This window comes from Microcaecilia unicolor, chromosome 10 (assembly GCF_901765095.1).
Source record: "Microcaecilia unicolor chromosome 10, aMicUni1.1, whole genome shotgun sequence".
NCBI classification, from domain to species: Eukaryota; Metazoa; Chordata; class Amphibia; order Gymnophiona; family Siphonopidae; genus Microcaecilia; species Microcaecilia unicolor.
This window is the reverse complement of record NC_044040.1, coordinates 33,595,951-33,728,756: the sequence shown is the minus strand read 5'-3', so window position 1 is coordinate 33,728,756 and position 132,806 is coordinate 33,595,951. Positions and strand designations below refer to the sequence as shown.

Sequence of the window (132,806 nt, the reverse complement as noted above, 5' to 3'; positions counted from 1 at the left end):
CTGAGAGGAGGCTTCAGTTCCTCCGCAATAGCCCAGTAGAGGGGGAAAACATAGCATACCTATCATTACAGTAAATTCTCCTTCAACCAATGCCCAAAACACTGAATCATCCTGTATAATCACCACATGTCAAAATGAAGCCCAATCTGACCACTCCTCCTCCTATGGCAAGGGCAAGAATTATTACATTTGGAAAACAAGAAAAGGAATCTGCAGGTGTGATGACGCATTCTAGGCATGAGTTCCCTTCTTCTGCGGCAGACTGAAATCTTACATTCTGTCCTTCAGATGTACTATCAGTCATTTTCTGACAAGTTAAATTTCAAGCTCACATTTCCTTTTTGCATTAGAGTAGTGTAGGACACACTATCTCAATTGTAGATTGTGACAAAGCTAGCACTCGGGGCCCCACAGAGATGCAGCTAATCCCTGAACTATGGTTCCCAGAAGCCCTTGCAAGCAGGAGAGAGGAGGGTAGCCCCAAAACGGTGGAACGGATTTCCAACCCCAGCAGGGAGAGCAGTGGCTCAGTGCCAGGGGAGCCAGTTACTCCCTTCCCCACTAGAGGGAGAAGGGGAGGTGAAGCTCAGTCCCTTAGCTGCATCGCCAGTATATAATTCCCTTCAGCTGTGAGAGGGGGAGAGATTTTCTGGGTGGCTCCCAGCCACCGGGAGGGAGAGGAAACTGATTGGGAGAGAAGCTGCCATGGAGTAGGTGGAAGACGGAAAGGGCCTGCCACTGGAGCTTCCGGGGGGGGGGGGGGGGGGGGGGGAGTAAGCTGCCATGGAGTGTGGGAATGTAAAAGTAGCCCTGTCCAGCACATGAAGACAGTGAGAGGCCACAGGGGTGTGGTGCTGTGAGGTTAGGGTTGCCATACGTCCGGATTTACCCGGACATGTCCTCTTTTTGAGGACATGTCCGGGTGTCTGGACGGGTTTTGGCCAGCCTGCCCATTTGTCCGGATTTCTGGACAAATGGGCGGGCTGACGCTGACGTGCGTGCGGGTGGAGGACCTCCCCTCATGATCTTCCCTGGTGGTCTAGTGACTTCGGGGCAGGAAAGAGCCCCCTCTTTCCTGCCCGGCGCGCTGCTCTGCATCCTGTATGCTGCCTGTGACGGTCTCGGCGAGATTCAAAATGGCCGCCGAGAATTGAAGTCTTGCGAGGCCGCCCCGAAGGCGCTAGACCACCAGGGACGATCGTAAGGGGAGAGGTGGTGGTGGGGCCGGGGGAAGGGGAAAATGCGACAGGGGGCGGGGTGAGGTGTGGAAAGGGGAGGGGAGATGACGTGAAATGGGGCGGGACGAGGGTGTGAAATGGGGCAGGGCATGGGCGGGGCGTGTCCTCTTTTTTTAAGGACAAAAAATGGTAACCTTATGTGAGGTAGAAGGAAAGCTGCCAGCCCTGTTTGGTACAGGGTCCTCCTGGGTGCTGTGAAGAGGACAGGAGCATGAAGTATTGGTTTCCTTTGAAGAGACTGTGAAAGGGTTGAATTATTGGGATGTAAGGAACAGCAGGCTGAACTTTGACTGAGCCCTTCTGAGGGAGAGGGGAAGGTAGTGCAAAGGAAGTGGGCCTGAACTGTTAAGGAACTGAATGTTGGCTGGAGTTTGGAACCCGGCCTGAACCCTGTTTGTGAACTGCATTTCAATTTTGAGAGTGGAACTGAATTGAGAATAAAGCACTCTGGTCTTAAGTCCATATGGCAGTCTGGTTCTTTGCAGTAACAGGGCTGCCGGCCCCAACCCAGAGTGGAGGAAGCGGACCCCTTTACAAGATACAGCCTCATACAACAAGGGAGTAATCTAATTTCACGTGTGGCTGGGGAGCAAGTTATAACAATTTTCAATTGGCCAGCATGACCACCTAGGCCAGAGCTATTAGGCGCATGATGATGCTAACCCAGGGGGTTCTCAATCCAGCTCTCGCAACACACCTAGCCAGTCAGGTTTTCAGGATACCCACAATGAATATGCATGAGATAAATTTGCATGACCTGCCTCCTTGGTATGCAAATCTACCACGTGCATACCAGGGTATACCTGACTGGCTAGGTGTGTCCTGAGGACTGGGTTGAGAACACCTGCGCTAACCATTTTGAGAGCTTTTTCCAGTATAGGAATATCGTCTACTATGTGCAAGCTGTTCTGATGGCCTCAAACCGACTTAGAAAATTGATGAAAGCAGATAAATAGCTACATAAAGAAGTGGCCTGACATCTAGATACGAGAATACAACAAACTCTTGTTCTATAACAGCCCTTGTGGGAGAGGGAGGGAGGGAGGAGTGGGTGTGTCAGTTGAGATAAGCGAGGCCCACTTGCAGAGTTGGTGATATGCATTTCACAGTAGCACAAAGACTTTCCAATGCAAGAGCAAAGTGGGGCCGAGGTTAATGCCTCACAGCTGCAACATCTGTCACAAATAATATCAACTTTATAATTATCTATCAAAAGACAGAAACAATTCATGTAAAACAGGAAAGAAAACAGAAAGCAAAAGCTTGATGGACTAATTTTCTAAAATACTACTACTACTACTTAACATTTCTAGAGCGCTACTAGGGTTACGCAGCGCTGTTCAAAATAAACAAAGAAGGACGGTCCCTGCTCAAATGAGCTTACAATCTAAAGAACGAAATGTCAAGTTGGGCAGTCTAGATTTCCTGGGTAGAGGTGTAGAGGTCAGGTGCCGAAGGCGACATTGAAGAGGTGGGCTTTAAGCAGAGATGGGGAGGGAGGGGGCCTGACGTATGGGCTCGGGGAGTTTGTTCCACGCCTGGGGTGAGGCGAGGCAGAAAGGGCGGAGCCTGGAGTTGGCGATGGTGGAGAAGGATACTGAAAGGAGGGATTTGTCTTGAGAGCAGAGGTTACGGGTAGGAATGTAAGGGGAGATGAGGGTTGAGAGGTAAGGAGGGGCTGCAGATCGAGTACATTTGTAGGTTAGTAGCAGAAGCTTGAATTGAATGCGGTACCTGATCGGAAGCCAATGAAGTGACTTGAGGAGAGAGGTGATGTGAGTGTATCGGTTCAGGCGGAAGATAAGACGTGCAGCAGAGTTCTGAACGGACTGAAGGGGGGATAGGTGGCTAAGTGGGAGACCAGTGAGGAGTAGGTTGCAGTAGTCAAGGCGAGAGGTAACGAGCGAGTGGATGAGAGTTCGGGTGGTGTGCTCAGAGAGGAAAGGGCGGATTTTGCTAATGTTATAGAGGAAGAAGCGACAGGTCTTGGCTATCTGCTGGATGTGCGCAGAGGAGAGGGAGGAGTCGAAGATGACACCGAGGTTGCGGGCAGCTGAGACGGAGACGATGAGGGTGTTATCAACTGAGATAGAGAGTGGAGGTAGAGCAGAAGTGGGTTTGGGTGGGAAGACAAGAAGTTCGGTCTTGGCCATGTTCAGTTTCAGGTGGCGGTTGGACATCCAGGCAGCAATGTCGGATAAGCAGGCCGATACTTTGGCCTGGGTTTCCGCAATGATGTCAGGTGTGGAGAGATAAAGCTGGGTGTTGTCAGCATAAAGATGATACTGGAAGCCATGAGACGAGATCAGGGAGCCCAGGGAAGAGGTGTAGATAGAGAAATGAAGGGGTCCAAGGACAGAACCCTGAGGGACTCCAACAGAGAGCGGGATGGGGTGGAGGAAGAGCCATGAGAGCAAGGAATCCCAGGCAGCTCATGATATTCAAGAATTGGAAATCACAAACAGGTCATGATATTAGGAACTGGACTCACAAGCAGATTTCCATAGCCTATGGTTCGTATGTTATGTCCAAATTCATTATCCCCAGTTACATTAGCATTTGTTAGGGTCACTTACAGTGACTAAGAGTTCCCCTTATAGTTTCTCTTATTTGTACTTATTTTCATTCTGTTACTTTTTCTGTGCACTTTTCTATCAAGATTGTAGTTCTTTTCATTTTCTTCTCTTATTAATAACTATTGTACACCGCGGCAGTATGGAAAAATTATGTTCTTACCTGATAATTTTCTTCCCTTTAATCATACCAGGCCAGTCCAAACTAATGGGTTGTGTCCATCTACCAGCAGAAGGAGACAGAGAAAATAGTTCCAAGTAAACTGCCCCTTAAGGGTATCATGCAGCCTGGAATGTTCAGTATTTCGAATAGCCAAGCAATGGTGCTCTAAAGTCTAGAAGAAAACACAGTTAATACCAAGCAGGCAAACTCTTGGAGCCAATATGCAGAATCTCACTGTTCCTGCTTGGCCAAAGGCAACTGCAACCTCCCCTCACAGTAAAGTAAGCGGGAGGGAATGGTCCATACTGAGCTTGCCCAAGCACATAGAGATCTACCCCTGAATCCGGGGAAAGAACTCCGTGATCCCAAGTAACAGGAGTCATACAGAGCTGGCACAACAAGTGGCAGGAGACTGAATAGAGAAGATGAAGTAGGCAGTGCTGTAGGACATCCCAGCGTATTGAAGCGTCGTGGAACAGCCAGGGATACCTAAAGGAAACAATACTCTGACAGACTTTAGCCAGGGAGGGCATCTGGACTGGTCTGGTATGATTAAAGGAAAGAAAATTATCAGGTAAGAACATAGTTTTTCCTTCCTTGTCATCTATACCAGACCAGTCCAGACTAATGGGATGTAGCAAAGCAGTTTCCCAAAAGGGGGTGGGGGGGGGAGAGAGAGAGAAAAGAAGAATGCAGAAGGTTGAAAAATCAACAAAGCTATACACACAGTAAAAACTGATCAGCAGAAAAGGATTCAAATATCCGAACCACCAGGCTACCAAAATGGAACAGAGTTAGACACTAGAAAAGGAACTGAAGCCATAGGACATAAAACAAATGTCTTCAGCAAAAGAAAAATTACGTACCCCTGTCCCGAGAGTAGCAAAAGAAGCAGCAAAAGATACTCATGCCAAAGGACCCCCCCTTGGAAGGAAGGCAGCAGTCGTATCTGAGCAACAAGGAGAAGAACTGTCTCTCCTGGACCAGGATCCACTTCTCCAAACCCTGGCAGGACAAAGACTAACTCCCAAACCTGCCAGTCTGCCTTGAGTCCAAGATGGTCAGATGAAGCGACCCTAACAAGTACTAGGAGTACGCAACCCCAAACAATGTGCCACACTTCATAGAAGGAAGCAAGGCCCAGGAACCACCCAGACCTGTGCCTAGTGAGAGAATCAAACTCCAAAGAACAAGAAGAGACTCAAGAGTCAAGAGAACCAACTAACTAGTCTCTCCAGGAGAACCATGAAGAAAAGGGCAGCAGCATATCAGGGTACAACCGTAGAAAGACAGTACTCCTCAACCAGCTCGCTCTGGACTTAGGGATGAAAGAACAGAGCCAAGAGAACAAAAGGAGACAAAAAGAGAGTTGAGAACCACACTGTGGAGAAAAGACCCCCAAGGTGCCAAGTAGCCACCAAAGGAGCAGAGAAGAATTCAAACTCCAGCAATGGAGAAGCTTCTCGCCAGCCACCAAGAGGCTACGGCAAGAAAAGATGCCACAGGAATGGTAGCTAACAGGAGACAAGACAGCCTTGTCTAGCAATCTAAACTGCTGTATGCCACAACTGCCGAGAAGTTACTGTATCCAACCCGCAGAAAAGAGCTGAGGTTGACTGACAAGGTGAAACAGTGCCCAACAGGCAAAGGTGGAAATACACTCCACAGTCAGAGAATGAACTGTGCTCAAGGGACAGAAATGAAGCTGTTCTCATCAGGCAGAGTAGGATCCATGCTCAATGAGAACAAATGAATTTACACTCAAAGCACACAAACTGAGCCACGTACCATGGGCAGAGAAAGAGTTGCACACCTCTGGCAAAGATAGAAATGCACTGAACAAGCAGAGAAGAAGCTGAGAGTAACAGACAGAGGAAGAGCAGTGCCCCACTGAAAGAGCTGGATGTTAGACGTACCTGCAGAACTGAAGCTGCAGTAGCGATGGAACTGTGCATAAAACGTAGACAAGGCAGTGGCATAGTAAGGAGGGCTGCCACCCGGGGCGGTTCGCCGTTGCACCCCCCCCCACGGGTGCAGCACGATGACACCCCCCAACCCAGTGCCTACCCTCCTCAGCTCCCTTCAACCAGCTCCCGCACCCTACCTTTAAAGAAATTTCGGAAGCCGTGGAGAGGCGAGGCGCAGCGCCTCGCGCCTACCCTGCATGTAAAAAAAAAGCGTGGATCATCATCGGTCCTTCCCTCACGCTGTCTGTCCCACCCTCCACTGATGCAACTTCCTATTTCCGCAAGGGCGGGACAGACAGCGTGAGGGAAGGCCCGATGACGATCCACGCTTTTTTTTTACATGCAGGGTAGGCGCGAGGCGCTGCACCTCGCCTCTCCACAGCTTCCGAAATTTCTTTAAAGGTAGGGTGCGGGAGCTGGTTGGAGGGAGCTGAGGAGGGTAGGCATCCCAATGGTTTGTTTTTGTGATTTTTCCTTTGGACGTCTGTGTGTTTGAAAATGGCCTTAAAAGAAAGATGCACGGAGCACAAAAACATCTAAAATAAGGCAATTTGTGAACCAAAAAGACAGACATTTTTCTGGTTCAAAAACGACCATGTTTGGATTTTGGACTTATTTTTTTGCAAAATGTCCAAAATTGGATTTGGACATCATATCCAAAATGCCCCTCTGTATCTCATTAAGGATATAAAATGACTTGAAACAGCTCAGAGGAAAGCAAAATCGTATGGGGTCTGCGCCAGAAGATGCGATACAGACATTTAAATACTTGAAAGTTATTAATGATCGAACAAACCTTTTTTCAAGGACAGGGCAGCTAAATGAAACTGAATGGAGGTAAGCTTAAAAGCCATCAGAAAACACTTTTTCCACTGAAAGGGTGGTGGCAGTGGAACTGGTTGGGACAAAAACAATGATAGAATTCAAAGAGACGTAGGATAAACATAGAGAATCCTGATCTACCAACAGGGTGGAATCAAGCAAAACAAATGACAAGATAATCCGCATGAAGAAACAGGTAGAATCCTAAACAAAGGCACAGAGGATAATACAAGGACGCTATACTAGGTGGAAGTAGATGGTGACTAAACGGGTATAGTCAATATGAGGAAGGTGAAGGCTTAGCGTTGAGTGGGGGATAAGCTTTCTCGAATAAAAATGTTTTTAAGGATGTCTTGAATATCTGGTGGTCGTCAATCACTTTTAGATGCCTAGGTAGAACGTTCCAAGATTTTGGGCTGACGTAGGAGAAAGAAGATGAAAAGAGCAATTTATATTTTACAGATTTGTAGCTTGGATAATGTAGGTTAAGGTAGGAACGAGCAGTCACCGATGCATTTCTTGATGGTAGATCTATCAAGTCTGACATGTAGGCAGGGGCCTCCCCATATATTATCTTGTGAGTCAATGAGCAGATTTTGAAGGTAATACGGTGCTGGTGCTGTTATTAAATAAAATTTTCTATTTTAAGTTTATGTATGATTTTGTGTTTCTAAATGAACATAAGAATAGTTATATTGGGTCAGACAAATGGTCCATCTAGCCCAGTATCCTGCTTCCAACAGTGGCCAATCCAGGTCACAAGCACCTGGCAGAAACTCAAACAGTAGCAACATTCCATGCTATCAAAACCAGGGCAAGCAGTGGCTTCTCCCATGTCCATCTCAATAACAGACTATGGCCTTATTCTATACAGTGGCAGGTAGGACTCTAGCCAGCTTGCTTGGAAACTAGATGGGCCATGCTTGTCTTAGCTGCCACCTGTTACTGTGTAACTAATGACCTGCTCAGACATGCGCACGGCATTAGATGTCCTTAGCGCATGGGGTCTGTGTGCTCTCCCTGATTAGTGTACAATTGTGAGCAGTTTCTATTTGATTATAATTTGTTTACAATACATCACACACCAAAGTGAATACTGAATAAAGAATTATATAGACCAAACAGAGAGGGTAAACAGCCTACATAGAAAGTATACAGACAAAAAAAAAAAAAAAAAAGCAACACTGGGCCTTCAAGACTGAGACAACAGGAGCAATTTATTGATAAGTGACCCGACACGGGCCGTGTTTCGGCGTTTAACGCCTGCCTCAGGGGTCAGGGTTTAAGATGTAAGTGGTTTATAATGTGTATCTGTCCAATGCCGGGTAAGACCTTTAAAACCAAGCTTGCCTGTTTAAAAGGGCAGCCACGATGTAGAGTATACAAACTCCTGTATTAACCTTGTCTTTTTGCAAGCTTGGTTTTAAAGGTCTTACCCGTCTATCTTTGGAGGCATTGGACAGATACACATTGTAAACCATTTAAATCTAAACCCTGAGGCAGGCGTTGTTTCACGCTGAAACACGGCCCGTGTCGGGTCACTTATTAATAAATTACTCATGTTGTCTCAGTCTTGAAGGCCCAGTGTTGCTTTTTTTTGTCTGTAAAGAATTATATAGACATTTGTTGGTACACTACAAACTGCCCGACATGGCAATGTTTCACCCTAAACTGGCTGCATCAGGGGCACAAAAAATCCAACTGGTGTGTTGGACATTGGTTTGTAGTATGCTAACAAGTGTTGTAATCTATATAATAAAATGTTTATTTCAGGAGGTGTCTAATCACAGCCCTCTACCAGTTGGTATTTCCACAACGAATATGCAGAAAAGGGAGGCAGTGCATGCAAATACATCTCATGCATATTCATTGGCAAAATCCTGAAAACCCAACTGGGTTGTGGCCCTCGAGGACCAAGGTTGGACATCCCTGGTTTATTCAGTATTCGTTTTGGTTTGTGATCTGTGTTCCTTTGGCTTTCGTGGATCCTGGTTGCTTTCTTGTTGTGTGTATAATTTGGTTTATTTCATCGGCAAGTAAAAATGGTGCATTCAGCTAGCGCTAGCAGCTGTGAACTTAATCATCGCAACACCAACGCAATGCAAGCTTTCTGCATTGACCCCAGAGCGTGGCGAAAAGATACTGTAGAGCAGCAACACTTTAATAACAAAGCAACTAAAATAGCAGAGGAAGTGGGGAAAAGCTGGCCGAGTGAGTTTTCTTGGGAAGCAAAACTAGCACTTCTATTTGGACCAGCACAAGTACTAGACAGTCAGTAAGAGATTTCTAAAGAGAGCTCAGAAAATAATGAGCTGACCACAGGAGAGCTCTAGTTTCAGATAATAAAAAGCTGAACACTGTAGTAATGCAAGTTGGGTTCTCATTGCCAGCTCTATTCGCTAATTTCAATAGACAGTTCCGATACCAAGGTTGCAACATAGTAACATAGTAGATGACGGCAGAAAAAGACCTGCACGGTCCATCCAGTCTGCCCAACAAGACAACTCATGTGTGCTACTTTTGTGTATACCCTACTTTGATTTGTACCTGTGCTCTTCAGGGCACAGACCGTTTAAGTCTGCCCAGCACTATCCCCGCCTCCCAACCACCAGCTCCGCCTCCCACCACCGGCTCTGGCACAGACCATATAAGTCTGCCCAGCTCTATCCTCGCCTCCCACCAGCCCCGCCTCCCAACCACCGGCTCTGGCACAGACCGTATAAGTCTGCCCAGCACTATCCCCGCCTCCCAACCACAGGCCAATTATTTAATAGCACTGGAAACATTTGTACTAACTGGTATACTTACAAATTGTAAAAGTATAACTGCCTTGGTTTTACATTTGAAAAGAAACATCTTTTGTGCTAACTCAGCTGTATATAGTTTACTGTCTGTCTTGAAAAAAAAAAACATTATAAAAAGAATTCAATATATATTTCAATTTTTCCCAAATTTGTTTTCCACTTATTTTAAATTTTACAGAGGCTGCCAAGCTCCCCTAGACAAAGAATGCAAAGCTGGATAGCAGAATATTTGCGTTTCCAAATGAAGCTGGAATTGGACCACCCAGATTAGACAATACATGCATTAGAATGCTGAATCAAGACAGGAGCAGTAAATGGATGGGCCGGTGCGACAGTTTCAGAAACAGAGTGAACTTAGCAAGGCAACGAAAGGAAGTGACTCGGTGTAAAGGGCTTTACGGGTCAAGGTTAGGACTTTGTGACATGTTCTATAAAAGAGAGGAAGCCAATGCTGACGGCAAAGAACAGGAGTGATGGGACTGAAATGTTGGAGTTAATCTGATAAAAGTGTTTTGCACAGACTGCAATCTTTTATGGAAAGGAGAAGAAAGCCTGTTACAATAATCAACATGAGATGTAACTAAAGAATAGAGAAGGGTAGCAGAAGTGGTGGTATGACTATTCTAATGTGACAGAGTAAGGAAGCTGGGTCTGATAAACAGGCTTATTTTCAAAAGAGAAGAACGCCTCTATGCCAGCCTCAAATATCATAGGGAGGAGTGGCCTAGTGGTAAGGGTGGTGGACTTTGGTCCTGGGGAACTGAGGAACGGAGTTCGATTCCCGGCACAGGCAGCTCCTTGTGACTCTGGGCAAGTCACTAAACTCTCCATTGCCTGCCGCTTTGAGACTGCCATGAGTGGGAAAGCGCAGGGTACAAATGTAACAAAAATAAAATAGATACTATTGGAGATTCTACATGGAATGTTGCTAGCAACATTCCATGTAGAAGGCTGCGCAGGCTTCTGTTTCTGTGAGTCTGACGTCCTGCACGTATGTGCAGAACGTCAGACTCACAGAAGCAGACGCCTGCGCGGCCACATTGGTGATCTGCAAGGGCTGACTTCTACATGGAATGTTGCTAGTGGAACGATTCCTACTTCAGGCACAGGCAGCTCCTTGTGACTCTGGGCAAGTCACTTAACCCTCCATTGCCCCATGTAAGCCGCATTGAGCCTGCCATGAGTTGGAAAGCGCAGGGTACAAATGTAACAAAAATAAAATAGATACTATTGGAGATTCTACATGGAATGTTGCTACTATTGGAGATTCTACATGGAATGTTGCTATTCCACTAGCAACATTCCATGTAGAAGGCTACGCAGGCTTCTGTTTCTGTGAGTCTGACGTCCTGCACGTATGTGCAGGACGTCAGACTCACAGAAGCAGAAGCCTGCGTGGCCACATTGGTGATCTGCAAGGGCCGACTTCTACATGGAATGTTGCTAGTGGAATAGCAACATTCCATGTAGAATCTCCAATAGTAGCAACAGTGGAGGAGTGGCCTAGTGGTTATGGTGGTGGACTTTGGTCCTGGGGAACTGAGTTCGATTCCCGGCACAGGCAGCTCCTTGTGACTCTGGGCAAGTCACTTAACCCCCCATTGCCTGCCATGAGTGGGAAAAAGTGCGGGGTACAAATCTAACAAAAATAAAAAAATAAAATAAAATACCCAGCTCCCTGACAGCAGTATGTAGGTCCCTGAAACAGTTTTAGTGGGTACTGCAGTGCACTTCAGGCAGGCAGGCAGGCGGACCCAGGCCCATCCCCCCCCCTTCCTGTTACACTTGTGGTGGTAAATGTGAGCCCTTCAAAACCCACCACTGTACCCACATGTAGGTGCCCCCCTTCACCCCTTAGGGCTATGGTAGTGTTGTACAGTTGTGGGGAGTGGGTTTTGTGGGGCTCAGCACACAAGGTAAGGGAGCTATGCACCTGGGAGCAATTTGTGAAGTCCACTGCAGTTACCCCTAGGGTGTCCGGTTGGTGTCCTGGCATGTGAGGGGGACCAGCGCACTACGAATGCTGGCTCCTCCCAAGACCAAATGGCTTGGATTCGGTAGTTTCTGAGATGGGCGTCCTCGGTTTCCATTATTGCCGAAACCCGGGGACGACCATCTCTAAGGATGATCTAAATGTTGAGATTTGGGCGCCCCTGACTGTATTATGGAAACGAAAGATGGACGCCCATCTTGTTTCAATAATACAGGTTTCCCCGCCCCTTTGCGGGGACGACCTGTGAGGACGCCCACAGCAAAACTTGGGCGCCCCGTTCGATTACGCCCCTCAAAGTAACCTGGGCATCAAAAGAAAGTAGGTAATTTAGGTAAATACCCAGTTACAACTGTCACTAGATACAAACAATTGTGTTCATTGCACAGAGAGAAAGCTCAGAAAAGACTTTCGTTACATGTAACAAACTAAACAAAAAGCCAGGCACATCTCTTGTTTTATTGATTCTTGTAATACAGTTGACTTATTTCTAATTCTCATACTGCACTACCATAAATGATCATTCGACACCACTTCTAAATATTTAGTGCAAACCGCAATGCTTAATAAAAGCTGGTCTTGTACTGATAAGTATACAGCATATTTTAGTTGCCCTCTTGTACTATTGCTATATGTCAGTCCCTTTGAAAATCCTGTTTTTATGGCTCTTGTCTTAGGAAAAAAGAAGCACCAGCAGTGTTAATGCAGTAGGCGGGGAGTCCAGAGGCTGCATGCATGTGCCCTTCAAGGTGACTGGAAACGTCACAGTGTCATCGCTTATATCCAAAAAGCAAAGTCCTACAGCAGCCCCACCAAAATGTGCACGAGTAGTTCCAAAAACAGTTTTTGAGAGCCAGAATTTTCTTTCTGCTCTTCAGACTCCAATAGGAGCCAAAGCATCACAGGCTGCTTTACCTTGGAAGGAGTGGAAATAACGTTTTCCCCGTTGCTTTGATGATGATATCTGACAGGTACCATCAAAAACGACTAAGTCTGGATGTTACAGTCCAAGATGCAAAGCATCTACTGTACTCACTTGCACAGTTCGCTCCTTGCACTGGATGGGCCATGAACTCAAGACCGCTACTAACGTGTCAGCAGTACATGGTGGGAAATCCAGGCTTCTGGCGTGCAAGTACAACTGAATGGCCCTGCCCAACACCATTCTAGAGTCCATCGTTTGCCAGCGTTCAGTAAAATATGTGCGGAAAAACTGGCAAGTTACAGGTCAACTAATCAGTTGCTGTAAAGGTGGAATAGAACCTTGTCAGCTGTTTATAAACTATTTCTATGTTTTACACACAAGATGCAGCATTATTCCTCTATATCAATCACCTATCATAATGATTTTTTTTTTTTTTTTGGAAGGCTGGTTTATTTTGTTGTGCTGGTCTCTAGGTTTGGGTTTAAATCTTTTAATTCTATTTGTTGGGGGTCAGAGAGTACAGAGAGACACTAAAGCAGTAGACTAATGGGCATATTTTCAAAGCACTTAGACTTACAAAGTTACATATTAACCTATGGAACTTTGTAAGGCTAAGTGCTTTGAAAATATGCCTGTAAGGGTTTTTTTTTTGTTACAAAGATGCTGAAAAATGGCTTGTGGTAGTGTAGGCGCTGGTTTTGGGTGCGCAATGATCCATTTTTTAACGCTCCTTTAAAAAAGGGCCTCTTTTTTTTTTTTTTTTTTGCTGAAAATGGATGTGCGGCAAAATCAAAATTGCTGTGCGTCCATTTTAGGTCTGACCTACGCATGTCAAATGCCACTTGGCAAGCATCCGTTACGCGTGCCCGAAAATAAAAAAAATATTTTTCAGACACATGTATCGGACGCGCGCCAAAAATGAAATTACAGCAAGAGCCAAGCGGTAGTCGGGTGGTAACTCCATTCTGGCGTGCGTAGACGCTTACGCGGCTTAGTAAAAGGGCCCCTAAGTTACGGAATGAATATTTCTTTAGAACACAGCTACAAAGAAGATGCTTAAAAACTGTTAAAGCTCTATTATTCACCTCCAAATTCAAAGTTTCATCACCACGTTGCGTTCCCAAAAACTATTACGTTTCAAGAACAGAGTGTATTAGTGTCTCTCTGCTCTCTCACTAATTGGCATATTTCACTAGAAGGTGAGCTTAGTTTTCCATTTATAAGAATTGCCTAATATTAAAATAACTGTCAAAAGCATTGAAATAATCCCTATTATAAAATCAATTTACTTAGGTGAACAGTAATTATTTTTCAGTTTGGTCCCAAGAGGAATACATGATTATTAATAAGTATGTAAAACAAAACTTTACAAATTTGGGAGAAAGCACAGGAACTGCTCTGAAATGGCTCTTGATCGTGTCCTTTTTTTTTTTGCCGATTTATTGATTTTTATCCAAATCCATGGTAGCAATAAATAATCCACATATCAAATATATGAATGCTCAGGTTCACAATCTGAGCATATTTACAAGGGGCTGCCTCAAATCGCGCTTTCAACGCCACTTCTACTGCTCCCCCCATTCCAATGCCAGAAGTCCACGTTAGATTCATGGTTTTAGTCCTGCTTTTGGGGGACGCAGCCTTCCATCTCCACAACCTCTGGCCAGCCTTCATATTTGTTTGTGTCCTTGTTGTTCTTTATGTGCTGCAAACAGAAAAAGAACACCGATCAGTGATCGTCAGACAAATGCATGTGTACTGAAGCATAATGACCAAACTGATCTTTTCCATCCATTAATCATTCAAATAGGAGTGGAGGAGTGGCCTAGTGGTTAGGGTGGTGGACTTTGGTCCTGGGGAACTGAGGAACTGAGTTCGTTTCCCACTTCAGGCACAGGCAGCTCCTTGTGATTCTGGGCAAGTCACTTAACCCTCCATTGCCCCATGTAAGCCGCATTGAGCCTGCCATGAGTGGGAAAGCGCAGGGTACAAATGTAACAAAAAAAAAATAGATACTATTGGAGATTCTACATGGAATGTTGCTACTACTGGAGATTCTACATGGAATGCTGCTACTATTGGAGATTCTACATGGAATGTTGCTAGCAACATTCCATGTAGAAGGCTGCGCAGGCTTCTGTTTCTGTGAGTCTGACGTCCTGCACGTACGTGCAGGACGTCAGACTCACAGAAGCAGAAGCCTGCGCGGTTCAATTCACACTTCAAGGCACAGGCAGCTCCTTGTGACTCTGGGCAAGTCACTTAACCCTCCATTGCCCCATGTAAGCCGCATTGAGCCTGCCATGAGTGGGAAAGCGCAGGGTACAAATGTAACAAAAAAAAAATAGATACTATTGGAGATTCTACATGGAATGTTGCTACTACTGGAGATTCTACATGGAATGCTGCTACTATTGGAGATTCTACATGGAATGTTGCTAGCAACATTCCATGTAGAAGGCTGCGCAGGCTTCTGTTTCTGTGAGTCTGACGTCCTGCACGTACGTGCAGGACGTCAGACTCACAGAAGCAGAAGCCTGCGCGGTTCAATTCACACTTCAAGGCACAGGCAGCTCCTTGTGACTCTGGGCAAGTCACTTAACCCTCCATTGCCCCATGTAAGCTGCATTGAGCCTGCCATGAGTGGGAAAGCGCGGGATACAAATGTAATAAAAATAAAATAAAAAATGATGGGATACTGTTGCTCTGTAATAACTTTGGAGGTGGAGGGCAAAGCCTTTCAGCATTTTCATTTTTAGAAAGGGGCAACTCAGCATAGTGCCCTTCCAATAACTTTCACATGAATACAGTAAAGATATTGTAACACCACAATCCTGGCCAGGTTTCCACTTTAGCCCTACACAAATTCTGTAAAGCGATGGAGACATAAACATGTACAACTGATGGGTAACCAGCACCTCAGTACAGCCAATGCTCCAAGTTAAACTCTAGAAGGAAACAGTTTTTAACTTAGACCATGTATGTGCCAGGAGTTGGAGATTGTTTCCAGCCTCTGAGTGCAGTTAGGACCAATCAGAAGAGCTGCTCGGGGGAATGCACCTGCCTAGGGAGATTGATGCACAAGCATAAGTAATGCCATACTGGGAAAAGACCAAGGGTCCATCGAGCCCAGCATCCTGTCCACGACAGCGGCCAATCCAGGCCAAGGGCACCTGGCAAGCCCCCCAAACGTACAAACACTCCATACACGTTATTCCTGGAATTTTGGATTTTTCCAAGTCCGTTTAGCAGCGGTTTATGGACTTGTCCTTTAGGAATCCGTCCAACCCCTTTTTAAACTCCGCTAAGCTAACCGCCTTCACCACTTTCTCCGGCAACGAATTCCAGAGTTTAATTACACGTTGGGTGAAGAAATATTTTCTCCGATTTGTTTTAAATTTACTACACTGTAGTTTCATCGCATGCCCCCTAGTCCTAGTATTTTTGGAAAGCGTGAACAGACGCTTCACATCCACCTGTTCCACTCCACTCATTATTTTATATACCTCTATCATGTCTCCCCTCAGCCGTCTCTTCTCCAAGCTGTATAGCCCTAGCTTCCTTAGTCTTTCTTCATAGGGAAGCAGGAAGATGCTATGTCTAGAATCCCTCCAACTTAACGTGTAGGCTCTTCTATGACAAGGCATGCAATACATACCGAAATGCCACATCATTTTCAATCAGCTAGTTTAATACGCTTCGTTAAAAACAAACACAAAGAACTTCTCGACCCTGAACACCAAATATCCAAATTGGGGGTAATTTGGTAAAGCAGTTTCAACATGCAGAAAATACCTATTAGAAAATTGCGTAGGGTATGTACACTCCTACTGTTACACTATCCCCAGATTCTATAAACTTGTGAACCCAAGTTACAGAATAAGGGTAGTTGAATGAACAATCTAATCACTAGCTGTTAACTGGAGTTAACAGCAAATTATTTGGCTTAAATTGGTTTTAACTGGCACTAATTAGCATTTGCCTGTGCAAATGCCCTTAATCGCTATTCTAGAATTTGCGTACACCATCGTGCACAACTTCTAGGGGTGTGTTGACATGGGAGAGGCATGAGCAGGTCAGGAGCGTGCCTAGGAGTCTGGCACGCAGGTTAAAGAATACAAGGCGCTACATACCTAGCTGCCAACAGTCAGACACAATTACTTACACCAGCTTTTGACATGGCATAAATGTTTGCACCTAGAGTTAGGCGTGAAACTGTGGACATGCCAGTGTTCTATATACGACCTCAGCATGGGGATCAAGCGGTTAATAAACTTTCATATCGCATTTGACCATTCCAAAATCATCTCTGGTCCCTATTTGTTAACGCTTGATCTTCTCACATTGCTAGACTTGACAGTCTTAATTTTTTTTTTTACATTTGTACCCGCGCTTTCCCACTCATGGCAGGCTCAATGCAGCTTACATGGGGCAATGGAGGGTTAAGTGACTTGCCCAGAGTGCCTGAAGTGGGAATCAAACTCAGTTCCTCAGTTCCCCAGGACCAAGGTCCACCACCCTAACCACTAGGCCATTCCTCCACTCACATGCTGTCGGCATGTATGGAAGGTGTTGAAATTTGGAGGGGGGGGGGGGTCATCCTTGAAAAAACTGCTAGCCGGCGAAACATGTGACATGTCGGATTGAAGAACCCTCCATAGCCGACTTTACTCATTGAAAGTTAAGTGACTTACTAGATCATTAAAAAGTTAAAGATTTGAGATGATAGTTGAATCTCATTAAGAGTGTAAAGTCTAGCAATATTAGAAGATTAAGGATCGGTGAAGATTTTGGGGTGGTCAAATGCGGTATGGAAGTTTACTGACCACTTGATCACCATGCTGAGGTCCTTTAAATCCGTAAAATATGTCTTGATACAATTACATACAAGCGAGGATTATTTACTTTTGATGATACTTTATAACTTTGCTTGTGATGTATATTTTTATTCCGCCTTATATCGAGACTAGTCTCCTATATAATAAAACTCACCTCCAACGTTGTGAAGCTGACTCCGTGGCAGTGAACTCTGAAGCATTCGTGCTCTCTGTAAGGATGCACCCATCACCAGTATTGACGTCACGTACTTCCGGATACGTCACACGCAGCTGTGACCAAACACTGGAAGCAGCATGAGACACACCATCGCCCAACCCGCGTGCACGAACGTCGACAGACAGCCGGCGTCAACACTGCCGGTAACGCTGGGAAAGCCTCCTAATGCGACAACACCCCCCCACCTGCTCTCTCCCTCGCCCCTCCCGAGCCACCACTGGACCCCGTCCCCCGCACACAGCCCCCTCACCACCCTCCTCCCCAATGCACACTCCCGGCGACCTCCCTCTCCTCTACAACTTCGGACCCTGCCCTCCCCCTCCTCCCCAACCGACTCCCTCCCGAGTCGCCGTTCAACCCCCCCATACTCCCCCCCCCCCCCCCCGTGACGACTTGTCTCTGGAAGTAGAGGACCCCACCCTCACCCCCCGAGTTTCAGGGTCGTCATCCCTCCATTACTCCCTCCCTCCCTTCCAGTATCAGGCACCCTCCCTCTGAATTTGAAAAAACATCTTCACTTACATCGGAGGTGTTATGGCAGCCGGCAACAGCTGAACAAAGCTTGCAGGTTCGGCCCTTCTCACTCTTGTCAGCTCTGGTCCCGCCCTTGCAGAAACAGAGCATGAGAGAGAAAAGGGCAGAGTCTGCACGCTTTGGTTCGCTGCAGCCAGCCGCAGTAACACAGACAATGTAAGTGAGGATGAATTCCCCCCCACACACACACACACACACGCTGACCCTCCTCCAAGCCCCGAGCCACAACATCACAGCGTAATTAAACTCTGGAATTCTTGCCGGAGAACGTGGTGAAGGGGGTTAGCTTGGCAGAGTTTTAAAAGGGTTTGGACAGTTTCCTAAAGGACAAGTCCATAGACCGCTACTAAATGGACTTGGAAAAAAGCCACAATTTTGGGAATAACATGTATAGAATGTATGTACGTTTGGGAAGCTGCCAGGTGCCCTTGACCTGGATTGGCCGCTGTCGGGGACAGGATGCTGGGCTTGATGGGCCTTTGGTCTTTTCCCAGTATGGCATTACTTATATACTTATGTAGTTCTCCACCACCCTCAAAACCACCCACAACTTCTTCCAACTTTGACAGCCCCCTCCCCTCAAAAACCAAAACAATTAAAAAAAAAACCCACAAACACACTAATACGAGCCAGCAACAACACAGGCAAAACCCACTCCACACCTCAACAAATGCTGACCCCCCCCCCCTTCCAAGCCCCCTGCAACAACCTTTCAATTCACCCCCCAGCCCCCCACCCCGTCATTGTGAGACACACACACAATATCACAAACACACAGACATTCACACTCAAACAACCAGTCCCCCCAACCTCTCTCACTTACACACACACACACACACACACACACTCAAACAACCAGTCCCCCCAACCTCTCTCACTTACACACACACACACACTCACTCTCTCTCTCTATATCACCCCTACAACAATAACCACACAGAAAGCCCTGCCACTTCCTCCCACTTTGCCAGCACAGGACATCCCCCAACCCCCCCCCCCCCCCTTTAAACCAAAACCCTCTCAGTTCACCACCCCCCCGCCCCACCTCCCCCTTTCACTGTGAGACACACACAAAATAACACAAAAACTCACTCGCCCCCAACCTCCCAGTGCGCCCCACCCTCTCTCACTTACACACACACAAACTCTCTGTGACACACACACAGACACACTCTCTCACACACACAAACTACCTGTGTGACACACATGATCTTTCACTCTCACACACAAACACAACCACCGCCCCCTCCTCCCACCAAAACCCCGCTAAAAAACACTCACACACACATACACTGACGCGGCACATGGAGAGATGCACACTCACTCTCTCTCTATATATATCACCCATGCATCAAAAACCACCCTCAAAACCACCACCACAACCTCCCACTTTGCCAGCATGGCACATCCCCCCAACTCCCCCCCAAAAACCCTCTCATATCACCACCACCCGCCCCCCCCCACCCCTCTTTCATTGTGAGACAGACACACAATATTGCAAAAACATAGACACTTGCCCCCAAACTCCCAGTCCACCCCACCCTCTCTCACTTTCACAACTATCTCTGTAACACAAACACATACACACACTCTCTGTGTCACACACACACAGTGAAGCCGCCCCCTACCCACACAACATCTCTCTCACACACATACTCCTTCCCATGCCCTCTCAGACACACATATACTCACTTCATATAACTGTCAGACTTAATGTCTCCTAACAGAGTCCTAAAATAAATAATTGTCAATACATGAGCATTGTGACACTGCCCATTTCATTTCCAACAGAACACTGGACACAAAGAAAACAACAACTGTGCCACCAATTGCACAAGGTACGAGGAAACGCAAAACTCAAAGGACAGACACTTTGAACCACAATTACTTACTTAAGCTCAGATTCAATTCATGATTCCAGCGAAGATGATCAACAATTATATCCTGTTGAGTTCCTTCATGAACAAACACCAACTGGCATGCCTTCACATAAACTTCATTTAAAAATAGGTGCAATTATTATTCTACTCAAAAATGTAAACACCAAGTTTGTGTAGCGGAACACGCTTATTTGTAAAAGACTTGAAACCAAACCTCATTGCTCAAATGCCTTCAAACATGCTGTGGTCACACCGCTCCTGAAGAAGCCTTCACTTAACCCTACCTGTCCTTCCAACTATCGACCCATCTCCCTCCTCCCCTTCCTTTCCAAGTTACTTGAACACGCCGTTCACCGCCGCTGTCTTGACTTTCTCTCATCTCATGCTGTTCTTGACCCACTCCAATCGGGCTTTCGCCCTCTTATTCAACTGAAACTGCACTTAATAAAGTTTCTAACGACCTGTTCCTGGCCAAATCCAAAGGTCTCTATTCTATCCTCATCCTTCTTGATCTATCTGCCGCTTTTGACACTGTTGATCACAGCCTACTCCTTGACACGCTATCTTCATTTGGATTCCAGGCTCTGTTCTTTCCTGGTTCTCCTCCTACCTCTCCCTTCGCACCTTTAGTGTACACTCTGGTGGATCCTCTTCCACTTCTATCCCACTACCAATCGGTGTACCTCAGGATTCTGTTCTCGGTCCTCTCCTGTTCTCCATCTATACTTCTTCCCTTGGCTCTCTGATATCTTCCCATGGCTTTCAATACCATCTCTATGCTGATGACTCCCAAATCTACCTCTCTACCCCCGAAATCTCAACCAGCATCCAGACCAATGTCTCAGCCTGCCTATCTTGACATCGCTGCCTGGTTGTCTCAACGACATCTGAAACTTAACATGGCCAAAACCGAGTTCCTCATCTTTCCCCCTAAACCTACTTCTCCTCTCCCCCCTTTCTCTATTTCGGTGGATGGCACTGTCATTCTCCCAGTCTCATCAGCCCGTAACCTTGGAGTCATCTTCAACTCCTCTCTCTCCTTCTCTGCTCACATTCAGCAGACTGCCAAAACCTGTCGTTTCTTTCTCTATAACATCAGCTAAATCCGTCCCTTCATCTCTGAGCACTCTACCAAAACCCTTATCCACACTCTTTATCACCTCTCGTCTTGATTATTGTAACCTACTACTCACCAGCCTCCCTCTTAGCCATCTCTCTCCTCTTCAATCAATCCAAAACTCTGCTGCGCAACTCATTTTCCGCCAAAGTCGCTATGCCCACATTAGCCCTCTCCTTAAGTCACTTCACTGGCTCCCTATCGATTTCCATATTCTATTCAAACTTCTCCTATTGACCTATAAGTGCATTCACTCTGCCACTCCCCAGTACCTCTCCATTCGTCTCCCCCTACGTTCCCCCTCGAGTACTCCGTTCTGTCGAAAAATCTCTCTTATCCGTCCCTTTCTCCTCTACTGCTAATTCAAGACTCTGTTCCTTTTATCTCGCTGCACCTCACGCCTGGAATAGACTTCCCGAGCCTGTACGTCTAGCCCCGTCTTTCACTGTTTTCAAGTCCAAACTCAAAACCCACCTCTTTACCACTGCTTTTGACTCCTAACTCACTTACCCTGTCCTTTATCCTCACCTCTTTATTCCCTTACCCTTAATTGTTCTGTCTGTTTACCTGTCTTATCTAGATTGTAAGCTCTTTGAGCAGGGATTGTCTTCTGTGTATGGTGTACAGCACTGTGTATGTCTTGTAGCGCTATAGAAATGATAAGTAGATAGATAGATAGATAGATAGATAGATAGATAGATAGATAGATAGATAATCAGTGGCTCAACTGCAGGGAGTACTGTTTTCATACCACGTATTGACCTTGCACCATCACACAGTGACCTACCATTCACACTATGTCAAAGACAGTTTCCTGTCAAATTGGCATTTGCTATGACAATTAACAAATCACAAACATTTGACAAAGTTGGCATTCACCTTCCAGAACCCGTGTTTACACATGGGCAACTGTATGTTGCATTTTCAAGAGTAAGGAACTCGTGTGATGTGATTGTTAAACTGATTGATGGACCAGAACAAGGAAAAATTATTCCACATTGTAACAAACTGTACACCAAAAACATTGTTTATAAAGAAATATTAGAAATGGAACCAGCAATTAGGTTATGAATACAACTGTTGAACAAACTGCTTTGTCACTCACTCCCTTTTACTAAAACCTATAAATAACTACTACATAACCAACAGAAAAAAAATATTACACATAATACAACAATGTAAATTATTCATTACCATGACAACACAATTATCCTACAAAACCGTTTCAAAAAAATTGCAGAAAGCAAACACCTTGCTAGCGCCCGTTTCACTGGTCTCAGAAACGGGCCTTTTTTACTAGTCTATATATATAAAAGGCAACCCCAACGTTCTATGAAGCCTCCAGCCGGAAGTGTGAAGCGCCAGAGATATCCGGTTTCCCCATGAGTGAAGGAAAACAGCACAGCACGAAATCCCTCTCTCTGTAACAGTGAAGGACTCAGAGGGGGGGAGGAGAGAGATGCCCTCACTCTCTCTGTAACACAAACACTGAAGGACTGGACTCGGAGGGGGGAGGGGGAGGGAGAGGGAGAGAGGGCAGAGGGCAGGGACACTCCCACATGCACACTCTGAAGAAAACCTTGCTAGCCCCCGTTTCATTTGCATCAGAAACGGGGCTTTTTTTACTAGCATTCTATAAACAGCAGTTCTGTGCTGAACAGCCATTACAGAATATGCACACTAATTTTGGGGCTCTTTCTTGAATCTACCCTATCTGCATACAGGCCCTGTCAGGGTCCTTTTGTCTGGGCAAAAGCTGGGGCACAGCTGTAATGTATTTGCATGATTTTAAAAATACATGTGCGCATGCACATAATCATTGCTTTTTATGTCTATACCTTTGTACTCTGCCTAGTCTGCCAAAAATACTATTATGCTTTTAAAAATTAAAATAAATAAATAAATAAATGAAATATTGACATCTTAGGCGCAAGTGCAAATCTGTGCAAAAGACTCTGTATGCTAAGCCCATTTTATTACAATGCACATAGGTGCCTATGTTACCTTTATACACAGAGTCAAAAAAAGCTTTAGGACAGCCACATAAACATCTCTCTATATAAAAAGCAACACCAACGTTCTATGAAGCCTCCAGCCGGAAGTGTGAAGGGGGCGAGATATCTGGTTTCCCTATGAGTGTCTGCCCCGCCCTCTCTGTAACACAGTCAGTGAAGGAAAACAGCAGAGCACGAAATCAAATCACTGGCTCTGTAACAGTGAAGGACTCAGAGGGGGGAGGGGAGAGAGGCCAGAGGGCAGGGACACACACACTCCCACATGCACACAGAAGAAAACATTGCTAGCCCCCGTTTCATTTGCATCAGAAACGGGGCTTTTTTACTAGTTTTGATATAACACAGCATATGCCCATGCTAACTGTAACCCTCTAAAAATCTAAATAATAAAATATATATAAGTATGGGCCATCATCCATGTACGGGGCAAAAAAAAAAAAAATAGGATGTTAGGAATTATTAGGAAAGGGATGGTAAATAAGACCAAGGATACAATGCCTCTGTATCGCTCCATGGTGCGACCTCACCTTGAGAATCGTGTTCAGTTCTGGTCGCCATATCTCAAAAAAGATATAGCGGAATTAGAAAAGGTTCAAAGAAGAGTGACCAAAATGATAAAGGGAATGGAACACCTCACATATGAGCAAAAGCTAAAGAGGTTAGGGCTCTTCAGCTTGGAAAAGAGACGGCTGAGGGGGGGATATGATTGAGGTCTACAAAATCCAGAATGGTGTAGAACGGGTAAAAGTGAATCGATGTTTAAATCTTTCAAAAAGTACAAAGACCAGGGGACACTCAATGAAGTTACATGGAAATTTATTTATTTTTGTTACATTTGTACCCCGCACTTTCCCACTCATGGCAGGCTCTATGTGGCAGGCAATGGAGGGTTAAGCGACTTGCCCAGAGTCACAAGGAGCTGCCTGTGCCAGGAATCGAACTCAGTTCCTCAGTTCCCCAGGACCAAAGTCCACCACCCTAACCACTAGGCCACTCCTCCACTTTTACAACAATTAGGAGGAAATATTTTTTCACTGAACGAATAGTTAAGCTTTGGAAGTCGTTGCCGGAGATTATGCTAACACTGGTTAGCAAATTTGGGTTTAAAAAAAAGTTTGCACAAGTTCCTGCAGGAAACGTCCACAGTCTATTATTGAGATGGACATGGAGGAAGCCACTGCTTGCCCCGGGATTGGTATCATGGAATGTTGCTACTGTTTGGGTTTCTGCCAGGTACTTGTGAACTGGACTGGATACTGTTGAAAACAGGATACTGGGCTGGATGGACCACTGGTCTGACCCAATATGGCTATTATTATGTTCTTATGGGGATCAACGTATACACCTGCAGGCCATTGATTATACTTCCCCCGTAACTGACATGGAGGAAATCAGTGGGAACCGAACATGGTCTCAGCTACGAGAATGAAGAAGGAACGGAGTGGTTAGCCCTTATTTAATGATTTGGATGCACTATTAAACATGCTGGGGGGCCCAGGGTAGAATTTTGAAAGCCCAAAAGTCCACAAACTGTATCTCTATCTCCAAATAGGCTTAGGGGGTCCATGGAAGTTGCTGTTTGTACCCCTGTCCCTCAACATGCCAGCCCTGTTCGGATGAATGACACGAGACAGGAGTGGAATGGTTGCTCTTTTTTAAATGGTGGCAATGAGTCATTGAGTACTTTTAAGAGCTGGTTGGCGCCATGTGTTCCAGGAATCAGCATGAAAGACGGATGCTGCTGGAGAAGAGCATTGGAAAAAAAAATTTATTTATGGATGTCCCTGAAGCAGAAGAAACTTTAAAACATGACATTACGTCAGACGTTTTTGATATAAAGTTGGTCGCGGTTATCCAGCATATACGCAATAAGTGCAAGTTTTTTTATAAACTGAAAAAAATGTGTTTTGAAACGCTGCTGCACTGGTGACACTTGAGACACTATAAAAATTCTTGATGGGGGTTCCATGTGTATCAGGGGCGTAGCTAGACAACAGATTTTGGGTGGGCCTAGGGAAGAAGTGGGTGGGCACCAATTGTTCTCCTCCCCCCCCCCAACCACCACCCAAAAAATATCTCAGCTGGTGGGAAAACGCTTCTTTCCACCTTGGCAGTCTGCAGCAGGCATGTGCTGAAAACTGAGCATGTGCAGGTGCTGGTATCATGGAGAGCAGCGTTTTCGTTACCATCTGAAGTAAGTCTTCAGCTGGCCGAGCTTGGGATCCCATCAGCTACCACTAAACGTGTGCTACTGTTGGGTGGGCCTGAGCCCTAAGTGGGTGGGCCCCGGCCCACCTGTGGCTACGCCACTGATGTGTATACACTGATCCCTGCACAAATAATAGTCCATTCATGTTTTTCATTATTTAGAGTCTTAGAGGGATTTTCTAAAACAGGTGCTTTTGTGACATTTCACATGGACACCCTGTTATGACTCTATTCCCCACACTAAGACCTACCTGACCTTATTCTTTTCAGCCACAGCTCTGCAGCCTCGTATTTGTTATTCTTGTGGGTCCTGTCTACCCATCCTGATTAGACAGTAAAGCTCCCCCTCCTTATACAACAAGGCACCCTAAACTTGCAGGCTTAAACTTACAGAATACTAGCACTTACAAGGGTGAACGCACATTTATGCGTGTAAATGCCAGCAGAGTGCTCAGTGGTATTCTGTAAAGTACGTGCACAACTGCCATAGTGAATTAACTGCAAGGGGGGGAGGGGCCTCGATATGTGTGGGGCTCCCAGTTATGCACATAAATTACAGCATGCTAAAGTGGGCACAGCTAAATGTAGGCGTTTAGATGCCAATTTCCACTATTATTCTATAAGGGCATCATGGCGCACAGATTCTGTTAGACAATTGGCACTCAGGGGCCCGATCCACAAAGCTTACTGTGGTTGCAGCGTTTGCTTTAGACCAGTTGTAGCCGGTCTAAAGCAAACACTGGTGGATGTTGCAAGAGCTGAATGAAAACAAAAAAAAATAATGAACTGACCTGTTCAAATGGACTTTTGGTTTTAATTCCTTTTCCACCTACAAAAACCCAGTTATCTCTAAAGGCGAGTGCACTGATAGACGTGCTTCCCAGCTCAGCAATCAGCTTCCGTGCCTCATCGTTGAGCCTTAAAACAAAGAGCAAGTGGATAGGTTAAACATGGTCACTGCCTCTTCGATAGGTTGCTTGCTGCCACTTCTGCTGCCTGAATACTGTGCGTGTTTCTGAACAGGGCTTTCGTTTTGCCAGCACAATGAACACATCCCAGCTCTCAAAACAGAACAGCACAACACCTGTCGAGTGTAATGGGAAACACAGCACTTTCTCCTAATGATTGTGTACATAAGTTGTAACCTGCTTAGATTCTGAGATAATGCATGCTATAAATCCTTTCTACTTAAAGATGCTTCGGGACGGAGTTTGTCTAGTTCCTCGCCTTGTCTCTGAGACTTGGGTGTGCAGATAATGTAGTTTGGTTTTGCAGAGTAATATCCCCCCCCCCCCCCCCCCACCATCATCCTACCTAACCTTCCTCCTCTGTCCCATCAATTATTGTATTTCATTCCTTTCATGTTTGTATTATAAATTACTGTAAATTACTCAGAAGGTATTTACTTATGGTGCAGCATATTAAAATTACATTAAACTTGAAACTTAAATAACATAGGAAATGTGTGTTTGCCATCATATGACAAAGCGATAACGGGGCTGTTTTACTTAGCCATGTTAGAATATGGGCTCATTTCTAATGTGGCAGCGTTTGCATTAGTTCACGTTACCTGAAAAAAAAGTTTACGCGGGAGCACTTACCGCCTCCCTATTTAGTTAAAATGTGGGATATAAATGCAGCAAAATAAATAAATAAAATAAATAATGTTTCCATGCCCATTCTCCACCCGTAACATGCCTCCAGCAAAAAAAATATTTACACAGGAGTTAGTGCATGCTGCAATGCTTTAATGTGTTTGCAGTACGCCTCTTCTCCCGTATTAAACACGTTAGTGCTTAACGCGGTTTAGTAAAATGGCCCCAGTGTTATATATGTAGATCAACCAATTTAGTAGGTCCTCATTATGGGGTCCTTTTAACAAGCTGTGGGGAAAAAGGGCCCTGAGCTAGTGGAGGGGGCAGTTTTTCCCCCATGCGCCAGGGCCCTTTTTAAAGTAGCAGTTAAAAAGCCTCCAGACAAACATGGCCAATTGGTAAGAAAACTCTTACCGCATGGCCATGCGGTGGGGATCCCTTACTGCCACCCAAGGTTTAATGCCCTGCATGACACTGAACTTCTACTGCAGCACTCCGAATGGTCCACTATTATGCTCTGAAGCAGCGGTCTTCCCGCAAAACAAGACCCTTGATGGAAGCTTGGACCTCGGGATATTGGTAGCTAAAAATGACGTCGCCCACTTGAAGTTCCTGCAAAGACTCTGTAGCTGCTGTGTGCAGATAAGTTTTATAATTTTCAGCTTTGTTTTGGACGCTTTAAGCACAGTTTTGAGTTGATTTATATTGAAGTGTTTTGCACGCTGTACCAGACCTATTATGGAGGGTTTTTTTTCTGCTAATGATTAAACTAGGGAGGGTCCATTACTATTCTAAGGCTTTTTTTCTCTGTTTTAGACACATATCATTTCTTTTTTAGTGAGGTGGTTTATATTTTTTTTTTAATTTCCATGAGGCCTCTGCAGTAAGAGATATTTCTTGTAATAACATGGCCCAAGTCCAAACCTTTATGAGCAGGTTGTGGGTCCAAAGCAAAACACAATGAGGTTGGCACACGCAAATCTGATCTCATACATATTCAGTGTGGTTATCCTGAAAACATGACTAGCTAGGCTGCCTGGATGTCTCACCGCCATCTGAAACTAAACATGACCAAGACTGAGCTTCTTATCTTTCCACCTAAACCAACCTCTCCTCTTCCCCCATTCTCTATTTCTGTGGATAACACTCTCATCCTTCCTGTCTCATCAGCTTGTAACCTTGGGGTCAACTTCAACTCCTCCCTCTCCTTCTTTGCACATATTCAGCAGACTGCTAAAAACTGTCGTTTCTTTCTCCATAATATCACCAAGATTCGCTCTTTCCTTTCTAAGCACACTACCAGAACCCTCATCCACACTCTTATCACCTCTCGTTTAGACTATTGCAACTTGCTTCTCACAGGTCTCCCACTTAGCCATCTCTCTCCTCTTCAATCTGTTCAAAATTCTGCTGCACGACTAATATTCCGCCAATGTTGCTATGCTCATATTAGCCCTCTCCTCAAGTCACTTCACTGGCTCCCTATCCATTTCCGCATACAGTTCAAACTCCTCTTATTGACCTATAAGTGCATTCACTCTGCAGCTCCTCAGTACTTCTCCACTCTCATCTCTCCCTACACTCCTCCCTGGGAACTCCGTTCACTGGGTAAATCTTTCTTATCTGCACCCTTCGCCTCCACTGCTAACTCCAGACTCCATTCCTTTTATCTTGCTGCACCATATGCCTGGAATAGACTTCCTGAGCCGGTACGTCAAGCTCCATCTCTGGCTGTCTTCAAATCTAAGCTAAAAGCCCACCTTTTTGATGCTGCTTTTAACTCCTAACCCTTATTCACTTGTTCAGAACCCTTATTTTATCATCCTCACTTTAATATTCCCTTATCTCTTATTTGTTCTGTTTGTCTATCCTAATTAGATTGTAAGCTCTGTCGAGCAGAGACTGTCTCTTCATGTTCAAGTGTACAGCGCTGTGTACGTCTAGTAGCGCTATAGAAATGATAAGTAGTAGTAGTAAGTACTACAGAACTGGATTGAAAACCTGTACAGAACAAAATTACAGAGTATATTCAAAAGCATGGATTAATGAGACTTAGTGAAGGGAAATCTTGCCTCACCAATCTATTACATTTCTTTGAAGGGGTGAACAAACATGTGTATAAGGGTGAGCCAGTTGACATTGTGTGTCTGGTTTTTCAGGTGTTTGACAGAGTACCTCATGAAAGACTCCAGAGGAAATTGGAGAGTCATGGGATAGAAGGTAGTGTTCTATTGTGGATTAAAAACTGGTTAAAAGATAGACAACAGAGTAGGTTTAAATGGTCACTATTCTCAATGGAGAAGGGTAGTTAGTGGGGTTCCCTAGGGGTCTGTGCTGGGACCGCTGCTTTTCACCATATTTATAAATGACCTAGAGATGGGAGTAACTAGTGAGGTAATTAAATTTGCTGACGACACAAAGTTATTCAAAGTCGTTAAATCACGGGAGGATTGTGAAAAATTACAAGAGGACTTTATGAGACTGGGAGTCTGGGCATCTAAATGGCAGATGACATTTAATGTGAGCAAGTGCAAAGTGATGCACGTGGGAAAGAGGAACCTGAACTATAGCTACGTCATGCAAGGTTCCACGTTAGGAGTCACAGACCAAGAAAGGGATCTAGGTGTCGTTGATGATACGTTGAAACCTTCTGCTCAGTGTGCTGCTGCGGCTAAGAAAGTAAAAAGAATGTTAGGTATTATTAGGAAAGGAATGGAAAACAAAAATGAGGATGTTATAATGCCTTTGTATCGCTCCATAGTGCGACCGCACCTCGATTACTGTCTTCAATTCTGGTCGCCGCATCTCAAAAAGATATAGTGAAATCAGAAAAGGTGCAGAGAAGGGCGACGAAAATGATAAAGGGGGATGGGACAACTTCCCTATGAGGAAAGGCTAAAGAGGCTAGGGCTTTTCAGCTTGGAGAAAATGTGGCTGAGGGTAGATATGATAGAGGTCTATAAAATAATGAGTGGAGTTGAATGTGTAGACGTGAAGCGTCTGTTCACGCTTTCCAAAAATACTAGGACTAGGGGGCATGCGATGAAGCTACAAAGTAGTAAATTTAAAACGAATCGGAGAACATTTTTTTTCACTCAACGTGTAATTAAACTCTAGAATTTGTTGCCAGAGAACGTGGTAAAGGCGGTTAGCTTAGAAGAGTTTAAAAAAAAAGGTTTGGACGGCTTCCTAAAGTTAAAGTCCATAGACCATTATTAAATTGGACTTGGGGGAATCCACTATTTCTGGGATAAGCAGTATAAAACGTTTCCTACTTCTTTGAGAGCTTGCTAGTTATTTGTGACCTGGATTGGCCACGGTTGGAAACAGGATGCTGGGCTTGATGGACCTTTGGTCTTTCCCAGTATGGCAATACTTATGTACAGTAGAAGAAAGGAGGGAGAGGGGCTATAACAAAGTAAATACTCTGTAAATCTTAAATACACATCTACAAATTTGGAAAAAAAAAAACAAGCACCTGTTTGGATGAAGAATATTTGAAGGATTGGACTTGTCTGTACTGTAAATAAATTGGACAATGTATGGACTGTATATTTTCTATGGAGTGGGAGAAAAAAGTTGTAATTTTCAACCCTTGTCAAGGGTGCAAAAATACCTTGTTCCAGTTCTACAGGCTCTAATATTCAGCTGTGACCAAGGGTGTGCAGTCAAAGTATTTTTATTTTGTTTAGCTTCCCATATCATTTACAGAAAGTTTTGGTTTGGTCCATATAGTTTGTTTGGGTGGCAGTAAGGGGAAAGAGTGCACACTATTTGAGATACAAGATAAAACCCAAAGTTTCAGGGTTTTCCTGTCGTTTCAGGCAAACGTTATTTCAAACAAATGCACACCTGTAGCTGTGACCATAAACAAGCCCGGCACTCTACGCAGGTGGGAACTTTGATAATGCACTTACAGGACAGGAGACCAGTTATAATAACCCCTACTTACTTTGTTGCACCATCATCGTAGGTTGCCATCAACACTACAGTGCCGTCTGGTATTTTCTTTAGAAATTCAATAAACGGGGCTACATCTAAATAGAGAATTTTCAGTAAAAATTAATGCAAATAATTAACTCTGCTTAGACAACACTGGGGACTCATCTACAAGGCTGCCAACTCATGACAAAATTTTTTTATTTTTTTTCTTGACAGTTTGCCACATTTTTACTGACAACCTAACTTCTATATGGACATAGGTTTCACTGTTACCATTTTGTGTTGACTTTATACCAAGATTTAGCCCTTTGGGAGATGCAATCCCCAGTGGCCAATAAATGCAGGCTCACATTTTATAGCATCCTTTACATGACCATGTTACTTTCAGTTCACAAGCTTGCTTATTTATGCTGTATAGTCTCCAAATGGCCACCATCTGGATATCACAGCAACAGCTTAGCAAACTCTTTACAACATAGCAATAGCCAAACAAAACCATTGTTTTCTCATAAGGATATAGAGAGAAACAGTCACAGAAATTTATAAAACAGAAAACAAGTTAAAAAAGTAAAGCTGTATGTACTGGGTTGAGATGCTGGTTGCAGAAAAATAAGCACGTCATTAAACAAGAAAAACAAACATAACAAAAACTCTCTAGGCACAACTGGGTCTTGAAAATATCATCATTATCAACTGTACCAGGTCTGTGTACAGCCTTCTAAAGTCAGCAGGCTACGTAAAAGTCTGTTGAGCAGTTCTACAATGCAGAAGGTCATATGGTAAAAAAAGGATTATGAAAGAGTCTGTTCATTACATCTTTGGCTACCACGATCATAGGTGAACTAAATTCACGTGCACGGAAAGTCTGGCCACTGTTTACAGGGCAATCAGAATTTGAGATGCTCTCTCCACCCAAGCAGAAGTGAGATAAAAAGAGTTGTGGAGGAGTGGAAGGACAAATTGGGACAATTAATACATATGGAGTACCTTACAGCGTACAGAAGGGAGGGGACCTTGAAATGTAAAGGGGGTGGGGGGTGGGTTCGCTTAAAAGCAGGGGTAAAGAATATATAGATGCTTCTTTAAAGGGGTGCAAGGGGATAAAGGGGGGAGATGGTCGGGGGGAAATGGGTTGCTTTGGTTTGGGGAAAAGGAATGTTAAATACAAAACTGTACACATGTATATTCTGAACTTGTGGTTCATGGGGGCGGATGTTTCCAAACCCTGGCTTAAATTCGATATACAGCTTGGATTCTGGGGGTAGGCGACCTGGGGAACTGGGGGGGGATGTAATGGTTTAGTTGGGGAAGGAAATGGAGGGGTAGAAGGGGGGAGCTCTGTTTATATTTTGCTGTTATTAGGTTACTAGGAAAAAATGGCTGTTTCTGAGCGCAATGAAACGGGCGCTAGCAAGGGGCCCCCTCTCTCTCCGTGCTACTTGCCTTGTTCGGGGTTCGCGTCGCTGTGTGTGGGGAGGGTTTTTTTTTTCTTTTTGCTGCGCCTCCGTGGCCGTGCCTCTGGCGTTTCCGTTTCGGCCCTCGAGTGTCATAGCTCCGCCCTTGACGTCATGACGTTTTGACGCAAGGGCGGTGCAGACACTCCAGGGCACACCGGATATCTCGGGCGCCTCAACTTCCGTGGAGGTTTCAGAACGTTGGGGTTGCCTTTTATATAGCGAGATGGGTGTTTGTAGTGTACAGATGCAATAGATTTCTCCTGTGTGGGCCACTGGGGGTAATTTGTGATGGTGGGTTAATGTTTGTTATGAGGTATGTGCATTTCAATAAAAATTTAAAGTATTAAAAAAAAAAAAAAAAGAGTTGTGTCACGGCAGCCAGAGACTGAAGGGGGTTTCTGCCCATATACAAACAGTAGAACAAACACAAGCATATTCAGGTTGGTAATTTGTTTTAATCTAAGAACTTGAAAAAAAAAATGGCCTATACTTACCTCCTCCCCACAAGTCAAAACATTTTGACTCTATCACATCTCCTGTTTTGCCTAGGAAAAGGAATATATTCAAATTAAATTACGAGATGGTTTACTTAGCAATAATGGTCCGCGCGTTTTTTTGCATAAGCACAAAAATACTGCAAAAGCCTTCCTGCCACTTCTTAACTTCTCTAATTTTGGGTTCCTTCCAGTAGCTAGATCCTAGATCCAAAATTGTGGACTTTATTGCCAAATGATATTGGGTTAGAAAACAACATTAAGAAATGTAAAGCACGCTTATCTGGTTTATGTGGCACAGGACTCTGTTTTAATTAAGATGCCTTTTCAGAAAGAAATTAGGTTCTGTGTATGTGTATCAAATATCAAAGTGATATAAACTGCTAAGAACGTACCGATTAGCAAATATTTAAAAAATTTCAATCGATTTCTATGGGCTAATTTTATTGCAGAATTTGGTAGACTTGGCCAAGCAACTGAACAGTAAACCTATTAGCAAGATGGTGCATGACGGCTTTGGACATTATGAGCCTTACTAAATTACACCAGATTTCAACCATTAAAAGTTCACCATGGTTCAAAGAGCTATATAAAGTTTGAACTGGAAGAGAGGCAGATTGCAGAAGGCATAGCATAGGGATCCCGGTGAGTCTAATAAGGTTTTGTGGAAAATCCAGGCTCAGTTGTTCGTGGATGTTATTATGCTTTTCTGACATAAAAGGCGCCTTACTAAATATGTCAAAACAGTTGATTCAGTTTGTAAAAGTTCAATATCAGAGCTTCAATTTGTTCAACACTTCCCTGAAAAAAAATTATTCTGATCAGAAGAAACTTGGAAATGGGGTGCAATGTAGGAACTGATTTAAGGACTTTACATCACAATCCAGGATTCAAAGAGGTAGGGGGTTTGCAGGCTGGAAACAGGTTAGCTAAATCTTATCAGATTAATGATGTGGCAATGGATTATAGGTTGTTTGTTTTTTTAATCATTTATTTATAATTTTTCATTTTACAAGGGTCACTTGCAAACAGTAATACAGAGATGACTGTACATTAATACAATATTAGAGGAAAACAATCTCAACTAGATAAAATGGATTATATACAATCTTTCTCTTTCTTAGACCACAAAATAAATAGGGAGAGTGAAACAAGACAAGGAGATCAATTAAACAACAGTAAACAAAGAAAACGTGGTATTAACCTGATTATCCCCAGTTATTACTTATCTGAATCATTATTCCACATTGATCGTCTGGTTGGCTTCTTCAAACCCAAGACGGTGTATAGTCAATTAATTTCATTGGAAGCATACTTATTGTCCAATATTAGTGGAAATCATACACCTGATTTCATTTTTTTCTCTTTTAAAACCAGAAATTATTTAACAATACAAACACTTGAATCTCTAATCCAATTCCCACTGATTAAGGTAATCCCAGTTTCACAGGCTTCACTCCTTTTGAATTAATATAGTAAGAGGAATCATTTCAGAGGAAAAAACTTTAGGAGTCATATCCGTAACTCTGGAAAAACAACAATCTCAATATTAATAATCTGTAATAATATTCATTTTGTTCAAATTTTTCTGGTCTATTATCATTTTCAAAATCTTAACCGTTTCCTACTCCTGTGGAACTTCATTTGCTGTATCAATTTTTCATTCTCAAAGGATTCGATTCGATTATCCATGTGGCTCACTAATAAGATTATATCTGAAGCAAAATTATTTACTACCACCATTAGGTCCTGGAGCGCCTTCCAGATGATATTCAATGTAACCTCCACAGGAGCCAAAAACTCCAAGCTGATAGGTCTTATGGGTTTAGGAGTGGCACCGTTGACACGGGTTCAGCTGTAAACGACTTCCGTTTCAGCATACACTCCTAACTCACTCCTCCACTCCTTTGGACATGGTGGTTAAATGACTCGGGAGCGATGAAGTTGTTTCCAGGTCCAAGAGCAATGACGCTCCTTCGCCGGCGCTAATCAAAGGACTCATCAACCCAGTCATCTGTGAGCAGCTTGTCGCGCAGCGGTCCCACACTTGCTGCACAGGGGACAAAACGTTGGTCATCGGCGGCTGACCCCCCATTGTCCCCTTCCTCTCAGTTAAGGTAACTGCAAATGCAGAGAGAAAGTTTCAAGTAAACAAAGACAGAACTTCAGAGGACAGCTGGGCCGTTGAGCGTACGAGCTTCAGGTCACCATCTTTCCACTCTCCCTATTTTGGGACACTCTTTGTCTGGTTTCTCCTCAGAGGCCTGTCTGATATGGGTAACCCTTCAGCATAGCCCTCTGAGTCATTGAAACACAAAAGCACCTCCACCACTACAAGGTGGTGTCCCTTCGGAGGGGTGGATTATAGTTTTTAAAAATTCATCACCCGTCTAGCATGGATGGTTATGGTAGCCAGTTATAGCTTGAGAAAATAAAGCTTTTATTACATTTTTTCTTTAAGGAAAGGTTTGTACCAGGAAACCTGAAATCTGCTGTAGTTGGTTAATTGTTTAAAAACAAATTAATCTAAACCAAGGACTGTAACAAATTCAGCCCCGTCTGTAATATTCCCTTCCTGAGTAAGCTGACTGTGAAGGCTGACTGAATGACATTTAAGGCAGGTAACATAGCCACCAACCCCGGTTGCATTCTCAGATAATTAAATGGTAGACTGGGACAAGTGGAATTATAGACACAGTTCATGAGTCCCACAAATGGAACACAGCTGTACCAGGCTATAATCTGCTTCAGAGGAATAGAAATGGCTGAAAAAGGGAGAACAATACACTTATGTCAAGAATGCAATCTAGGCGACAAATACAAGGGGCGTAGAGAAAGGAGGAAGCACTGTGAACTATTTTGGAAGAAGATGGCACTTACAACCACATAGGCATTGTCTATAGATCTCGTCTCAGACAAAGACATTAGACGAAGATCTAATAATAGATATCTGAAAGTTGAGAATGAAAAGGAAGGTGCTGTTGCTAGGCAATTTCAACTTGATGTGAACTGGAATACTGTGTATCCCTCCGACACAATCTAAAATAAAGTAGAAAGATCATGGAGGCAAATGGCGATGGACCCCACCAGGGAAGGGGTGATGTTACATATAGTACTCACAAATGGAAACAGGGAAACAGAGAAAAATGAAGGCAGAAAAAGACCGTCCAGCTTATTTTCGAAGGAGATCGCCGGCCAACTTGGTATAATCAAAAGCTGATTTTGGCCGGCGCCAACTGCTTTCCGTCGCAGAGCTGGCCAAACTTCAAGGGGGCGTTTCGATAGGGTAGCGAAGGTGGGACGGGGGAGTGGGCGTGCTTTGAGAAGGCCGGCTTTGCCCGATAATGGAAAAAAAAGAAGGGAGTCCCTGGCGAGAATTTGGTCCATTTTTTTTTCAGGTCCAAGTCCCAAAAAAGTGCCCGAACTGACCAGATGACTACCGGAGGGAATCGGGGATCACCTCCCCTGACTCCCCTAGTGGTCACTAACCCCCACCCCCTCCCACCCTCAAAAAAACAACTTTAAAAACTTTTTTTGCCAGCCTCAAATGTCATACTCAGGTCCATCGCAGCAGTATACAGGTCCCTAGAGCAGTTTTAGTGGGTGCAGTGGATTTCAGGCAGGCGGACCCAGGCCCATCCCCCCCCCCCCCCCCACCTGTTACACTTGTGGTGGAAAATGGGAGCTCTTCAAAACCCATCCGAAACCCACTGTACTCACATGTAGGTTCCCCCCTTCACCCCTTAGGGCTATGGTAGTGGTGTATAGTTGTGGGGAGTGGGTTTGGGGGGGGGGGGTTGGGGGGCTCAGCACCCAAGGTAAGGGAGCTATGCACCTGGGACCAATTTGCGAAGTCCACTGTAGTGCCCCGGCATGTGAGGGGGACCAGTGCACTACGAATCCTGGCCCCTCCCACGACCAAATGCCTCGGAATTGTTCGTTTTTGAGATGGGCGCCATCGGCTTCTATTATCGGCGAAAACCGAGGGTGCCCATCTCTAAATCCGGCGATCTGAGCATTTAGGTCAACCATCTTTAAATGTTGACCTAAATGTTAAGATTTGGGCGCTCCCAACCGTATTATCGAAACGAAAAGATGGATGCCCATCTCGTTCGAAAACACGGTTGGCCCTGCCCCTTCGCGGCGCCGTCCTCGGATATGGGCGCCCTTGCAGATGAGTGTCCCCAGTCCAAAATGCCCCTCTGTATGGCCTATTCAGTCTGCCCATCCATTCCATCTCTTCTCCCTTAGAGATCCTATGTACTTATCCCAAACTTTCTTGAATTCAAATACAGTCTTTATCTCCTCCACCTCCACTGAGAGGCATTCACCACCCTTTCCGTGAAAAACTATTTCCTCAGGTTACTCCTGAGTCTGTCCCCTTTCACCCCCATCTTATGCCCCCTCACTCCAGAGACTTACCTCCATGTCTTAAATGCTCAGGAGGCATTTAAACATTTCTACCGTATCTCCTCTCTCTTGCCTTTCTTCCACATTGAGATCTTTAAGTCTGTCCCCATAAGCTTTATGACGAGGACCAATGACCATTTTAGTAGCCACCCTCTGGTCAGATTCTTATCCTGTTTATATCTTTTTGAAGGTGCAGTCTCCAGAACAGTACACAGTACTCTAAATGAGGTCTCACCAGAAACTTATACCTCCTTTTTCCTGCTGGCCATTCCTCTCCCTTTGTATCCAAGCATCCTTCTGGCTTTTGCCATCACCTTTTCTACTTATTTGGCTACTTAATATCATATACGGTTACCCGAGTCCTGCTCCTCTTTTGAACACAGAAGTATTTCAACCTCCTAAACCGTACAAAGTCCATCCTGTTTATATCTTGTTGAAGGTATGGTCTCCAGAATTGTACACAGCACTCTAAACAATATCTCAGAGACTCATATACCAGAGACATTATCAACTCCTTTTTCCAGCTGGCCATTCCTCTCCCTATACATCCAAGCATCCTTCTGGCTTTCACTGTTACCTGTTTGGCTCTCTTAAGATTATACAGGATCACCCACAAGCCCCACTCTTCTTTTGTGCACAAAAGTACTTCACCCCCTAAACTGTACTGCTCCCTTAGATTTTTCCAGTCCAAATACATGACCATGCATTTTTTAGCATTAAATCTTTGCTGCCCAATTCTGGACCATTCTTCAAGCTTTGTTAGCTCCTCATGTCATCAGCCCCTGGATTAACCATTAAGCAAAATAAGCATGTGGTTAGGGCACCAAGGAAACGTAGGCACCACAGAGCTTTTTCCTCCCCTATCATGCTCTTAACTCTTTCACTGCCATCTGCCACGCCCATTATGCAACACGAATTTCAGTGTTTTTCTAATCATTAGAAATGTATTTGATGGTTTGTTTTGTACAATAATGATATTTCTCAGCACTTATTGACTTTTAACATCTTTTCAGTTAAGCGATGGAAGGGCCGAGGGGCACCATTGTTGGGTTGTGCTTAGGGCATCAGTTGAGACTTAATCCGGCCCTGCACATTGTCAATATCATCATCAGCATCTACCCAACTGCAGATTTTGGTATCATCCGCAAAGAGGCAAACCTTACCAGACAGCCCTTGAGCAATAATCGATTACAAAAATGTTAACAAGAACTGGAACAAGAACCGAGCCTTGTGACACAACACTGGTAACCTCCTTTCCTCAGCGCGAGCTCCATTTACCATCACCCTCTTTCGCCTTCCACTCAAGCGGCATGTCTAATATCTGGATAGGGGCCCACGTGGGCAGCAGTGACCATCATATGAAGCAAAAGCTGAACTAGTATGAGACACACCAAGCTCAACGTGCTGAACATCAAAGATAGCCACTTTAGTAAAATGAGGCAATACCTGAAGGAAGAGTCGGCAGGGTGGGAGGAGGTAAGGCACCCTTGATACCCTAACACTAAACAAATAAATTCTTTATTAAATGACATACATCAAGGGGTGGACAGAGTGGACCCCTTCCCCCGGTCCTGCTGCCTCCCTCTCTCCCTGCTACTGACCTTTCCCTTTGGTCCTGTAGCTAAATCAGCCATCTGCCACCAACACTGGAACTTCCCTCTGCCACCGCCCGCGCTTATGAAAGAAGGAAGTGGGCCGCGGCAGAGGAAAGTTCCGGTGTCAGCAGCAGATGGACGATTTACTACCAGTGCCCCCGCCTGCGTCCCGTTCCTGGAGGAGAGAGAGGACGTCACAAGGACACGTAGCCCTTGGGCACTGCCCAGTTGCCTGTATGGTCAGTCTGCCCCTACATAGATCACAATATGTTACTGTGATGTAAGCAATGGCTTAAGATAAAATCTAAATCACCAACCATTTAAGAGATCATGCTAACAGGAGCATGTTCCGTTATTGCAACTATTAAGCAAAATAATAAGTTATATTAATACACATAACTTGGTTAATTTGATAATCAATGTTAAAAAAACCTAAGGGCTCCTTTTACTAAGGTGCGCTGATGATTGGCACGCACTAAATGCTAAGAAGCCCATGAGATTAAAATGGACTTAACATTTATTGAATATGCTAATCGTTAGCACACCTTAGTAAAAGGAGCCCTAAGCCTGCCTATTGGCGTTAGGGACAAAAAGCTATTATCTATTATAGCTTGTCACGTAAAAATAAAATGTTTTATCTGTACAGTTTTAGGAGGGTACCAACACGAGTAGGAGCACTTCAAAGCAATGTTATATTCTGGGAAGGTTAATGTAGTTTTATTCTATTTTACTGAATAATCTTAAAGGAGTGAAATTTTCCAACACTGTGTAAAGAATTGTATATTGGTAAGTGTATAAATTCAATTAGAGCTGTGATCTATTGGAGAGTTAATTATAGCAATCATGCTCCTATTATGGCAGTATAATTACAATATTCATGCTCTTTTAAAAAAGTGTGTCTTTATGTTAATATCATGTACTATTTATGCTAACACTGTGTAGGATTTTTTTTAATATTTATGTTACGATACATGCTTGTTTATATGGTTTTTAGATATTTCACTGTACCCCTGGATACAGGCAGAGGCCAAAACGCAGCACTGTTGGCTATTTTGACCTTAATAAATTTGTCTGGTGGCTGCACTGCTTGACTTTTGTCTTCTTCCGTAGCTCCCAATCCCTTCTCTTACTGCTCATCAGGCTGTACAAGCTCTTCCACCCCAAGCTGCAGTGGCAGTGCATCGGGAGAGAGCAAAATCCTGGCTCCCCGCAAGTCTGACCCCCACTTGGAACCACTACTAATGCTGTGCAGGACACCAGCTGTCTGCTCCTCCTGAAACAACTGCTCGGGATGTGAGGGTATAAAATGAAATAGAAAAGGAAAGGGGATGGGATTTGATATACTGCCATTCTGTGGTTACAAAGCGGTTTACATATTATATATAGGTACAGTGATACCTCGGTTTTCGTTGATAATCCGTCCGAAAACAATCAATGAAAACCGAAACAGACGAAAACCGAGGCAATTATTTCCATAAGAATCAATGTAAATCCAATTAATTTGTTCTAGACACTCCAAAATACATACCAAAAACACATTTTATAGAGAATAAATATAGTCCCATGATGGAGCTAAAGGGAAAGGGTTAACTTATTAGCAAGGGAAACACTTAACAGGGAAAATTAGATTTGAGCACATGTGATGTTATAATGCCATTGTATCGCTCCATGGTGCGGCCGCACCTTGAGTATTGTGTTCAATTCTGGTCGCCGCATCTCAAGAAAGATATAGTACAATTGGAAAAGGTGCAGCGAAGGGCAACTAAAATGATAGCGGGGATGGGACGACTTCCCTATGAAGAAAGACTAAGGAGGCTAGGGCTATTCAGCTTGGAGAAGAGACGGCTGAGGGGAGACATGATAGAGGTATATAAAATAATGAGTGGAGTGGAACAGGTGGATGTGAAGCGTCTGTTCACGCTTTCCAAAAATACTAGGACTAGGGGGCATGCGATTAAACTACAGTGTAGTAAATTTAAAACAAATCAGAGAAAATGTTTCTTCACCCAACGTGTAATTAAACTCTGGAATTCATTGCCGGAAAATGTGGTGAAGGCGGTTAGCTTAGCAGAGTTTAAAAAGGGGTTGGACGGTTTCCTAAAGGACAAGTCCATAAACTGCTACTAAACGGACCTGGAAAAATCCAAAATTCCAGGAATAACATGTATAGAATGTTTGTACGTTTGGGAAGCTTGCCAGGTGCCCTTGGCCTGGATTGGCCGCTGTCGTGGACAAGATGCTGGGCTCGATGGACCCTTGGTCTTTTCCCAGTACGGCATTACTTATGTACTTATCTTGCGTGCATTGCGTTAAGACGCGCGGGGTGATGCTCACACAACGAGAAACAACGCCACAATGAGCAGGAGAACGCATGGGTCGCCCTTTGTTTTCGCAAAATTAGCAGTGAAAACCGAGGCAACCAATGAAACCGGAGACAAAATTTTCACTGAAAAAGTCAACAAAAACCGAGGTTTCACTGTACTTATTTTGTACCTGGGGCAATGAAGGGTTAAGTGACTTGCTTAGAGTCACCAGGAGCTGCAGTGGAAATCCAACCCAGGTCCACAGGTTCTCAAGCCGCTGGATTAACCATTAGGCTATTCCTCTGCTCCTAACTGGGCTGCTGTCCCAATGTGAACCTCAACAAGGGACCTACCAACCACTTCTCCAGATAAAGCGCTAAGAAAGAGATTCCGCATCGGTTGGCCTGGGAGAAGAAGCAAATACTCCAACAGGAAAGCCCTAATCTTCCACTTCTGCTTCACCATCACCACTGTCAGCTAAAACCAAGAGAAAAAGGAAGGAAAATCTGGAGCGAGTGCAGACATCATTCGCTGGTTCCCACTTAGGATACCATCTCGGAATCTGCAATCAAACATACATTTAAGACACCTGGGAAATTGATGAAGGATTTTAAGATGAATTATTTCAGCTGAACTGGTCTGCATACTTACCTAGTATAATTAGCTGCAAGGCAGGTTATATACTGAAATATCTGCCTTAGCAAAGTGAAGTTTTAATGGTCAGTAAAGTTTTATACGTACAGTGTCATGATCACAGTGCACAACCAAGTCTGGATGGGCCACTTTGGTCTTATCTGAGCTTTTATTATGTTACTAAGCTAAAAAAGCAGCTGATATTTTAAAAAAAGATTTTTTTTTTTTAATTATTTATACCCCGCCTAATAAACTAAGTGGTTTACAACAAGAGAACACATAGAGAAGTATGCTTTTTCTCAACTCAGAATAATTTGACAGTTAGGTCCCTTTTTAAAGGCAGATGATTGACTGATGGCAACGACTGCCCTCATCAAAACAAGATTAGGTTACTGCAATGCATTTCTGACAGGACAATCTGTGCTGCAAATTATATAAAATACAAGCTGTTATCATTTTGAAACAGATTGTAAGCAAAATCGATAGAATGACCCCCATCCCAAAACGTTTGTTCTTCTTTGCCAAGAGCACTTTTGTACTTAGTCAAGAAACAAGTCCAACAAATAAAACAGCTGCGAACCTCTTCCTGCCTTGGCCAATAGGCATCCTTATCTGAGCTGTGCCTTACAAAAGCGGAGTACCTTCCCAGCAGAGGTGGTGGAGAGAAAAACAGTAACAGGGTTCAAATCATGGGATATGTACAGAAGATGCAAAGTCATGAAGGGAAAGCCAGAGATCAACTGGGGTTTATTGCAGTAAAATTGACTAGAAGAATCCAATGGTAGGCTACCAATCATATTTTGTGTTTCTAGCATGCTGGTAGAGGAGTGTGGTAACCGTGTTAGTCCACTCTTAAGGTTATCAATAGAAATCAAACAAAATAAAACATGGAAAAGAAAATAAGATGATACCTTTTTTATTGGACATAACTTAATACATTTCTTGATTAGCCCTTCTTCGTCAGATCGGAAATAAGCAAATGTGCTAGCTGACAGTGTATATAAGTGAAAACATTCAAGCATTACTATGACAGTCTAACAGGGTGGGAGGATGGGGGTGGGTAGGAGGTATGGGTTCCTAGCACATTATAAACCATAAAGCTGTATTTCTCTGTTGATCACCCCACCCCTCACCTATCCACACCCATCCTGTTAGAATATCAATGATATGCTTTGATGTCCCCATGCATACCTCCTACCCACCCCCATCCTCCCACCCTGTCAGACTGTCATAGTAATGCTTGAATGTTTTCACTTATATACACTGTCAGCTAGCACATTTGCTTATTTCCGATCTGACGAAGAAGGGCAACCTTCGAAAGCTAATCAAGAAATGTATTAAGTTATGTCCAATAAAAAAGGTATCATCTTATTTTCTTTTCCATGTTTTATTTTGTTCGATTTCTATTGATGATATGCTGGTTAAATCAAAAATAGGCCAATACCACTACATTTGAAACAAATGCAATTTTACCAACCAAAGTGGCTTAATCATTTAACAGTTGCTATTCATCGTATTTGAGGAGGAAAAAGCCTCTGTATTTTTAGATAATGTGCCAGCTAATCATACAACAGTGACATCATAGTTGAATAGTTTTAAGGCGCCATTTCAAAGGCGGTGCTGTTCTGACAACGAGCAACGGCAGAGCTGAGTAAGCAGGTCAGAAAAAGTACAAATTGTTATTAAGCGTAGGAGTGTGGCATCAGAGCAGGGGCTAATTCATGGTTTTTATTTGTAGATTCACATCGCAGCATGACATGTTTCCCTTGAGAAAGCCTGTACGGCGAAACGGGACCCCGTCGGGCGTATTAGAGTGAAGCTAAATTGCAACTGCATGGGCGGCACTAAAGATAAGTGTTCGTCAAATGTGATGTGATAGATGTGTTTTGTTGATTAAAGTTAGGAGGAGGTTTTTTTAGCCTATGAAGATTCCATCCCGGTTTAACAGACACAAGTATGTACTGAAATGGGAATACAGAGGCTTTTTCCTCCTCAAATAAGATGAATAGCAACTGTTAAATGATTGAGCCACATTTCTATCATGCTGGGACAATCTATATATATATATAAAACTCACCCTCAACGTTCTGAAGACAGTGATGTCAGTGAAGCCAAGACCTGACTTCCTTCAAAAAGGTTCGAAGGTTCGTGGTGGTGAAGCCACCAAAATCGCTCCGGGCCCCGCCCTCGAGGGTGGAGCAATGGCAGAACAACGAAGGGGTTGGCAGGGAGGGAGGCGGGGAGGGGGGGGGGGGGGAATCGCTCCGGGCCCTGCCCTTGCGTCAAACGTTATGACGTTGAGGGCGGAGCAATGGCAGAACAACGAAGGGGTTGGCAGGGAGGGAGGGAGGGAGGGAGGGAGTGGGGGGTGTTGCCGACGAAAACCTTGATGGCAGAACAACGAAGGGGTTCACAGGGAGGGAGGCAGGGGGGTTGCGAAATCGCTCCGGGCCCCGCCCTCGCGTCAAACGTCATGACATTGAGGGCGGAGCAATGGCAGAACAACAAAGGGGTTGGGCAGGGGGGGGGTGTTGGCGACGAAAACCTTGCTAGCGCCCATTTCATTTGCTCAGAAAAGGGCCTCTTTTACTAGTGTTATATAAAGCCTTCTCAAAATGCAACTATGCACCAGCAGGCCTGGGAACACCTCTAGCACAAACTAGGGACGTTGTTTTATTTGAACATTTCTTGTCGTTTCATGTCGTTGGCAAACAAACAAACAAAAAAAAAAGCAGAAAAAAACCCCACCATAACATTTCATGATTTATTTTTTTGTGTGCATTCTTTTAAAAAGTGCGTGCTCTCGCCAACTTCGAACTCTTAATGACATTGCTCCTGTAACAAAACTAAAGAAGCCTCCCCAACCGTTCCTGAAAACAACACGGAAAACAACATAACATGAAAATTTTCTGGCTGCACATCCCTCCTATAAAGATGAGAGTCCTGTGGACTACCTAAAGTGCACACGAAGAACTTCACCTACCGTCACCCAATGACAACCCTAGTAAACTTGCAACTTTTTAACCTCTTGCTTTACTGGTATTTATCAGGTTTTATATACCAACTAGTAAAAAAAGGCCCGTTTCTGTGAGCAATGAAACGGGCGCTAGCAAGGTTTACCTGCGGCAGCATGGGGAAGGCGCAGGACGGCAGCGTGGGGAGGGTGCAGGCGGGTAGTTTTTTTTTTGAGGGCGGCAGCTTCGGGGTCCTGGCGGATCAGGTGTTTGGACGGTACTCCTCCCCCTGCGTAGCTCGGTGTCCGTCACTGTGCATCGGGGGGGGGGGGGGGGTTTGAGGCCCTGCGTAGGCCGCTGTTTCTCGCAGTGCGTCGGGGGGGGGGGTAGCGTCGGAGGGCGGTGGAACTGGCGCTTGGCCGAGTGTCATAGCCTCGCCCTCCACACCATCACGTTGTGACGCGAGGGCAGGGCAGACACTCATGGGATCTTGCAACTACAAATTTAGATTTAGAATGTTGGGGTTGTGAATTATGTGTGGATGGGGCGTGGCTGAGGGCGGGTCTATGAGTGAGAGTGAGTGGTGCTGACAGCCTAGAAGACTACAGGGCTTCAGTGTTTCCCTGCCGCACAGTGAGTTTCACAACGTTGGAGGTGAAAATTATTTATATAGATTTAGAAACAAAGTTCATGCAAAATGGTTTACTGGGTACAGCTCTTTTAACTGTGTTCGTTGTTGTTGCTGAGTTACTTAACATTGTAATCTATAATTTAAAGAGAAACTCGATGCGGATAGAGAATTTCACAGAAGTTTTTCCAGGACTAGCAGTTAAGATGGGAGTCAGTCCTGAGTCCTCTGCCATGGAACTTTACTGTATGGGCCCAAACACCAAGTGTAAGGCACCCTATCAAAGTATATCTGTCTGAAATTCTTTGTGACTATACCTGGCAAGAAAAAGAGCAAAATCTGAAGGAGGAGCAAGTCCTTCTTTTAATGTCCAGTTGGAGAATCCCCACTTTGCCAGGGCGTACAGGATCAGGAGACAGCCTGCAGGGCTCTGATGTCTTGTTTTACAGACTATTGATGGGAATACTGAATTTCTTTCTTTGAAACAATTATAAAACACTAGTAAAAAAAAGGCCCGTTTCTGGAGCCAATGAAACGGGCGCTAGCAAGGCTTTCCTGTGCCCCCCCCCCCCCCCCACCGAACGCACCTTGGTTGTGAGGGCATTGCGCCGCCGTGGCCGCCGTCGATGTGTGACTTTGGCCCCACCCCCACCCAATGCACCTTCGTCGTCAGTGGGTGGCCCATTGCGGCATCCTGGCGTCGTCGATGTGAGTGAATTGCTCTGCCTCCGCCCTCAACGTCATAATGTTTGACGCGAGGGCGGGGCCCCGAGACTGTGATTTTGTTGGCTTCAGAGCTTCGAACTTACGAACCTTGGCTTCAGTGACATCATCAGACAACAGAACGTTGAGGGTGAGTTTTATATATATAGATTTTTTAAAAACCATCAGTAGCATTTATCTACTTGGAAGAGGAAACTCAAATGCTGAGTACAGGCTGAAGTTATCTCGTCAAGACTGGCTGCAAGGTATCAGTAAATTTCAAAAGCTGCTGGTCTCTGTGGAAATCTTTGGGTGGCTCCAGTGGGAGCATGGTGGAATCTACCTACGGAGCTCTGCAACACACACTGAACCGCATTATGGGAAACAAGAACTATTTCAGGTTTAAGCTGACGTTCATATATTGCACTCACCATTTACCAAAGCGATATTGATCCCTCTGCCAACGTTGTTTCTAACGCCACTCATTAAACTGAAAAAAATAAACACAATAATCTTGTCCTTAAAAATTATAATACACTATGGGGCTTATTTTCAAAGCACTCTATATAGCATGAATGATAAATTAAAGCTGGGTGCAATTATATTAAGTCAAATAAATTTGGCACTATCACCATACCAAATAAGACTCAGCAGATGCTTGAAAAGCACACAAAAAATGACATTCATAGTTGCAAATTGAAGCACATTTCTATCAAACATATAAACGGCAAGTGACCGACTCACCTGCAAATGCGCAGTAGAGTCGGAACGCTGAGAGTGTAGAAGTCCAAGCCCCGCCTCCACCAGCAGTACAGCCCAATAGGGAGGAGGGCTTGGACATGGGCGTGGAAATCGGAGGAGGAGGGAGCAGGGAGGGAAGGAGGGGGCGGAACTGAGGGAAACAGACGCTGGGGGGAGGGCAGGGGAGAAAGCAGGGTTGGTGGACAGAGGGGGGAGGCCATAGGACAACAAAAAACTAGTCCGTTGTTATGGGCTTAACGGCTAGTCCTATATAAAACGGAAGGTGAAGATGTACTGATATTATATCCAAAATATGTTCAGAAAGGCCGTTTTTCTTCAGCGGAGCAGCTGAGTTGTCAATTTGTTATGGTCTGTAATTGCATCAATGACACAATAAAGATATTAAAGAACTCATTGTTTATCATTACAGGAAACCGTTATTTAAAAATAATAAATTTGGTATGTGAACTTCAAATTTATAATCTGCCTACAGTTTAGCTAAATTCTTAATTTAGTTTATTAAATGTCTTGCTATATTGCTTTTTGTTACATACACCAAAGCTGTTTACAATTTAACTAAGATACAGAAACCAATAAAACAAAACCAACACACACAAAGCACACTACAGTCTAAGAGGACAAACAGAAGATGAATATTTAACTTTCCATGCTGAAACCAACACCAGCTCCTTCCCATGTCTATTACCTGACTTCTCAATCCTGTTCCCCAACCAGCACCTTGTACATTTACATATCAATACAGGGCTGGCCTCCTCCACCTGTACAAATAGCTTATTCCAGGCTTTGCCATCTGGCTTGTTTCCTAGATTAATTCAACCCTGTCTAGTTTGTTTTCCATCAAGCTTTGCAATAATCCAACCAACTACAAAAAAATTAGAGAGGGTGTTTTTTGAAACATCTGGCCTCTCCGGTTTTGCCGATATTAGGGTTATAAAACCAGCTATGCCATGCAGATTACTTCAGCCAATTTGGGAGTCTGATGCAACAGTACCACCACTACGAGCATCATTCACTATGTCCATTTGTATTCTTGTTTCCTGGTCCTCTCATAAGAACATAAGCGTTGCCATATTGCAACAGAGCAAAGGTCCATCAAATCCAGTATCCTGTTTCCAACAGTGGCCAATCCAGATCAGAAGTACCTGGCAAGAGCCCAAGAGTGTAAAACAGATTTTATGCTGCTTATCCTAGAAATTGACGATATTTTCGTCAATATGGCAAGGAGAAGTACAAGAACTTACAGATTTTCATAATTGGCTTAACCAGCGCCACCCCAGAATTCAATTTACGATTACTTGGTCAGCGACTGTTGTACATTTTTTGGACGTAGAAATTCAATTAACACATGGACAATTTACAACAAAAGTCTTTACCAAACCAACTGACAGGAATACGTTGTTGGACTATAACAGCTGTCATCCTCGAGCTCTACGAGATAGCCTTCCGTTTTCACAGTTTCTTAGGTTTAAAAGAATCTGCACGAATGAAGAAGACTATACAGCAGAAGCAGAACGTTTTAGTTTGAAATTACAACATAGACATTATCCGAAAACAATTTTGAATCGGGCATATAAACGTGCTAAATACAATCAGAGGAGTCTTCTGTTACAAGAGAAACAGCGTACGGAGGAAGACAAACAGTTGTTTACATTTGTGATGAGATATGTTCCGGGCGGAGAAATGGTTGCAAAGATTATTAAGCGCCATTGGGACATTATGAAGTCCCATCCTTTATTCAGCGACAGCCAGTTGAGAACAGCGTTTTCACGTTCAAGCAATGTCAAAGAAATCTTAAGTCCAGCGAAATTACCTGATGATGTCGGAGATGACAGACACCGAGACATTTCATTGCCAGCAGGCCATTTTAAGTGCAATAAATTAAATTGCAAGACGTGTATAATTACCAAAGAGGGAGATAACTTTATCTATGCTGGCAAAAAGTACATTTTAAAGGGACATACGACATGTAGGACAGTGGGGATCATATACATGATAAGATGCCCATGTACTAAGATTTATATAGGCAAATCCACTAGGTCATTGCATATACGCATGACGGAACACCGTTCGCGTATCCAGGCACATAATCTAGGAGCCCCTCTTGACCAGCACTGTATACAGTTTGGTCACGATGTAGAATCGTTAAGATGTTCAGTTATTGAACAAGTTTTTCCGTCGTTGAGAGGAGGGGACTACAATAGAAAAGTATCACAAAGAGAAACCTTCTGGATACATAAACTGAATACCATAGAACCAAGTGGGCTCAATTCTTATGTACATTGGGGATGCTTTATGTAAGTCATTGGTTCATTACACTTCACCGGATCTTGCTATCAGCTGTTTCCGGGAGCGGTAAAAGTTTAAAAACGCCGTCGCCATCTTAGGTTCTTGTTAAGAAAACCAGAGGTGTTACGATAAAACGTAAGTCTGATTGCTGGGAGAATTAATAGTAAGAAGTACGTTATGTTTACATGTTTTTAAGGCATATTTGCTTGTACTTTGACAGATGTGGTGAAGGGCTCCCCCGTGACAAAGCAAGTATTGCGAAACAGGCTACCTGTCGGGGTTTGTGAGCACACCTGTGTGAAAATAAGACAAGATAAGTAACACATTGCCTTAACTTTTATATAATGTTAAGAATAAAGAGTGAAAAATTCAAGTATCGGTAGGTTGGGGGCAAAAGTCGATAATTATAATATGTACACGGCAAGAGGTTCACCGAGGGAGTGAAGTGACACCAGCCGTTGAGCACATATGAGACTTACCCGTTACAACTTGCTGTAACATTTTGTACTTTTTGATATCCTCTACTGTATATATTGTTTTGAGTTTATCCTAGAAATAAGCAGTGGATTTTCCCAAATCCATCTTAATAATGGCTTATGAACTTTTCTTTTAAGAAAATTATCCAAACCTTTTTAAAACCCTGCTAAGCTAACTGCAACAAATTCCAGAGTTTAATTACATATTAAGACATTTTCTCCAGTTTGTCTTAAATTTACTACTTAGCAGTTTCATTGCGTGCCCCCTAGTCCTAGTATTTTTCGAAAGAGTCAACAAGCGATCCACATCTACCCATGCTTCTTCACTCAGTATTTTATACACCTCTATCTCCCCTTAGCCATTGTTGCTCACTATTGGTTAATTAATCATTAGGTTATGTTTTATTTATCTCACGCCATATTTTACATTTACATTTTGTTTGTATCTACTTTTTATCATTTGCTCATTTTATGCGTGTAATTGTTAGTTTTATTATTTTGTTATTTTATTTTTTATACCTTTAGTTTTTTAATATATCTTTACTGTGTTAATGTGATATGATTGGATTTTTATTGCTTTTTTATACAAGATTCTCATACATATTTTATACACATTTTCAATGTAAATTTTTTTACATATGTAGCTGCTCCTCTAAGTTTTTTTTTTTTTAACCAGTCTCATTTTATCATAGTCTTCTTTTTGAAAGGTACCGTATTTTTCGGACTATAAGACGCACTTTTTTCCCCAAAAATATGGGAGGAAAATGGGGGGTGCGTCTTATAGTCCGAAGGTAGCGAGTTCGGGATCGCCCTCCCCTACTTACGTGACGCGATGTTTCCTGGTGGTCTAGTGACGTCGGGGCAGGAAAGAGCCCCCTCTTTCCTGCCCAGTGCGCTGCTCTCCGTCCTCCTGACTGGTTCCTGACGGTCTCGGCGAGATTCAAAATGGCCGCTGAGATTCTCGGCGGCCATTTTGAATCTCGCCGAGACCGTCAGGAACCAGTCAGGAGGACGGAGAGCAGCGCGCTGGGCAGGAAAGAGGGGGCTCTTTCCTGCACCGACGTCACTAGACCACCAGGGAACATCGCGTCACATAAGTAGGGGAGGGCGATCCCGAACTCGGACAAGACGCACCGAAGCACCTAGGTTTTAGAGGAGGGAAAAAGGAAAATTTTTTTTTCCTATTTCCCTCCTCTAAAACCTAGGTGCGTCTTATGGTCCGGTGCGTCTTATGGTCCGAAAAATACGGTACGTGCTAATATATTGGATTTTCTGTGTCTACTTACTACAGAGATTATATCAAATCTGATCATGTTATGATCACTGTTATCAAGTGGCCCTAGCATCATTACCTCCTGCACCAGATCATGCACTCCACTAAGAACTGGGTCTAGAATTGTTCCTCCTGTTGTTGGTTCCTGAACCAGCTGCTCCATAAGCAGTCCTCGATTTCATCTAGGAATTTTACCTCCCTAGCATACCCTGATGTTACATTTACCCAGTCAATAGCTGGGTAATTGAAAACGCCCATTATTATTGTGTTACCCAGTTTGTTAGCCTCCCTAATTTCTGTTAACATTTCTGCATTTGTTTGTTCATTCTGGCCAGATGAATGGTAGTACACTCCTATCACTAACCTTTTCCTCTTTAAACATGGAATTTCTATCCATAGGGATCCCCAGATATGTTTTGTGTCCTGCAGAATATGGTGAAATTAGGCCTTACCTGCTAATTTTCTTTCCTCTAGACCCTCCAGACCGGTCAAGACGCGTGGGTTATGCTCGCCTACCAGCAGAGGGAGACTGAGAACACTAACTTCAACTATGTACATATAACCTGTGCCCATCCCACAAAAGCCAGTATACGCTTAGCAAAGCAGAGAAAACCCCCTGCAACCTGAACTCTGAATCTAGAAAACCCCTGTACCTGGAAAACCAATAGTCAACACCAACAGTGTGCTCAGACAGACGGAACGTCAAGCGCCCCGCTCTGTCAAGTATTATGGACGAAGAAAACTCTCCGACCCAGTGAAAGATAAAAGGAATAGTCATAGCAGAACACGGCTCAAATACTTCTGATACGAACAATATCTCTGAAATCCATAGGGCGGGCTCTTGACCAGTCTGGAGGGTCTAGAGGAAAGAAAATTAACAGGTAAGGCCTAATTTCACCTTCCTCAGCGACCCTCCAGACCGGTCAAGACGCGTGGGAAGTACCAAAGCAGTAGAAACTTAAGGGTGGGACCCTCGCAACGCAGAAGACAGCACAGCCGCTCCAAAACATGCATCCTCTTTTGCCTGATCAATCCTATAATGCTTCACAAAGGAATGAATGGACGACCATGCCGCTGCTTTACAAATGTCCTGCGGAGGAACAAAACTACTCTCCGCCCAGGAAGCCGCAACCCCCCGAGTTGAATGCGCCTTAAGTAACGGGGGCACCGAACGCCGCCTCAACAAATAAGCCGAGGCAATAGCCTCCTTCAACCACCTGGCCACAGTCCCCTTGGAGGCCGCAGCTCCTCTCTTGGGACCTCCAAACAAAACGAACAACCTATCCGAAGCCCGGAATTCTCGCGTTCTGCTCAAATAGGACCGCAAGGCGCGCCGAACATCCAACTTAGCCAACCGACGCTGAGAGGCATCCCCCGAACGATCCCCCAACACCGGTAACGAAATCACTTGATTCACATGGAACGCTGAAACCACCTTAGGAACAAAGGAAGGAACCGTCCTCAAAGTCACTTTCTCTTTCGCAAAGGACAGAAAAGGCTCCCTACAAGACAAGGCTTGCAAATCTGAAACTCTCCGAGCGGAAGCAATGGCCACCAGAAAAACTGTTTTCAAGGTAAGATCCTTACATGTGATGGACGCCAATGGTTCAAACGGAGGACCCACCAGAGTCTCCAAGACCAAATTCAAATCCCAAGGCGGAACCATCGGACGACGGGGCGGCCGAATCAACTTCACTGCCCTCAGGAACCGCCCTACGTCCGGAGAAGCTGCCAAGGAGACTCCTCCAATCTTACCTCTGAAACAAGACAAAGCAGCAACCTGCACCTTCAGGGAAGAAAGGGAGAGCCCCCTGTCCAAACCATCCTGCAAAAACTCCAAAACCTCCATCACCGAAGCCCGCAAAGGGACAACATTCCGTTCAAGACACCAACTCTCAAAGATGCGCCACACCCGCACATAAGCCAACGACGTGGACTTCTTACGCGAACGCAACATTGTATCAATGACCCTGGCCGAGAAACCCTCCTTTCTCAATCTGTGCCTTTCAAGAGCCAAGCCGTAAGCAAGAATGGAGAGGGGTCGGCCATCTCGATCGGCCCCTGCACCAGTCTCACCCGAGACCCCAGGGGAAAAGGATCCTGCACTAACAACCGCACCAGATCTCCGTACCATGGCCGACGAGGCCAATTGGGCGCTATCAGAATCACTAAGCCGGGATGACGACCGATCCGCTGTACCACGCGGCCCACCAGCGGCCACGGCGGAAACACATAGAGCAACTGCTGAGTCGGCCACGGCAGAACCAACGCGTCGAGACCCTCGGCTCGAGCATCTCTTCGACGACTGAAGTACCGCGCGACCTGCGCATTGTCGGCCGATGCCATGAGATCCAACACCGGCCGACCCCACTGCAACACTATCCGCTCGAACACTGAGGGATGGAGAGCCCACTCTCCGGGATCCAACATGTGCCTGCTCAGATAATCCGCGTCCACATTGTCCACTCCTGCTACGTGGCCTGCCGAAAGAGCCTGAAGATGAGCCTCTGCCCACCCCAACAACTCCGCTGCCTCTACGGCTAATCCCGGGCTCTTCGTCCCCCCCTGCCGATTCACATAAGCGACGGCCGTGGCATTGTCGGAAAGAACTCTGACCGCCTTGCCCTCTAGCAGACTCTGGAAGGACCGAAGAGCCAACCGAATTGCCCGAGTCTCCAGGCGGTTGATGGACCACGTCGCCTCTTCCGACGTCCAGCGCCCTTGGGCCACCTGCCCTAGACAATGCGCCCCCCAGCCTAACAGACTCGCATCCGTGGTCAGTACCACCCAATTCGGCACCTCTAGCGGCATACCCTTCGCTATATTCGGAGTGTGAAGCCACCAGCGGAGGCTGCGCCGAACCCTCTCCGGCAGCGCTAACCGCTCCTCCAACTCCTGGGACTGAGGGGACCAACGAGTCAACAACGAACTCTGCAACTGTCTCATGTGGGCCCTGGCCCAAGGTATTACCTCTATAGATGCCGCCATCAGACCTAACACCTGAAGATACTCCCGCGCCGCAGGCGCCCTCTGAGCTCGGAGCTGACGTATCTGAATCTGCAGTTTGGAAATGCGAGGAGCCGTCAAAAACACCCGGCCTCGCTCCGTGTTGAACCGAACTCCCAGATATTCTAGAGACTGTGACGGGACTAGGTGACTCTTGGCCAGATTGACAACCCAACCCAGCGACTGCAAAAAGGACACCACCCGGGCGGTAGCCTCCTCGCTCTCCGCCTGCGTCTTGGCTCGAATTAACCAGTCGTCGAGATACGGATGCACCAAAATGCCCTGCAACCGTAACGCCGCTGCCACGACCACCATCACCTTGGAGAAAGTGCGAGGAGCTGTAGCCAGGCCGAATGGGAGCGCACAAAACTGAAAGTGACTCCCTAACACCACAAAACGAAGAAAACGCTGGTGCGCCTCTAGAATGGGGATGTGTAAATAAGCTTCTGTCAAATCCAATGAAGTCAGAAATTCCCCTTCCTGAACCGCTACAATGACCGAGCGCAACGTTTCCATCCGAAAGGAAGGGATCTTTAGAGCCGCATTGACCCTCTTGAGGTCTAAAATGGGCCGAAAAGAATCCTCTTTCTTTGGTACCACGAAGTAAATGGAGTAACAACCGGTACCTCGTTCTTCTGGCGGAACAGGCACCACAGCGCCTAACTCTACCAGACGTGACAGAGTGTCTCGCACTGCCCTTGCCTTGCGCCTTGAATGACAGGGAGAGACGAGAAAGAAATCGGACAGAAGACCGTCGAACTCCAGCGCGTACCCGTCTCGCACTATCTGCAGTACCCACTGGTCTGACGTGATTTGGGCCCACCTCTGGTAAAACAAGCGTAAGCGAGCCCCCACACGAACCAGAGGCTGGACCCCCAAACCATCATTGCGACCCACGGGACGTACTGGCCGCTCCAGAAGAGGCAGCTCGCCCCCCCCCGGCGGCCCCCACGAAAGGGCTGGGTTCTCTGAAAATAACGACCCCGGAACCCCCCCGAGGACCTACCCGGCCGATACCGTCTAGCTTCCTGAAAACGGCCTCGCACCGCAGAGCCCCTAGACGCCTTGGGCCGAAGCTCTGGAAGCCGCGGGATCTTAGTATCACCAAGACCCCTAACCAACTTATCCAATTCGTCTCCAAAAAGCAAAGCGCCCCTTAAAGGGAAGCGAACACAACTTTGCCTTGGACGCAGCATCTGCCAGCCAGCCCCGCAACCACAGGGCCCTTCGAGCCGCCACTGCGAGGGTCATGTTCTTCGCCGATGCACGCAACAAATCATATAGCGCATCTGCCAAGAAGGACGAGCCCATCTCCAACTTTGCCAAATCCTGCACTAAGGCGGCTCTATCAACCTGCGGAGCATCTAGCAGCCGCTCAGCCCAGCGGAAACATGCTCGAGCCACCAGACCTCCACAAACTGAAGCCTGCAAAGCCAGCGCCGATAAATCAAAACTGCGCTTCAGGAATGTCTCCAATTTCCTGTCCTGAGGGTCCCGCAAGGCAGCCCCTCCATCTACAGGAATTGCAGTAGCCTTAGTCATCGCCGTCACTACGGCATCCACAGTCGGAGGCTTTAAAGAGTCTCTATCTTCCTGCGGAAGGGGATAGAGCTTAGCCATGGCCCGTGCCACCTTACAAGGCGCCTCTGGCGAGAGCCTATTCCTGCGTTACCATCTCTCTAAGATCCGCATTCATAGGAAAAGTCCGAGATACCCTGCGGATCCCCTTAACCAACGGGTCCTGCTTTTCAGAGGGAGCCGGATCTACTGCCGGGTCAAACTTGAGCATAGCAGACACCTGCTCAATAAGATCCGCCAATTCCTCCCTGTGAAAAATGCGGACCACCGACGGATCCTCCCCGGGCACTGTCTCTCTATCTGGCCCGGACAAGGACCCCTCCTCCTCCTCCAGGGGACTAAAGTCGCCCTCTGACTCTGGAGGAGAAAACAGTCCAGGTCCTCAGCCCACTCAACACGTGGCCTCTTAGCGCCCAAGCCCCCCCCCCCCAGACTAAGGGGCTCCGTGCGCGATGGTCCCGCCTGCCAGGCTTGAAATAAGGACCAAACAAATTCCGGAGGGAAACCCATCCTTCCCGAAACGTCCCCTCCAGAAGCACCAGCCACCGGGCTGCCCTGAGGACCGCCGACTAAATCCGGTATTCTCGGGCCCAAATCCAAGATGGCGGCGGTTCCCGCCAAAACCGGGACCGCCGCTGAACCGCTAGCCGAAGCCCCTGCAACCTCCTGCAAGGCTGGCGCGGGAAGCTCCGCCGCTAACACCGGCGGAGCTGAGGACTGAGGCTTCGGTTCCCCACAAAAGCGGCAGGAACCGCCAATCGCATCGACCCCCCGACGTGCGCAAAAACGACAGCGAAGCGGCTTCGAGGCCATCTTCGCGCCAAAAACTCCCCAAAGGTAAAAGAACTGGGACTCACCCCAAAGAAGTCACTCACAGCCCAACTCGAACGGCTGCCCAGCTCCGGCACTCCGGAGTGCAGCTGCACCGCTCTCCACACTGTCTGGGTCTTTATGAAGTGTTTTTTTTTGTTTGTTTTTTTTTTAACTTTATTGCAGCACAATTTGAGCCCTGCTGCTATTAAATCCCTGGCACTCAAGGCTGCAATATAACAAGTGCAGCCGAGGCACAAAGCTGCCGAAACTGGAGAGCTAGCTCGGGGGAGGGACCCGGCCACCCGGGTGTGACACCCCAGGGGGGACAATGGCAGGCCCCACTGGCACCACCAACCCCCAGCACACAGAGTAGTCCAGGCACAGGGATGTTCCTCAGGAATGAACAATAGACCAGGCTAAAACTCTCCTGATCCCTGACTCCTACCAGACCGGACAAGCTGCACAGGCTGCCTGTCTACCCTCTGCTGAGACTGAGAAAATACTGGCTTTTGTGGGATGGGCACAGGTTATATGTACATAGTTGAAGTTAGTGTTCTCAGTCTCCCTCTGCTGGTAGGCGAGCATAACCCACGCGTCTTGACCGGTCTGGAGGGTCGCTGAGGAATTAGTCTATTACTATTCAAGGCCCTTCTTAACATAGAACGCTACCCCTCCACCAAGGGAGTAGTAATGTACTTAGGGAGTAGAAATCCACAGGAGACGTATGTATTAGGCGGTGAGTGTCTGATATGTACAGACAGCGAGAGGGATCGTGGGGTGATAGTATCTGAGGACCTGAAGGCGATGAAACAGTGTGACAAGGCGGTGGCCGTAGCCAGAAGGTTGCTAGGCTGTATAGAGAGAGGTGTGACCAGCAGAAGAAAGGAGGTGCTAATGTTCCTGTACAAATCGTTGGTGAGGCCCCACCTTGCTAAGGATGTAAAAAGAATTGAAGCGGTGCAAAGAAAAGCTACAAAAATGGTATGGGATTTGCGTTACAAGACGTATGAGGAGAGACTTGTTGACCTGAACATGTATACCCTGGAGGAAAGGAGAAACAGAGGTGATATGATACAGACGTTCAAATATTTGAAAGGTATTAATCCACAAACAAACCTTTTCTGGAGACGGGAAGGCGGTAGAACTAGAGGACACGAAATGAGGTTGAAGGGGGGCAGACTCAAGAAAAATGTCAGGAAGTATTTTTTCACAGAGAGAGTGGTGGATACTTGGAATACCCTCCTGCGGGAGGTGGTGGAGATGAAAACGGTAATGGAATTCAAAAATGCGTGGGATAAACATAAAGGAATCCTGTTCAGAAGGAATAGATCCTCAGAAGCTTAGCAGAGATTGGGTGGCAGCGCCGGTGTTTGAGAGGTGGGGCTAGTACTGGGCAGATTTCTACGGTCTGTGCCCTGAAAATGGCAGATACAAATCAAGGTCAGGCATACATATAAAGTAGCCCATATGAATTTATCTTGTTGGGCAGACTGGATGAACCTACAGGTCTTTTTCTGTCGTCATCTACTATGTTACTATGATATAATTTGTCTTCCTGCCACCAGGTCTCTGAGATGCCTATTATATCTATCTTTTCATTTCATTGTGGATTAGTGTCCAAATTAAAGTACAACTAATTATAAACTTTTCCAAATTTAAAGTGCAGCTTGTTTAAAGCTTATCCACACCGAAAACATTAATCCACAATTAAATGTCTAAAAAATATGTAGCATTATAAAAGATATTATACAAAAAACATTTTGGGGAGTTTTTAGCCCAAAGATAGAAACTAAACGCTGACAAAACAATGAAACAGTGTTGAAACTGAGGATTGCTTTCCTTTCGTTTCTGAGGGCTTTTCTCCAATTTGATACAGTAAAATCACAGCTGTTTTTGAATGTTATAGGCTAGTGTAAGAAGTAAGTCCCTGAGGTTACCTATTTAATTTCCACAAGTTTAAAAACAAAATTTCCCAGAAAATTCTTATCAGTGAAGATCTCTCTGGAAGTCCTCTCACAACACCTCTTCTGGACTCATTTCATATTGAAGCCTCATCCCTCATCTTTTATGTCCATTCCTTCCAACCCTGCACTTACTTCTATGCTCTGTTTCTGTTGCTGAGATCTTTAGCATTCTTTCAGTCTGACTGTCATTACTTCTGCTGGTAGGTTACTCCAGCTTTCTACCACGCCCTGTAAACAGCATTTGCTCATGCTTACTGCGAACCTTCATTCCACCAACTTCAAATCATAGCCCCGTGTCCATGGGTTTACATAAGACTACCAAAAGAGGGTTCTCTTACACCGGAACCCTTCCCCCCCCCCCCTCACACACACACACACACACACAATCGTCTCTTTTATCCAGTAGGTACAGTTTCAGCCTCTTAAGTTTTTCTTTGTAGGGGTACACTACAAGTCATGCCTCACTTAGCAGTCCTTTTCTGAACATTTCTGTTTCTCAACGTCCTTTTAGAGAATGACACGGGGAGAAAATCTGTCCCAGTCTCGTCCCCGAGGGGTTTTGTCTCCGTCTCCACAGGCCCCATCTCCGTCCCCGCAGGTTCTGTTCTCATCTACAGAAGCCTTGAACAGTCATGATTTTACATTTAAATCTTTTTATTAAAGTATAAAAAGGAACAATATGCTGTGTAACTGTTGTGTTTAAATTACAAATAGAAAAAATATTGCCTGCATTAAACATAACAGTCCAGTTGATTAACAGGCTTCAAAGTAGAAAGTGACATGGGGACAAAGTTTGTCCCCTTCCTCAAGGGTTCTGTCCCCGTCCCGTTCTCTAGTCCTTATGAAGATAGAACCAACAGAACTGAATACTCGAGATGAGGTCTCATTAGTGACCAAAAATGTGTTTTTCCCCCCCAGATATTCTAAGTCCGTTGAGGCGGTTTTCCTCAAAAGATGGACATGGTTGGCACCTCAGCCTTACTTTTCAGCAACACTGTCACTAGCATGATGAGTCTGGAGACTGCCATTACACACAAGTACAACACAGGAATAACTTAGCAGTAAAATTTTGAATAGCTCTATAAACCTTAACGTGCATGCTTTGTTTTGCACAGTAGACAGTTTTCCTTCAGAATTATTTTATTAGATTTTATAGCGACTACTATAACAAATGAAAAGAAAACACTAAATGTGCATTACTCAGAGTCTGGGTCACAAAGAGGCTCATTTTCAAAATAAACAAAGTCCAAAAACATCATAAGGTGGCAGGAGGACATTTTTCCACTCAAAAAACATCCAAGTTGCGATTTTCGACACCCTAATTTTAGATGTTTTTCTCCACAGTTCGTCCAAATTTCAAGGGAGCATTTTGGAGGCCTCTTCGGGGCAAGATATGGGCGGGGCTAATAATGGAACATAATGATAACATCCAGGTATAAAATTAAGATTTTTTTTGGCTACACCTGTTTCAATCATGATTAAATGACCAATGGAGGGATTAAGGCATAACCCCCCCCCCTTACTCCCCCAGTGGTCACTGACAAACTCTCAGACAGAGACAGTACATACCAGGTTCTATGACAGCTTCACATATGGCCATCCCTATTACAGCACCAAGCAGGACCCAGGAGTAGCCTGGTGGTCAGCGCAGTGGGCTGCAGAGAAGGAAATCCATGCCCACATCCCACTCTGTTACACTTGTGGTAAAAAGTGTGAGCCCTCCAAAACACACTAATAGCCACACTAATTCACCCGACAACCCACTCAGTCAAGATAGCTCACCTAATATAACTACCTTAATCAATCCTTTCCTTCCTCTTTCTACCCTTATTTAACCTCTGCACAATATTAAATGTAACTGTCACCCTGCAATGACAATGTTAACAAAACTATGCAAGCCACATTGAGCCTGCAAATAGGTGGGATACAAATGCAATAAATAAATAAATACCTTCTGTGCCTATACATAGGCGACAACTGAAGCCATAAGGGCTACTGTAGTGGTGTACAATAGGTTTTTGGTGGGCATTGGAGGGCTCACCATACAATATATGGGGATAACGGAACGATGTGTACCTGGGACCTTTTTTGTGACGTCCACTGCAGTGTCCCGTAGGGTGCCTCACTGCCCTGCTGGGATGTATGTGTGGCCAGTCCACCAAGAATGCTGCCCCCCCTACCCCACCCCCAGACATCCCAAAGGCTTGTTTTTGTGCGTTTTTACCTTATACTCCCCCCCCCCCAAAAAAAAAAACAGTCCTTAAAGATGGATGCACTGAGCACAAAAATGTCCAGCAAACGGCCATTTTCTAAACAAAAAGTTGGACGTTTTTCTGGTTTGAAAATGGCCAGATTTAGACATCATATCAAAAATGCCCATCAAAATGCTTTAATGGAGTATGTTTAGTTGCACTGTGCCCTGAAAATGAATTTGCTTGGTTGGGTTATATCGTTATTAAAGGGTAAAGAAAATACTTACATGTTATCATTCAAACAGATTTTTGGCCCAACGACATTAGCTGCTCCACTTGCCATTTTAAAGGTAAAATGCTTCTCTGGACAAGCTTTCGCAATTCCACATTTATACCTTGGGGGTTTTGTGGCTACGGGAAGAAAATAAATATTTTAGCTACAGTGATATACTGTACATCAGAATCTAAACCCTTACATATACGCTGATGATGTAACGATCTTTATCCCATTCAAACAAGACCTAAGGGAAATCTCTAATGAAATCAACCAAAGCCTACACATCATGAATTCCTGGGCAGATGCATTCCAGCTGAAACTAAATGCAGAAAAAAACCCAATGCCTAATACTCACCTCACAATACAATAAGAATAAATTTACCACCATCAACACACCCAAACTAAGTCTACCAGTTTCGGATACCCTAAAAATTCTTGGAGTAACCATTGACCGACACCTAACGCTTGAGAATCATGCGAAAAACATAACTAAAAAGATGTTCCATTCAATGAGGAAACTAAAAAGAGTTAGACCATTTTTTCCAAGGAACATCTTCCGCAACCTGGTACAATCATTGGTACTCAGCCACTTGGACTACTGTAATTCACTCTACGCCGGCTGTAAAGAGCAAATACTCAAAAAACTCCAGACAGCTCAAAACACGGCAGCCAGACTAATATTCGGCAAATCAAAATATGAAAGTGCAAAACCCCTACGAGAAAAACTACACTGGCTCCCACTCAAAGAACGCATCACGTTTAAACTCTGTACTTTAGTCCATAAAATCATCCATGGTGACGCCCCAGCCTACATGTCAGACCTAATAGAACTTCCACCCAGGAACGCAAAAAAATCTTCTCGCACTTTCCTCAACCTTCATCCACCAAATTGCAAAGGCCTGAAATACAAATCAATGCACGCATCTACCTTTTCCTATATGAGCACGCAGCTCTGGAACGCATTGCCACGCAACTTGAGAACTGTCTACGAACTGACAAATTTCCGCAAACTATTGAAAACCTCTCTCTTCGACAAGATATACAACAAAGATCAACACATGTAACTGTATAATCTTTGACTTATCCAGAAATGTTTTATACTATCTTTTGCTTTAATACTATCATTTAACCCCAAACTCTCTGTTAATAATAAATGTATGTTCCCTTCCATTTCCCATATCCACGATGAATTGTAAGCCACATTGAGCCCGCAAAACAGTTGGGATAACGTGGGATACAAATGCAATAAATAAATAAATACATGGTAGATTGCCTTGTTTAGTTAATTACTATAAAGAGAGACTGAAAATCCTGGAAATTAAATTAGTGTACACCTAAAAAAAGATGTGAAGGTCATGAACACTAAACCTAGATAAATAAACTAAAGCTCAAGAGAACCTCTTACCACATTTGCTGAGATACTGAAATCCTGACACTTGTTAAAGCAGGAAAAGGCTAATAATGAAAAGGCTGCAAGTTAAAAGGTGTGCGCTAAATCCAAAGGCAAGCCAATAAACACAACAGCTCACTAAAGGCGACAAATGTAGCAAGAGGACTCGTCATCAAATAAGCCTACCTGCTCTACTGTGAAGTTACAAATCTTCTACATGTTTCATAAGTACATAAGCATCGACATGCTGGGACAGACCAAGGGTCCATCGAGCCCAGCACCCTGTCACGGAAAACGGCCAAAAGAACAAGCAAATTTGTCCCGCCCACCCTAGAAATACTTCAGTATTCAATAACATTCTATGGCTTTTTCCTCCAAGAAGCCGTCCAACCCTTTTCTGAAGTCCGCTAAGTTAACCACCTTTTCCGGCAGCAAATTCCGGAGTTTAACTACGCTTTGAGTGAAGAAAAATGTTCTATACAGTATCGTCTTCTCTTTTCCACCTCTCATCATGAATGTCCCTTTGTACCTGTCCCATTCTTCCACTCTTTTGGCTTATACACCTAGTTCTGAGAAATGTAGAATTTCCTGTGTAGAATTCTGCAGCTGCTGCAGGGGAACAAGGAAGCAGTGGTAACACATATCTCCCCTCCACACCACACCTGCTGACCTGCCTTCCTGTTCTCCTTTTCCATCCTAACTCTCTCCTGCAGCACACCTGATGTGTACGTTAATACCCCCCCCCCCTCCCCGGCTGCATCCTCCTCCTCTGCCACCCAGTGCTGAATGCAAAATTTGAACCACAGGGCTTTACAGTGTCCTGCATGGCTCAAAATTTCCATTCAGCACCAAAGCAGCAGAGGAGGACATGGCCTGATACACAGCTGCTCGCTCTCCTCTTTTGCTGCCTGTAGTGATCAGCACAAGGCAAAGGGGGTGCATGCCTGTACGGAGGTACTGTAGGAGGGAGGGAGGGTTCAGCAGAAGGGAAAAGAGTTGGGTGGGACATTAGACTGACAACTTAAAAGGTTGAAAGCACTATATCTTTGGTCAAATCCATTGTACCAAATTCCATCGCATAAGTCAGTTTCCATCCTGTTCTTCAAATATTTTCAAAACCCATGTATACAACTTATAATTTTCTTGGAAACCTCTTTTTTAGGCGCAGTTCTGTTGAGCGATAGTGCTCACTGTGTACAGTCAGACAGATGGACAGATGATCCCCATGTGTTCTGTCCACTAAACTAGGTTTTGGGCCTTCATTGAACCCTCCCCCAATATGTTCGAATTCATAAGTAATACCACACTGGGAAAAGACCAAGAGGCATATTTTCAAAGCACTTAGCCTTCCAAAGTTCCATAGGTTTCTATGGAACTTTAGAAGGCTAAGTGCTTTGAAAATGAGCTTGCAAGGGTCCATCGAGCCCAGCATCCTGTCCAAGACAGCGGCCAATCCAGGCCAAGGGCACCTGGCAAGATTCCCAAACGTACAAACATTCTATACGTTATTCCCGGAATTGTGGATTTTTCCCAAGTCCATTTAGTAGCGGTTTATGGACTTGTCCTTTAGGAAACCGTGTAACCCCCTTTTAAACTCTGCTAAGCTAACCGCCTTCACCACGTTCTCCGGCAACGAATTCCAGAGTTTAATTACGCGTTGGGTGAAGAAACATTTTCTCTGATTTGTTTTAAATTTACTACACTGTAGTTTCACCGCATGCCCTAAAGTGTAGTAAATTTAAAACAAACCGGAGAAAATTCATTGGTAGATGTCCCTTTTTTGTCCAATTTATATTTAATTCCTGGCATGTTATTTATTGCTATGTAAAGGATATGGAAGCCCCTACTTGGCCCCTTAATGATAGGCACAATTAAGTACATTAGGGCACTGCTGCACGTAACCTCATCAGAGTCCACTGCAGGCTTCACATTCTCAAAGGTGCTTGTAAAAAAAAACAAAGCATAGAGACCCAAGTGTTTAATTCAAGAAAGGTCATGTTAAAATAGGGCTGGGTGATACGTTCACAGCCTAGGAGAACTCATCTTTTCTTGTCTTGAATCAGACATCACCACCAAGTCTATTAACCAAACGCAGAGTGAGCATACTGATTGCTATGCTTCTAGGTTTATAGGACTGGTCGTATCGAAACAAGTATTTAACTGAGGGAAACACACTGGGGGGGAGGGCAGGGGAGAGAGCAGGGTTGGTGGACCCGGGGGGGGGGGGGGGGCATAGGAAAACAAAAAACTAGCCCGTTGTTACGGGCTTAACGGCTAGTATGTATATATTGTGCATTTTACACATTCTTCTAGAATACTTTACATAATATTTTTAGATGCATGGGTCTGCATGTGTGGTTTTTTTTAAAGAACATTTTACATAATTTCAAATGCATGGTTTTACGTGTGTTGTTTATTATGTCTTTTTATTCTTTCCATTCATCGATTTTGTAACCCTTTATGCACTTATCTGTTGACACCTATTGATATTTCTTCCCTTTACATTTTTATTAGCTATCATTCATAGTTCTTATTGATTGTTGGAATTTCATATATATTTTTTAATAATAATTTTAGATGTACGAGTCTACATATGTTTGTTCATCATGTCTTTTTACTTTTGTCATTCAATGATTTTGTAATCCCTCATCTTACCTCCATGACTGGGCATCTCATTCATCTATGGATCTACTGAATGGAATAACTTGCCCTTGCGGCTCAAAAAGAGAGACTTCTTTGCTTACCTTTAAGAAAGGCTTGAAAGAATTTTTGATGTATCAGGCTTACCACTGCCCTGTTTAAAGAACAAACATTGGACTCCCTGCTGGAATTGTATATTGCTGATCACTCTTGTATACGTGTTTTGTTTTTTAATTACATTTGTACCCTGCGCTTTCCCACTCATGACAGGCTCAATGCGGCTTACATATTATATACAGGTACTTATTTGTACCTGGGGCAATGGAGGGTTAAGTGACTTGCCCAGAGTCACAAGGAGCTGCCTGTGCCTGCAGTGGGAATCAAACCCAGTTCCCCAGGACCAAAGTCCACCACTCTAACCACTAGGCCACTCCTCCACTACTTAAATTCTGATTTAAGTATGTTCTTTTGTACTCCACTTTGGATAAGAGCAGACTAAAAATAAATTTCAATGTATGCATTTTATCTGTTGATATTTACTGTTATTTATAGCTCTTACTGATTGTTACTCATTGTTGTATTTCTGACATCATTGTTTTCCATTGTATTTTTAAACTTTTAATGTATTTGCATGTATTTATGATTTTTAATTGATCTCATTTAGAGACTCCTGATGCAGGTGTTGAAGCTGAAACACAGCCAGTGTTGAGTCATTCAGAAGTTGAATAAAGACTTTTTGGCACCAATTATGTCCCGTTTTTGCTCTCTCACTATGTTATTTTACTTTGACTTTTTGGTGGAGACCTTTTCTTCTGCGTTTTGCTTTCCTACCTGCACAGCAAATAATTTTAGGTGTGACGTAAATTTATAATAGAAGTTTCAATTCTATAAACCTTTTTTGCAAGTATCTTCTTAATGCTTGGGCCCCAGTAGGGTAGTAGAAAACAAGTCAAGTCTTTCTTAGGAAGTTGACACTTACCACGCACAGATGTCTCTACTGCTGATCTGGCTAAAAGAAAAACACATTTCCAATTCACAAAATGCTACATAAAAAACGAACACATGAACATGGAGTTCTTTACTTAAACACTACGTTAATATATGTACAAGTACAGTTTGAACACCTGCATGGTCCAACTAGTCTGCCCAACAGTCACATTTATTATCAAATCATTATTGAATGATCCAAAACTATTATAACATTTTACTTGCTAAGTTCCACTTTACTATGTCTTCCCCTTCCCCACCAAGCTATACAGCACACAATCGGAACGTGGTATATCATCATTCTTGATCCTGATCCATCCTTGCCATGTTTAAGGCTCAAACTGTAAAAATCTGCCCAGGACTAGTGCTGGGCAGACTTATACGGTCTGTACCAGAGCCGGTGGTGGGAAGTGGGACTGGTGGTTGGGAGGCAGGGATAGTGCTGGGCAGACTTATATGGTCTGTGCCAGAGCCAGTGGTGGGAGGCGGGGCTGGTGGTTGGGAGGCGGGGATAGTGCTGGGCAGACTTATACAGTCTGTGCCAGAGCCGGTGGTTGGGAGGCGGAGATAGTGCTGGGCAGACTTATACGGTCTGTGCCCTGAAGAGCACAGGTACAAATCAAAGTAGGGTATACACAAAAAGTAGCACATACGAGTTATCTTGTTGGGCAGACTGGATGGACCGTGCAGGTCTTTTTCTGTCGTCATTACTATGTTACTATGTATGTTACTTCCCAACTACTGGAGTTGCCATCGAAACCCACTCCAGCCTATCTTAATCTATATTACCACATGGGCACAGCCCATGGAAGTGTGCCCAGTATTGGCTTCACTTCCCCACTGCTGCAGTTCTAAGCACCACTCTTGTCCATCGTAAATTAATTTACAGCTGTTGATATGTTTTTTGTTTTGATACTTTCCTCTTTCTATTAAGGGATCCTTTGCAGTTATCCCACGCATTTTTTAAATTCTGTCACTGTTTGACTCCACCACCTCCACCGAGTAGGCATTCCAGGCATCTAACCACCCTCTCCGTGAAAGTATTTCCTGAGGTTACTCCTAAGTCTACCATCCAACAACCTCAATTTATGTCCTCTATTTTTACCGTTTCTCTGTCTCTGAAAAAGATTTTTTTTTGTAGATTGATACCGTTCAAGTTATTTAAATATCTGTATCATATCTCCTCTATCCCTTCTTTCCTCTAGGGTTTCTAATACTGTTACACATAACGTATCTGAACATAAAGGTTCTTGCGCATTGTGTTTCCATGGGAAAAATATTTAGTAAACAGGACTCTTAAAGAGGAAATTGGTGGAGGTTACACGGATCATATGGCTGCCACTTTGTCAACATCGAGCCCAGAAGTAGCTGCCTATGTCAAAATCTGTTTAACTGAAGGACAAATTTCTATGCCGACTGGAAAGAAAATGTTCTGAATTTAACCCAAGTTTTGGAATCTGATGCAACAAGTTTTTGAGAATGGACTGGACAGTGGTGCTTGAGTATGTTACGAGCTTGGTTCAGAGATGCCATTCAGCAGTGAACCATGGTACCACATAAGATTCTGTAGGACGTCCCTCTTCCCTTAAGTACAGGTTCCAGTTGGGTGGCCCAGGGAATGCCCTTAGGTGTCAGGACAAGGATTGGAATTTGAAGAAAAAAAAAGACAAGTGTTTAAAAAAAATATGCTATTAAACATCAGGATGAGGCAGCTATTAGTGTTTGGGGGAAAAGGGATGTTTAAAATTAAGCTTGAGGGGTGGGGAAAAATCAGGTCTTGTTGAACTGTTTTTATAGATTCGGGGTTGGGGGGGGAGAAGAAGGGATAAGGATTGGGACTTGGGGACGGTTGTTTTGGGTTTTCTTTTTATCATTTTTATGGGTGTCAGGAAATCAATGCTTCGCAAGAGGGATTTTACATTTAGTTGGTAGTAGGGGAAGTTCCTGAGCTTGAGCCAACCACATTTAGAACCCGGTTTTGCAGCACTAGATCTGACTAGCAAAGTTAGATTGCCAGTTCTGAAAATCAACATTAACCACCTTCCCTCCCCAAGAGTGACCAGAACTGGACTTGCTTCATTTAGGAAGCTAGTGAAACTCAGGTTCTACATTAGGCCAGTTAGACCGGCCAGTTTTCCATGGCTTTGATCTATCCGGTTTCTTAGTTAGCCATTTAGAGTCCTTTCAATACTGACCTCTTTGTGCCTATACAGGAAAAATACACAGTGCATCTGTCCTGTAGTACAGACTTACCAAATAAGTTTCCTATGTGTCCGTCCAATTTTATTTCAAATATTTGAGAAACGATATAAAAAGTCACTAGTAAACCTGTTGCCGCTACAACAAACTTTATGATACCTGAAAGAAAAACAAAAAAAACAAAAAATATATTAAGAGCTTTTATCAAGTCAAAAATCTCCTAACTGAACGTACGTATTCAAGAAAAGGCCCCTGGATTTCTGCCCCAATATGTAGTGGAACTTGCTCAACCGATGTGAAATTTTTCCCTTCTTCAGTTTTATTATCTTTACTTACTTTTTTTTTTTTTTTACAGAAAAGGGGTGTAATCATTTTGAAATTCTCAATTGCATTTACAAACCCTGATAAAAATTCAATCTGTCCCTTTGAGTGGGAATTGAAGTAACTGCAAGTCAAAATTATATACAGCCCTCCCCAAGCCAAAGAAACTCGTATCCTTAAAAAGTCTCCAGTTCTATCCAGAAATGTGATTTTGGGAGACCATCTCAATTTTCATATTCTTACTCAAACAAAATGAATGAAAGTGATGGACAAATGTTCAACAGAAATAGGGTTTCTCCTGTATAAACGGCACTCGTTTTCTGAAAGGCTATCCGGGACGGGTTTGATACAGGTACTGTTTCCCGCAGCAGCCCAGGGAAAAGGTCGGAAAATTATATAGCGCTTCTGTGGCACATCTGCATAAACCTGCATGCCATTTACAATATTTGACATGAAGTAGTCAATTCTCTGGTACAATAATTTAAGACTTTAATTATTCCTTAAAATATTTTTAAAAAATGCTAAATTTTGTCATATGTAGCTTCTTAGTTGTTCCTGAGTTTCTTTAATTCCTGCATTTCCTTTTTTTTTCTCTTTTTCTGTTATTCTTCTCTTTCTTTTGCTGCATTCTCTTATTCCTTCTCTCTTCTTACTGAGGCAGAGCAGCAGTTTGCCTAAACTTTATGGACAGGTGCAAACTGGACTGCAATACCTGAAATGTCTGGGTTCCAACTCTTTCTACTGGTTTGTTAGGAGCGAGACCCAGCTTGTCTGCAACAGCAGTGGAACAAAACTAGAGTTTGCATGCTGGCACTTATGGCTAACAAATACTGGTTTAAAAGGAACTGTGTATTGTTGAATCAAAAGGAATCAATACAAAGCTTGAAATGCTAACCAGGTATATTCAACGGGCCTCCTGAACAGCTGTCATAAGTACATAAGTATTGCCATACTGGGAAAGACCAAAGGCCCATCGAGCCCAGCATCCTGTTTCCAACAGTGGCCAATCCAGGTCACAGATACCCGGCAAGATCCCAAAAATGTACAAAACATTTTATACTGCTTATCCCAGAAATAGTGGATTTTCCCCAAGTCCATTTAATAACGGTCTATGGACTTTTCCTTTAGGAAGCTGTCCAAACCTTTTTTAAACTCCGCTAAGCTAACCGCCTTTACCACATTCTCTAGCAACGAATTCCAGAGTTTAATTACACGTTGAGTGAAGAAATCATTTTCTCCGATTCGTTTTACATTTACTACTTTGTAGCTTCATCGCATGCCCCCTAGTCCTAGTATTTTTGGAAAGCGTGAACAGACGCATCACATCTACCCTTTCAACTCCACTCATTATTTTATAGACCTCTATCATATCTCCCCTCAGCCGCCTTTTCTCCAAGCTGAAGAGCCCTAGCCGCTTTAGCCTTTCCTCATTGGGAAGTCGCCCCATCCCCTTTATCATTTTCGTTGCCCTTCTCTGCACCTTTTCTAATTCCACTATATCTTTTTTGAGATGCGGCGACCAAGTGATTAGAGCAGCAAGTTAAGAATCAGTGGAGCCAGGGTTCAACTCCTGCTTCTCAGAGTGAAGCCCCTGATCACCTTAGACAAATCCCTTTATCCTCCTCTGCCTCGGGTACAACTTAAATTGTACGCACTCTTAGGTAGGGAAGTAACTTGCATCCTCCACTGTAACTCATCTTTGAGTTCAGATTTGGAAAAGGCAAGTAATTGTATCTAAAATCCAAAGGTTTACTGTCGAGATAGCACAGATTAAACAGCCATAAACTATTAAAAATACATCCAAAAATATGAATGTTGTTGTACCACCCTTAAAAAGAAAACAAATAAATAAATGATTCACCAAATCATGTAAAATATCCAAGATAAACCAGGCACTCTAAAAATGATTACACCTAGAGTTAGGAGGGAAAATGGGACTTGATATACCGCCTTTCTGTGGTATTTTGCAACTACATTCAAAGCGGTTTACATATATACAGGTACTTATTTTGTACCAAGGGCAATGGAGGGTTAAGTGACTTGCCCAGAGTCACAAGGAGCTGCAGTGGGATTCGAACCCAGTTCCCCAGGATCAAAGTCCGCTGCACTAACCACTAGGCTACTCCTCCACTGATTTAGCTTACCTTTTGGTACTGTTTTTGAGGTAAACAGAGAAACAAATACAGAAGATATGAAGTGTCCTTTTACTTTTGTGACTGCAGAGGAAGTAGGGGAATCGGATGTTCAATAGATCAGCTCTGTTCACTTTGGCTCAAGTACATAAGGGCTGGTTATGTGTGTCTAAAAGAGAAAAGGGGGCCTGGCAAGAGAGGGGGCCTGGCAAGAAAGGTTTCTACCTAGAAAAAGGAAAGACCATGGTCTAGCATGGCATTTTTAAGAAGGATGCAGCGATGACATCTGAAATTCCCACTCCCCAGATGATGGGTGCATCTATCTGTTGCCCTGCTGCAGGAGCAAATCCATGACACCAGCTTATTCAACACTGGAAGGAACAGATATTTATTATTATTGTAGCATTTGTATCCCACATTTCCCCACCAATTTGCAGGCTCAACGTGGCTTACATTTGCCGTAGTGGCGGTTGCCATTTCCGGGTAACAGAATTACAAATGGTAATGCGTTATGGCGCATACATACATGGTAATAAGCATGGAACAGTACACGGTTTAGCTATATGTCATGTGCCTATATACATGGTAAGGAAGAATATATTATGGTAATGCATGAAGGTTCCTGAGTAATAAGTTGGATTGTAACCTACATTAGGTCATCGACAATGGAGAGATCCTATTCGACATAAAGATTAAAGTGGTAGCGTTTGTTCAATTAATAGCGAAGATGTTAATCAGTCAAGTGATGAGAATTCAGTTATGTCTAGGTCGTGTAAAAGTCTTATTATTTAGTATTTAAGCTGGATGTTTATGGTATGCCTTCTTGAACAGATCTGCTTTCAGTAGCCTTTGGAAGGTAGTTAGGTCTTGTGTTGTTTTTATGGCCTTCGGTAAATTAAAGGAATGATTAAAAAGGACAAAATTACAGAGAGGACAGGAAGTGCAAACATTGTCATAAGAAAGACCTGCACAGACATTATAAAACACATGTTTATCTTGGACAGCATGCAGACTCATAATGCTTTGTTTATTTTTCTTTTATTCATTTAAGAGTGGTCAACCATGGCCATAAACCAGAATAGGAGGGGGAAAACAAAATACACTGAAAATACTACTACTACTACTACTATTTAGCATTTCTATAGCGCTACAAGGCATACGCAGCGCTGCACAAACATAGAAGAAAGACAGTCCCTGCTCAAAGAGCTTACAATCTAATAGACAAAAAATAAATAAAGTAATCAAATCAATTAATGTGAACGGGAAGGAAGAGAGGAGGGTAGGTGGAGGCTCAGTCCACCAATAAGAGCCAACCTCATCAGTGATGTCACAATGGCTTGATTGCCTGATACTTGGCTCACTTCTGATATTGTGATGTCATAAGGGAAAGGGGGAAAGGGAAATGGGACTTGATATACCGTCTTTCTGAGGTTTTTGCAACTACATTCAAAGCGGTTTACATAAATTCAGGTATTATTTTGTACCAGGGGCAATGGAGGGTTTAGTGACTTACCCAGAGTCACAAGGAGCTCCACTGCACTAACCAATAGGCTACTCCTCTACTACTACTACTATTTAGCATTTCTATAGCGCTACAAGGCATACGCAGCGCTGCACAAACATAGAAGAAAAACAGTCCCTGCTCAAACAGCTTACAATCTAATAGACAAAAAATAAATAAAGTAAGCAAATCAAATCAATTAATGTGAACGGGAAGGAAGAGAGGGAGAGTAGGTGGAGGCGAGTGGTTACAAGTTACAAATGAGAAAATAGGTGCATAAAAGTAAGACCAGTCAAGGTATGCGTATGTGTCACACAAGTGTACAGTGTGTACATGATCAATGTTCTCTCCAGAATCTTTTGCTTGCCAGATGGAATGGGTGGAGGCGGAAAAATCCTGTACAGTATTACAACATAATCTGATGTTAGCTGGGTAGTCAGTAAAATTAGTCGTGTGGCATGCCAATTCAAAAGGTCCTGGGGAGACGATACATGCATTTCTTAAGGGAGTCCAACGCTCACAGCACATATTGTGAGAGAGTTATAATGTGCTCATTTAGGGCCATTTTCCTCTAGCACATAAAATAAAAGGAAAAAACTGCTAGAAATAGCATTGAGGCTCTCAGGCATCCTAGATATCATTTAAGATCATGGGTATAGAACAGAGGTCCCCTAATTATACCCAGAGAACTGGATATAACCCACAGAGCTTATTTAGATTGTAAGCTCTTTTGAGCAGGGACTGTCTCTTTGTATCAGGTGTTCAGCGCTGCGTGCGTCTGGTAGCGCTATACAAATGCTAATAATAATAATAATCTTTCCCAGCACACCATATTTTTCCTGAGTATGGCTGATTGTGGACCATGGAAGGCAGTCCAAATATAAAATTACTGTAAGCTCTCTGCTCTTGTACAACTACTGCACCTGAATTTTACTCACCTTGAGCTACTAATGGAAATATGTGGGCTAAATTCAAATCCGTTCCTGGGAAAAAAATATCCCCAGAAAACTGTTCATATAATTAACAAAAAGCACCCCAACATACTTTGCTTTCCAACCAATGGAAAAGTTTAATCTTTTTAAAAATGGTCTTTCAGGAGTCCAAGATTGCACTAGTCATTTGTGGACGTGTGTGATCTCTCTCCATACTGTTACCTTCGTTATGCTAACACCGAGGGAGCCCTTACCTACAACCTGCTCAGTGGGTGGTCTTTCCTTCCCAGTATCAAGTAGAGATCACAGCATATGCTACTCCTTCTGGGTGTAAATCGGCTGCTTGAGCACAGGAGAAGGGTACAAGCTTTGAAAGCAAGATATCGTTCAGCCCTGTTGGTCCTGTTGCTTCCCTGCGACCCAAGACGGAAGTTGAGCCAGGTCATTCCGTGTTAGCAACAGTTTTCCCGTCAGCATCTGGAGGCAATAGGTCGAAGGCCGAAACCCCTCCTGATGTTTGGGCCATCTTGTGCTACGCTTTCCGGCAGAAAGCTAGCGGTGGAGGGCCTGGAGAGACCAGTGGTGTGTCCAAGAGTTGGCTCTACCACTTTTGGTCAAACAAGCGAAGATCACTCTTGAGGCCATCTGAAATGCCCTGGAAGCTGTCTGTCCTTTAAGAGTCTGCCTGCAGGTGCCCAATCTGAGGTCCGGTTTCAGAGTTTGGAAAAGGAGCAATGCAGATTTGAAAGGGAAAGTGGAAACTCTGAGACTCACGTTCAGCAGGTGAAATCTATACAATCTTTCGAGAACTTCATTAAAGGCTTGAACTTGAGGATTCTGAACTTCCCCCAGGTTTTAACATCTATACCTAAGGAGATCCTTTATAATAATTTTCACCTCCAACAGGATGTGCTTGGGACCGTGCCTGCCGGAAGTGGTCTGCTAGGCAGGCACGCACTGACCTCAGTGACATCAGTGACAGACAATTTGGCAAAGCAAAACAATCTGAGTGCTGGCCATTAGGACACAGGGTTGATAGGAGAGTTTTAAAAGACTGAAGGAACCGAAAGTGTTAAATGGGGGGAGGGGGGAAGTTCTGAACGACTGAAAGACATGAACATTTGGGAAAGGAAAACAATCTGAATGCTGGCCATTAGGACACAGGGTAGATAGGAGAGTTTTAAAAGACTGAAGGAACCAAAAGTGTTAAACTGGAGAAGGGGGGGGGGGGTGGAGAGTTGTGAATGACTGAAAGACATGCAAATTTGGGACAGGAAAACAATCTCAATGCTGGCCATTAGCATACAGGGTACATAGGACAGTTTTAAAAGATTGAAGGAACCAAAACTGTTCGGGGGGGGGGGGGGGGGGCAAGTTCTGAATGAATGAAAGAAATGAAAATTTACGAGACTAACACAATCTGAATGCCGGGCATTTGGACATAGGGTAGATAGGACACTTTTTTTAAAAAATGAAGGACGTGAAAGTATTACATTTTGGGGGAGGGGTGAGGAGGAAAGCGGTGGGGGTATCCGGATACTGGGCGTTAGGGCCACGGGGGTACATAGACTTTTGAAAGCCTTAAGGAACCCAAAGTGTGGGAAGGAGGAAAAGGAGGGGAGGGAACGGGGTGAGGGGCATTAGGAACAGGGGAGGGGGCCCTGTCACACACTCTCATTCTCACACACACACTGTCACACACCCGCACATTCACTCTGGCTCTCTCTCTCAAACATACACACTCCCAGGAAAACCTTGCTAGCGCCCGTTTCATTCATTCCAGAAACGGGCCTTTTTTACTAGTGTTCTATAACTTTCTAAAAGATGATTCTGGGTATCAAGATAATGCTCTACCCCCGCTGGATAAAATTTATTACATTCCATTTCCAGTTAAGAAGCATACTAGCTCCTTGGAGAACCCTGAACAAGGTTGACATTTCCTCAGACAGTTAGGATTTAACAAACATTTTGCAGTATTTTCTCGAGCTACCCTCCTGGTTTCATTTGTATTCTTACAGGATAAGGAAGTCTTATTACGTCTTTTCTTTAGATTGAAGGACTGTAATTATAAGGGGGGAAATATCTATCTTTCCGGACATTTACCGCTGGACTCAACACAGGAAACATGTTTTTTTTGTTATATCGATCTAAAGTTTTGGCACTTGGTGCAACTTTTCAATTACTATATCCATATAAATGTATGATTTCTTTTAATGATATGAAATATGTCTTTTTTGAACCCTCCTAATTACAGTTTTTCCTGGAGGGGAAAGGGGCTGTGTCCACAACCCTATGAGTGATTTATGTCATCATGATATTTATTTAATTAATGCGCTTGTATCCCACATTTTCCCACCTATTTGCAGGCTCAAGGTGGCTTACATAGTACCGTGCTAGCGATCGCCAGTTCCAGTATGACAGACACATTATGGAATCAAAAAGGAGGAAGAGTTATGTTATGTCCATTTTGAGTATTAGAGTTGTTGTGTTACAGGGCTCAGGCATTTACGTTGGATCATTCAGGTATGCCTTTTTGAATAGGGTAGACTCACACCTTTTCCTTTTTATTCATTATTTCTATCTTCTCCTAGAATTTCCTCTTATGTGGACTTTTACAGGATTATTATAATGTTTTCTTGTTTCATTCCTCAGAGTTTGTATGATAGACCTGTATTTGTTTTTCACAAAGGTTTGTTTGTTTTTTTAATGTTTATTGGAAATGAATTAAAAAAGTATTTCAACCTCTTGTTGATATTGTAATAAGGCCAAGGTATACTGCAATGCTATTAAGCAAGAATTATATTCTAGTTGGAGGCGGGCCTCACTCTGTAGAGAAATATTTCTACACAGGGACATAGTGACGATATATTTCATTGTTATAATTCAAATAGATGTGATGAACATCTACCGACGAGGTCTTTCATGCACTGTATAACAAAAGCATTACCTGCTACTCTCATGCTTACACTTCACCGACAGCAGCGCTGCATTAAAACCAGCGACACACCTAAAACACAGTTAAATAGAAAAACGTATTAGGAGGAGTAAGTGCTTCAGTAAGACACTTCTTTGGATAAAAAATATAAATATATACAATACAAGACCTCACAGTTTAGTTAAAACCCTCAAAACGAACAGAAATGTTTCAACTTCAAGACATCTGGGACTGCGCTGCGTACGTCTAGTAATACTATAGAAACAAGTAGTAGTAACTTCTTTTCCATGGAGAGGGTGGTCAATGTCTGGAATGCCCTCTCGAGGGAGGTGGTAGAGACAACTCTGACGGAATTCAAAAAGGCATGGGATGAACACAGAGAAACTCTATTTAGAAAAAAAAGGGTATAAAACAAAAATGAAAAAGTTTAGGATAGGCTGGAAAGGGCTTCAATGGCAACTTCAGTAACTGGAACCAAGGACTGTGCCGGGGGGGGGGGGGGGTGGGGGGTGGCACAGAGCGATCCAACAAACATCCTCATGGAAAGGATCTCCCTTTTTGATCATAGTCTACTTTCCAATCCGATATCGAAATCTACAGAAACTTTTCTGACAACACTTATACAAGACTTATACAGTGGTGGGGAGGCGGGGCTGGTGGTTGGGAAGCGGGGATAGTGCTGGGCAGACTTATACGGTCTGTGCCCTGAAGAGCACAGGTACAAATCAAAGTAGGGTATACACAAAAAGTAGCAAATATGAGTTATCTTGTTGGGCAGACTGGATGGACCGTGGAGGTCTTTTTCTGCAGTCATCTACTATGTTACTATGTAACACACACACCAGTGCTTTCCAACCTTCTATCCAGTATGACCCTATTTTAACACTCTAAAATTCTCGTGACATGAGATGATGGAAACTGAATAGCAGACCTAAAGCAATCCGACAGCAGCAGCAGTCAGCATAGGGCCCTGTCTCCCAATGTGTCCAGAGATGTCAGTACTCTGCATGGAGTTGCCAGTCTAATAGGAAGCCCACAGAGGAGGCAGAACCTATGAACATTTACCCGCTGTCACTACTGGGCACAGGTCACAGTGAAGGTCAAGAGTATTATTATTATTACTTATTGCATTTGTATCCCACATTATCCCACCTATTTGCAGGCTCAAAGCGAATGCTACATACCTGTAGAAGGTATTCTCCGAGGACAGCAGGCTGATTGTTCTCACTGATGGGTGACGTCCTCGGCAGCCCCTCCAATCGGAATCTTCCTAGCAAAGTCCTTTGCTAGTCCTCGCGCGCCCGCGCGCACCGCGCATGCGCGGCCGTCTTCCCGCCCGAAACCGGCTCGAGCCAGCCAGTCCAGTATGTAGCAAGACAATACACTGCAAGGGAAGACACAACTCCAAAGGGGAGGCGGGCGGGTTTGTGAGAACAATCAGCCTGCTGTCCTCGGAGAATACCTTCTACAGGTATGTAGCATTCGCTTTCTCCGAGGACAAGCAGGCTGCTTGTTCTCACTGATGGGGTATCCCTAGCCCCCAGGCTCACTCAAAACAACAACCATGGTCAATTGGACCTCGCAACGGCGAGGACATAACTGAGATTGACCTAAAAAATTTACCAACTAACTGAGAGTGCAGCCTGGAACAGAACAAACAGGGCCCTTGGGGGGTGGAGTTGGATCCTAAAGCCCAAACAGGTTCTGAAGAACTGACTGCCCAAACCGACTGTCGCGTCGGGTATCCTGCTGCAGGCAGTAATGAGATGTGAATGTGTGGACAGATGACCACGTCGCAGCTTTGCAAATTTCTTCAATGGAGGCTGACTTCAAGTGGGCTACCGACGCAGCCATGGCTCTAACAATATGAGCCGTGACATGACCCTCAAGAGCCAGCCCCGCCTGGGCGTAAGTGAAGGAAATGCAATCTGCTAGCCAATTGGATATGGTGCGTTTCCCTACAGCCACTCCCCTCCTATTGGGATCAAAAGAAACAAACAATTGGGCGGACTGTCTGTGGGGCTGTGTCCGCTCCAGGTAGAAGGCCAATGCTCTCTTGCAGTCCAATGTGTGCAGCTGACGTTCAGCAGGGCAGGAATGAGGACGGGGAAAGAATGTTGGCAAGACAATTGACTGATTCAGATGGAACTCCGACACAACCTTTGGCAAGAACTTAGGGTGAGTGCGGAGGACTACTCTGTTATGATGAAATTTGGTGTAAGGGGCCTGGGCTACCAGGGCCTGAAGCTCACTGACTCTACGAGCTGAAGTAACTGCCACCAAGAAAATGACCTTCCAGGTCAAGTACTTCAGATGGCAGGAATTCAGTGGCTCAAAAGGAGGTTTCATCAGCTGGGTGAGAACGACATTGAGATCCCATGACACTGTAGGAGGCTTGACAGGGGGCTTTGACAAAAGCAAACCTCTCATGAAGCGAACAACTAAAGGCTGTCCTGAGATCGGCTTACCTTCCACACGGTAATGGTATGCACTGATTGCACTAAGGTGAACCCTTACAGAGTTGGTCTTGAGACCAGACTCAGACAAGTGCAGAAGGTATTCAAGCAGGGTCTGTGCAGGACAAGAGCGAGGATCTAGGGCCTTGCTGTCACACCAGACGGCAAACCTCCTCCATTGAAAGAAGTAACTCCTCTTAGTGGAATCTTTCCTGGAAGCAAGCAAGATGCGGGAGACACCCTCTGACAGACCCAAAAAGGCAAAGTCTACGCCCTCAACATCCAGGCCGTGAGAGCCAGAGACTGGAGGTTGGGATGCAGAAGCGCCCCTTCGTCCTGTGTGATGAGGGTCGGGAAACACTCCAATCTCCACGGTTCTTCGGAGGACAACTCCAGAAGAAGGGGGAACCAGATCTGACGCGGCCAAAAGGGAGCAATCAGAATCATGGTGCCTCGGTCTTGCTTGAGTTTCAACAAAGTCTTCCCCACCAGAGGTATGGGAGGATAAGCATACAGCAGACCCTCCCCCCAGTCCAGGAGGAAGGCATCCGATGCCAGCCTGCCGTGGGCCTGAAGCCTGGAACAGAACTGAGGGACTTTGTGGTTCACTCGAGATGCGAAGAGATCCACCAGGGGGGTGCCCCACGCCTGGAAGATCTGTCGCACTACTTTGGAACTGAGCGACCATTCGTGAGGTTGCATGATCCTGCTCAATCTGTCGGCCAGACTGTTGTTTACGCCTGCCAGGTATGTGGCTTGGAGCACCATGCCGAGACGGCGAGCCCAGAGCCACATGCTGACGGCTTCCTGACACAGGGGGCGAGATCCGGTGCCCCCCTGCTTGTTGACATAGTACATGGCAACCTGGTTGTCTGTCTGAATTTGGATAGTTTGGTGGGACAGCCGATCTCTAAAAGCCTTCAGAGCGTTCCAGATCGCTCGTAACTCCAGAAGATTGATCTGCAGATCGCGTTCCTGGAGGGACCAGCTTCCTTGGGTGTGAAGCCCATCGACATGAGCTCCCCATCCCAGGAGAGACGCATCCGTGGTCAGCACTTTTTGTGGCTGAGGAATTTGGAAAGGACGTCCCAGAGTCAAATTGGACCAGATTGTCCACCAATACAGGGATTCGAGAAAACTCGTGGACAGGTGGATCACGTCTTCTAGACCCCCAGCAGCCTGATACCACTGAGAGGCTAGGGTCCATTGAGCAGATCTCATGTGAAGACGGGCCATGGGAGTCACATGAACTGTGGAAGCCATGTGGCCCAGCAATCTCAACATCTGCCGAGCTGTGATCTGCTGGGACGCTCGCACCCGCGAGACGAGGGACAACAGGTTGTTGGCTCTCGCCTCTGGGAGATAGGCGCGAGCCGTCCGGGAATCCAGCAGAGCTCCTATGAATTCGAGTTTCTGCACTGGGAGAAGATGGGACTTTGGGTAATTTATCACAAACCCCAGTAGCTCCAGGAGGCGAATAGTCATCTGCATGGACTGCAGGGCTCCTGCCTCGGATGTGTTCTTCACCAGCCAATCGTCGAGATATGGGAACACATGCACCCCCAGCCTGCGAAGTGCCGCTGCTACCACAGCCAGGCACTTTGTGAACACCCTGGGCGCAGAGGCGAGCCCAAAGGGTAGCACACAGTACTGGAAGTGGCGTGTGCCCAGCTGAAATCGCAGATACTGTCTGTGAGCTGGCAGTATCGGGATGTGAGTGTAGGCATCCTTCAAGTCCAGAGAGCATAGCCAATCGTTTTGCTGAATCATGGGGAGGAGGGTGCCCAGGGAAAGCATCCTGAACTTTTCTTTTACGAGATAGTTGTTCAGGGCCCTTAGGTCTAGGATGGGACGCATCCCCCCTGTTTTCTTTTCCACAAGGAAGTACCTGGAATAGAATCCCAGCCCTTCCTGCCCGGATGGCACGGGCTCGACCGCATTGGCGCTGAGAAGGGCGGAGAGTTCCTCTGCAAGTACCTGCTTGTGCTGGAAGCTGTAAGACTGAGCTCCCGGTGGACAATTTGGAGGTTTTGAGGCCAAATTGAGGGTGTATCCTTGCCGGACTATTTGCAGAACCCACTGATCGGAGGTTATGAGAGGCCACCTTTGGTGAAAAGCTATCAACCTCCCCCCGACCGGCAGGTCGCCCAGCACTGACACTGGGATGTCGGCTATGCTCTGCTGGAGCCAGTCAAAAGCTCGCCCCTTGCTTTTGCTGGGGAGCCGCGGGGCCTTGCTGAGGCGCACGCTGCTGACGAGAGCGAGCGCGCTGGGGCTTAGCCTGGGCCGCAGGCTGTCGGGAAGGAGGATTGTACCTACGCTTACCAGAAGCATAGGGACCAGTCTTCCTTCCCCCGAAAAATCTTCTACCTGTAGAGGTAGATGCTGAAGGCTGCCGGCGGGAGAACTTGTCGAATGCGGTGTCCCGCTGGTGGAGAGACTCTACCACCTGCTCGACTTTTTCCCCAAAAATGTTGTCCGCACGGCAAGGCGAGTCCGCAATCCGCTGCTGGATTCTATTCTCCAGGTCGGCGGCACGCAGCCATGAGAGCCTGCGCATCACCACACCTTGAGCAGCGGCCCTGGACGCAACATCAAAAGTGTCATAAACCCCTCTGGCCAGGAATTTTCTGCACGCCTTCAGCTGCCTGACCACCTCCTGAAAAGGCTTGGCTTGCTCAGGGGGAAGAGCATCAACCAAGCCCGCCAACTGCCGCACATTGTTCCGCATGTGTATGCTCGTGTAGAGCTGGTAAGACTGGATCTTGGCCACGAGCATAGAAGAATGGTAGGCCTTCCTCCCAAAGGAGTCTAAGGTTCTAGGGTCTTTGCCCGGGGGCGCCGAAGCATGCTCCCTAGAACTCTTAGCCTTCTTTAGGGCCAAATCCACAACTCCAGAGTCATGAGGCAACTGAGTGCGCATCAGCTCTGGGTCCCCATGGATCCGGTACTGGGACTCGATCTTCTTGGGAATGTGGGGATTACTTAATGGCTTGGTCCAGTTCGCAAGCAATGTCTTTTTCAGGACATGGTGCAAGGGAACAGTGGACGCTTCCTTAGGTGGAGAAGGATAGTCCAGGAGCTCAAACATTTCAGCCCTGGGCTCGTCCTCCACAACCACCGGGAAGGGGATGGCCGTAGACATCTCCCGGACAAAGGAAGCAAAAGACAGACTCTCGGGAGGAGAAAGCTGCCTTTCAGGAGAGGGAGTGGGATCAGAAGGAAGACCCTCAGACTCCTCGTCAGAGAAATATCTGGGATCTTCTTCTTCTTCCCACGAGGCCTCACCCTCGGTGTCAGACACAAGTTCACGGACCTGCGTCTGCAACCGCGCCCGGCTCGACTCCGTGGAGCCACGTCCACGATGGGGGCGTCGAGAGGTAGACTCCCTCGCCCGCATCGGCGAAGCTCCCTCCGCCGACGTAGTCGGGGAGCCCTCCTGGGAGGTGGCCGCAGTCGGCACCGCACGCGGTACCGACGTCGGGGACCTCACCCCGGGCGATGGGCCAGCCGGCGCCATGCTCGACGGTACCGGAGGCGCAAGCACCGCCGGTACCGGAGGGGTAGGGCGCAACAGCTCTCCCAGAATCTCTGGGAGAACGGCCCGGAGGCTCTCGTTCAGAGCGGCTGCAGAGAAAGGCATGGAGGTCGATGCAGGCGTCGACGTCAGAACCTGTTCCGGGCGTGGAGGCTGTTCCGGGCTGTCCAGAGTGGAGCGCATCGACACCTCTTGAACAGAGGGTGAGCGGTCCTCTCGGTGCCGATGCCTGCTGGGTGCCGACTCCCTCGGCGACCCAGAGCTCTCGGTGCCGACGCGGGAAGGGGACCGGTGTCGATGCTTCTTCGACTTCTTCCGAAGCATGTCACCGGAGCTTCCCGGCACCGACGAGGAGGACGTAGAATCCATCCGTCGCTTCCTCGGGGCCGAGACCGAAGAGGGTCGATCTCGGGGGGGCTGTACCGCAGGAGCCGTCAGGGTAGGAGGAGACCCACCCGAGGGCTCACCGCCACCAGCAGGGGAAAGGACAGCCCTCACCTGCACTCCACTCGATGCACCACCGTCCGACGACATCAGGAGACGAGGTCCCGGTACCACCGACGTCGATGCAGCTATCCGATGTCTCGGTGCCGATGCAGAGGGCCGATGCCTCGATGCACTCGATGCACTGGCAGCCAAGGATGAAGGTCTGGACGCTGATGACGTCGATGCACACGATGACCCCGGTGCCGATGCCGACGAAGCGCCCGAGAACAAAACGTTCCACTGGGCCAATCTCGCTACTTGAGTCCGCCTTTGTAACAGGGAACACAGACTACAGTTCTGGGGACGGTGCTCGGCCCCCAGACACTGAAGACACGAAGAGTGCCTATCAGTGAGCGAGATTACCCGGGCGCACTGGGTGCACTTCTTGAAGCCGCTGGAAGGCTTCGATGTCATGGGCGGAAAAATCACGCCGGCGAAGTCAAAATCCGAAATGACGAATTTGGAGCACCAAAACTTTAAGGGAGAAAAAATCTCGACCGAGGCCGAAAAGAGGCCTACCCCGACGACGAAAGAAAACTTACCGGGGCAAAACTGGAAATACGGGAAGGGGAAAATGAAACCCAAGGGGGTTTTCGGAGCACTTCCCGACAGATATAGAAACTTTTCCGAAGAAAAACACGTCAATAAAACACGGACGCGCGAGGTCGACTCTCCGGGGCTCGACACGACAAAAAACACAGCCGTACCGAGTGCGGACGAAAGAAGACTGGCCGGCTCGAGCCGGTTTCGGGCGGGAAGACGGCCGCGCATGCGCGGTGCGCGCGGGCGCGCGAGGACTAGCAAAGGACTTTGCTAGGAAGATTCCGATTGGAGGGGCTGCCGAGGACGTCACCCATCAGTGAGAACAAGCAGCCTGCTTGTCCTCGGAGAATGTGGCTTACATAGTTTTGTTAACATTGTCATTGTAAGGTGACAGATACATATAATATTGTGTAGAGATTAGATAAGGGTAGGAAGAAGAAGGAGTGATTAAGGTAGCTGTAATAGATGAGTTATCTTAGTTGATTGGATTGTCGGGTGAATTATTGTGGTGATTAGTACTCATTGTACTCACTGTAGTGAGAGGGAACAGCCCTGTTTCTGTGACCCCATCTACTGGATCATGCAACACTATTCTGGGTCCTGACCCACAGTCTGGGAGACCCTGCACCACAAAGCAACCTCTTACCTATACTGTTCAACTCTGGCTAGTTTATGGGTCAGGTTTTCAGAGTGAGAGACAGGAAGATGACAAAGCAGTACAATTTTATGGTTTATAATGGGCCACAAAACCCAGATCTTTGTTAAGTCCTGTCTGGTGGGTGTCAAAATATTTCATCGTTCTGACTTCAAAGGTCTTACGTTCCTGTATTGTTTTAAAGTTCCCTTTCAGGATTCTTACCATGAAATCACTGGTACAGTGTTCTGGTTTTGTGAAGTGCTGCCCCACAGGCGTGACATCCTTATTGGTACTAGCATTTTTCATATGGTGTCTATGTATATTAAATCTCTTCTTTAGCATCTGACTTGTTTCTCCAATGTAGCAGCCTTCGTTGCGTTTTTTTTACACTGAATGATATATACCACATTGGAAGATGAACACGTGAAAGATTCCTTAATGTTGAATATTTTTCCTTTGTGAATGACCATGTACCAGTGATTTCATGGTAAGAATCCTGAAAGGGAACTTTAAAACAAGACAGGAACGTAAGACCTTCGAATTCAGAATGATTAAACATTTTGACACCCACCAGACAGGACTTAAAGATCTGGGTTTTCAAGCCCATTATAAACCATAAAATTGTACTGCTTTGTCACCCTCCTGTCTCCATGCATATCTTCCTGTCTCTCACTTATCCACCCCCATCCTGTTAGACTGTCACTGAAATGCTTTGATGTTTCACTTATACATAGTCATCTACCTACATTTGCTTATTTCCGATCTGACAAAGGGCAACCTTCGAAAGCTAATCAAGAAATGTATTGTTATGTCCAATAAAAAAGGTATCATCTTATTTTCTTTCCCATGTTTTATTTCTATTGATTACCTTTAAAAGTGGACTAACACGGCTACCACACCTCTCTACTGTAAAAAAATGCAAAACCTGAAATTTACATTATTTTGCAGGGACACCGAGGTCCCTAAACCAAAGAAAAAGATAAAAACCCATACAACGCTCTGCATGGGACTGGCAATAATAGTGGAAAGAAGCTTTAAATCAGAATCTGACAAGGAATTCTTGTACAATTAGGGCAGACTTCAGAAAGTCTGCATGCTTCTTAAAAGGTAGAGAGGGAAAACAATGCTGGTAACCTTATTAAACTCACCTGCACTTCTACGTTTTAAAATGTAGCATAATATATTTCAATTAAAAAAAACCCTATATCAAATTTGGGCAAGTTCATCTATAGACTAGAAATGAAAATGCACAAACTAGAAAAACTTTACAAAAAAGTCTGTAATTAATGTAACCACACAGAATGCAAAATGCACAGAAAGACCAGACACATGCTACTGGAAGTACCCACAGAAAGAATGGTTTATCCATGCAGCTTTATAGCAGAGAACACAAGCTCATTGGAAAACCCCAACACAATACATACTAGTTAACAGAAAAGTACAAAGAAACAGTATACTGGGACTTTGGAATTACAGCCTACAAACAAACATTGACAACATAATTACCTTCCAAATCAATCAAGTCCTGTGAACTGACAAAGGTAAACTGAATTTGGATCATCTAAAAAGAACAGGGTACCTTTCACATTGCAGGAATCCACCACCACAGGAAGAAAGTGATCAAACTGATATTCATCAGTTGATAGTCATATGGCAAATCACTACAAAGGATTGCATTTCTAGTTTCCTGGTCTCTGTTCATGATGCAAGGTGCTCATGATGCAAGCAACTCTGATATGTCAATGCTGTTGAAAGTTCAAAGTCCTTCCTTATTGCAAATTCCTCACTTGTAAGAGAGAACAAGAAAGCACTGCTGAGGAAACGAACTTTGGACTCACTCCGACTCACTCCTTACCACACAGTTGACTGGTTGTATTTACACAGCAAGACTTCCTTGATTATAGTAACTGAAGCTTAGGTAGAACAGCTCACAGAGGAAATAAAACCACCACATATATCCTTTCATAGAAGAGAAATCTAAGAGGGGTGAATACCCGAGCCGCTAACGAACTTTGGACTCACTCCGACTCACTCCTTACCGCACAGTTGACTGGTTGTATTTACACAGCAAGTTGGAAAAACAAACTTCCTTGATTATAGTAACTGAAGCTTAGGTAGAACAGCTCACAGAGGAAATAAAACCACCACATACAGCCTTTCATAGAAGAGAAATCTAAGAGGGGTGAATACCCGAGCCGCTAACGAACTTTGGACTCACTCCGACTCACTCCTTACCGCACAGTTGACTGGTTGTATTTACACAGCAAGTTGGAAAAACAAACTTCCTTGATTATAGTAACTGAAGCTTAGGTAGAACAGCTCACAGAGGAAATAAAACCACCACATACATCCTTTCATAGAAGAGAAATCTAAGAGGGGTGAATACCCGAGCCGCTCTGGCCTTTTTCCCCCCTAAATTTCTTTTAGCAGTTGCTTTTTATAACAATGAAAAGGATTTGAGTCCCCAGCTACCTCTGTTAAACAATTTATGGTTTGGAGTCTCACCCTAACCTTGTCGTCTCCAGTGCCAGTACAAGACTTGGGGCAGCTCCCCACCTCCATCCAGCCAGAGTCTGATATCACGAAGTCCCTACCAACGATTGCTCCCTTCAAAGTCAGGACTATTGAAGATGGCCAAGCGCTGGTTTCAGTTCAGCATCAAACGGCAGAGACTCAGGATGGGAGAATTTAGCAGCTGGCTTGCCTGTCAGAGAGATTACCTTTCTTGGGTGTCAGGTTCTCAAGGATAGTCTAGAATCGTGAGCCCTTGGGCTGCTGACGAGGAGCGGCAGCAGCAGGCAAAACCCTCCAACCAGGACTGGACCAACAGGACTGGAGTAGAAGTTATAGGCAGGCTAGGCAGGAATAAACAGAACCGGAATGGACTTGGCTTGGCAGGGACCAGAATCAGAAAACAAGCAGGATTCAGGAGCTAGCTTGACTGGAACAGGACTTCACCTGCGCTTGACCGCCGTTCCCTAGGGTTTGAGCCCCTAGGTGCGGGCAGCTGGCAGAACTTACTGGACCGAGTGGGGAGAAACAAGCTGGACTAGACAAGGTTCAAGATACAGGGTCTCAAACAAGAATACAGACACAAGCTTGGCTAGAACAGGATTCAAGATACAGAGTGTCAAACAAACAAGATACAAGGTTCACAGACAGAAGGAGGAGGAAGCCAAAAGCAGACAGGGAAGGAGCAAACAGGACAGGATTCAAGAGACTCAAGCTAGAAACAGAGACTAAGACTAGGAATACTGACAAGAAACAAGGCAAAGCAAGACAAGGCAGAAGTGCAAAAAACACACAAACCTCAACCTTTGGCGTTGCAAAGGCAAAGTAGAAAGTTTCCAGGTGGTTAATAAAGCCCATCAGCAGCTGAGGCTCAGCTGCAACAATCTCAAGGCAGCTAAGGGTAAGGCTAGCTGCCAAACTTCCAACCAAGTCTCGAGGGCTAGAATATCTGGACCGGATCGGAAAAAAGTCTGGAATGTGTAGGGAGACAGCAAGACAGTCTATGGCAGCCACCGGTTCTGGACACCAGAGGTGAGCACAGCCAAGGAAACCAGTCACAATCGTGACATTGGGGTTACCTAATCTGGTTATATTGCCTGTAACTATTTACCTGGAAGTCCTGGTGGCAGTTTATCATCTAGTGAAGGTCTGTGTCCTGTGATTAGAAGGTGGGTCCTTCTCCTCCCAAACTAGTCATATATCCACGGAGCATGAGCCACACCATCACCTTAAATTTAATATGGCCAATAACTCAATTCATCTTTTCTAGGTTCCCATTTGTCATACGTGTTTATTCTGATTAGGCTGTAATTTCTGTGGAGTACAGACTGTCTTTCTCATGTGTGTATAGTGCTGTGTATGCCTAGTAGTAATAGTAACCTAAAAGTCAGCAACAATCACCTTAGAGCAGAGGCTCTCAACCTTTCTTCTGTTGTGACACACCTAACAGATAATGTTCGCATGAATGACACGCTGAATACTACAATTCACAGCTGAAGAAAACACTCTATATATTACTTCACTGTTGCTGACAATGATGCAGGTGGAGTACAGATGCAATGGTGGTAACTGTGGGGTGGAGGAGAGGGGTATAGGCCAGAGGCCTGCAACATTTCCAGATGGGGCTGCTGACAGAAGTAGGGGCTAGTTATGGAGATTAAGTACTTTACTTTTTGGTTCTCAAATATCCCTAGCCCGCCACACATATACCTCCAAGACACACTGGTTGAGAACCACTGCCTTAGTGGCTACTTCAAGATCTGACAAATCCCAGGTACCAGGTCTACAAGACAACTAGAACCCTCCCCCCCAATTACCCAAGATTTTTATGCTACTTGTGGCCTATAACCCTCCTCTTCTTTGCACCGTCACTCGCAGGGAGTTTGAGCCATGCAAGACCAGAACAGTAGTTTCTGTACAGTGCGGCTCAAACTCTTGAAGAGCCACGTAGCACAGAGAAGGACACTCTTGTTCTGGAATGAACAAAGTGAACTGACCTAATGGGAAGCCTGGAGGAGGTCGGAATGGAAGCTGGCTGGCTAAACAGCTGTGGCAGTGAGGGTTAGTTGGGGGTGGGGGGTGTACGGTCGACAAGATGGGGAAGGAGTGCAAGAGAGAAAATGGGAAGTGACAGGGCTGGGCAACCTTATGAGAGAGAGAAAAAAAAGACTGGGTGAGGACTGAGACAGAGATTGCATGGTGGGGGATTTTGAGAAAGAGAAACAGGATGTGAGTGGAGGTAGCCTGCTGACTATACTTCTAAGAGAGCTGCTGTAGATCTCAGGTGGGGCGCTCCCACCACTCGCATCCCTAGTTCTTCAACTTCTGTGGAGACAATGGTTGAGGGGGTGCAAGATCTCAGCCCCTGGCTCCTTAGGCTGCATTTCAATTAAAATTTTAATTGCAATGAATCATATGATTAAAGGTATGGTATCCCCCCCCCCCCCCCCCCCCAACTCTTTGTGACTCTGGTCGTCAATTAACCCTCCATTGCTCAGAATCACAAGGAGCTACAGCGGAGGGAAAAAAATGACATACCTTTATAATTTTAATCACGATTAATCAAAATGCAGCCCTAAATACATTAAAGAATGAAAAGTAATGAAAAGATAAGGTAAAATTATGTATCATACCTGATAATTTTCTTTCCATTAATCATAGCTGATCAATCCATAGACTGGTGGGTTGTGTCCATCTACCAGCAGGTGGAGATAGAGAGCAAACTTTTGCCTCCCTATATGTGGTCATGTGCTGCCGGAAACTCCTCAGTATGTCGATATCAAAGCTCCATCCGCAGGACTCAGCACTTAGAGAATTACACCCACGAAGGGACACTCTGCCCAGCTCACCACCGCCGAAACGGGGGAGGGGAATTAACCCAGCTCATCCCCACACAAGTGGGGGAGGGGAATCCGTCCAGCTCATCCCCGCGGAGCGGGGGAGGGACACCACACCCGCCGATGCGGGGGGATCTGGCTTATCCTGCAACCACAACCGCGGGAGGAGCTGACTGACCCTAACACCGCCGAAGCGGGAGGGGTACAAAGCTGCCCTACAGCCGCACGAAGCGGGAGGGAGTGCCGGCAGAATTTTAAGTCTCAATCCAGCCCCGTAAAACGGAGGGGAGAGGAATGCAGCAGCTCACTGTAACACAAACTCGTCTCAACTCTTGAAGAATCCAAGTGAAAAAACTTGAACACGAAGTCTTTCTGAAGTAACTGAAGACTAAACTTGAACCTGAAATGCAACCAGAATAAAAACAGCACAGATATCTGGGAGGGGCTATGGATTGATCAGCTATGATTAATGGAAAGAAAATTATCAGGTATGATACATAATTTTACCTTCCATATCATCATGCTGATCAATCCATAGACTGGTGGGATGTACCGAAGCAGTACTCACCCAGGGCGGGACATTGAAATCCCTGAACTCAACACTGAAGCTCCAAACCGGGCCTCCGCCCGTGCAGCCACAGTCAAGCGGTAATGCTTGGAGAATGTATGGGCCGATGCCCAAGTTGCCCCGCGGCCACATAAGCCGCTGCAATGGCTTCCTTGACCCATCTTGCCACTGTAGGCTTAGCAGCCTGCAGACCTTTACAAGGACCTGCAAACAGGACAAACAGATGATCCGATTTCCGGAAATCATTGTTCACTTCCAAGTATCTGATGATGACTCGTTTCACATCCAGATATTTAAGAGCAGAGTATTCCTCTGGGGAGTCCTCCCTACGAAAGGAAGGGAGACAGAGCTGCTGATTCACATGGAAGCGAGAAACAATCTTGGGCAGGAAAGAAGGCACTGTGCGAATAGCCACTCCTGCCTCAGTGAACTGCAGAAAAAAACTCTCGACATGAGAGTGCCTGGAGCTCGGAAACTCTTCTGGCTGAAGTGATAGCCACCAAAAAGACTGCTTTCAACGTCACGTCTTTCAGAGATGCCCTCAACAAGGGTTCAAAAGGCGGCTTCTGTAATGCTCTTAGCACCAGGTTGAGATTCCACGCAGGCACCACTGAGTGCAGAGGAGGGCGCAGGTGCTTAACTCCCTTGAGAAAACGCACCACATCTGGCTGCGAAGCCAGGGAAGCACCCTTCAGGCGGCCCCTGAAGCAAGCCAGGGCCGCTACCTGGACTTTAAGGGAACTGAGCGACAGGCCTTTCTGAAGAAATTGGAGCAGTGAAAGAAGAAAATGAGCCTGCTTCACCACGCTGCAAAGGTACGCCAAACCCTGGCGTAAGCAGTAAAAGTAGAGCGCTTCCTCGCTCTCAGCATAGTGGCGATGCCTTGTCTGAGAAGCCCTTCTTCTCAGACGCTGCCGCTCAATAGCCAGGCCGAAAGACCAAAGGGGGAGGGATCCTCCATCACCACGGGACCCTTATGCAACAGGCCCTGCTCCACTGGCAGCCGCAGAGGATGGTCCACTGAGAGCCTGATCAAGTCCGCATACCAGGGACGTCTGGGCCAGACTGGACCCACCAGGATTATCCGGCCTGGATGCTTTGCCACCTGGTCTATCACCCTGCCCAACATGGGCCAGGGCGGGAACACATAGAGAAGCTCTTGTGCCGGCCACTGTTGGAGAAGAGCATCTACTCCCAGGGAGCGAGGGTCCCGTCCTCTGCTGAAAGAGCGCGGCACTTGGCAATTGGCCGATGACGCCATCAAGTCTAGGCTCGGCTGGCCCCAGCGCTTCGTGATGCTCAAGAACGCCTGAGCAAATAGCTGCCACTCTCCGGGCTCCCAGGTATGGCGACTGAGAAAGTCCGCCTTGACATTCATGACTCCGGCAAAGAGAGCCGCTGACAGCTGTTCCAGGTTCACTTCCGCCCACTGGCATAAATTCATGGCCTCCTTGGCTAGAGGGGCGCTCTTGGTACCTCCCTGGCGGTTGACATAGGCCACAGCCGTGGCATTGTCCAACAGGACCCGTACTGGCTTCAACGCCAGTACCGGGATGAACTCCAACAACACCAACCGAATGGCTCTGAGTTCCAGGAGGTTGATAGACCACTTGCCTCTGCAGGAGACCAGAGCCCCTGCGCTGTCCTTCCCAAGCAGTTGGCTCCCCAGCCCATCAAAGAGGCGTCTGTCGTGACGACAATCCACTCCGGGGTCACCAGAGGCATTCCTGCAGACAACTTGTCTGTCTGCGTCCACCAGCTCAGCGCCTTGCGCACTGCTGGGTCCAAGGGAAGGCGCACAGCATAATCCTCCGACATCGGAGTCCAGCGCAGCAGCAGAGATTGTTGTAGTGGTCTCATATGAGCCCTGGCCCAGGGCACTACTTCCATCGTGGCCGACATAGAGCCCAACAGCTGCACGTAGTCCCAAGCCCGAATAGGAGAGGCTACTAGGAACTAGTCCACCTGAGCCTGAAGCTTGACAATCCGATTGTCTGGCAGGAACACTCTGCCCACTTGGGTGTCGAATCGAACTCCCAGAAACTCCAGGGACTGAGTCGGGCGCAGCTGGCTTTTCTCCCAGTTGATGATCCACCCCAGGGAGCTCAAAAGAGCAACCACCCGGTTCACAGCTTTGCCGCACTCTGCATAAGAGGGGGCTTGGATCAACCAGTCGTCCAGATAAGGATGGACTTGAACTCCTTCCTTCCTCAGGAAGGCCGCGATGACCACCATTACTTTTGAGAAGGTCCGCGGAGCAGTAGCCAACCCGAACGGGAGGGCTCTGAACTGGAAGTGTCGGCCCAGTACTGCAAAACGCAGAAAGCGTTGATGAGGAGGCCAGATGGGAATATGCAAGTACGCTTCCTTGATGTCCAAGGATGCCAGGAACTCTCCTGCCTTCACTGCCGCTCTAAAAGAGCGGAGGGTCTCCATGCGAAAGTGCCGAACTTTCAAGGCCCAATTGACCCCTTTGAGGTCGAGGATAGGCCGTACAGAACCTCCTTTCTTTGGCATCACAAAGAAAAAGGAGTAACGTCCCTTGCCAAGCTGATTTTCTGGCACCGGAACGACCGCCCCCAGGCGGATCAGATTGTCCAAGGTCTGCTGCACTGCCACAGCTTTGACCGGAGACTTGCAGGGAGAGAGTACAAACCCGTCTTTTAAGGGTCGGCAGAACTCTAGCTTGTAGCCGTCTCTGATGACTTCCAGCACCCAAGCGTCTGAAGTTATTGTGGTCCACTCGCCCATAAACGAGGACAGCCGTCCTCCAATCTGCACTGGGGCGTGGACCAAGGCCCCGTCATTGGGTACGAGACCCTGGGGAGAACCGGAGGGAGCACCTCCGGGACGGCGGTCTCTGCGAAAGGAATGCTGCTTGGGGGAGAAGTTCCTCTTGAAGGAAGAGGGGGCAGAGGAGCCCGACCTGCCCGGGCGGTACCGACGGGCTTCCTGAAACCGTCCTCTGGAGGTACCAGGGCGAGTACTAGCCCGAGCCCTGACCTCTGGTAACTTCTTGCCCTTATACGTGCCGAGATCGGTCACGATTTTGTCCAGCTCGACCCCAAAGAGCAGCTTGCCTTTAAAAGGCAATCCAGCCAGGCGGGATTTAGAGGCGTGGTCAGCAGACCAATGCTTCAGCCAAAGCCACCGCCGCGCAGAGATTGTCTGAGCCATGCCTTTAGCTGAGGCTCTCAAGACGTCATACAGCAAGTCTGCCAAATAGGCTAAGCCCGATTCCAGGGCCGGCCAATCAGCCCTCAAGGAATGATCCGAGGGGGAAGCCCGCTGCACCATAGTCAGGCACGCCCTGGCCACATAGGAGCCGCAAACTGAGGCCTGCAAACTTAAAGCAGCCACCTCAAAGGACGACCTTAAGGCCGCCTCCAATCTTCTGTCTTGGGCGTCCTTTAGGGCCGTGCCACCTTCCACCGGCAACGCCGTTTTCTTAGTCACCGCAGTGATTAAAGAATCCACGGTAGGCCACAGAAAGGCCTCACGTTCACTTACAGGCAAAGGATAGAGGCGGGACATAGCCCTAGCCACTTTAAGGCTCGCTTCCGGGACATCCCATTGAGCCGAAATTAAGGTGTGCATGGCATCATGCACGTGGAAGGTTCTAGGCGGGCGTTTCGTCCCCAGCATAATGGCAGAGCCAACAGGGGCTGAGGGAGAGACGTCCTCCGGAGAGGAAATCTTCAAAATGCCCATGGCCTGCACAAACAGGTTGGGCAAATCCTCTGAGCCAAAGAGTCGCGCTGCAGAGGGGTCATCCGCTCCATCCGAGCGGGGATCCGTCTCCTCCAAGGAATCCGCAAAGGACCGTTGGGAGAACTCAGATACGCTGCCCTCATCTACATCGGAGGAGACAAAGTCCTCCAAGGCCTGGGAATCAACCCGAGGGCGTTTACCTCCGGGGGCCTCAACCTCTTTACCTGACGAGGGAGCAGGGGCAGCGTTCTGCATAAGGAAGGCCTGATGCAGCAGCAAAATAAACTCGGGGGAGAAACCCCCCAGACTGTGCACTTTCGCAGCCTGGGCAACAGCCCTAGATGCACCCTCAACCGGCGCTCGCAAGAGCGGGGGAGAGACATGCTGCGCATCCAAGATGGCGTCCGGCGCGACACTCCGCGAAGGAGCCGCGCGGGAAAAACAGCGCTTAATTTTAGCCGCCTTTGTGCTTCGCCCAAATTAAGGGCGTTCATGGCATTAATGTCTCCTACCTCAAGGGCGGCCCAAGAAGAAGCCGTCCGAGCCGCGTGGCCGGCCAAGATGGCGGAGGCGAGGAGCGGGGGATGGGCGTTTATGGCGGGAAAAACCGCCACACCAGAGGAAGGACCGGGACACTCATCGGTCACAAAACTGTCACCCAACAAGGGCGAATCAGACTTTAAGACCCCCGCATCCCCTCTAGAAGCGCCCAAGCGATCCGGGGAGCGACTCTTTACGCCCTCGCCCTCCGACGCCATATGCCACGAGGAGATAAATCGGGGAACCCCCTGCCCGCTATAAAAAGGTAAAAATTACCTGCTTTCCGCTCCGAGCTGTAACGACCTGGTGTCCCAGTGAGTAGCTGCAATGAACGTTTAAATAAACGTCGAAATAAACGCCTTTAAGGACGTTCAAAATTTTTTTTTTTTTTTTTTTAACGGAGCCAGCGGGAGGGGGGAGAAAAGGAGGGACCTGGCACCACCAGGTTTGCACTTGCTCAAAAGAGCCCTCAACCCCAGGCACTCAACAAAACCTAAAAATTAGGCTTGGAGGCCTAGCCAGAGCTGCTGCTGTGTGTGACCACCACCTGCTGAGATAGAGAACATACTGGGGAGTTTCCGGCAGCACATGACCACATATAGGGAGGCAAAAGTTTCCTCTCTATCTCCACCTGCTGGTAGATGGACACAACCCACCAGTCTATGGATTGATCAGCATGATGATATGGAAACACAAAATACAAATTGACAAATGACAAATGAAAGAATCTAAAACAGCATGCAGAATAGCTGTAAACAGCCTTACAATTTTCACAGCCTACTTCAGAAATGCAGCTTCTGTCAAGGCTTAAGCTGTGTGGACAGAGATTGCCACGATGGAGTGATCAATTTCAATATGGATTCCATTACCTTAGTATTTAAAAGCAGAATCCAAACTCAAGAGGCAAATGCTGTGGAGCATTTAGGAAATTCACTTATTGAAATAGAATTGAAGCCTTGCCAATCACCAGCTCTGCTGTAGCCACAGACAGTGGTATCATATATAACAAAACTGGAAAATGGAACACTAGACTAGGCAACAATCTTCAGATGTCTCTCAATGCCTTTCCAGTATAGATGTTCAAGGAATATGTACTGGACATTTTGAATACACCATCTGCTTCTTAAAAAGGAGCACATTGGGTTGCAGGAGAGGAATTCAGTGCCAAAAGAACTGTCCATGTTTAGTTTGAATCTTACATAAATACTGAAAAAGCCTCTGAAAGAAGAGAAGAAACAGGCAGAATGGCATTCATATGTATCAAAGCCAGATAGGGACTGGACCTTGAAATTACCTTTTTGTACTAAGGAAAAGCTGATTTCTGGGCATAGGGTATGGGGTTTTTTTGCATGCACAATGCAGAATGAGAGCTGTCGTTTAGGGTGGGTGAGGTCAGCACTGCCTAAGATGGTACAAGAGTGTAATGACATTACTGGCCTCCTTATAGAGTTGCTGTGGATTCCGTTCCACTGTTCTGAATGAATGGGATGTACCAAAGCAGATCTATTGGGTGGGGGAAGAAAAGACCCCCCCCCCCCCCGAATGATGGCTCTGCCAAAGTCCAAACAGGCTCTGGCCAGCATGTCCAACCTGTTCTCCAGATGGTTGATGAACCAGGAGAGCACCTTCTCAAGCCAAGAGGCATATGCCACCTGTCCAAGACAGTGAGCTCCCCAATCGAAGAGATTTGCATCTGTGGTAACAAGAACCCTTTAAGGGGTATCCAGAGGGAGTTGGTGGAGACAAAAACAGTTAACACAATTCAAAGAGGCGTGGGATGAACACAAAGAGGCATATTTTCTATGGAACTTTGGAAGGCTAAGTGCTTTGAAAATGTGCCTCAAAGGATCCCTAATTAGAAAACAGATGGTAAAAAAATAAAAATAAACAAAAGCAAAACGTAAACAACTTGCATGCAAGTTGGTATGTTTAGTGCTTAGGTGGAGACTCCGGCTGTGAGAAACTAAGGCCAATGTCTGGCAGACTTCTACGGTCTGTGTCCCTTATATGGCACGGCAGATTAGGACGGGCTGGAGAGAGCTTTGATGGCAACTCTAGTAGTAGGAACATTGACAGTGCATGGCAGATTTCTACAGTCCGAGTCCCAAAAATGGCAAAGACAGACCAGGAACAAATATTTTTATACCACATTCATTGTTGGTTTAATCATCAATTGATAATAAGTGTGACTCTTGACAGCAGATAAAGACCTGAATGGTCCATCCAGTCCGCCTACCAATGCTATGGGCACACCAATGCCAACGTTACGTTAATATTCCATAACAATCTTGGTGCCAACATGCCATTATAGAATTGGTGTTAAGTGGATAGCATTGGGGCACCAAGTTATAAAATTGCCCCTATAGCAACTGCTAAAATATTTTACGATGCCAAATACTTAATGAGTTTCCCTAAATAATAGAACCTTTTGCTCTTGTAAGTTCTGGATGTATATGGAGAGAAGGTGTGACCTAGTGGTAAGAGAAAAGGGCTGAGAACCACAAAGACCAGGGTTCAAATCCTGCTTCTCAACAATGCTCCTTGTGACTTTGGGCAAGTCACTTCACCCTGCACTGTCTTGAGTACAAAATCTGGATTGTAAGCCCTTTGAACCTGAACTGTAACTTACCCTGGACACAGGTTTGGAAAAGCGAGTAACTAAAAAAAAAATTCTACATATAGGTATTATGGTCTCTTAAAGTGGATGCTCGCTAGATTTGGACCACGGAAATGAACTTTTTGAAATATTTTGTACACGATTCACCTTATTTTCCTACATGTGCCTCCGCTCCTCATGATTTTGTTTTACTTTTGAGTTTTTTTTTTTCTTTTCTTTTTCTCTTCTTCCCAACCAAAGTAATGTTGGAAAGCCATTCTGTCCATCTGGGAGCAAAACAACTCTCCCAAAACATTAACCTAACCAGACCAAAATTTGGCCAGATCATGGCAGGGGGATACAGAGAAATAACCCCCTTCGACCCCTCCAAAAAAAGGCCCAATGCAATTCCGGCTTCTGCATCATCAAAACATTGATACACAGAAACATCAACAGCCAGTGATCTGCCTCTCTCTACTCTCACAGTCACAAAAATACACCAACAGATACACAAATGCATATGATTGAGCTACATAGATTTCTTCATGATTACTATGTATAATTTTATTTATTTATTTTAGTTACATTTGTACCCCGCGCTTTCCCACTCATGGCAGGCTCAATGCGGCTTACACGGGGCAATGGAGGGTTAAGTGACTTGCCCAGAGTCACAAGGAGCTCCCTGTGCCTGAAGTGGGAATCCAACTCAGTTCCTCATTTCCCCAGGACCAAAGTCCACCACCCTAACCACTAGGCCACTCCTCCACTGTTGCTACTATTTGAGATTCTACATGGAATGTTGCTATTCCACTAGCAACATTCCATGTAGAGGTCGGCCCTTGCAGATCACCAATGTGGCCGCACAGGCTTCTGCTTCTGTGAGTCTGACGTCCTGCACGTACGTGCAGGACGTCAGACTCACAGAAACAGAAGCCTGCGCAGCCTTTTACATGGAATGTTGCTAGTGGAATAGCAACATTCCATGTAGAATCTCCAATAGTAGCAACATTCCATGTAGAATCTCCAGTAGTAGCAACATTCCATGTAGAATCTCCAATAGTATCTATTTTATTTTTGTTACATTTGTACCCCGCGCTTTCCCACTCATGGCAGGCTCAATGTGGCTTACATGGGGCAATGGAGGGTTAAGTGACTTGCCCAGAGTCACAAGGAGCTGCCTGTGCCGGGAATCAAACTCAGTTCCTCAGGACCAAAGTCCACCACCCTAACCACTAGGCCACTCCTCCACTCAATGACACCTAGAGGCTGAACTGCACCATTTCCTCCAGCTTGCTATGTGTGTAGCGTGATGGAGAAGCAGAACAGTAGTTGCCGAGGGACAGTAGGACTGTGATTAAACTATAAAACCTATTCTTTGAAATCTGTTGACAAAGACACCTGATGGTTAGATGTATCATTACACTCGGGTTCATTTTATTCTCCTTCTCAAAACCAATGGAATGTTTAAGTAGGAGTCCATTCAAACTGTCTGTCCTCTACTTCCTGGTCAGAAAAAAAATACACACACAGGGGGTTGGAAAGAGCTACATTAGCCATGCAACGTAACACACACAAGAAAGCATAATATAAGCAGGAAAGGGGGTGGGTGGAGGAGAAAAAAAATCAAATCACCTAAATGTAACTCACCTTGAGCTACTACTGAAAAGAGGTGTGAGCAAAATCCAAATAAATAACTTATTTGGTCTTGCATCCACATTTTACAAATATTTTTGTATTCCTCACTGCCCTACAAAGAAGTCTATTAATCAGTACTAGGGCTGTACTGAATATTCACATTCGATTCAACCCTGAATACATTGTTCGTATTCGAGAGAATAGCAATTTAAATCTGAATACAAATAATCCGGGGCTCTACTGTGCTAAATCCTACTGAAATAAACACCTGGAGGCTCATTTTAAGAGTGGAGTGGCCTAGTGGTTAGAGCACCAATCTTGGAATCCAGAGGTGGCCGGTTCAAATCCCACTGCTGCTCCTTGTGATCTTGGGCAAGTCACGTAACCCTCCATTGCCTCAGGTACAAACTTAGATTGTGAGCCTTCCTGGGACAGAGAAATATCCAGTGTACCTGAATGTAACTCACCTTGAGCTACTACTGAAAAAGGTGCGAGCAAAATCTAAATAAATATTTGAGATTCTACATGGAATGTTGCTGTTGCTACTATTGGAGATTCTGGAATGTTGCTACTAGTTGAGATTCTACATGGAATGAATGCTGCTATTCCACTAGCAACATTCCATGTAGAAGCCTGCCCTTGCAGATCAGCAACGCGGCCGCGCAGTCTTCTGTTTCTGTGAGTCTGACGTCCTGCTCATACGTGCAGGACGTCAGACTCACAGAAACAGAAGCCTGCGAGGCTGCGTTGCTGATCTGCAAGGGCAGGCTTCTACATGGAACACTGCTAGTGGAGGAGTAGCCTAGTGGTTAGAGCACCGGTCTTGCAATCCAGAGGTGGCCAGTTCAAATCCCACTGCTACTCCTTGTGACCTTGGGCAAGTCACGTAACCCTCCATTGCCTCAGGTACAATACAAACTTAGATTGCGAGCCCTCCTGGGACAGAGAAATATCCAGTGTACCTGAATGTAACTCACCTTGAGCTACTACTGAAAAAGGTGTGAGCAAAATATAAATAAACAAATAAAGCACAGAGACTTATAAAGTTCCATAGGTTACTATGGGGCTCATTTTAGAACTCAAATGTTTCATAGGATACTATTAGGCATATTTTCAAAGCACTTTGGGAGGCTAAGTTCCATAGGTTTCTATGGAACTTTGGGAGGCTAAGTGCTTTGAAAATGAGCCCCTATGTAACTTTGTAAGTCTAAGCGCTTTAAAAATATGCCTCCACGTAACTTTGTAAGCATATGTGCTTTGAAAATGAGCACCTTGATCTCAGATTTCACATTGCTTCTTTTATTATTTACTAGTAAAAAAGCCCCGTTTCTGATGCAAATGAAACGGGGGCTAGCAAGGTTTTCTTCTGTGTGCATGTGGGAGTGTGTGTCTCCCTGCCCTCTGCCCTCTCTCCCTTCCCCTGTGCTGTCTGTCCCCTCCCCCCCTGGAGTCGAGTCCTTCAGTGTTAAGTTTCCTGCTGTGCTGTGTTTCTGTTACAGAGATAGTGAGGGCTTCTGCCCTCTCTCCCCTCCCCCCTCTGAGTCCTTCACTGTTACAGAGAGAGCGATTTGATTTCCTGCTTTGCTGTGTTTTCCTTCACTGTTTGTGTTACAGAGAGAGCGAGGGCGGGGCAGACACTCATGGGGAAACCGGATATCTCTCCCCCTTCACACTTCTGGCTGGAGGCTTCATTTAGAACGTTGGTGGTGCCTTTTATATATAGAGATGTTAAAAAAACTCAATGCCATTATTCGTACTCAGCCAAATATTTTTCATTTGTATTCGGCCGAATAGTAAAATATGCTATTCGGTACAACTCTAAACTATTTTATTAAAACTAGTAAGGAAGGCCCGTTTCAAATCGCAATGAAACGGGCATTAGCAAGGCTCCCCTCCGTCCCTTTTTGTCTCCGTGTGTCGCCGGCCCCCCTGCAGCCTCCGTGCGAATGTGTGGCCCTGGCCCTTTTGGCACGCCCCCCGTGTGCTCCGCCCTCGACGTCATCGCGTTTTGACGCGAGGGCGGAGCAGAGGTACAGTGCAGTACAACGTTGGAGCTGAGAATGTGCTCCGCCCTCAACGTCATAACGTTTGACGCGAGGGCGGGGCCCACAGACTGTGATTTTCTGTGGCTTCAGAGCTTCGAACTTACGAACCTGGCTTCAGTGACGTCAGTGCAAATAGAACGTTGAGGGTGAGTTTTATATATATAGATTTGGAGCACCATGAGGTAAACTGCTACAAACATCCCTCCTCCTCCCCATGCAGCATTCCCAAAAGTACACAGCTGTGTACTTTCTGTAACAGCAGGCATCACCTCAGATTCATACTTAAGTACATAAGTACATAAGTAGTGCCATACTGGGAAAGACCAAAGGTCCATCTAGCCCAGCATCCTGTCACCGACAGTGGCCAATCCAGGTCAAGGGCACCTGGCACGCTCCCCAAACGTAAAAACATTCCAGACAAGTTATACCTAAAAATGCGGAATTTTTCCAAGACCATTTAATAGCGGTCTATGGACTTGTCCTTTAGGAATCTATCTAACCCCTTTTTAAACTCCGTCAAGCTAACCGCCCGTACCACGTTCTCCGGCAACGAATTCCAGAGTCTAATTACACGTTGGGTGAAGAAAAATTTTCTCCGATTCGTTTTAAATTTACCACACTGTAGCTTCAACTCATGCCCTCTAGTCCTAGTATTTTTGGATAGCGTGAACAGTCGCTTCACATCCACCCGATCCATTCCACTCATTATTTTATACACTTCTATCATATCTCCCCTCAGCCGTCTCTTCTCCAAGCTGAAAAGCCCTAGCCTTCTCAGCCTCTCTTCATAGGAAAGTCGTCCCATCCCCACTATCATTTTCGTCGCCCTTCGCTGTACCTTTTCCAATTCTACTATATCTTTTTTGAGATACGGAGACCAGTACTGAACACAATACTCCAGGTGCGGTCGCACCATGGAGCGATACAACGGCATTATAACATCCGCACACCTGGACTCCATACCCTTCCTAATAACACCCAACATTCTATTCGCTTTCCTAGCCGCAGCAGCACACTGAGCAGAAGGTTTCAGCGTATCATCGACGACGACATCCAGATCCCTTTCTTGATCCGTAACTCCTAACGCGGAACCTTGCAAGACGTAGCTATAATTCGGGTTCCTCTTACCCACATGCATCACTTTGCACTTGTCAACATTGAACTTCATCTGCCACTTGCACGCCCATTCTAAATTTGATCTAAATTTAATTATTAAAATTAGCAAGTACTACATAAGGTGGAGCAAGAGACCTCTGCCAAAAACATCACTGTGGGCATCATTGTGGCAACAGGAACTCAGGAGCCCTGGCTGCTGTCCAGTCATAATTCTGTAATCTCACCTTTGCCTAGACAGTAGGGCCATTCATTCAGCTCCATACTTCTCAAGTGGCATGTCAAATCCTCTTAGTACAAAACAAAAGCATCTGCCTTGAATTTTGATGAAGAAGAATGAAAGGATTAGAGTTATTGGCTGAAGGAAGTCATGGGTGAATGTAGTACAGCCTTCCCCTGATGTTAACAGAGCTTGCAATTTCCCTATCACTGGGTCTTACTGTTTTAGTTTTTACCTTTATTTCTGTCTACCATCCCTTTTCCCTCTCTCCACATTTTTTGTGGAATCCAGCAAGGAGTCCCCAGGGGAAAGTCATCACCATCTGGACTCCTTGCACCACAACATTCTTCTGTGGAGGATGAGGGATGGACTTCCACCAACAGTGTCCAGACTCCCTGCTAAGGGGGAGACTTACACGATCAGAAGGTCCCTCAAAAGGATCCTGTGCCCCAGTCAGACCAAAACAGGGCAGTGGCCCGAAGCTGCAAAGAGCCTGCCCCAAAGCGCTCCCGAGTATCTGACAGAATTTTGGCCCTAGAACTGAAGGTTCCCCCATGGGATCCCTTCCGCAGAATTCCTGTGACATGGGAAGGAGCAGATCCCTATAACAAAAGGAGCAGAACATGATCCTTCGTGGGCACGAGGACAGAATTGTGGTCTGCTGAAAAAAGGCTGCCATTCCTGCCAAAAACTTGAGGTACCAGGTAGGAACAGAGGCCGCCGCCCCCTCCCCTATAAACAAATTATTCAGAAGTTCCATTGAAGCTCCTGCATTGTACTGGGGTAATAGGAGCCAGCAGTGATAATCACTAGCTTCCACAAACTCTGCAGTTATCTGTGCACTGGCATGGTGCTGAAAACAGATAACAGAAAAAAAAAAAAAGGGATGTAAAAAGGCATCTAAAAATAGTCCCTGCTTAGAAGAAGGGGGCGTGAACAGCACTCCCCTTAAGCTGCAAGACAGCTGGGGAATTTCCCTGTTCTTGTTTAGGCAGAGACAGCTGCTACTGTAATTTAATCCCTCTGACTGACAAACATTTCAAAAGTAATGTTACATAAGAACATAAGAGTAGCCATACTGGGTCAGACCAACGGTCCATCCTGCCCAGCATCCTGTTTTCCCAAACAGTGGCCTTTAGCAAGGAAATTAAGTTAAAGGGACCTAATTTTTAATTCTGCAGAGGGAGGAAAAAGGAGTAGCCCTTCTGGAAAAAGCCCCACTGAATCCAAGGACCTTCACTCGGCAAAGCTTGAGGCTTCAGAGGGGCAGCGAACCCCTCCATGCTCAACTAAAATGGATTATAATCCAGCTCTTGGGGTCCACACTGGCCAGCCTCGACCACTAAATAAAGGCTGTAGCATGTGTCCAGGGGAGTCAGAATCCAAAATATAGAACAGGAAAAGTTCTCTACGATGACGAATCACAGAAGGCAAAAGTAGAGACTAATAGACGATTCACCACTGGAGACGTGAGTCCAACAGTCTTTATTATATCAAAGATAACGACCCGACACAGGCCGTGTTTCGACTCTAAAAAAGCGTCTGCATCAGGGGTCAATAAATACACCAAGTAGTGAATGCAAAACGAGGAGTCCTACTTGTATGTGTGTTGTCAACTCACTAAACACATAGCACTAAACAGAAAATGCTGGACACAAACTATCAGAGCAAAAGTTATACACCAGTCCAACCTGCACCATCTACAGGAAGCAGAGGAATACTGAAAGGATCCTGGCTACATCATCTATTATACCAGTGATGTCATTAGACAATTTCTGCTTTTTTTTTCTCTCTCTCTCTCCTAGTAAGGGGACATAACCCACTAGTCTGGATGGTCTAAAGAACTGCAAAACACCACAATGCTATGTCGCCTGGAAGCTCTACATTTTCCTGCTGCTTATCCTATATAATAAAACGCCAACTCCAACATTCTGAAGCTGACTGCATGGCTGAGGCATTCCTGCTCTCTGTATCTATCTCCTGAATTGACATCACGTACTTCCGGGTTCATCACAAGCAGAAGTGACCAACCACATGAAGTTTCTCGGCTTCAGAATGTTAGAGGCGCACTCTATTAAATAGGATTGGTCAGTTCCTTGAAGCACAGCCAGAGCTCAGCGGCCTGCACAGTAACGCTCAGACACCAGAGAGAGAGGGGGGGAGGTATCTCTGTCATACACACACTCTCTCACACACTCTCTCTCTCTCACAGTCAATGTCTTTCTCTCACTCTCACACACTGTCTCTCACACACTCTATGTCTCACACTGTATCACATTCACTCTCTATGTGTCACACAGTCACTCACACATTTTCTTGGTCTCATACACTCAGTCTCACAGAGAGTCTGTGTGTCACACACTCTCTCTCTCGCACACACTGTGTGTGAAACACACACTCTCTTCTCTCACACTGAGTCTCACATACGCACTTGCACAAACTCTCATTCTCACACACACACACTCTCTCTCTCTCACAGTCAGTCTCACATACACACTCTCAAACATACACACTCCGAGGAAAACCTTGCTAGCGCCCGTTTCATTTGTGTCAGAAACGGGCCTTTTTTTACTAGTCTTCCATAAAACAAACTGTACTAGAAAGAACATGCTGCTGAAGTCATGAGGACAATGACTACTATGGCAATATGACCAACAATAAAAAAAAATAATCCAATATCTTGTAGCTTGGTTACTGCCTGCAGAGAGCAGCTCTAAATATGGTTAGTGCAGTGGCTGGAGAACTAGGGGAACCAGGTTTCATTCCACTCCAGCTCCTTCAGACTCTGGGCAAGTCACTTAACCATCCAGTGCCCCAGGTACAAGATAAGTACCTGTACATATCAACTTTCTGTGGTTACAAGCAAAGCGGTTTACATATCAAATCCCATCCCCTTTCTATTTAGGATCAAAGTAAAGCTGAAGGTGGGACGTTAAGTACCTTGAATCCAAAAGAATGCAGGACCCTATGCAACATCAGTCAGATCTGATCAATTTCTTGGATTAGGTGGCCGCAGAATTAACTCAGGGATATAAGCGCATTAGGGCAAAGCTTTATCCTACAAAAGGTCATAAACTAACTGAATATCTCACACGTGGAACCCAGGGTGGTAGACAATAGAGGCTGATGATAAATGAAATTCACTATTTATTTGTTACATTTGTATCCCACATTTTCCCCCCTATTTGCAGGCTCAATGTGGCTTACATAGTACCGTAAAGGCGTTCGCCAAGTCCGGTAGAGGAACAAATACAATGTGATGTTAGGGTCGAATAAGGTAGGTATGTTTCAGGCACATTAGGGGTCGAAGATAGGGAAGGGCTAGCTAGAAGGGGTGCTGGTATATCTAGGGTAAAATAATAAGCTGTTTGCCCAGTTAACAATTCACAGCCAACCGCTCAAAAAATCAGGGCTGGTTTTAACAATGAGGCAGCCTAGGGAGCTGCCTAGAGTGGCATCTTCTAAGGGGCAGCAAAGAGCTGCTACAGTCAAGGCAGAACCCTAGGTCATGACCTCTACATAAACTTGATCTTTTAGCTGCAGGGTGGGTGAGCACTTTTCAAATGCCTTTTTGAAATTGGCCTTATGTATTTATCTCTGGAAGAAAAGTTTAATATTAAAAGTATAATTTCCAACTATGTGCTTTTACAGGATTGTTCTGTAAAGCAGTGGGTTTTAAACCTGTCCCGAGGAAGCACCAGTCAGTCTGGTCTCCAGGACATCCCTAACCAACATGCATGACACAGATTTGCATGCCAGACATCTCAATTGTATGCAAATCTTCCATGCATATCCATCAGGGATACCCTGAAAACCTGACTGGCTGGTGGTCCCCTCAAGACACTATGAGGAAAAGGGGCGATTAGTTGAATGCTTTAGGTATTTGTAGCTGGTTCTGTTCAATCTTTGAGTGATAATGCACACCAGTTAGAAGAATAAGATTGTGTGTTTGCAGATAACATTAAGTAAGATGTGCAATATAGTGAACACCACTTAAGGAGCAGGCAGAGTGAAGGATAATTTAAGAAAGCTGGAAGTGCATGGTAGATGAAATCCAATTCAAAAATGTGCAGGATGATGGGGATGGGTGTGAAATGCTTATATGAATTAATCAGGAGACAGACCTTGAATAGATTGTGTCTGATCATCTCAAAATAATGAAACAGTGTGATAAGCCAGCGGCCAGAGTCAGCATGCCGAGGTGCGTAAGGAGAGGCATAACCAGTAAAAGAAAGGTAATGATGATGCCTCTGAACAGGGTCATTAATGACACCTCATCTTGGATGGTGTGTCCAATTCTGGAGATGCTACTTCCAAAAAGATATAGGCAGGACTCGGATAGACCACTGAAACATGGTCTGCACCAGAGTTAGTGACTTAAATATGCATACCCTAGTGGAGAGAAGAGAAAATTTAAAAAAAGACAGATAGATATGATCATCTCCTCAAGGTCTACTTGCCATTCCATTTAAAAGAGGTTTCTCTAACAGCAGTAGCACGATTCGGCATCCTTTCAGTGGTGAGATCTAGGCTGTGGAACTCATTAGAAGCTTATCTTCAATTAGAAGTGAACATGCTGGCTTTTTAAAAACAAATGAAAATGGCATTATTCATACAGGTGTTTTCATGAATATACATGGACTTAAGAACTGTTTATATAGGAAATTAGAAAAGCTTTTTGCCTGATGATGTTGGATTTCTTTTCCAATGTATTTGTGACCCCCCTCAATACAAAAAAAGATGGCAAAATACACTTATAAATATGATAAAAATACTCTAAGACCTTAAAAGTATATATAAAGCACAAAAATATAAGCCGCATGGCGCCTGCCATGAGTGGGAAAGCGCGGGGTACAAATGTAACAAAAAAAATAGCAATCCATAAGAGGTCATGGTGTGAGATCCAAAGTAAATAAAACCAAAAGCTGCACCAAGAAATATTTCTCTCACAAGAGTGGTGGATACTAAAATAGCCTTTTACTGGAGGCAACTGAAAAACACTAATGAAATTCAAGATGGCCTCTGATAACCACAAAAGATCTTGCTGCAGAAAAAATGAAGGGAAAAACCGAGATCTACTTTGGGTCTATAGCACTGTATGAGAAGTGAAACTAGATAACCTTAGATGAAGCTCACCATCTTTAGCTGCCATGAAATACAATCACAAATCAGACCGAAATTAACAATCCCATGCTTATACCAAATCATATGTATAATAAAATACTCCTTCAGTGGACCTTATCCGTCATTAGCATTTGTTTTAATTATTTTGAATTCAAACATCTTACATTGCTTAAATATTTTTTACAATGAAAGAAAAAAAACTTCTCAAAAATAAAAACTACACTGAAAATTCCAACAGGTAGCATTAATCATATACAATGAAGATCCCATTATTGTAATGCTCTCCCATCAGCGTTAAAAGCGACCACTGATCACAACCTATTCAAGAAATCCCTGAAGACCTATGTGATCGTTCATTCTCCTCAGCAGCTTGATCCTTGCATCTCCGCCTTCCATTCCCCTCCAGTTTTCCCTCTCTCCCCTTCTCGACTTTTTTTTCCCCTTCTCTTCAGCTTTGCACTACTGTTATTATGATGTACCTTCTCCTGCATTGTACGCCACATAGAGCCCGCCTTGGTGGGAATATGTGGGATATAAATGTTCACAATAAATAAATAAATTAGACCTCAAGGAGAGAACAGGAAAACAAACAAAATAAAAAGAATATAATCATCTTTTAAACTATTGTACCTCATATTGAAGCCTATGGGCCAAAATCAGGGAAAGTCAAAAGCAGGATGTAAGAGATCCAGATGCATAGCCTTAGACTGAGGTTAGCTATCAAACTTCCATCCTCAGTGGAAGGTACTCAGCAGAAAAAAGGAGCTTTGGGCCCATCCATTCTGCCACAGTGGTGTCTGTAATGTTTTTACTACCTACAACAGTGGGAGTGGCTAACTCCCTGAGCCCATACGCCAGGCCCCCTCCCTGCCCATCTTCAAATCCTTGCTCAAAGCCCACCTCTTCAATGTCGCCTTCGGCACTTAACCACTACACCTCTATTCAGGAAATCTTGACTGCCCCAACTTGACATTTCATCCTTTAGATTGTAAGCTCCTTCGAGCAGGGACTGTCCTTCTTTGTTAAACTGTAAGCGCTGCGTAACCCTAGTAGCGCTCTATAAATGTTAAGTAGTAGTAGTAGAGTGGCTAACAGTGCACTGAAGAGTAGTTCACATTTATCAAAACCCTACGCAAGCATTTTACTGGTAGATATAAAGCAGAAACAAAGCAGATCAGGAACAAATTTCAGGAAGGGGCTGGTTAAAAATAGAGAGTAAAATCAGTAAAATAATAATAAAAATAATGGTATACTCTGTACAACTTATATTCCAAGAGTGTTTTAAATAAAACTCATATCTAAAAATACAGGGCAATATTTAATCCACGATCATCAGTTGGGGGGGGGGGGGGGGGTTAAATGCTTGGTATGATGGTTTTTCACTACCCGGATATAGAGCACTGGGCCATACCTGGATTATCCAGGCTAATACCAGTGCTGGATATCCGGAACATTCGGGCAAAAAGAAATTCATCTGCTTCTGGGCTGAACAAATGTAATGTTATTCAGAGTTTGAAACAAAGCTTTCTGAAGTCCCTGACCACCTGGCACGTAAATCAACTAACTAAATTCAGTCCATGGGGGTCTCACTTTAGCTTGTGCTGCAGCCTGCAACCAACCACTCAAGGTTCTGCCCAATACATAAACTCACAGCCAGTTCTTCTCACCGCCTTCCTACTTTCCATTCTGCAAAAAGGGAGGGTGAGGGTACACAAGAGTATTATGCTGGGCTCTTGATGCTCATGCCTCTTGTGCCACAAAAAGAAAAAAAAAAAAGGAGAGAATGCAGGGAAAGAAAGAGAAAGCCAACAGTTGGAGGGGAGAGAAAAAAAAAAACAGAGGAGGGAGAGGGATGGCAGCAGGGGAAAAAATTGGGATGGGGCGTTGGGAAAGGGTCTCCCTGATATTTTCTCATTCTTTCATCCCACAAACACACACGAAGTTGTCTTTCTTCCTCCCCAGCTCCCACACTTTGGTCTCCCTAATATTTTTCTCATTCTTTCCGCCCACAAACACACACGAAGTTGTCTTTCTTCCACCCCAGCTCCCACACTTTGGTCTCCCTGATATTTTTCTCATTCTTTCCTCCTACAAACACACACAAAGTTGTCTTTCTTCCTCCCCAGCTCCCACACTTTGGTCTCCCTGATATTTTTCTCATTCTTTTCTCCCACAAACACACACAAAGGTATCTTTCTTCGTGGCCAGCTCCCACGTTTTATGTATTTCTCTCCCTTGATTCTGGTGCACCTGTTTCTTCCTCCCTATACCACCCAAGCATTCACCCACTGATGACTTCAGGCAAATAGCAACACAAGGTAGAGGCTAAGGGGGGGGGGGAGGCATTAGAGAGTAGAAGGCTCAGTAAAATCTGGACAAAGCCAATGCACAAACTAACTACCAGCCACCTCGAATCTCCTCCTGCTCCAGCCCCTTCCCTCTCTCTAGCAGTATTAAGATACACGAGGAAGTGGAAGGCTGAAAAGAGCAGAAAATATTCCGATGACGTTACCTGCAGGAGAATTTAGGAGTGTGTTGCCAAAAGTTAATATCTTTACAGTTAACGGGGAAAATGAAGCCAGAACAGGACATCGAGGAGAACTGCTCGGTTCTGGCTCCCTAACCTCCCCCATCATGTCATTTTCGGGGGCAGAAAGGAAAAGGCTCCGCTGTTTATCCTCCGATTGCAAAATCGCGAGCATCAGCAGAAGCCCGAGAAGACTTCGGAGCCCCAACCCCGCACTTCAAGCCCAAATGAGCGACCCGGAAAGTTCCTGGGAGAGAAGGGAAGAAAGATCGACTCAACGGGGGGAGACCTGCCCTGTCCCCCCCAGGGACCACTCGGCCCCGGCTGCTTAATCGGGACGAAAGACCTTTCTCCTCTCTGCCCTCGGTGTCCCGGTAACGCACGGGCTTCTCCCGGCACCAAATGCCAACCCACTTGCGCAGCGCTCACACCACCTACCAGCTGCCAGCCAGCCCGCTTCCTCCTTCCCGGGACTGCGAGGAGGAGCAGCAGAAAACGGACGACACTAGAAAGAAGCAAAAGCGAAAGTCGCTGGGCCTCAGTGGTCTCTGCAGTGCCACCTCTGGTGGCGGACCCCAGCAGGACGCAGCACCTTCCACATCCACCCTACAGTACTCATCATTTCTACAGCTACTAGACGTACGCAGCGCTGTACACCTGAACGTGACGAGACAGTCCCTGCTAGACAGAGCTTACAATCTAATCAAGACAGACAAACAGAAAAAATAAGAGATAAGGACAAAGAGTAGCAAGATTCTGGAATCCCAAATAGTAGAAAGATTCTAGAATCCCAGAGAATAGCAAGAGTCTCTGCAGAATCCCAAAGAGTAGCAAGATTCCAGAATCCCAAATAGTAGAAAGATTCTAGAATCCCAGAGAATAGCAAGAGTCTCTGCAGAATCCCAAAGAGTAGCAAGAGTCCAGAATCTCAAAGACAACTACCACTACTACTTATCATTTGCTACTAGAGGTACACACCGCTGTACACCTCCTGAACATGAAGAGACAGTCCCTGCTCGACAGAGCTTACAATCTAATCAGGACAGACAATCAGGACAAATAAGGGATAAGGACAAAGAGTAGCAAGATTCCGGAATCCCAAATAGTAGAAAGATTCTAGAATCCCAGAGAATAGCAAGAATCTCTGCAGAATCCCAAAGAGTAGCAAGATTCCGGAATCCCAAATAGTAGAAAGATTCTGTGCAGAATCCTCCCAAAGAGTAGCAAGATTCTAGAATCCCAGAGAATAGCAAGAATCTCTGCAGAATCCCAAAGAGTAGCAAGAGTCCAGAATCTCAAAGACAACTACCACTACTACTTATCATTTGCTACTAGAGGTACACACCGCTGTACACCTCCTGAACATGAAGAGACAGTCCCTGCTCGACAGAGCTTACAATCTAATCAGGACAGACAAACAGAACAAACAAGAGATAAGGACAAAGTGTGGCAAGATTCTGGAATCTCAAAGAGTAGCAAGATTCCAGAATCCCAAAGTGTACCAAGATTCCGGAATCCCAGAGACTACTACTACTACTATTTATCATTTCTATAGCGCTACTAGACGTTCGCAGCGCTGTACACCTGAACATGAAGAGACAGTCCCTGCTCGACAGAACTTACAATCTAATCAAGACAGACAATCAGGACAAATAAGGAATAAGGACAAAGAGTAGCAAGATTCCTGAATCCCAAATAGTAGAAAGATTCTAGAATCCCAGAGAATAGCAAGAGTCTCTGCAGAATCCCAAAGAGTAGCAAGATTCCAGAATCCCAAATAGTAGAAAGATTCTAGAATCCCAGAGAATAGCAAGAGTCTCTGCAGAATCCCAAAGAGTAGCAAGATTCCGGAATCCCAAATAGTAGAAAGATTCTGTGCAGAATCCTCCCAAAGAGTAGCAAGATTCTAGAATCCCAGAGAATAGCAAGAGTCTCTGCAGAATCCCAAATAGTAGAAAGATTCTAGAATCTCAGAGAATAGCAAGAATCTCTGCAGAATCCCAAAGAGTAGGAAGAGTCCAGAATCTCAAAGACAACTACCACTACTACTTATCATTTGCTACTAGAGGTACACACCGCTGTACACCTCCTGAACATGAAGAGACAGTCCCTGCTCGACAGAGCTTACAATCTAATCAGGACAGACAATCAGGACAAATAAGGGATAAGGACAAAGAGTAGCAAGATTCCGGAATCCCAAATAGTAGAAAGATTCTAGAATCCCAGAGAATAGCAAGAATCTCTGCAGAATCCCAAAGAGTAGCAAGATTCCGGAATCCCAAATAGTAGAAAGATTCTGTGCAGAATCCTCCCAAAGAGTAGCAAGATTCTAGAATCCCAGAGAATAGCAAGAATCTCTGCAGAATCCCAAAGAGTAGCAAGAGTCCAGAATCTCAAAGACAACTACCACTACTACTTATCATTTGCTACTAGAGGTACACACCGCTGTACACCTCCTGAACATGAAGAGACAGTCCCTGCTCGACAGAGCTTACAATCTAATCAGGACAGACAAACAGAACAAACAAGAGATAAGGACAAAGTGTGGCAAGATTCTGGAATCTCAAAGAGTAGCAAGATTCCAGAATCCCAAAGTGTACCAAGATTCCGGAATCCCAGAGACTACTACTACTACTATTTATCATTTCTATAGCGCTACTAGACGTTCGCAGCGCTGTACACCTGAACATGAAGAGACAGTCCCTGCTCGACAGAACTTACAATCTAATCAAGACAGACAATCAGGACAAATAAGGAATAAGGACAAAGAGTAGCAAGATTCCTGAATCCCAAATAGTAGAAAGATTCTAGAATCCCAGAGAATAGCAAGAGTCTCTGCAGAATCCCAAAGAGTAGCAAGATTCCAGAATCCCAAATAGTAGAAAGATTCTAGAATCCCAGAGAATAGCAAGAGTCTCTGCAGAATCCCAAAGAGTAGCAAGATTCCGGAATCCCAAATAGTAGAAAGATTCTGTGCAGAATCCTCCCAAAGAGTAGCAAGATTCTAGAATCCCAGAGAATAGCAAGAGTCTCTGCAGAATCCCAAATAGTAGAAAGATTCTAGAATCTCAGAGAATAGCAAGAATCTCTGCAGAATCCCAAAGAGTAGGAAGAGTCCAGAATCTCAAAGACAACTACCACTACTACTTATCATTTGCTACTAGAGGTACACACCGCTGTACACCTCCTGAACATGAAGAGACAGTCCCTGCTCGACAGAGCTTACAATCTAATCAGGACAGACAAACAGAACAAACAAGAGATAAGGACAAAGTGTGGCAAGATTCCAGAATCTCAAAGAGTAGCAAGATTCCAGAATCCCAAAGTGTACCAAGATTCCGGAATCCCAGAGACTACTACTACTACTATTTATCATTTCTATAGCGCTACTAGACGTTCGCAGCACTGTACACCTGAACATGAAGAGACAGTCCCTGCTCGACAGAACTTACAATCTAATCAAGACAGACAATCAGGACAAATAAGGAATAAGGACAAAGAGTAGCAAGATTCCGGAATCCCAAATAGTAGAAAGATTCTAGAATCCCAGAGAATAGCAAGAGTCTCTGCAGAATCCCAAATAGTAGAAAGATTCTAGAATCCCAGAGAATAGCAAGAGTCTCTGCAGAATCCCAAAGAGTAGCAAGATTCCGGAATCCCAAATAGTAGAAAGATTCTGTGCAGAATCCTCCCAAAGAGTAGCAAGATTCCGGAATCCCAAAGAGTAGCAAGATTCCAGAATACCAAATAGTAGAAAGATTCTAGAATCCCAGAGAATAGCAAGAATCTCTGCAGAATCCCAAAGAGTATCAAGAGTCCAGAATCTCAAAGACAACTACTACTACTTATCATTTGCTACTAGAGGTACACACCGCTGTACACCTCCTGAACATGAAGAGACAGTCCTAGCTTACAATCTAATCAGGACAGACAAACAGAACAAACAAGAGATAAGGACAAAGTGTGGCAAGATTCCGGAATCTCAAAGAGTAGCAAGATTCCAGAATCCCAAAGTGTACCAAGATTCCGGAATCCCAGAGACTACTACTACTACTATTTATCAATTCTATAGCGTTACTAGACGTTCGCAGCGCTGTACACCTGAACATGAAGAGACAGTCCCTGCTCGACAGAACTTACAATCTAATCAAGACAGACAATCAGGACAAATAAGGAATAAGGACAAAGAGTAGCAAGATTCCGGAATCCCAAATAGTAGAAAGATTCTAGAATCCCAGAGAATAGCAAGAGTCTCTGCAGAATCCCAAATAGTAGAAAGATTCTAGAATCCCAGAGAATAGCAAGAGTCTCTGCAGAATCCCAAAGAGTAGCAAGATTCCGGAATCCCAAGTAGTAGAAAGATTCTGTGCAGAATCCTCCCAAAGAGTAGCAAGATTCCGGAATCCCAAAGAGTAGAAAGATTCTAGAATCCCAGAGAATAGCAAGAGTCTCTGCAGAATCCCAAATAGTAGAAAGATTCTAGAATCCCAGAGAATAGCAAGAATCTCTGCAGAATCCCAAAGAGTAGCAAGAGTCCAGAATCCCAAATAGTAGAAAGATTCTGTGCAGAATCCTCCCAAAGAGTAGCAAGATTCCGGAATCCCAAAGAGTAGCAAGATTCCGGAATCCCAAATAGTAGAAAGATTCTAGAATCCCAGAGAATAGCAAGAGTCTCTGCAGAATCCCAAAGAGTAGCAAGATTCCAGAATCCCAAATAGTAGCAAGATTCTCTGCAGAATCCCAAAGAGTAGCAAGAGTCCAGAATCTCAAAGACAACTACTACTACTTATCATTTGCTACTAGAGGTACACACCGCTGTACACCTCCTGAACATGAAGAGACAGTCCCTGCTCGACAGAACTTACAATCTAATCAAGACAGACAATCAGGACAAATAAGGAATAAGGACAAAGAGTAGCAAGATTCCGGAATCCCAAATAGTAGAAAGATTCTAGAATCCCAGAGAATAGCAAGAATCTCTGCAGAATCCCAAATAGTAGAAAGATTCTAGAATCCCAGAGAATAGCAAGAGTCTCTGCAGAATCCCAAAGAGTAGCAAGATTCCGGAATCCCAAATAGTAGAAAGATTCTGTGCAGAATCCTCCCAAAGAGTAGCAAGATTCCGGAATCCCAAAGAGTAGAAAGATTCTAGAATCCCAGAGAATAGCAAGAGTCTCTGCAGAATCCCAAATAGTAGAAAGATTCTAGAATCCCAGAGAATAGCAAGAATCTCTGCAGAATCCCAAACAGTAGCAAGAGTCCAGAATCCCAAATAGTAGAAAGATTCTGTGCAGAATCCTCCCAAAGAGTAGCAAGATTCCGGAATCCCAAAGAGTAGCAAGATTCCAGAATCCCAAATAGTAGAAAGATTCTAGAATCCCAGAGAATAGCAAGAGTCTCTGCAGAATCCCAAAGAGTAGCAAGATTCCAGAATCCCAAATAGTAGCAAGATTCTCTGCAGAATCCCAAAGAGTAGCAAGAGTCCAGAATCTCAAAGACAACTACTACTACTTATCATTTGCTACTAGAGGTACACACCGCTGTACACCTCCTGAACATGAAGAGACAGTCCCTGCTCGACAGAGCTTACAATCTAATCAGGACAGACAAACAGAACAAACAAGAGATAAGGACAAAGTGTGGCAAGATTCCGGAATCTCAAAGAGTAGCAAGATTCCAGAATCCCAAAGTGTACCAAGATTCCGGAATCCCAGAGACTACTACTACTACTACTTATCATTTCTATAGAGCTACTAGACGTTCGCAGCGCTGTACACCTGAACATGAAGAGACAGTCCCTGCTCGACAGAACTTACAATCTAATCAAGACAATCAGGACAAATAAGGAATAAGGACAAAGAGTAGCAAGATTTCAGAATCCCAAATAGTAGAAAGATTCTAGAATCCCAGAGAATAGCAAGAGTCTCTGCAGAATCCCAACGAGTAGCAAGATTCCGGAATCCCAAATAGTAGAAAGATTCTAGAATCCCAGAGAATAGCAAGAGTCTCTGCAGAATCCCAAAGAGTAGCAAGAGTCCAGAATCTCAAAGACTACTACTACTACTTATCATTTGCTACTAGAGGTACACACCGCTGTACACCTCCTAAACATGAAGAGACAGTCCCTGCTCGACAGCGCTTACAATCTAATCAAGACAGACAATCAGGACAAATAAGGGATAAGGACAAAGAGTGGCAAGATTCTGGAATCCCAAAGAGTACAAGATTCCATGCAGAATTCCAAAGAGTAGCAAGATTCTGTGCAGAATCCTCCCAAAGAGTAGCAATATTCCGGAATCCCAAAGAGTAGCAAGATTCTGGAATCCCAAAGTCTGCTATTACTACTACTTATCATTTCTATAGCGCTATTAGACATACACAGCGCTGAACACTTGAACATGAAGAGACAGTCCCTGCTCGACAGAGCTTACAATCTAATCAAGACAGACAATCAGGGCAAAGGACAGAGAGTAGCAAGATTCCCTGCAGAATCCCAAAGAGTGCAAGGTTCCGTGCAGAATCCCAAAGAGTAGCAAGATTCAGGAATCCCAAAGAGTACAAGATTCCATGCAGAATCCCAAAGAGTAGCAAGATTCCGGAATCTCAAAGTCTGCTATTACTACTACCTATCATTTCTATAGCGCTACTAGACGTTTGCAGCGCTGTACACCTGAACATGAAGAGACAGTCCCTGCTGGACAGAGCTTACAATCTAATTAGGACAGACAAACAGGGCAGCTGTCCTGCCAGTGCAAATAAAGTTAACTGAAACCTACTACAGGACACAGACAGCACGTCTCTCCTACAATACAGTTAACAGAATCTAATAGCCAGCTCTCTTTTTTTTTTAATGTCCAAGAATTTTATTGGTATTAGAAAAAGATAAACAATTTAGCAAGTAATAACATCAACTGTAACAGAATTTAAAAAAAAAAAAAAACACCTGCAAATCAAAACAATAAATCTTAAACAAGTTACCCAAAATTATAAGATTTCAGATTGCCAGCACTCTACTCACCCTCCCACAGCGGGAAACTACCTTCCACATTCATCCTGTCCTGCCATAAAAAGTTACCAGTAGCTGAATCTAATATCGAGCACAGCACCTTCCATATTGCACTAGAACTGTCCTGCAAATACAATTATTTGACTCCAATACCCAGCATCGCCCCTTCCCCAGCAAGACACAGCACGTTCCACAGCAAAGCAAGGAGGTTTCAATCTAACCTTCTTGTTCCACACCGCAGTCACCTCTCCTGCAACTGTCCTGCCAATAAAGTTATCTGAATCGAAATATAATACCAAGGAGGAAGGTGACGTTGAAGCCAATGTGGGCAATCTCTGTTTCCCATTCCTTGCGCAGCCGTCATCGTCGTACACTCAAAACAAAGCAAGCGATGGGCTGCAGCATCCACGTTGTCGTTCTTTATTGATGGTAGCATTTTTATTTAATCTCACTTATATTTTTAAACATGCTGGCTTATGCAGTATGCAGATGTGCACAGAGGAAGTATAATAACGGAATAACTTTTCATAGGTAGAGTATTAATTTGTTATAAATGGTAATCAGTGTGTCATTTGGAGGGACTGGTTATAGGGACACCCTAGTATGTGAACGAATATAACACATGCTAGGGTGTCCCTATAACCAGCCCCTCCAAATGATTTTTTTCTCCTGGTAAGGGACCACTAAAACAGGCATCATTTTATAAGAATCAGCTGCTCAACATTTATTTATGACATTCATATCACACATTAAACATGGATTCGGTTGAAACCTGGAAGCATTTTAAAAAAATTTCCCGTGCCTACATCAAAAGAAAAGGATGGCATGTGGGAACTTGTTCCTTTTGTTTTGTGAATTGCAGTGGTCTATTATAAACATGCACTTGATATTTTTATTACTACTATTTAAAAGACGGATATTGAATAATGAGGGCAGAGCTACCTTCATGCAGAAGTCCAGAGTCAGTCTCAATGTGCCAACATTGTCCAGTTCACAAAACAAATATGTGTGCCATTGCGTAATTTATAATAAACTGCACCTTGAGTGCTGGGGGGAAAGTCTGATAACGTCACGATGCCTGTGTCTTGTATTCACACTCATCAACCGGACATGTTTTTCATTGGCGTACGTGACTAATATAATCACCGACAAAAAACCCCAACCTCCTATTGTAACGTGCAAGTGCAGTATTCAAATTGTGTACTTAAGGCATCAACAAATTTTTAACTATTTTTGATTTTTCTTCATGTTACTTTAATCAACTGTAATGTTGCATAAAAATCTATGCTCTGGAATGGCATTATTGAAAGGACAATCACTTATCTGCTTTGTTCAAACATTCTCTGGACCCTTATGAACCAAATAGAAAAATCTGAATCAAATGCAATATTGAACGGGGAGCCAATGTAAACATCTCAGAAGTGGAGTTGCCCAGTCATGTCTATGTGCATTACAGAAAATCTGGTTAGCCATATTTTGCAATGTTTGTAGACATTTCAGATAGTATTTATTGATTCCTGCATAAACTGAGTTTCAATAATCCATTCTTGAAGTCATGGAAGTGTGGATTAGAGTATGTAAGGTACCGAAATTGAGCAGACCCAGCGAGAACAAAGGGTGTGTAGAGGCAAGAGGCCCATCTTTAGGACCTTAGAGATGTGTTTGTCAAAAGATAAGGTGGAATCAAAAATAACACCTAAATAATGGAAAGAGGTGGCTGGAGAGAGAGATCTGTCAAATAATATTGGATTTAGTGTGGGAGATTTATTTATTTTATTTATTTATTTAGAGCACTTATACCCCACCTTTTCCCACAGAATGCAGGCTCAAGGTGGCTTACTAGAGACTGGAAAGGCTAACGCCAAACCAGAAAAAATATACATATAATAGTTAAACAGAGAAATAGAAGGGAAAAAAAGAGGAGGGATAAAGAAGTCCAAAATGGTCTGTCCATTCGATGTTGTGAAGGCGGCGACACGCTGTGACAGAGTATGGTAGCGATGCAGCTCTCTTCAACCGCCAAAAACAGCTGACTGTAAAGTGGACATCGCCGAACAGGACTGGCAAAGCAGGCGAAAGCCGACGTCTGAAAACGGGGAGACAGAAGGAAGCGAGATTCCCACGATGAGCAAAAGTCTTCAAGACGCCTCCCTAAGGTAAAGCAGCTGGCGACACTCAGCAGAAGGCAACTGACAACGCAGGCCAGCATGGATCGGCGGCTGGGCAGAGCGGCAAACAGCGCAGGCAGAGCACTCCAGAAGATGGCCCACAGTGCAGAAGAAAGGCTGGAGGAGAACTGGAACAAATTGACCGGGACGAACCGATCACCTGCCAAGTAAGCACCCCGCATTGTGATGAACCCAGCAGCAAGATGAGTAAGAAGTGGACTGCGTTCTCCCGCTCCTAGAGCTGTGCTGGCGATGCAAACGGGTTCTCTGCCAGTCCCAGATGGATGGTTTACTGGGATACAACAAGCTACCTTTTTTTTCTAGATTGAGAACCAGTCTATGGTGAGATAGCCAATTAGCTAGTGCCTGGAGACTATTTTGTAGTGGTTGAAGGTCTAAAGATGTTGGAAAGAGTAAAAGAATATCATCAGTATACAGAAAGGCCGTGATCCCAAAGTTTTGTACAAGAGTTATTAAGGGGATTAAGACTACAGTGAAACCTCGGTTTTCGTTGACGTCGGTTTTCATTGGTTTTGGATTTCGTTGATTTTTTTCGTCGGTTTTCGTCAGTTGCCTCGGATTTCGTCGAAAAAGAAGGACGTCCATCTCCCAATTTGTATCGGAAGATGGACGTCCTTCTCCCGATTTTGGGCGTCCTCGTTAATTGCCTCTGTTTTCGTCAGTGGCCTCGGATTTCGTCGAAAAAGAAGGACGTCCATCTCCCAATTTGTATCGGAAGATGGACGTCCTTCTCCCGATTTTGGGCATCCTCGTTAATTGCCTCGGTTTTCGTCGGTTTCAGATTTCGCAGATTGTTTTCGGATGGATTATCGACAAAAACCGAGGTTTCACTGTATGTTAAATAAAAGAGGAGAAAGAATAGACTCCCGAGGAACCCCAGAAGAAATTTGATGTAATACAGAAGAAGAAGTAGATGTGTGGACAGAAGAAGAACGACCAGAAAGACAGATAGTGAACCAGTTTAGAACAGTGTCTCCTGTGGACAATCGCTATATTTTCTACGACCCCAAACAATTGGAAGCTTTCCTAACAAAATAGATGCCCAGTTTTGGCTTCCTCAGGGGGAGGGAGGCAGTGGAGAATGTATGAAGTAAGCAGCAGATGTCTTTTGCTGAAATGGGTAACCAAGGATTAGTTAATCTATGGGTTATGTCCAGACTTTGAATTTGTCTCTATGGTTGGGTTGTTATTCAGTTGCTCCCTGTTTCTGGGGGCTTATAGGGAAATGTACACCTTTAATTATTTTCCTTTGGCTAAGGATGTTTCTTTCTTGTGCATAATTTTGTGTTTCATGCTGTATATGCTTGTAACATCTGAATGTCTATAAATCAAAATATTAAGGCTTTAATAAGAGCTTATTGGTTTCACACTGGAAGATAATGCAGCTTTTTTTAAAAACCTATCACTCTGTTAACCCCCTTCACACAACAACACCTTCACTGTTCTGATGATTGACACAGTGTTTCCTCACCTTGCCCTGTCCTGTAAAGGTTTCAAGATTGCCACATGATCTATTTATTATATTTGCATAGATTAGAGACCATTTTATGCAAATGTATCTCATGCATGCTGATTGTGGTGCCCTGAATAGTGGACTAGGTAGGTGTGCCTCCGGAACAGGGTTGGAAAACACCTCTTTTACACAACAGCAATAACTTTGCCCTTATACCTGTCATACTACATGAGTTTTAGAGAGAGTATTCCTAATCATATTACATGAGCAGTTGAATGGTCTGTCAGAATGTGATCTCTTGCCCAAGCATGCTTGAGCAACATCCTCAGTAAGAGACTGTTCTGCTAGAACACCGTTTATTTTTGTTACATTTGTACCCCGCGCTTTCCCACTCATGGCAGGCTCAATGCGGCTTACACGGGGCAATGGAGGGTTAAGTGACTTGCCCAGAGTCACAAGGAGCTGCCTGTGTCTGAAGTGGGAATTGAACTCAGTTCCTCAGGACCAAAGTCCACCACCCTAACCACTAGGCCACTCCTCCACTGTTGCTACTATTGGAGATTCTACATGGAATGTTGCTATTCCACTAGCAACATTCCATGTAGAAGTCGGCCCTTGCAGATCACCAATGTGGCCACGCAGGCTTCTGCTTCTGTGAGTCTGATGTCCTGCACGTGCAGGACGTCAGACTCGCAGAAGCAGCCTTCTACATGGAATGTTGCTAGTGGAATAGCTAATAAACACAAACCAGGACTCAAAAGCCACCTACTGCGAGTAAGTGTAGTAATAAACAGTTATTTCACCCGTATGTGATCAATAATTTTTATGTGTAGAGTACCCTCAGATATAAACCACCGTGACTGCAGTCAATAATGCTGCTACAACGTGGCATAGCACTTCTTTCATTGGGTAACTCTTACTATATTTTTTTGGGTAAAGAGCAACCTCTGCTCATATTTTTTTGCATCCCAATCACCACAGTGCTATAAAATCACTTATACATTTGTTTAAAAGATTACATATACTAGGTGAAAAAAAACTGTACACTTATCTCGTGAGTTCTTGCCTCTCTGGCAGAACTGTGTTGCCTTGCTGAAACAATTAGCAATTGCCTTCCCCTGGATCCGCCCGACTCCGCGGGGTTTCAAAACAATTTCCTCAGGGACAAAGGGTTAAGGCTACATAAACCGCTAGTGGAATAGCAACATTCCATGTAGAATCTCCAATAGTAGCAACATTCCATGTAGAATCTCCAATAGTATCTATTTTATTTTTGTTACATTTGTACCCTGCGCTTTCCCACTCATGGCAGGCTCAATGCGGCTTACACGGGGCAATGGAGGGTTAAGTGACTTGCCCAGAGTCACAAGGAGCTGCCTGTGCCTGAAATGGGAATCGAACTCAGTTCCTCAGTTCCCCAGGACCAAAGTCCACCACCCTAACCACTAGGCCACTCCTCCACTCAGGTCACACACACAGCAAGAATTTATATATCAGTGGTTCCTAAACTGTGGGTTGGGGATGGGATCACAGAAAAAAAGCTGCTCCCCCTCGCTCTGGACTTCCACTGTGACCACTGTTCCCCTAAGCTGGGCGGGAGTCCTCCTACTGCATTGTTGCCAGTGGGGGGGTGGTGGTTCAATATTGTGTTTTCAGTCACTAGAGGCAGGCAGGCTTCCATGGAATCCTGCAGAGCTTGCCTGTCCTTTACTATTGAAAATGTGGTAATGAAACAGCACCACCTACTGGCAGGTGGAGGACTCCTGCTCAGAGGGAACAGAGACTGTGACCTGAGTCAGCACTCAGCATGGAATCAGTGAACCTTCACAGGCTGCGCCCCCTCCTCCCATGTGAGCTTCCTGTTAGACTTCAATTTCTGGGTGGGCCTGGTGGTGGACTAGGTGGGCCTGGGGGTGAACTAGGTGGGCTCGGCCCATGCATTTCCTCTCCGCCTGCTGTCACCCTACCCCCTAGAAATGATAAAAATGAGTACCTTGGCTGGTGGGAATCCCTAAGCCCCACCAGTTGAAGAGTCCTCCCCAGAGCACCCTGAGTTGTCTGAACCCTGGGACAATCAGCCAGGGCCGCCGAGAGACAGAATCAGGTCTGTAGCATGGCTGCTGCAGCCGCCACCCCCCTCCCACTTAGACTTCTTCCACCACTGCTGCCCCTGCCACCCTCCTCCCTTGATCTGTCGCTCTCCTGCTCCTGTGTGCCAGGACCTGGGTTATCGTGTTAATGCAATCACCTGGGTCCTGACACACAGAAGCAGGAGAGAGACAGGCCAAGGGAGAAGAACCTTCTGGCGCTGGGCCTTGGGAATGTTGCTCCTCCTACCCCTCCCCCCCCATTGGCCCTGCAATCAACAGCATATTTCCAACCACCGCCACCAGCACCCCCATGCATGCTTAGTTCAAACTGAGCATGCACGGGGGGGGGGGGGGGTGTACTGGTTGAACTGAGCATGTGTGTGGTTGTGTGTGTGTATGTGTGTGTGGGGGGGGGGGGTGCCGGCATCTGTAGCTGGAAAAATGCTCTGAGGTTGAGACTGCTCAGGGGGCTCCAGAGAAGACTCTTCAGCTGGTGGTGTTTTTGGATCTCCACCAGCTACACCGATGGGTGGGCCTGAACCAAAACTGGGTGGTCCCCTGTCCACATAGGCCAACCCGCGGCTATGCCACAGTGTTAGACTGGAAACCCTTACAGAGTACTGGGGTCTATAATCAGCATCTGACTCACACACAGGGTCTTGTGCTGACTGTGGCTGCTATTGCCATCTCTATGCTTTGGATAAGTAGGAGGAGGAGAAAGTAAATGAGGGGGAAAGAGTCTGTTATTTTGTCATGGTAAGTGTTAAAATGGAGTTATAATGGATAAACCCTTGAGAAGAACTGCTATACATGCCTGTTTTTTTATCGATGGCAAAGCTTAAATTCACAGTTGCATAGTTGACGCCTAGTTCTCTGGCTATCAGTTATTTCATACTTGAAGGTCAACATGCCCCTAAGATAATACAATGCACACCAGCCACTTAATGCCAACTATTCAAATGAAGCGTTTACAGAGCGCTGAGTGTCAGGAGGAGCTGAAGGCCCAGTGTCAGTTGAACGGTTTCAACCCAGACAGAGCAATTCTAAATAAGGAAACTAAATTCCTGCCCATGAGTGTAGGATAATCCTCCAACAGAACATATTCCAGCTAGACGTATGCTTAGGAATTAAAATTAATAGCATGGTGAATTGTTTAACTTGAAATGTCTAACTTAGATGTTTTCAAAGTATACCTATATTTATCAATGCTATCCATTGAGGTGGCACCAGTGAATGTGCTCAAATAATGTTCAGACTACTAATGGATTGTTCTATGGTGTGACCTCACCTTGAGTATTACGTTCAGTTCTGGTCACCATATCTCAAAAAAAGATATAGCGAAATTAGAAAAGGTTAAAAGAAGAGCAACCAAAATGATGAAGGGCTCTTCAGCTTGGAAAAGACTGAGGTCTTCAAAACCCTGACTGGTGTAGAATGAGTAGGTGTGAATTGATTTTTTACTCTTTCCAAAAGTACAAAGACTAGGGGACACTCAATGAAGTTACATGGAAATACTCAAAATAAATCTGAGGAACTATCTTTTCATTCAACGAATAATTAAGCTCTGGAATTCATTGCCAGAGGATGTGGTAACAGCGGTTAGTGTATCTGAGTTTAAAAATGGTTTGGACAAGTTCCTGGAGGAAAAGTCCATAGTCTATTATTGAGATGGACATGGGGGAAACCACTGTTTGCCCCAGGATTGGTAGCATGGTATGGTGCTACTAGTTGGGTTTCTGCGAGGTACTTGTGATTTGGATTGGCCACTGTTGGAAACAGCATACTGGGCTGGATGGACCATTTGTCTGACTCAATATGGCTATTCTTATGTTCTTATGTACTTCTGCAAACCACTTACATGTATAATTTATACAGGCACTATTCATCCCATGGTGGTCAGTATTCTTTTTTTTTTATTCTGACAGCCGCAGACAGAATTAGCCCCAGATAATCAATGTTGGGCAATGCCTGGGTGTCGGCACTGAATATCTTTGACTAACTCAAAACGTGCTAGCCACCGAGACTTATGTGGGCCAGGGGCGTATCTGCGCGGGGCCACAGGGGCCTGGGCCCCCGCAGATTTTGCCCTGGCCCCCCTCCCCGCCGTCAACCCTCCCCCACTGCTTACTTTTGCTGGCGGGGGGCCCCAACCCCCGCCAGCCGAGGTCCACCCGCAGTCTTCATATTGCGTCTTCCTCCGTGGCCATGCTGCAAGGAAGTAACGCTGCAGTGCTAATTCGCTGAATCCAGTTTGGAGTCTGCCCCCCTCTCTGGCTCTGGCCCCCCCCTACCGCCGGATTCCAGATACGCCCCTGATGTGGGCCCTGGCCAATATTCAGCTGGGACCTGCATAAGTACAAATAGGTGTTCCGATTATCCCTCCTCCCCTGTCCTGAGCCCCTATCAGGCCCTTGAAATCTCCCTGGTGGTTTAGTGAGGGGGTCCTATGGGCCAGAACAATGCCCACTTGCTCCAGCCCATTGTGGGTCTGGCCTCAAAATGGCTGCAGCGACCCCCTAGCGAGAATCTCATGGTACTCGGTGTTGGGACTTAGGCCAGGCTTGATTTTTCTTTGGGGGGGAGGAAATAGGGGCTCAGGACTGTGGGGGGGGGGGGGGGGGACCCAGAATCTCCAATGCTGCTACCCTCAGTTAACCAGACATCGCCAATATTTATCTACTTACTTAACCGGTTAGTGGTCTGAATATTGCCACTAACCAGTTAAGTACTGGCTCCTCCCAAGCTCTGTCTGTTCTGCCCCCATTTGCATGGAGGCAGGTTGTTTGTGTGTATATATTGGACATTGATTATTTCAGATTGTGTTGCTTGTATCAGTATATAGTGCTTGCACCTTTAAGAGATGAAAGTGTACCCTTGGACTACAAATGTATGAAGTTTTGTAGTCCCCTCTGATGGGCTCCTTCAGAGCAAATGTACAGCTCCCTGTGGTTTGTGGGAGGCTTCCTATTGGTTGCTTGCCTTTTAGCATGCAGGGTTTGTTCTGCTCTCTCCCCTCTAAGAGCATGGCAGGAGCAGCCCTCTGCCTTAACAAGTTGTGCATGCCTCCAAAATCAATTCCATTGAGTCTTTTTACTCCCTTACTATTAAGCCTCTACAACTATGACCCCACCACCTGCTACTGCTGTTCAGCATTATCTCTCAACTCTCCTAGTTCCCCAAAGTGGAGGACATGCTGGTTGAGAGTGGAAGCAGAAGCTAAACTGTTTGTCAAGCAACAAACTGTAAGTCATGTTCTCCTTGTTTAAGTTACTACGTTAAAGAAGATTTGTTTAAGAACTGAGTGCATCTGGGCAGTGGTGTAGGAAGGGGGGGGGGCGGTGGGGCGGTCCGCCCCGGGTGCACGCCTCTGGGGGGGGTGTCGACTTCACTGGTTCACTGCTTTCTCTGCCCCGGAACAGGTTACTTCCTGTTCCGGGGCAGAGAGAGCTGGGAAGCGGCGGAGCAGACACAGCTCCCAGCGACGTGCACTCGGGGCGGAGCGGTCCTCCCGCCCGCCCTCTTTGGTAAGAATGCGCTCTGGGGGGGAGTGTGCTCGCGCACCAAAGGGGGTGTGTGTGCATGCGCCGAAGGGGGGGGGGTGCACCGTGCTGCACCCGGGGGGGGGTGTGCGCAGCGGTGAACCGTCCCGGGTGTCAGCCGCCCTCGCTACGGCACTGCATCTGGGTGATGTATGCTCACAGTATTGGGTTTAAACTGCATGCTAAGCATTTTGGGAGTGAAGTAGCAGAACAGTGATAAAGGCTTGCCTAGGACTTGACATTGCCCATGGACCGCTCCTGCACTAACTGGGCAGTGTGGGGGAGGGGGGTTGTGGTAATATTAACTAGACAGTGCCGCAGAAGTGCAACTCTCCTGTCCAGTTAAAATCACGTTGCATACTGGGCAGTTAATATGTTTTACAGCAGAATACCTGCTGCTCATGCCAGCCCCAAGCCTTCCCTCTGACACAACTTTCTGTTTCCACATAGGCGGGACCAGGTCAGAGGGAATGCTCGGGACTGGTGTGTTCTGCAGGTATGAGTCACTGCTTGCTGCTGGCAAGGAAATGAAGGCTTTAAAAAGTATGGGGGGGGGGGGAGGGGAGGAGAGATGCCAGACAACCAATGTGTGGATTCAAAATTGAGCTGACTCATCCACGCATTTTCCACTTAAAAGCTCTTTTTAAAGACCACATTGTTCCATTTTCTTACATCTACGGTCGTTGACCATTGGATGTTGTTGAATTCCATTTAAAGACTCCTGATGCAGGCTACCAGCCGAAACACAGTACTGTGTTAAGTCTTAACCAATAAAATGTCCACAGTTTACTGAAGTTTTTTTGTTTGTCTCTGGTCAGCCTGGTATATTTTCCACGTTTTTTTTATTTTGCTGTTCATTAGAGATATCCTGAAATCTGTGCACATTTGCAGCTATGAGAACTGTTAGTAAATACCACTCATTTAGGACCCGATTCTTTCTTCACACAGGGGCCCTTTTACTAAGGCGAGTAGGCACCTACATGCGTCCAAATTGCGCCAAATTAGAACTACTGCCCGGCTACTGCGTTCCCCGGACGGTAATTCCATTTTTGATGCGCACCCAAAACATGTGATAGAAATTTTATTCTGTGTGGCGCTTACCCAGCAGTAATCGGTAGTGTACACGCACTCACGATTACCACCCAGTTAACACGTGAGACCTTACCGCTAAGTCAATGGGTGGCGGTAAGGTCTCAGGCTGAAAATAGATGCATGCTGGTTTTAATTTTGCCGCACATCCATTTTCGCCCCCCCCCCCAAAAGGCCTTTTTTGCAGGCCTCGCTGAAAAATGTACCTGCGTGCATCCAAATCACGCACCTACACCAGTGCAGGCCATTTTTTTGGTGCGCCCTTAGCAAAAGGGCCCCACGGCAGTGGCGTAGCAAGGGCGGGGCGGTGGGGGCGGTCCGCCCCTGGTGTCAACGGGTGGGGGGGTGCATCCGTCCACCCTCCCGGCGCAGCGCCTCCCCCCCTGCCTACGAGCTCCATCCATCTGCAGTGCTGCAGTAAAGAAGAAATCGCTTCGTCGGCCCTTCCCTCACTCACTGTGTCCCGCCCTTGAGGAAATAGGAAGTTACGTAAGAGGGCGGGACACAGTGAGTGAGGGAAGGGCCAACAAAGCGATTTATTCTTTACAGCAGTGCTGCAGATGGATGAAGCTCGTAGGCAGGTGGGGACCGTGTCGGGGTGGCGCTATGCCGGTGGGGGGGGGGGGGGGGTCCACTGCCCCACGGTAATTTCTTTGAGGTCAATTTTCAAAGCGATTTTTGAGAGTAAAAGGCATTTTCCTCACATAAATCATCTTTCCATGTAGTGTGTGTTTGCACTTTGTTTAAAAAACCACATGCATCTCTAGTTGCAGAGCGAGAAGGAGCTCTTACCTTTCCAGGGGCACGTTTAAGTCCTTGTGTAAATTGCATTTTCAAATCTTTACAAGTCCTTTTCAAGCAAATTTGCATCTGCTTTTTCTACGAGTAGAAGTGATTGTGTCCTTTGCACCCATGAAAAGTTTCAAATTGACTGGGAAAGGCAATGGCAAACCACTTTGCTAAAAGTGTGCTAAAAATCCATCAACATGGCAGCCCCCATAATTCGTTCATGACTTGTGTACACTGGACTACCTTTAACTAGGAATCAAACTTATTGCACTAATTGTTAAACTAGATTCATTGCCTCCAACAAAAGTTTTCATGTATTTTAAGCATATGGCAAAATTCCTTAATAAATACAGTCAGAAACTGTGATATTTTAGTAAATCCTGGAAAGATGGCTTAGGTATAAGCAAGCTGTGAAAATAATATTTCTTGTACACCTGGTGCCATCTAGTGACCTCATAGGAGAATAGCAGCTTATGCTTCAGGTCTGAATAGATCAGATTCTTATGGGACCACTTTAAGGATTATCTTAAACTAGTAAAAAAAGGTCCGTTTCTGGAACGAATGAAACGGGCGCTAGCAAGGTTTTCCTGGGAGTGTGTATGTTTGAGAGAGAGAGCCAGAGTGAATGTGCTGGTGTGTGACAGAGTGAGACTGTGTGACAGTGTGTGTGTGAGAATGAGAGTGTGTGGCAGGGCCCCCTGCCCTGTTCCTAATGCCCCTCACCCCATTCCCTCCCCTCCTTTTCCTCCTCCTTCCCACACTTTGGGTTCCTTAAGGCTTTCAAAAGTCTATGTACCCCCGTGGCCCTAACGCCCAGTATCTGGATACCCCACCGCTTTCCTCCTCACCCCTCCCCCAAGATGTAACACTTTCACGTCCTTCATTTTTTTTTTAAAGTGTCTTATCTACCCTGTGTCCAAATGCCCGGAATTCAGATTGTGTTCCTCTCATAAATTTTCATTTCTTTCATTCATTCAGAACTTGCCCCCCCCCCCCCCCCCCGAACACTTTCGGTTCCTTCAGTCTTTTAAAACTCTGCTATGTACCCTGTGTGCTAATGACCAGCATTGAGATTGTTTTCCTGTCCCAAATTTGCATGTCTTTCAGTTGTTCACAACTCTCCCCCCCCCCCCTTCTCTAGTTTAACACTTTCGTTTCCTTCAGTCTTTTAAAACTCTCCTATCAACCCTGTGTCCTAATGGCCAGCACTCAGATTGTTTTGCTTTGCCAAATTGTCTGTCACTGACGTCAGTGCGTGCCTGCCTAGCAGACCACTTCCGGCAGGCACGGTCCCAGGCACATCCTGTTGGAGGTGAGAATTATTATATAGGATCTGTAGCATAGGTTGCTATTCTCCATGTATTCGAGGACTGGTGGGTAGCCTATTAAAAAAATACTCCAAGGGTGATCCAGGGACCTATAGGCCAGTGCTAGACAAAATAAGGAAGCTACATTAATAGTCTCCCCCCCTGAAAGTTGGAATATACTTCAGACACACAAGGGCAGACGTTCCAGACCTCTTCAGTGTAATATCACACATCCAAATAAAATCGTTGTGAATTGTAACTACCAGCTAAACCACCGGAAAATCCAAAAAGGTTTCAAAGAAGAAGAAGAAGAAGATATCCTTCCTTCATCGCAGATCCTGTTTCACTTTTATGCTTCATTAGGAAGAAAGGAATTGGGAGAAGATGGCTTGTAAGCCACCTTGAGTGCTTATGTTGAAGATCTTCTTCATATTTGAAACTTTTTGGGATTTTCCGGCAGTTTAGCTGGTAGTTACAATTCACAGTGATTTTATTCAGATGTGGACTTCCTTGTGGTTGGTAATGTTCAAACGGAAGGAGAATTCAAACACCAAATAAGTGAAATTTTTTGTTTCTGTGTTTCATTCTTGAACGCTAAGGCTGTGAAAAGCTATGCTGTGGTGCATTTTAGGTCACTGATTATTTACATTGATGACAGTGACTCTGCAGACTATTCACTGAATGAGAACTAAGCAGCAATTCCCTTTTCTCTATTTTCATAACAATATTTCTGGCAACTCCAGTGTTAGAGTAACTGACCATAATCTAGTGGGCGGTTCGGAACATTGATGTGCGATGATGGTTCCATTTCCATATCCAGTTGTCACTTGTTTCACATTGTGGGTGATTACACTGGTGAACTGAGCACATTGCATTCAAAATTTATATTTCTAATTTAATAAGTAATTTTATTTTTCGTTTGTGTATGTAGTTAGTGTTTGGACATTTCAGTTATGATGGTACTTTCTTATTATTAGTATTTTTATTTTCGGACACGTTTTTCCAGTTTCGACTGAAAATAACCATGTATTTTCAGTGGAAGCTGAAAAATTGTGGTTTGTCCAATTTGTCTTCCTGTTCCCTCCCCTCACCAGGAGTTGCCCCTCCTCTTGAAACCACCCACCAAGTGCCTCCCTCGCCCACCCGTAGGCTCCCCCTTGGCCTATTTTATAATCCCTGATAGTCTAGGGGTGTACTCGGGGCAGAAGCAGTCCTCAATTATTCCTACCCATTCCGGCTCCGCTGTGAAAATGGCTACTGCAGCTGGGGCATTGCTCCTGCCCCAGCTACAGCACCAGGAATTATATGGGGGGAGGGGCTACTCTTTGTATTCTTATTTTTGTACTGCGATTGCAAGAAATGCAGTTATGATCTTGAACAATAGTTTATATGTTAAATACAGTGCTCCAAATAAATGCTTTTGATATAAAATGTTAGCAGGAGGAATTTAAGTATGCAAATTTGAGATGATAAGCTCCTTAGGAATTAGCATCCCTGTGAAGTTATGATGTCAGCTGTCACTCTGAGTGTAGTGCAGAGTCAGCCACTGTGAAAGCATGTGGCTTTTAGTTTCAGTTTTCATTAGCTGTGGTCCATGTGCGTGGAGGTTATTTTGCTTGGAGGTGAAATACGGTCTTTTATTATTTAAACTAGTAAAAAAGGCCCGTTTCTGGAAGGAATGAAACGGGCGCTAGCAAGGTTTTCCTGGGAGTGTGTATGTTTGAGAGAGCCAGAGTGAATGTGCGGGTGTGTGACAGAATGAGACTGTCTGTGTGACAGTGTGTGTGTGAGAATGAGAGTATGTGGCAGGGCCCCCTCCCCTGTTCCTAATGCCCCTCACCCCGTTCCCTCCCCTCCTTTTCCTCCTCCTTCCCACACTTTGGGTTCCTTAAGGCTTTCAAAAGTTTATGTACCCCCGTGGCCATAACGCCCAGTATCCGGATACCCCACCGCTTTCCTCCTCACCCCTCCCCCAAGATGTAACACTTTCACATCCTTCATTTTTTTTTAAAGTGTCCTATCTACCCTGTGTCCAAATGCCCGGCATTCAGATTGTGTTCCTCTCGTAAACAACTCCCCACCCCCCCTTCTCCAGTTTAACACTTTCGTTTCCTTCAGTCTTTTAAAACTGTCCTATCTACCCTGTGTCCTAATGGCCAGCATTCAGATTGTTTTCCTTTCCCAAATGTTCATGCTCAGAACTCCCCCCCCCTCCCCCCCATTTAACACTTTCGGTTCCTTCAGTCTTTTAAAACTCTCCTATCAACCCTGTGTCCTAATGGCCAGCACTCAGATTGTTTTGCTTTGCAAATTGTCTGTCACTGACGTCACTGACGTCAGTGCGTGCTTGCCTAGCAGACCACTTCCCGCAGAGGCAGGCACGGTCCCAGGCACATCCTGTTGGAGGTGAGAATTATTATATAGGATTATTATATTCTGGCTTGGATACTGTGGGTTTAGCAGGGGTATGCAGAGAGCAATCTTTGACAAGCCCCAGCGACCCTCACTGGTTCACATACACACAACCAAACTTGAGTTTTCACTTTCGGCTTTGGCTGCAGTTTTGGTTTTGGCCGAAAACTTTCAGACAGTTTTGGTGACAGTCAGTTTTGATCGACCTCAAATCATTTTATTTATTTATTTGTTGCATTTGTATCCCACATTTTCCCACCTATTTGCAGGCTCAATGTGGCTTACATTGTTCCGTCATGGCGATCGCCATTTCCGGAATGAGAGATACAAGTTGTATTACATTAGAGATCATGATTGGCATTGTAGATTAAGCAGACAAGTATAAAGAGTTCATATTCAAAATTAGAGAGAGAGTGGTATTGTGTTAAAGTTCATTCATGGTAGAGTAGACTTTAGTAGCCAAGTATAGAAAGTTGGGGTTTATCTAGTTTTGGCCTGTGTTTCGTTGTTTTTATCTTCATCAATTCATTCTTCCTTCATCTGTCTCCGTAATGTGGAATGTACCAGACAGACTCACTTTTCCTGTTTCGGTCCTCACTATTGGACCACTGCTAGAACTGCAGGGGGAATTAAACTACAATTGATTTAATAATGCTTTAAAGGTCTACCTGTTCCTCCAAGCCTACAGTTGTCCATGAAGAACCAGCAAGTAATGGAATTACTAACGTCCTCCTTTCCCCTTGTCCCCATTTCTTTTCTCTTATATCTATTGAATATTGTGGGGGTTTTTTCTTGCTCTACATTTTATTGTAAACTGTTTTGACATACAGTCCAGTCTGCAGGGCAATATATCAAGAAATTAAACTAAACAATGCAATGCTCTTATTTTGAGTTAAAAACTTGGTAATACAAGTAATGTGTAAGCATTTACTAAACATGAGGGAAGCATGTGGCATGATTCCCAGACACTGTGCTGAATCACATCTCTCCTTTCCAAAAACATGACAGCTCTGTGACTTCCTTTTCATCTGTTTTACAAATACACAGCCCCAGATCGTACATACAATACAGTACTGCCTACATACGTAATAGAGCAAACTTAAAGTAACGAGGGGTGATCAGCAGAGGTTTCCAGAAAATTCAACCATTCTTTCTCTTGTGAGACAGAGCAGCAGAATCTGCTTGTCCATCTAGCTCTTTTATTTATTTATTTATTTATTGCATTTGTACCCCACATTTTCCCACCTCTTTGCAGGTTCAATGTGGCTTACATTACATTATGAACAGTGGAAATCTCTAAGAAAATATACATTAAGTATTGCGTAAGGATCTTGGGTCATGCAACAAAAAACCACTAAAAGTGACGGACCATGTCTAGAAGACACTTAAACTCTAGAGTATTTTTGCAATCTGGCATAGAAAGAAAACAATAGATGACACAGTTCTGACCGTCCTCTAGCTATCGTTTCTCTAAGTACACAGAGCTGTATTGTGCAGTACAGTATAAAACTAATACAAACACTTGGTCAAGGCACACTTCACGTTACAGTATTTGTTATGAATTTGGCTGAAAGCCAAACCAAAAGGTTTCTCAGCTTCACCCCTGCTACATGTATTTACCCACTGAATCTTCTATCTCCCTCCATCAGAGCTTTGCTCATCACCTTCCAGTCAGGATTAGGCTAGGTTACAGCACTGATTCCCTTCATAAATGATTGGAAGAGGAATTTGAATGGCGTTGGGTAGCAGTTGGTCCTTTTTCTGTTCACTTTCTCGGTAGCCTTTGGGATACCAAATCTGAGAATTTGTTGCAAAGGCCATCCAAGATCAGGATAATGGGAGGAGCTGTACTCAAAGAGTTTCACCCTTTATTTAAAATCTGAAAAGTTCCAGAATGTGCTTTCCATATCTCCCAAACTATTAAGGAATTGCACAGCATCCTCAGGGATCATCCCTGTTCCTGCATTGTTTATTTCTATGTCCAACCTTTGTATAATCTGATGTGGTCATTTGGATGGTCATTCCTTTCATATGTTGGTGAGTTTAGCAGAATTGTGCTGTGCAAACTGACTTGTCTACCCTATTGTAGATTTTGGTATCATCTGCAAAGAGGCAAACCTTACCAGATAGCCCTTCAGCAATATCACTTACAAAAATGTTAAAAAGAACCAGCCCAA

The 132,806-nt window shown here is 45.1% G+C and overlaps 1 protein-coding gene across 3 annotated transcripts; it reads right to left on the bottom strand.

Moving 5' to 3' along the window:
- Positions 1–13,876: 13,876 nt before the first annotated feature.
- On the bottom strand, positions 13,877–109,296 carry FAM3C (family with sequence similarity 3 member C). Of its 3 annotated transcripts, none has more exons than XM_030216558.1 (10): positions 109,194–109,296; positions 75,681–75,740; positions 67,902–68,006; positions 65,641–65,670; positions 60,642–60,765; positions 46,436–46,494; positions 32,780–32,830; positions 30,839–30,923; positions 26,083–26,209; positions 13,877–14,187 (listed from the first exon to the last, which is right to left on the bottom strand). In XM_030216558.1, the coding sequence occupies exons 2-10, from the start codon at positions 75,691–75,693 to the stop codon at positions 14,098–14,100; spliced, it is 684 nt and encodes a 227-aa protein (XP_030072418.1). In that variant the 5' UTR covers positions 75,694–75,740; positions 109,194–109,296; the 3' UTR covers positions 13,877–14,097. The 3 variants fall into 3 exon arrangements, with proteins under 3 accessions (XP_030072418.1, XP_030072420.1, XP_030072419.1); XM_030216560.1 differs by lacking the exon at positions 109,194–109,296 and adding an exon at positions 84,908–84,982; XM_030216559.1 differs by lacking the exon at positions 109,194–109,296 and adding an exon at positions 84,835–84,921.
- Positions 109,297–132,806: the final 23,510 nt, after the last annotated feature.

What these genes read in the sequence shown, in the direction of transcription:
- FAM3C (XM_030216558.1), bottom strand. An exon ending in AGTAGAGACATCTGTGCGTG is followed by an intron (nt 60,766 to 65,640) that starts GTAAGTGTCAAC and finishes TTCTTCCCGTAG; the next exon opens with CCACAAAACCCCCAAGGTAT. An exon ending in CAATATCGCTTTGGTAAATG is followed by an intron (nt 32,831 to 46,435) that starts GTGAGTGCAATA and finishes TCCTTTTCCTAG; the next exon opens with GCAAAACAGGAGATGTGATA.